This window comes from Thermobia domestica, chromosome 9 (assembly GCF_964235325.1).
Source record: "Thermobia domestica chromosome 9, izTheDome1.hap1.1, whole genome shotgun sequence".
NCBI lineage: Eukaryota > Metazoa > Arthropoda > Insecta > Zygentoma > Lepismatidae > Thermobia > Thermobia domestica.
This window is the reverse complement of record NC_137462.1, coordinates 21,088,168-21,224,101: the sequence shown is the minus strand read 5'-3', so window position 1 is coordinate 21,224,101 and position 135,934 is coordinate 21,088,168. Positions and strand designations below refer to the sequence as shown.

Genomic DNA, 135,934 nt, shown 5'->3' with positions numbered 1-135,934 from the left:
AGTACAACCACGTGTTTGGTCTTTTGACCTAATTTATCACCTTTGATGAGGTGTTATTATCTTATATCGTTATATGGGCGTATACAGGGGTTCATTACTTTTCATAAGACATGGGTATATTAATGCACCCCTTGAAAAAATTTGGGAGGAGTACCTTGGACCACCCTTTAATTTTGGAAATTGCCCAATTTAAACATTTGGTATAATAGTATAGGACCCTAATATATATTACTGTAACTTCGTTCCCTTTTAGGGGTACAAAATTGCCAAAATATAAACGTAAGCAATACGTTGTACCACGTGTTTCGTTTTTTACCTAATCTATTCCATTGGATGAGGTCCTATTACCTTATACGTTATATGGTCACGTATGGGGATTCATTTCCTATCATAAGACATAGGTACATTTGTGCACCCGGGAGGGGTACTTTGACCCACCCCTTTAATTTTGGAAATTGTCCCTTTTATATGTTTGGTATTATAGTATAGGACCCTAATATAAATTACTATAAATTTTGGTGGTTCACCTCGTTTACTTTCATGGGTACGAAATTGCCAAATTTTAGTACAACCACGTGTTTGGTTTTGGCTCAATTTATCCCCTTGGATGAGGTCCTATTACCTTATATGGTTATATGGTCATGTATATATTGGTCCATTTCCTATTATAAGACATGGGTACATTGATGCACCCTTTAAATTTTTGGAAGGGGTACCATGGCCAACCCCCTTAAATTTTGGAAATTTTCCAATTTGAGCATTCGGTATCATAGTACATGCCTCAACATGTATCATGATAAATTTGGGTGGTCCATCTTGTTCCCTTTCATGGGTAAAAATTGCTAAAATATAAACATAAGCAATATGTTGTACCATGTGTTTGGTTTTTGGCCCAATTTCTCCCTTTGATGAGGTTCTATTACCTTATATGGTTATATGGTCATGTATATGGGTTCATTTCCTATCATAAGACATGGGTACATTGAAGCATTGGGTAAATCATTATGATCACGTGATCAGTTATTGACCTATGATGGGATTAGGAGTCCAGGACATTGGTACATTTAAACTTTGTAGGATAATTTGAGAATGCGTCATTGGTATTGATTATTACAGCCAAATATAAACGTAAGCAATACGATGTACCACGTGATTGACCTTGATGAGGTAGTGTACAGGGATACATAGCTAACCTTATTGAATCTTATGACTCATAGTCTTAAGGGAATACATGCTACAACACTGGCAAAGTTATTGTTGATGCAATTTGATTGATTGATCACTATCTTTCGTGCAATCTGATTGGCTGATCACTATCTTTCGTGCAATCTGATTGGTTGCTGATTTTCAAATCTTTGCTGCATTCAGTTTTAAGTTTTATTTAACATTTAAAAATCTTGGTTTCGTTCAACATTTTGCACTCACTGATAAATATGATCAAAACCGTTTATTTGTTAATCGAATAGTTAAAAACCGGATAAAGTTTGACGGTTAACCGTGAGAGGCCGAACAGTTCTTGACGTGTGCAATACGATGATCATATTTTTTGTGGCATGCAGCACAGTAGTACTTAGTAGAAAAAACAGACGTTAATGACGTGATGATGTCATAATGAGAATTGATGCACATTAAATTGATTGGAATCTTGTCTTCGCCACCCGGTCCTTCATACAGAATATCTTCTCCGGAAAAGCTGGTGTATACGGTAAGTTTATAATTTGTCAAGTAGCGTTGCAATTGTCGCAATTCTTCCACGGATCCCCCATGATCTAAATTCACTGAGGATCGAGACAAAAGTTCATGTACGTCTGGAATAACAACAAACTTGCGCTGTTTCCGATATTGATTGTACAGTTGCTGATTTGTATCATTATATTTTTTCAATCCAATAGCAATCACAATTGCATAAGCCAAGCATTTCTTGTCGGTGTTTTTCACTCGTAGAATGCCTTTCTTGCATTTTAATAATTCGTCGTTTGATAAAAGACCTCGACGCACCAATCCAAATCCACGGGGCACATCCACATGATGAAAATGTACAATGAACGGTTCGTTCATGAGAAAACTATCGTTACTTTGAAGGATGCGATCAAAGGAAGCCCATAAAGTCTCCAGTGTCAAATTACTTGCACGCCGAAAAGATAAATAAAACGGTTTGTTCTTCTCATCATGAGATAAAATCGATAATCCAACCATCGATGAGTCGTCGACATTTTCCAATAAGTAATCCAACATCTGTTGAAAAGAAGTCTGAACCCATTCAACAATATCGGTGCCACTGGCCGGAGCATTAATTTGAATTTCCAGCATTCGTCCTTCAAGATTAAAACGCCGATAATGTCTATTGATTTCTCGCAAGACAGTAAAGCCAGAAGTAGCCATATTCAAATAGGAAAAAGGTAAGGTAAGCAAAAAGGAATAGGCAAAGAAAACAAATATCTAAAACGAGAAGAGAAAAAAAAAGCACGAATTAAAATTGAATTCAGAGATCACTACGTTATCAAAATGACTACACGATCAATCCTAAAAGAATTATCATATCTCAAATAGTTCTACTGTTAAAATTTTTATTGTCGTCAAACTCGGGACCAACATGTAACTGACCTAACTTTCTGTAGTGATAAAAAGAATGAATGAAATTGCTTTTTTAACTGTGTTGAGAGAATCATTGTAGTAAGCATTTTTCCTCTGACACTGAACTTTAAAACGTATGACGAACATGAAACGAAAAACAAAATCTCATGCGCTTGCTTTTCCCGAGCTAAGGCAAGAAAGACTCGAATTCGTTTCTCGGAGGGAGATCAGATCCCACATTAAACTGCAAGTCCACGTCTCACGTTGTAGGGAACAAAATCGTGCGTAGTTTCTTTGTTTACGTTAATCGTAACTTTCAGAAACTGAGCTAAGTGGTTAGCGTTACGCACATCTGGCCCGGGTTCAACACCCAGTATGCGATCAGATTCAACATTAAGCTGTATTCCTAGCCCCCCCACTACTGAAAGGCCACTAAACCAAAATCAACAAATTTCTCGTGCTTACTTCTAATGTGTGGATGTCGCCCGGGTTCAACACCCAGTATGCGCTCAAATTCAACATTAAGCCGTATTCCTAGCACCCCACTACTGAAGGGACGCTAAACCAAAATCAACAAATTTCTCGCGCTTACTTCTAATGTGTGGGATTCCCGGTCAAGTAAGTAAGGGTTATTCTTCCATTTGCTAAATATTTCATGCTAAAATAAAACAGTGATAACAATGTTATCCTCATGCAAAAGCACTCCATTGATGTTAAGAAAACGCAGTCGATACTTACCTCAAATTCAAGGAACGGAGTAAAGTCACGCTGACACAAGAGGTACACCTACGTTCATTCAAGATCTTCGTGGAAGTAGAACTTTAAAAAATGAAATTAAGAATTTTATTTAGATCTAAAACGGTTCAACTATAAAGTGACAACACTATCAGCCAATCAGAAACGAGGAAAATGAATCAATGACATCACGGAGAACCAATGAAAACACAGCTTTCATCATGTATCATGAGCCGAAACGTGATGTAAGAAACAATCTGATTGGTTGTGACATTATTCATGTTTTTTCTCCTTACACATCAATCGTTACGACATCTAGTATCGCAATTTTGATCATGACATCATACCGTTGACTCGTTTGTTTCTTACGACATTCAAATTAACACATCTAAAAAATGTGATTCATTTTCCTTAAACTTGATTGAAAAAAATGTAACACTCATCGATATGTTACGAAACTGTCTTTGACATAAATGTAAAGTTGAGCATTAAAAGTCCGTCAGCTGAGAAAAAATGCTGATGTAGTATAAGCAGATTCTGCAATTTCACAATAACAAGCTTCTATGCGTAACAACGAGCAGAAATATGTAGTAATGTAACATAATCTGTTCATGTTCTTTTTTTTTTCATACGCAAAACTGCTCGCACTGAAGTTGGCATGGTGGCTCAGCGTTTTTTTTCTGATGTGTGAGGTCTCTGCTTCAATTCGCAAGCAAGTAAGTTTATGATGTTTTCTCATTTCTCATCATCGTTTCAAGGGGACGTTAACATTTCCTGAAACTAACACCAAGAATCAAACTCGGGACCATTGCATAGTAATCAACACACGTGTACGATGGCTCAGCGTTTGTCTCTACTGTATGAGGTCCCTGCTTCAATCCTCAGTCAAGTAAGTTTATGTTTCGTCCTATCATTTCTCACTGTTTTCGCGGGGACGTTAAATTCAACATTTCCAAGAATCAAACTCGGGACGCTTCCAAGGTATCCATGTTCACCCCTAAAGCAGAACAAAATGCCCCCTAAAAGGGAACGAGGTGGACCACTGTATCCATGTTCACCCCTAAAGCGGAACAAAATGGCCCCTAAAAGGGAACGAGGTGGACCACCCAAATTTATAGTAATATATATTAGGGTCCAGTACTATGATACCAAATGTTTAAATTTGGCAATTTCTAAAACTTAAGGGGTAGGCCAAGGTACCATTCCCGGGGGTGCACAAATGTACCTATGTCTTATAATAGGGGATGGACCCATATACATGACCATATAACCATATAAGGTAATAGGACCTCATCCATTGGAATAAATTAGGTCAGAAACCAAACACGTGATACAACGTATTGCTTACGTTTATATTTTTGGCAATTTTGTACCCCTAAAAGGGAACGAGGTAGACCACCCAAATTTATTATAATACATATTAGGGTCCTATACTATAATATCCAATGTTTAAATTGGTCAATTTCCAAAATTTAAGGGGTGGGCCAAGGTACCCTTCCCAAATTTTTCAAGGGGTGCATTAATATAGGGGTGCCGAAATTTGAATTTTTGGCAATTTTTTACCCATAAAAGGGAACGACATAGACACCCAATACTAATAGAGGTACATACTATGGTCCTAGGCTACCACACCCAATTTTTAGATTTGGCAATTTTCAAAATTTAAGGGGGGTGGTCCTATGTACCCCTGCCAAAATTTAGGGGTGGGCCAAGGTACTCCTCCCGGGGTGCACCAATATACCCATGTCTTATGATAGGTAATGGACCCCTATACATGACCATATAACTATATAAGGTAATAGGACCTCATCAAAGGGGGATAAAATGGACCAAAAAGCAAACACGTGGTACAACGTATTGCTTACGTTTATATTTTTGGCAATTTTGTACCCCTAAAAGGGAACGAGGTGGACCACCCAAATTTATTATAATACATATTAGGGTCCTATACTATAATATCCAATGTTTAAATTGGTCAATTTCCAAAATTTAAGGGGTGGGCCAAGGTACCCTTCCCAAATTTTTAAGGGGTGCATTAATATACCCATATATTATGAAAGGGGATTAACCCCTGTATACGCCCATATAACTATATAAGGTATTAACACCTCATCAAAGGGGATAAATTAGGTCAAAAACCTCCGAAATTTGAATTTTTGGCAATTTTTTACCCATAAAAGGGAACGACATAGACACCCAATACTAATAGAGGTACATACTATAGTCCTGGGCTACCACACCCAATTTTTAGATTTGGCAATTTTCAAAATTTAAGGGGGAGTGGTCCTATGTACCCCTGCCAAAATTTAGGGGTGGGCCAAGGTACCCCTAGGTCATTGACCCCGGACCACGTAAGCCAAAAAATGGGCGCCGGGCGCCAGGGGCGCAAAATTTTGGCGGCGGGGGCGCCCCCTAGGTCATTGACCCCTGGCCACGTAACCCAAAAATGGGCGCCGGGCGCCCGGGGCGCAAAATTTTGGCGGCGGCGGCGGGCGCCTCGCTCCAGGGGGCGGTAAAATGGCCTCAAGTCACGCCAATACTACTGCGTCTTATAATAATAATAATAATAATAATAAATATTATTATTATTATTATTATTATTATTATTATTATTTGGCCCCGTGGTCGCTCATTTCCTTAAGGTCTTCCTTTCTTTTCTGGCCAATTTCCATATATGAGTGACTGTCCCTGCCTCCTCGTGGTTGGGCTGGTAACACTGTGGGCACTAAGTCGGCCTTCCAACCTTATCTCTATATACATCTCACTTTGTAGGCTGGGTCGTGTGGTCTTTTCTTTTTAGATCCTAATGCAGGCCGAGAAGCGAATTTTTGTGAATATTGTGTAACTTTGTGTAATTTTGTTTAATTTCTTTTAGTTCTCACATTAGGGCCAGTAATGTCTAGAATTGTCTTGTATATATGCATGTGAATATATAACTTATTCAATAGACAATATATTATGGCTCCTACTGGCGAGAATTGTCCTTTTTGTAGCCAGCCCATTTATGGTAGATAAAAGTCCATCAAATGTAATACTTGCTTAATAAAGGGTCATTTTGCATGCGTTGAATCATATTCGAAAATGGACAGTAAATCCATTCAGTTATCTGAATTTTTATGTAATAATTGTATACAGGGTGACAGAATTTCTGAAATATCTCATAAAGATGGTAACTTTAGAGATTCTGAAATGTCAAACTTTGAAGATTCTTTGGAGAAAATTTTTGAAACTAAACTGAATGATCTGAAGAGAGTATTTCTAAGGAAATTTGAAAGTTTGAAAGAGAAAATAGTGCAATTAAGGTCTCAAAATGAAAAACTTAATGAATTACTTGTGAATAAATCCTGTAATTGTTTGAGGAATGTATCAGTAGAACCTTCTCGTAAAAATCCTAAGGTTGTTGATATAAGTAATCCTGATCATTTCCCAGAATTAACTAGAAATGAGAATATACAATTTGTAGACTCTAATCAGGAAGAAGTTGAGTTTGATGCGAACAAAGACCTATGGGTTCAAGTTATTTCACGTAATAAAAGGAGATTAGAGAACAAAAGATCGAGAGAGACAGATAATAGAGGGAATTTCAGTACCGGCTTACATAAAAGTCAACGTAAGTTGACTTCTGGTAGTGGTTTTGATAAAATTGATTTGGTTGCTAAAAGTAGAAAAAGGGCATTATTTGTTACTAGATTTGATCCATCAGTAAAAGAAAGTGATGTTGAGTCTATTGTGAGTGATAGAAATGTAACTTATGTGAAATGTACTAGATTAAAAACTAAATACGATACTTTTGCCTCTTTTCATGTTGAAGTGTTTGAATCTGACTTTGGGATTATTAATGATCCTATGATTTGGCCCAGTGGCATATTAATCGGTCCGTTTTATGGCAAACTTTTAACAACTAATTCTGAAAATCAAATAAATAATGTTAATAACAATAACTAGTTCAATATGGAAGTCCATATTTTGTATCAAAATGTTCGAGGACTTAGAACAAAAAGTAATTTATTTTTTTCTTCTGTTGCAGACTGTTCTTTTGATATTATTGCTGTAACTGAGTCATGGTTTAATCATAAACAACATACCGATGACTATTTTCCTGAAACTTATAAATGTTTTCACTCTGATAGGAATTATATTACTGATCAGTGTAGCAAAGGTGGTGGTGTTTTGCTAGCAGTTAAAACAAATATAAATTGTCAAAGATTTGACTTGGAATCTGAAATTGAGTGTGTTTGGATTGAGATTGATATGTTTAATGGGAAAAAATTATTAGTTGCATGCTATTATTTTCATCCAACTTATTCAGTTACAAGTTCTACGAATTATCTCAATTATATTGTTTCTAAAGTGAACTTTTTGAACTATGAAGTAGTGATTATTGCTGATTTTAATATATGAATGATGATAATATTACTTTTATGGCCAGTCAATTTTGTAGTGATCAAATGTTCTTTTCTACTAAACAGGTAATTGATGTTATTAAATCTTTAAATCTTTGTTCTGTATGGTTGCGAAACATGGTCGCTTACTCTGAGGGAAGAACATAGACTGAAAGTATTTGAGAACAGGATCCTGAGAAGAATATTCGGACCCAAGAGGAACAAGAATGGGGAATGGCGGAAGCTTCATAACGAGGAACTACATAGTTTATACGGTTTACCCAACATTGTTAGGGTCGTCAAGTCTAGGAGGCTTAGGTGGGCAGGTCATGTAGCTAGAATGGAAGAAAGTAGAAACGCTTTCAAAGTCTTGACTGGTAGATCCATAGGAAAACGACCATTAGGAAGACCTAGGCGCAGATGGGAGGATAATATTAAGATGGATCTCGCAGAGATAGGAATACAAAGTAGAAACTGGATCCAATTAGCCAAGGATAGAAGTCAGTGGAGAGCTTTTGTGAACGCGGCACTGAACCTCCGGGTTCCATAGGCCATAGAGTTAGTTAGTTAGTTAGTTTTAAATCTTTAAATGTTAAAGCTACTGTACGTCTTGATCTAATTCCGATTTTTGTAATTAAAGGTATATCTGAAATAATTACATCAATTTTGAAATCATTGTTTAATTGGAGTTTAGCATCTCATTTCTATCCTAATGTATGGAAAACTGTTGTAATTCCTATTCCGAAAACTGATGGAATGTTCGTAACTGATTATAGACCTACTTCTATTCTTGATGTAATATCTAAATTTTTTTATCAGCTTATTTACAATTATCTTTATAGTTCCGTTAAACACACTATTATATCCGAACAGTATGGTTTTGTGAAGGGTAAATTAACTGAACTAAATCTGAATAAATTTTTGACATTGGTTGCTTCTGTTGTGCATAATCGTGGTCAAGTGGATACTATCTAGTTTGACTTTGCTAAAGCCTTTGACAAAATATCTCATCATATGATTCTCAAGAAACTTCATTCCTTTGAAATTTCCAAATCTTTGATACATTGGTTCGCTTCTTACTTGTTTGATAGTAAATTTGTAGTTAGATATATGGGTTGTAAGTCATCTGTGTAAAGATTTCTTCGGGTGTTCCTCAAGGATCCAACTTGGGTCCATTATTATTTTTAATATATGTCAATGATATTGGTAATTATTTGAAATGTCCCTTTTTACTGTACGAGGATGATCTGAAGATATTTTCAGAAATAGTAAGTAATCAGGATCACCTTAAACTACAAGCAGATATTAACTCAGTTTATCAATGGTCCGTACATAATTTAATTCCCTTGAACATGAACAAAATAAAAATTATATCGTTCTCTAGGAAAACGAATCAACAAAGAGTTGGGTGTTATGATGGATTCTAAGTTACTATTTGATCATCATGTTTCTACCATGGTTTCCAAGGCTAGAAGGAATCTGGGACTCATCAAATGGGTTGCTAGAGATTTTAAAGACATTGCAACATGTAAAATTTTATATTGTGCATATGTTCGATCCCATTTGGAATTTGCTAGTTTAATCTGGAATCGCAATCTTACTAGTATCATTCAAGTTTTGGAGTCAGTCCAGATTTCTTTCTTGGCTTGGTTAAAATTTAAATTTAAATTATACGATATGACTAATAGGGAGATTCTTGCCAAACTGAATTTACTAGTTCTTGAAGTTCGGCGAAATTTAAGGCAAGTCAAATTTATTCATGATATAATACACGCTAGAGTGAATTTAATTGAATATTTATATATCAAAGTTCCTCAGTATAAGTCTAGAATTTACCGTTCCATATTATGTAATCATCATTTGGTTGGTTCTCCACTATATACTAGTGTTTAGAATATAAATAAAAAAATCCCTTAAAATTGATTTCTTTGATCCGAATTTTACAATACTTAAAAAACAATATTTGGAATGTTTTATTTAATATACAAAATTCACCATGGTTTCCTATACTATCTATTGAATTTTCATTGGTTTTCTTTTACCTACATTGTTTATATTTGTTCATGTGTATTATTATAAATCTTTTTCTAATTTGTTTACTTTTTATTACGTTTAATATTTTAAGTTCTTAATAATACATCCTCTTTATTTTAATAGTTATTGAATCGAGGTTATGTTGTAATTTTATTTTATAATTTAGTTTGTATCAAACTTGTGTGTACAATTTTTATTTATTTTTTTTGTATTTGGTCGTGATGACGATGTATTTTTCTTTTGTTTTCGTAATATTTTATTGCATATTATTGTATATATGACCATTTTGGCCTTGGCTGTGGTCTTTATCATAAATAAATAAATAAATAAATAAATAAATAAATTATTATTATTATTTTCATCCCTTTTCTTTCCTTCTAGGTAAAATATTAAAAACGCTGAAATACATATTGAATTATTTTGAGAGAGAGGCCCATGCACCAAATTTCATGTTTCTAATTTTCAAAGATTCTTAGATATTGATATCTTATTATAATAATTGCAATCCCTGCAACCTTTTCTTTTCACATCTTTTCTCCCCATTTTTACTAAAGTATCAAAAAACGTTGAAACGCGTATCGAATTATTTAAAATGTGAAATCCAAATATCAAATTTCAAGTCTCCAACCTTAAGAAATTCGAAGAGATGGTCTTCCTTTCTTCGAATTTCCAAGAAATCCTTCCTTAGTGATACCCTACGTCACAAATCTTATCTACTGTCCGAATTCCAAGTTTCTAACTTCAGCGGTTTGGCCTGTGCAATCAGTTATTCACTCAGAACTTCGTCTTTTACATAACAGCTTGTGTTATTTCACAAGAAAAGATGAAATGCCATTAAAAGTCGCAATGAATCCCTGGCCCCTTCGTAATATTTCCGTGTTGAACCCCAAAGTCACTTCTTACTTTGTTGATCTAGTAGCTACCGAACGTATCTTTGATGCATGAGGTTATATGTTTTGATTCCCTGTGTGTAAGCATCAAACGCAGTACAGTGGTTCAGATCCAACTTTAAACTCTAGTTCTCGTTCAGTAAAGCATCGCTTTTAACAAACGACGTAAATACATGTCAATCAATCAACCAACCGAAAAGTCTCAGATTCAGAGAGCTTTTCGGTAAGAAGCGCTGAAGATTCTATATTTGTTTTTATTCAAGGTAAAGGTACTTGAAGTTTCGGGACCCGAATTCCATTTCCATATCCTTTTTCTAGGAGAATCTTAAAATATACCTTTTTATTTCAAAATATACCTTTTAGTGAGCCGTTTTATCCTCCTTCCTACAGCTGCTCTCCAACGATTGAATCATATTCTCTCTCCTTTTGGGCTTATGGTGACAGCTTCAAGGAACTAGGGACAGAAGTATTCACACTTCAAATATGTCTGTATTAAGTACTAACAAGTAAACCTTACGTTTGGGTGAATCGAGTTGCTGACTGAGACACATATGAGAAAGTAGTACTAAATGTGGTCAGTATTTCAGTGAAGTTTTAGGTGCAAAGCTCCAGGGGTTTAGGAGATACAGCTACCAGAACATCACATGGAAGTACAGAATAGTCTTCATACAGTTGGAGGTAAAAGCTCTGTAAGACCTCTTGTAACGACAAAAGGTGAATAACAAATATATGGGTACATATTAGGACTAGGGAGAAGTCATATAGTAAGGGTATACCTGACGGCGGCCATCTTGAAATCCGCCATTTTGAATTAAGATTAAGTTTTTAAAATGGGAATGGGGTCATGTGATACATGATTTAAGGCGCAAATTTAATCAGAAGAACAATTGTGACGTTAATTTTGATTTACGCGCAATTGGTAAAAAGTTACAGGGAAATTAAATATTGTTGCTGCATATGTATTAGTCCTTTACCCCACCTTGTAAATTTTGTGTTAATGATAATAATTAAGTAAAAAGCAGATGGATAAATATTAGGTCTATGGTAAGAGTTGCCATTAAACCTAGGCTGTTCATTTCTTTATATGTTTCCCCAAATGTCTGGCCTACATGCCAGAACTTATTCCTGTGTACGACCCATAACAGTGTTGTCAGGCTCCCAAGAATTCAATTTTTTTTTAACTTTTTGATTTTCTTCTTCGTTTTATTCTAGAGATTGCCGCCAGAGGAGCAAAAAATTAATTTGTTGGAATCTGTTCCATACGGTTTCCAGCAAGGTATGGTTCATGTTCCTGGGACAGTTAGGGACGTCGCTAGGATTGCGAACATGAGGCTAGACAATAGTCCAATAGAAAAAATATACAAGGTGACTATCAGAGGTACGAGATAACGATTTTTATCTACCTTGCTATTGAGCCTACGTCCTTTTTTTTTTAAAAAAAATTGATTGCACCCAATGTCTGGGCTGCATGCTAGAGTTTTTCCGGCGTACGACGGCGAACAGGGTTGCTAGAATCCCACAAAGGGAAAAAAAAGAAAAAAAATTTTCTTCTACGGATTTGGCACTGGAAGGTGCAAAAGTTACGTCGTTGGAATCTGCATTCCATATGCTTTCCAGCAAGGTATAGTTCATGTCCCTGTGACAATTAGCAGAGCTATTAGGGAAACCAACGTGAAGGTCTGCGAATTTTTAAAAATCCCTTGCCGTTCTCCAAAAGGATGAAATATGACCATAGAATAAAATTTTGAATTATGTTCTTTGTATTGGTTAAATCTAGAGACTAGTATTTTATTTCTAGAGAAAAGAGTTATTTCAAATTAAAAATATTTCTAAACCTAAACATCAGTAAAGATAATAGGTTAGGAATACAAAGTAAGTAAAATCCATCTGCTCTATCATATAGAATGTGATACCACCAGAAACGGGAAAATCAGAGAAAACCGGGAGTTTTTTCGACAAAAATTCAAAATATCTGCGCCCCTCTGGGTTCACGTAGGGATCTGAATTTGTTTCGAAAAATACGTAGTTATATACAGAATGCGTGTGCGAAATTTCAATCGTTTATCTTGTAAACTAAAGGCAGGAGAAATTTTTGAGTCTGAAGGTGACTCATCTATCTATCTATCTATCTATCTATATATATATATAGTGTGTGTGTGTATAATATATATATAACATATATATAGTGTGTGTGTATAATCAGTTTGGGTGATTCCGGACAGATGCTGAATCCGAACATCCTAAGCTTACAGTAATACTGTTCTTCCCATGTGTAATGTGGACACTTGTTGCGAAGCCCATTTGAAGCATCGTATCGTCCTACAGTTCAGTGCTGAGTAGAAAGTGCAAGAGTTTCGACAGTGGGGAAAAGAAGAAAAAATAGCTTCATGCACGTTTTTGACCTGATGTAACTTTTTAATGGAATATGTTGTTTTGCACAGAAGTGGTTGTCAGCAAATGCTTAAGTAAGACATATATCGAAGCAAAGACTACTCGTTGCATGTTGGAAGAATTCCATGACTGTGCGTGCCTGCGCAACGCGTGCACAAGTTTATGATGCTCAAAATGGGCGATTCCGGACGTTTAGGGGAGGGTGAATCCTGACACGTTTACTATATTAAGGAGAATCCAAACAATGATATTTATCAACTAAGAGGATTCAGAACACTCTCTTGGTTTTCACGTTTCTGAGTGAGAAATGGAAGCAGGAGTTCAAGCAAAGAATGCCAAACCGTTCTAAAGTTCTCATGAGTAAAAATGTTTGGAGTAACGAAGAATGTTTGCTCACTTGGTTAGAACTCTTCGCTTCATGCATTCCATCTGTCGATTTTGTTGATTTTAGATGGTCGTACATTACACAGTTCACTGTCGGCGTGTGAATTTTATGTTGAACATCTCTTCACGCACGAGCCACCGGCTTCAACCTTTGGATTTGACATTCGTTTAAGTACTAAAGGTGGAATATGATATTGTAACAAATTCATGGATGAAGGCACATCGAACAGGAGCTCTGACAAAAATGATATTAAGCGAACTGTTCGGGAAAGCCTGGTATCGTGCTGCAAGTGTTGATGCTGCTGCAATGGATTCCGTACCACCGTCATATTCCCACTTGAACTGCAACAAGTTCAGGAACACGAATTACTTTTGCTGAATGATCCTGACCTGCCAGCAGCTGAAAACAGTTTCTCTTTTGTGTGATCAGACTCATCCCTAAACACGTCCGAATCGCCTTCAGATTCCTCAGTTAAACAGTTTCTACCTACTCCTGAAGTTGCTTATCGCAAGCCCACATCTCAAGGTCAGGCGTTGCTAAAAGATTAAATGTTTAAAATTGTCTCCTCAAACACAATCGAAGGTATGGATGAGAACAACTGTTGGTTTTGCAGAAAGAATTATTAAGCACTATCATCAAGCAAATACGGTTCCTGGGTGCCCTGTACTCTGTGTAAGGGCTGGTTTCCTGAAAGATGTGTGAGCGGTGGTAAGAAACCGTATTTTATCTGTGGACGATGTGTCTCAAATATGATTACTGCTTCATGAAACTGGGTGATGTGATTCACGCAAGAAAAATAAATATTAATCTCAGTGCACACATACATTTTACTAATAATCTAGTTGTTACTTGCAAAATAGTAGTACAATGTAGTTCTAATGGAAACAAATGTGATTACTATGTGTAATGATTAAACGGTATAGTGATAGATACACTACTGTGTTTTAGCTTGCAATTTCAACGTAGAGAAATTAGTATAGAAATTGTTGTTAGTGACTTGCATGTATTTATCATGTAATAGTAATTATATTCTGTACTTCTCATATAAGAATGTTAGTGTAGCAAGATAGTAAGCCAAAATACAACTATCATGTATATTTTATCCTTTATGGTTCAGTGTCCGGAATCGCCAATCTACTGTCCGGATTCACCATTCCAAAATTGTAGATCAAAGATTTTGCCAACTTTCAGAACTTTATTTTTTATTTCTTAGCATGACATTCCAGAAAAACTATTTCAGTTGTACATGTACCGTATACCAACATATCATTAAATAATATGACGAAGTATTGAATATTTTTGTTTAGTGGGGTAGCAGTAAAAGGAAGCGAAACATCAGAACTGTCCGGCTTCACCGAAACTTACCCTCCCTCTTTCTCTCTCTCTCTATATATAAATTTACTGCTTCATTACTATTTGGCATAGAATCATGATTCAATCGCAATTTTCTTCAGTATAACGAGTCCTTTTCAAAGGTACCACTCACTTGTCCGCGTCATACACCTCAACCGAAAAATTCGGGAAAAACTGGAATCGTTTCTGATAAATAGCACCCCGGAAATTTTTCCCCTCTGACCTGGGCCTGGAATCAAGTAGGGATCTGAAGATTTCTTGAAAAATACGTAGTTATGAACTCAATGCTTGTGCTAAATTTCAACTCTGTATCTTGAAAACAAAGGGCAGAAATTTTTTTTCAGTCTGAAGATTCGGTTTTAAATGTGTCTTGTGAAATATGATTTTCAACTAAATTTCCTACCACCATTAAGAGAGAGAAGGGGTATTCTGTATTTTTAAAATTCTTGTTAGTATTTATATTGCTTCTCACTAATATCGTTTATATATGGTAACATGGATCTTGCGTAACTGATTTTTCAATAAGTACCGTTTTCCATTCCCCACAGGTGAAAGCTTTCGCTACACCCCTTCCTACACTCTTGACACAAGTTTCCTGTATAACGTGTATAAGTTTACATGTGTATTGTTAAGTTTAACTTTAGACTCAAGTTCCATATAATATTGGAATGTATGAAGTTTTTCAGCTGTATGTGTTGGCACTAAAATTTCTTTCCTCTAGCTGCTGGCGAGTATGATACTTATGATTTTATAAATTAATATATGTTACAAAAAATGATTTCCCATTTTTCCAACATCCAAATCCATATCTGATCAGCGTTAGCCTCGTGTTGCTGCATGGAAACTTGGAGTAAATGCCTTCCAATACTCACTAAGAAGTAGAACGTTGATCACTTTAAATTTAACATGTTTTCCACAATTTTGACACATACACTTTTCATCTCTAAGTATCAGTATATTTCTTCGCAAACTTGAATTTCCTTCTACAGACTTAGTCCTGCGAATTTCCTTTCTCTACCTGCAAGCACTATCATCTGTATTGAGAAATTTCAAGTCAAGATAATTTTTTTTCTACACACTTACCACATCTGAATGTATTCACATGTATTAACATTTGTTTGCTCAGAATGTTTTGCAATGAAATCTTCTTCCACGCTATTTACATTTCAGGTTATGAATGTCTGTGTTAATATGTTTTGCCGAAAGTGATTTTTGGATATATATTTTATATACACATTTGAAATATGTGGTTTTCATTTGTATGTAGTAATATCTGTATTTTCAAGGTTGACTTTTGGCGAGGGCCGTGGTGAATCTGGTAGAGCGCTCATATCTAGTGCTTGGGTCTAGGGCTCGATCCCAGCCCCGCAAAGTGAACCTAATGGTGGACAAACACTATGTACGTGGTTTTCCTCGGGGTTCTCCCGTTTCCTCCCACTTTCTTCATATTACCATTTCATTCATTACTCATAATCACCGTCTTCTTTAACCTAACCGGCATAACCATGGGACGTAAAACTCAAAGATTTCATTTCATTTTTTACTTTCGGGGAAATCCCTTTCCACATTTTTGTCACTTCTGAGCTTCGGAAACTGTATGTACTAACATGTATTTAGCTAATTTCGATTTTTGACGAAACCCCTTCCACATTCTTGGCATTTGTAAGCGCTTCACCTGTATGTATCAACATGTGTCTTCCTAAGTTTGATTTTTTATGAAATCGCTTCCCACACTCTTCGCACGTGTAAGGTTTTTCACCTGTATGTATTAAAATGTGCGAAGCTAAATATGATTTTCGAATAAATCTTTTTCCACATTCTTCGCACGTGTAAGGTTCTTCATCTGTATGTATCAAAATATGCGAAGCCAAATTTGATTTGTGACTAAATTGTTTTCCACATTTTTGGCACGTGTGAAGTTTTTCACCTGTATGTGCTAACATGTGATATGTCAATTGTGAGTCTCCACTAAATCCTTTCCCACACACTTTGCAGTTGCGAGGATATTTGCCTGTATGCATTAACATGTGCACATTTAAATTTGATTTTTGATTAAACCCCCTTCCACATTCTTGGCACGTGTGAGGTTTTTCACCTGTATGTATTAACATGTGTTTTGCCAAATGTGAATTACCAATAAATCCCTTGCCACACATTTTGCACGTGCAGGGATATTTGCCTGTATGTCTTAACATGTGCGTTGCCAAATTATATAATTCAGTAAATCGCTTTCCACATTCTTTGCAGGTGTGAGGTTTTGCACCTGTATGTATTTTTATGTGTTTTGCTAATTTTGATTTTTCACGAAATCTCCTTTCGCACTCTTTGCATGTGTAAGTCTTCTCACCCGTATGGATTAAAATATGTCTTGCTAAATATGATTTAGCTATAAATCCCTTTCCACATTCTTGACAGGAATGCATTTTTCGATTTGTATGTATTAGCATGTGTTTTTCGAAATGTAATTTTCTACTAAATCCTTTTCCACAGACTGTGCACGTATGAAGATATTCACTTGCATTTATTAATATGTGCCTTGTCAAATTTGATTCTTGAACGAATTCCTTTGCACATTCCTGGCCGATGTGAAGTTTTCTCCTTGTATGTGTTAAAATGTGTTTTTCCAAATGTGAGTTTTCAATAAATTCTTTTCCACACTCGTGGCAGCTATGGGATATTTCACCCGTATGTATTAACTTGTGTTTTGCCAAATTTGAAGTACGACCAAATCTCTTCTCACGTTTTTGGTAATTAAGATTTTCACTTATATGTGCTAACACATGTCCTTCCAAATCTAACGGAGTCAATCTCTTGTAAATCCGCTTGCAAGTATGAGATTTGTCAAGTGAATGAGAAATTATTTTCTTTCCTTTAATAAACGAATTCCCTTTCCTGGAAAGAGTAGGAACTGTTAAAAATTCAATAAACAAGAGAATGAAAATCTACGTAAATATTATGTAACACCAAAAAATCCTTGCATAGTATAGTAACAAAAATATTGCATGTTAATTGAGAGTTCTTCTCAGTCCTAGATACGTTATATTTCATAATAAACTGAAATCTCTTATTACACGAAATCTTGTAGAAATATAAACTATATATAAGAACTTTAGAGGGTTCCGATATCATTTCCATTCTACACACAAGACAGTAGCTATTCTTTTACTATCTCGAATTGTATCTATAATTGATATCAAATTTAACTCGTATACAACCATCTGCGTGTTATTAAAAGTTAAGTATTTCCGCAATACTATCGTGGTCGTTATTTATTAGTTTTCCTTTCAGTATTCATGGGAGGAAAGAAAAACTAACATTGTTTAAAATTTTATGCAAAGATAATGGGAAACGAAAAATACAAATCAATAGCAACTTTCAGCTCCTACCAACACTGGGTGAAGGTATTGACATTAAGGTAGATGTGAAGTTTGAAATTGAGATTTCACTATATTTCTGTTATTATTTTAATGCACATTGTAGTGCGAATTCCTTAAATCCTAATTAAGTCAGGATTTTACATCCAAATTAAGTTACAACATAAGATTTCTCGTTAGAAAACTTGAATAGCAAAACGAATTTAAGGTTAGCCTATATTGTTTATAGTAGCCTATATTGTTTATAGGATGAAAAAAATGTGAACAGTATAACGTAACATTATAGCCAAGTGGGCTGCGAGGCGAGTTAATAAATTACATATTTTCTACGCGACAGTTCGCTCCGCCCCAATGCTTTCATTAAAAAAAAATATCAAGGATTATATCAGCACACACTAAATGAGTTTAAATTTATATTATGGTAGCCTATAATATGAGCTTAAACAGAGGAAGTGTAAACACTCATTAATTATTACGTAGATTTCAATAATTTAGTGCTTGATTTTGACGTCACTGAACGTTAGGAAATATGAATTGTTTCAATATTACGATCATCAAGGATGCTAATATGAATCTGGTGAGAACTTGTGCTTCCAGAAGCTTGAAGTTCACAGGTGATAAGATAGCAATTCTGCATTACGCAAGTTTTAAAACTACTTTCAATACGTGTTCTTGCTATTTATCTTGAGAGAAAACCCTCCTCGAAAGGTTCGCTTTATTGGATATTGTATTCCATTATCTAATATATACTTTCACTTAACGTAGAAATGTATACGCCAAGATAGTTTAAAAGTTTATCATTCTTTTAACTTTACTTGAATTTGGAACCGAACGATCTCAAGCGAATTTAGGATGCTGTGTTTGCAACCCCTAAGTTCTTCAAAGAATGCACTTTCTACTAATAATACTAATTTTACTTTTGAAAATTTGTAAGCACTACGTTCTTTTATTTAAAATTTCTTTGATTTATACGTAGTCAATGTTGAACACAGCTTTGATTTTTATACTTGGCAGTAGTAACTTTCAATAATCTGCAAGGTCCTTCTGTTGAGTTTAGACAAAGCCGTGTTGTTTTAAATAAACGACAAAAAACGATTTTTTTTATCAAGAAAGAAAATCTCACGTACGAACTCTGATATCAATCTCCTGCTGAGTATTATCTACTGTAAAGACTAGCAGAGAATATTATCTAATAATAATAATATAGCATCTTAATGATAAAAATATTTTTCACTCTTCTATTAAGATTCCTGTGGGTTTGCCTGTTTCTGGATATATTATTTTTATAATGAATAAAGAGGCTTGAAACAGCGATTTGGCAAATATGATTTGTTTAAAACTAAAACAACTCATTAGTTGTTTTGCAAGGAACTAAGCAACTGACCTTGTTTGCGTTTGTCTTTTTTAAAGAGAATGGTACAAGTTATAAGGCACAGAAACAAGTAGAAAACTATGTGATATTTCGCCTAAGCGTAGCTTCAGTACTGAAATGAAGATGGCATTCAGGCATTGTATTGAGTAGCTGTCAGCCAGTCAGAACGGCTCTTTGCAAACATTTTGTTATAACATAGGTTAATCAAACCACATTGTTCTAAGTAATTGATGTGAATCAAAAAGACAGCATTTTAGTCCTCGTAAAAGTCGGCTCCAGTGTCGTACAAGCAGCGGTAAGTGTTGCAGTTCCTACAACTACTCAACAATTGTAAAGCTATATCCGGAAACAATAAAAATTGTTAGACGTCCTCATAGTGGGAGAAAACACGTAACTACGCAAGAGCAAGATAATTGGCTCAATGCTATTACACAGCAAAACAACAATACCTCCCTGCTTCGCGATCTACTGCTAGAAGACGGCTTAGAAAAGCGGGCCTTCACGCTCGTCATGCTGCAAGAAAGAAAGTCCACTCACAGGATCTTATTCGATTGGGTCTTAAATTTGCAGAGACGAACAGGCATTGGAATTGGAACGATGTAATCTTCGTAGATGAATGCGTTTGTCTCTGGAAGTTAGGACCAGTCGTCGTGTACAAACCAAAAGGAATAAAATATGTTCGACGATGTTTACCATAGATAACACTTTGGGCGTATTCGGTGCCAGCCTCGGGTTTCTTGATGTAACAGGGCTCAGGAGTCTATCAGATAGAGGGAGTCTAATAGGTCAACAATCAAGAAACCCACATTTTCTTGTAGATTATTTTTTCTATCAGGCTGGAAAGGTTGCTCGACGCCTAGTATAAAGGATTTATCTATTTTTGGTATGTTGTCCAATTTTTCAGTTTTTTTTTGTATCCAATTTTAGGTTTATTTTCTAAGAGGGTAGAAAATTCATTACTGGCTTGTTTTTCTTCCAGTTCGGGGTCAGTTTGTATCATCCTGTCCTTTATACTTATTACTCTTTTTCTTTTCCTTTCTAGCAATTGTTCCAATCTTCTTTTATCCCTTGCTTTTACTGGGTGATTTACGGTTGTTTGTTTTTGTATATTGTATCTATCCATAATTGATCTTACTGATAATCCTCTGGCTACCCTGTAAGAGAGACATTTTTCGCTGTTAGAATCTGGCAGATCTTATGTTGCATGGGATGCATACTTTCTTATCCTTTTCATTACTTTTATCTCCCTTGTGTTGTAGACTTCCAGAATGGCGACATCTTTTTCTTTGTTGTCACAATATTTCTTGACGAGGGAAAAACTCTTGATAGATTTAGCATTTTAGTACAAGCAGCGGTAAGTATTGCAGTTCCTACAACTACTCAACAATTGTAAAGCTATATCCGGAAACAATAAAAATTGTTAGACGTCCTCATAGTGGGAGAAAACACGTAACAACGCAAGAGCAAGTCATTCAAATTAAGAGATTCATAATAGATATATACTTTGTCATTGTTTAAGTGGTTTCCTTATTACGGGAGACACTTCTATTAGTAGATGGCATATTTTTTTATTTATTTTTCTTCCCCGCTCTAAATCTTGATTTAATACATTTAGCTTCTTCCTGGAAATCTTCAAAATTTTGCTCTATTAATGTTTCTCTGATTTCTTGATCTTTCAAATCAAACGGGATTCTTTTTTCCGCTTTCCTCAAAGTTAAAGTTGTTCTTAATTTTCTCTTTGGTGGTGATCTGTAAGTCTTCTTTTGAGGGCGACCAGATCTCTAGTAGTTCTTACGCCAGTTATTTTTATCTTTCCTAGGATCGAAGCTTTGACTAATCTTTTGGCAGTTTGCTTCAGTATTTCACTTTTAGGTCGGATAATTATGGCCGGTTTGATTTTTGCTGCCACTTGCGTTATTTGCTTTTCTTTTTCTGTAATTGTTCTATCCTGCTAGACAATTTCTAACCATGTTGGTTGTTTTGTCTTCATTCCAGTTTCATCGACTTCCAATTGGCTAGTCTGGAAATTTTCGAGTTTATTTGCTAGATATTTTATTTCTCTGCTTATTCTTGTTACATCCAGCTGTTGCTCCATTTTTATGGTTGCTATTCTTTCCCTTAATAGTGCAGTTTCTGCTAGTGATTTGCTCTCTATTCTACTGTCTCAGCGTTATCTTTGAGCTTTTCCTTTTACATATTCGCATAGTTCTCCAGTTTCTTGATTTTCTTGGACGTTTCTTCGATTTCTTTTTCTACCCGATCATAGTGCTTATTCCTATCGGTTCTGACTTTTGATGTTTTCGTTCTTTAAGTTTTCTATTTCAATTTTTTGTGTCGCAATTGCCTTTTGGAGATCTTCAATTTGTTTTCTTTATCCTCCAGTCTCAGCCCTCTTTGCCCTGACATCATTTCTGCTTCCAACATTAAGTTTTCTTTTAATGTTTCCTTATATTTTACCTGAAGATTCTCGTTTATTTTTTCCATTTGGGCGAATTTTCCTTCTAATTTCATACGATTTTTCACAAAAACGAACATTGTTCTTTTCAATCGTTCTAGTTTCCCTGTTTGTTTTTTTCCAGTCTAGCAAATCGTCCAGATAGTCCAGCTCTGCCTTGTACTGGTCTAAGGAGTCAAATCAAAGAAGTGTTTCCACTGATGTCTTTTTGATTGTTTGTTTCTGGAGAGCTCTCCTCTCCACTCCTTTTACGGGCTTCCCCATCGTCCACTGGGCTCGATGCCATTCGGGTATCCTCCTTGTTTGGTTGCTTCTTGGTTTGGAAGCATTTCCTACTTAAAGATGGGTTACGTTGCATCATCTTGATTTAATTACGCGGTTGCCACGAGATGACCGAATTCATCCCCTGAAAAATTATGGATAACCCTCAATACACTCGTGTACGGAGGCTTGCCCATACTTCTTACATAGATATGGTTTGTACCAAAAGATGACAGTTCTCTTTATGAGATGAATCTTACTAATTACGGAATAGCGCTTGGGTTGTTATGGAACCTGACCTACCACATTGTCTAAAAGTTTGCCTACGCACCACTTTAAAAAGAACAATAATTACTCACCTTCCTTTTTCGTATATATACTAGATATTATAAGTCAATTTCCAATCCGGAAATGCTGACACTGAAGATTTTACTTTTTAAACTTCTTCTAATTAGTACGTGGAGTGAGTTTTTAATATTAATTTATAGAAATTATTGGTTCCGTTCTTTGCTTATATTTTGAGAAGCACTTTTTTAAAAAAATTCACGGGGTTTTCTTTATCACACACACGAAACACTCACACACATCTCAGTACCACTCACAACTCACAAAACACATTTTTCCCTCAATATCGAGCTTCTTTTCAGCAGTAATAGAAACGCACTTAATCTCTTTTTCCAGTCCAATACTCAAATGAAATAAAATCTTTGAGTTTTGTGTCCCACGGTTATGCCGGTTAGGCTAAAGGAGACGGTGATGATGAGTAATTAATGAAATGGTTGAATGAAGGAAGTAGGAGGAAACGGGAGAACCCCGAGGAAACTCACGCACACGGTGTTTATCCACCAGAAAGTTCACTGCGGGGACTTCTAATACTCAAGTTCCCAGGTGAACAGTAAATGCACATTCTTCGGAATTTCATGCGGCCATCTGTTGAGTAGCTTCATTCTGATGGGGTAATCCATTGCAGCACGAGAGGTCACCCGTCCATATGTCTCACGAGTTAGAGAATTGGCTAGTGCAGCATGATGATATGGATGTTGTAGGTTGGCACCCGTATAGTGCCGACAGGTAACCTATCTAGAATGAGTGGGCGGAAGTTAAAACAGTTATGCAGGAACACTGGCCTAATTTGTCACCTAGCACGAAAACAGTACTTGGAATTAAGTTGATGATGTCTGGGAAGAATGTGCTGAGAGTGAGCGTTACCTTTGAACTCTCATTGAAGGGATGCCAAGAAGGATCCAGGCGGTTAATTATTGCCGAGGGATATTAGACCTTCTACTATTCAGATAACCAAAACAGCAATTTTCAAGGATAACAAATATATTCCACAAGATTTCTAACTTGATATGAATGCAGAGGTTTTAATCACTATATAGAATAAACCTCAGAAAACTCAGCTATGTGGGAAATTAAAACACAGGTAAACTTGATTTGAAGCTCAGTGCCTCTCTCCTTCTCCATAGCACCTCCGTTACGATTCATTGGACAGAAGTATATTCAAATGACCTGTGTCTAGATAGAACACATTCAAACAGCTTGAAAGCAGTGTTGTTGAGCGAAAGTCTCCAGTCAGGTAAACGCAGACAATAGGAAAAATGAACTTCCGTTTCAGTTTGGTGCACTATTACTTTTTCTCCTTTCTCAAATCAATACTAAGCATAAAAAAAGGTGTACATTGTTTTATTTTATTATTATTATTCAATACAATATTTTACAATTTAGGTAATGATCAAATGTTTTTGTCATTTGGCTCTGTCTTCATCTTCAACGTTCACATCTATTCTGGACTTTAAAGTAAGTAACGTAAAGTAACCAATTATAACAGTGCCTGTGTGATATTACGCAGTGCAATCGGTAATGTATGGAATTCTAAATCTAAAGGTCCTTAGTTCAACTCCTGGTATGAGATATTTTTAAGAACGCATTGTGCATCACTTCTTTGAGTTTTGTGAGTAATTTGTCTCAATTTTGGTGAAATCACAGCACATAATAATACTGTTCTTCATTATTATTATTTGCATGAACAACACAATTCACTTTATTGTTTTCATTCCATACTCACTTATATTTACACTTTATATCATACGCACATGGGAACATGGCTTACATTTAAATGATAGCTTCAATTCTACATAATCTATATGTTACATGATCACAAATTGCGAACAATTACATCGCAAATTTCATAAACACTGCTTTCGCAACACTGTTATTGCAGAGTATATCAAACAATGTCTCTCGGATGTTATTTGCATCGTGAAAAGCTTCAGTGTTTATTAGTGTAAAAGATAACGCGTTCCACGACAAATGCTTCATTCTGTATATTAAAAAATGAAAGCAGTATGTTACACATTACATTGCAAAGAAAACGTACCATAAGGGGAGGAGAAGGAATAAATATGTAGGTGAAAAATTATAATCTCACGATTCTGTTTTGTTAGAGAGGGAACTAGCACATAAGCTTATTATTTAAAATAAACTGTTGCATGGACAAGTGTTTTGGAAAATACCGTATTCAAAAGAGAGAAGAGTAACAATCAGCAGATTATTTCTCAGTATGTACGTATCACGTCCTGTTTGATTTTATTAGCTCACGAAACAGATGAATCGCTTGAAATTAAATTTCGCACTGCAGTGTCTCCCGGTCGACTTCTTCTTTTTCTATTTCTTTAAGTTAATTTCAATAAAATGAGGATTTTATGACTAACAGAACGGTTTTAAAATGACCTACGATTTAAGGGATGAAAGAGAACAATTTGTTTAGATTTCTTAACATATACAATTATCATGCGATATAAAATTAATATATAAAGTACAGATATTTATCACACATCATCTGATACAGTTTAGTGATCACAGTTCTGCTAGTATACAAGAAATTTTTAGGAAAATTACGTTTTCATGTGTGTCATGAAACGTTATTTAGCTTCGAACCCGTATACCTTAAACGAAATAGAGACATGTTTCGATGTTTTAATACGTAGAACGTTGAAGATCTCGTGGCATATGACTAAGAAATCTTTCGAGGCAAAGTGGTATCGTTTTTCGCCTAAATAAAGCCATTTGCCCTTTCCTTACGTGTCCCTTTACTTAAGTAGATTATTCTACTTCTTGGGGAAAATATGCCACAGAGTCACAATTTCTTCCAGCATATACCTTGTTTCATTCCCAAGTTATTATAGTACAATGTTCACGGGACAAGACTTTGTGGGCACTTAACTAAGCATATCTACGTAGTTTTAAAAGCTTTATAGATAATACAACTTTTTAAAACACAAGCTTGAGTAAAAATAATTAGATACATTATGCCTAATGTTCTGATGGACACTGAACATTCATGAACAATTATAACGCCAAAACTAGAAAAAAAGTTCAGATTTAAATTAAAGCTTTAGAAAAATTTTCCCCGTCTTTAGCAACTATTCTGAAGAATGTACATATTTCGTGTAAAATCCCTTTTTCTTTGACAAATTGCGTGCTTAAATTGGTCAACATTTTATTCCAGTAAATAAGATAGAGAACAGCGGAGATCTTGAACCGGGGAAAAATACAAATAAGCATACACCCAGTTGTATTTAGAGAACGATCAGTGAAATTCAAATTTTACGTTAAGCACTGGATTTCTGGACATTCTGTTGCACATGTTGCACTCTCGTGTTCAGGCACGTGTCTCCCTGGATACAGATAAAGAACTTACTGGACATACGTTCCTGAAAGTACAAGCCCAAAAAGAGTTAACCGAGCGAAGTAGTTCAATGAGTAGTGTTGCTTTTGCATTCTGAAGCTCGTGGGTTGGACGCCTGCTGCCGACCATTCTGACTGGAGTTTAGTCTACCAGGCAAACGCTGAGAAGGTATCTATTAAACATACACGATCAGATCCTAAATCATTTCCATTGTTATTGTTGTTACACATTTAGTTAAAATGACCTCTGAGCTGTATTTGGCGATTGCTGAATAAATAAAAGTAATAAATATTTTCAAAACCCAAACCTTCATTTGAAGTTTTGACAGTAACATACACTGTGTAATTTTAGTAGCAAATGTTAAAAACTGAAGAAAACAGAATATATTTTGCACCGCTAAACATCAGTACAAATTCAGCAATATAAGAAACTCGTTCACTCTGTGATTAACCGAATCCGAAGTCTCATGGAATCAGGCACAAAGCTTTTGCACTGCGTAATATCCCGAAGTAAACTAAGTTTGCCTGGATTTTTGACCTACCAAACCGCATATACAGTTTTTTCCTTAAGAATAAATTTACATTCTCCATGCGTATTACTGACGCAAGCTTCATGACCCACCTATCTTAGACGTACCAATTTCATTATTTGTGTAATTATATGTAATCTCTTCTTATATTAAAGATCAAATATACCCATAGCGACGAAAATTTTCTTTTGGTTACCCTAACGTAAGTGACTTATTCAAAATTTTGTTACGATCTGCGTTTTAGTAAGCCGTATAACTGAAATGAATAAATAATCATATACACATATTACTGTTGAACATCAAAATTTTATTTAACTCTGTGTATCTAATGTTAAACCGTGTTAAATATGTACTAAAATATACATTGATGGGAAATTTATTTTCTGTTCTGATATAAATATATTAGTTTAATTTGTGTGCAGAAGTGGGTAATGTTGTATGCATATATTTAACGAAAGATTGGGTGTTGTATAGTTATAGACTGGTCGTGATAAGTGGTGTGCCATATATGCACATATTGCACTGATACATTTGATAAATATGAGTAATTATTAACTGCATTCTGAGTTATTAGGAATATAGGATGTTATTCCATACAGTAACGGATACAGGATTACATAGGACCCCGTATAAGGAGAATATAAACTTGCACATCTTATGTACACAACTTGGAAATTTGGGCCTATATTTTCAGTGTAAACAAATCCAATTTACAGCGCTATAATTTCGCTTGAGTGTAAAAATGATAAAAAATTTTATGTGATAAAGTGCTGGACACAATCCTTAATATACTTAATATCTTCAGTAAAAGAACGTATTCATAATTCATAACAGTGTTGAACAAACCCAAGATCGCAACTTCCTTGTGCGGTAAAGAGTAATAACACTGAACGCTATACTGAAATAAATGACGTGCGTAATACAGAATAATTCAGGATATTTTGCGAAAATTACCATAATAAAACTGAAAAAGAGGTGAAGAAAGCTTCCTCTAATGAGAAGAGAGAATGTAAGTATTATAATAAAATAAATTACAAGTTAGAAAATCATCATTATAATAAGCATGCTGTTCCTCTCACTAGATGAAGGGAGTGAAGTTAAAAGAAGATAGTGAAAAGTACCAAGTCCACAGTGCAAGTTAGAGCTCGGAAATTTGACTAATTAATATCAAAATGCAAACACGAACGACACAAACTTCTAAATAAAAAAAATTGGCACCTTAAAATGTTTCGGTTGAAAATGGCGAGGTGGACAATGCATGTAACGTAAATAAAATTAAACAAATAATCTAATAGCCAAGAATGTAACTAAGAAACGCTATCTTGATAACTTTTGGGTAGAAATTGTTTCGGGGATTTTAATTTCATTAAAAGTGACGTAGAGTTTATTCGTTATGGTTTTCTTCATTATATGTGTTCTACAAGATTAATTAAAATAAATACTATCATGACTAATTAATTTAGGTTAGGACAGTCACACTCATCTCGACAGATTATGATCAATCGTGTTCAAATTCTTGTTCCTTAAGCTATAGGCGTATGAATCCTGTTTCTGTATTATAGTAAAAATGATGTGGCATATTAATTAACGTGATCATTCAAATATAAAAAATATAATCAATTGAGGAAAGTAACTACAGCAATACGAATTAACTATTGCATAACAAACGATTATTGCAGAGTGATAATAGATCAGGAAATGTAAATTTTTGCCAAATTGCATTAAGTCGAATTGATTGTTTATGTCCCAGCTGTCTTCGCATAGGGTGTGTTCCCTGATTGAGGGTCAATCGAAAAAAAAAAAAAGATCAATGCAGTAACAAAATAAATATAGTAATCTGTTGTTCATCAGTATTAAACTGAATCGTGATGCTAGTAAGAATAAATCTCACATCTTCTCGTTTGCTCTCTAAAAATAACGATATATATAATTTGGGTGATCTATGCACTGGTTTCCTAGCAAATGATATTCAAATGAGATTTAGTCAGGGTTTCTTCATTAAGTAACAATAATGGTTAATACAAATGTCTATTGTATGCATATTTAGATATGTTTCATGAGTAGATTAGTTAGATTAGGTATATTTATCATCCTTAGGTTATGTTATTTATTAATTGTAGTGTTAGTCACGTTAATTCTATGATAAGATATGAAGGGACTGAGATCCCATATTATTAATGAACGCCTTGTTGTAATAACGTAATACATATGTAACACTGAAATAAAAGAAAATATAATTTCACTTGAAAGCAAACGTAAACATATCACACTCTCTTAAGAATGAAAATGAACATATTGTTGAATCTTTGCTATTTTAAAGCCAATATGAATAAGTTGCTATTATTCAAAACTAAATAAGGCAATGTCGCTAAATGTTCGCTATGTTGATTATTCTTGATTTAAATAGAGAGTAACATTAAACGCACATTGATGTTATTGTTGTAAATTGAAACAGAATATTTTCTTCTTATTGATCATCCTGAATATTAAGGACAAGGCACAGATCCCGAAAAACAATTTATGCATACCTAAAAAAAAACAGACTGAGAAATTATTGTTATCCTTCATTGAAAATCTTTGAGTTCCACGTAACAGGCTTACGCAGGCTAGGGTAAAGGGGACGGTGATGATGAAATGGTGGAATGAAAAAAGTAGAAGGAAACAACTCCGAGAAAACTAACGCACACGGTGTTTGTCTACCACAAATTATTATTTATTGAACTAAATAAACATTCACTGAAATCAAAATGAACATTTATTAAATAGGTTACACACACAGTTGAGAATTTGAATAAAATAGATTAACAAAATTTGTTGTAAGTTTGTGTGTTACATTCTTATTAAATAGGTTACATACACAGTTGAGAATTTGAATAAAATAGATTAATAAAATTTGTTGTAAGTTTGTGTGTTACAATCTTCAATATGGATATGAATTTTACGACTTTTTGGAAACCGTTGACCTATCTACTTTGCAAATTGCATCATGCTCCTGAAGATAATAAAAGGGTTGGCGGATTTGTTTAAAAAATGTTTTATTTGCATTTAAAGGAAAATTATCTAAGGGAGAAAAAATATATACGAGGAAATTTCATGTTTTTCTTTTCAATGCTATAGTAATTAATAAACCAAGGTTTCTTGATCGGATTGGCCTGCCGCAATTTCTTGGACTATTTCAAACCAAGAAGAATATATAAACCATTGCCCCTAGGAAAACTTAACTGGGAGATTAGCTTTTGTATATATTGACAATTTAGAACATATTCTTTAATCTTCCTAATAAAAAAATATTTAACTTATTCATTTTTTATTCTTACAAATTGGCGACCTACGCTACAGGATTTATTTAATGCAATTAAACAGTTACATATTTTTTGAAATTGTCGCTTTATGTCTAAAGACAAAATTTTCAATAAAATTTAGTCATTTTTTATCTTTTGTGGGGTATACATCTACGATATGAAACTAGATAAGCATTTAAGAAACCAATAAGATTAATGGTTGTTCTTTGTTACTTTACTCTTTTTTTGCTTTTTATCTGTCTGTTCGGATGTGTGTGACTAGTGAACTTTAATAGGATGTTAGCGCCTGATGTTAGCGATATTGAACCAGAAAGTCCGGCATGCTGTAAGCACTAAAGCATTCTAGACGTTTGCTTCGGTTTGCTGTAATAAGTAATGTCTGGATTTGTATGTAATTACACATTTTTTCCTTCATATGTAGGTTCGTCAAATCCTTGAATGTTTCTTATTCACACCTGCAGCGGACTTCAACTCAAGTTTCGTATTACATATTTAGACCACTACTACATATTTCTATGGTTTCTACATTTTTTTTACATAAAACTGTCTTAAAATTTTGCGTTTACTGAAATTTTAATTTTAAAAAAATAATCTCTGCAACAGTGCAAGGCTTGCACCTAGATTCAATTTTGTCATGTCAATCTTTTCGTTTCTTTACCGAAAGTGAAATATATCTTCCTTTTTTTTTATTTGTCAAACCATGTTTCGCAGCATTTTCGCCGATAACAAAAGAAATGTAAGAAACAAGTAAATATCCTCCCTCCGAGGTACATTAGTAGCACCCTTTATTCTCAACTCTGGAGGAAGACAGATCACGTGCCTGACAGGCGACTGGCCACGAAATTCCTAAAATGAAGTCGATTTGGTTGTTATCGGAGGTAGGACGGGGAAAAAGATGAAAGCAAATCCTGCAATTCAAGTTAAAACTGTATGCTAGTGTGCTTCCAGAAGTTTACTGCAAGAGTTCGTTCCAAGAAGCTGGCGACAATGGCAATATCATAGCAGGTAACCTAAGCTTTCAAAGAACTTCGCTTGTTCAACTGAATGACAGGAGGACAGTACTCTAGTATTGCAATTGCAAAACGCATGTGTTCTGCATTGACCGTCGAAGTTGTCTCAACGTTATCCGTGAAATTGCGGTCGTGTATAACTATTGACGATGCGTTTACTACGGACGGTAAAGTGGTGGTGTTTCAAGTGTGTGATAAAAATTGGATGTTCAATGAAATTTCAGTTAGAATATATATGAAGTGCACTTTATGCAAAAAATAAAAATTTGCGAACTGAAAAAAGTACTCTTGACACAAATGCATCAAGATACTTTAGTGAGTGAGCTTTACAAAGACTTGTGCCAAGCAATGATAACAGCAAGCATTCCTTGGTACAAAGTGCCAAAACACTGTGCTTTTCTGGAGTAGTAGTGCGGGCGCCGAATTCCTGACGAATCCACTCTTCGAAAATGTTATCTCCAAGTTTGTTATAGGGAAGCTATAGATAGCAGTAGAGCAGAAATAGGTAGTTCATATATTTGGATTTTTGTGGACAAAACAACAGACGTTTTGGGACTTTATGTAGCAAATTTAGTGATTGGAAAGTTAAGTGAAGATGCTTCATCTAGATCCTATCTTGTTCCGAGTCAATTGCTGGAACGCACGAATCATTTCACGATTGCTCGCTTTTTAAACGACGGTCTTAAAGTGTTGTGGCCGGGAGGAGTTCAAGAAGAAAAAGTCCTTGTTCTCTACACAGACAGTGCAGCGTACATGTTAAAAGCGGCTAGAGCACTTACAGATCTTTATCCTTACTTAATTCATTTCACCTGTATAGCCCATGGTCTTCAGTGTGTTGCTGAAGAGGTGTGAGACAACTTTTGCGAAGTAAATCAACTAGTTTCTTCCATGAAAAGAAAAAAAAATGTTTGTTAAGGAGCAAGAACGTGTTCAAGTTTTTAGAGATCAACTGCCAGACGTGCCACTTCCTCCGGACCCTGTGCTAACGATGAGGTACTTGGATACAGGCAGTACATTTCTACAACGAATATTTTCAAAAAATAAAGCCTGTTGTTCATTCATTTCCATCTTTGCTGTCAGTTGGCATTGCTCAGAAACTGTTTAATGACTCAAAAATAGCGTGTGATATCGCATACATAGACGGCAATTTTGGTTGGCTACCTACAAGCACTAAAAAGCTGGAGACTGTTGGGCGGCCTCTTCCAGAATGCATGGAAATCATAGAGGATGCAAAGAGATTGCTACAAGGTGTGTGTGGAGATGTAGGAGAAAAAGTTCGAAATAAACTAAATGCCGTGCTGGAAAGAAACCCGGGTTAAGACAGCCTATTAGCAGTGTGTGAGATTCTCAGTGGTGAAACAAGAACCCCCTGAAGATATTTCCCCCAACTACATCCAACTGTTGAAATACGCTCCTGTTACCTCATGTGATGTGGAGAGATCATTCTCTGAATACAAGAATATTTTATCCGATCGCCGACAAAATTTTACTTCTGATCATTTGGAAATGTATCTTGTAACCCATTGTGCGGCAACACACAGTTGAACTACAGACACATATTTGGTAAGTACATTATATCAAATTAAAAATGTTAATTAGTAGAAATATTCTTCAATCTTAGTTTAGCTGGTATTGTTTAAAAGATATAGGACTGCTTTTCTTTATATAAAATAAATATATATAAAACAATACATTTCGTCTTAAGTTGCTTTTAGTATTTAAATTTGTATAATTCGTTTCAAGATTGGGCCGTGGTGACGAATGCGCATTTAGTGTAAAAGGTTCTAGATTTGAAACGGGACCACACCACACCACATGAGATTTCTGACGTACAAAGGCCGTATGTATTGCTTTTCTCGGGGCTTTCCTGTTTCTATCAATTAAACAAAGAAATGAGGATTGAATGTGTCAAACATGGTTATAAGAAATTGATGTTGTTAACGACACAAATTAAAATGTACGAAGTAACGAAACAGGTTCGAAGACTCAAGGTGTTATTGGTTCTGGACAAAATGAATCGGAAGTGGTTGTTATTTCCGAAGGAGCAAGAAGTAGTACTAAAATCACTCAAACTTCTAAAATGACTTTACGGAAATCAAATATCCGGGAATTGAAATTGGAAAAACATAATGGAAGGATTGTTCTAACAAAAGTTATCGATGGATAATAACTATGTTAAGGCGGACATTAATTCTCTAAAATCAAATTTTAAGCTTGTGATGTCAGAAATAAGTTCGGACAATTAATTCTTTGAAGCCAGATTTTAAAGTCGTAAAATCAGAAATTTGCTCTATGAAATCCGCTATTCTCGGTTTAGATACAAAGATGTCGAATGAGTTGTCTGTTGTGAAATCAGAAATCCAATTAGTTACATCGCGATTGACTGAAAGTATGAAAGAAGTAATTATTAAATGTTTGTAGGATTTAGACATTGTTGTAACAATGTTATCCTTCATTGAACTAAATAAATAAAGATTCACAGAAATCAAAATTATCGTTTATTAAATAGATTATATAGACCCTTGAGAATTTGAATAAAATAGATAAACATGATTTGTCATAAGTTTGTGTGTTACAATCTTTAATATGGATATGAATTGTACATGATTTTTTTTTTAAACTTGACCTTCTTACTTTGGAAATTGCATCATGCACTTGAAATTAATAAAAGAGTAGGCATGCTTCTTTTAAAAAATATTTTATTAACATTTAACCCTACGACTACAGGGTGGGTCCGTTGGACCTACAAGGATTCGTTTGTCAGTAATTATAATGATACTGTGAGTATCCAGGTATTGATATTCTCTGACATTTTGCTGATTGCATTCTTCTTTTAAATTACTTAGGTGTCATTTTATTTTTGTCATGTGATAGGTTTACTAATTTATAGCATCAAGTCCCAAGCGAGTCCATTGGACCCAGATCTTTATTGAGCGCAAACATATTTTTTAAATTTCAGATTCGGTTGAACTTGTGAATTGCAGATAGCAGCATTAGAATTTGAATGTTCTCCTAGCTATCGTGGTGAAGCTAGAAATAAATACGAGGGGTGGAAAGAAATACACGGCAACATTGTTTTATCCCCGCGCAAAAGTTTTGTTCCTGTTGTTGTTGGCAACACATGTAGAAGGTGTGTGGAGATATAAAACGAAGGTGGCGGTGCTAATGTAGGTGCTGTAGTGATAGTAGTGGAGTGTGTTGAATGTGGGTTGTCAAATCATACCGCTCTGAAGGGGATGTTTACAAGTTAGAACAACGTGCATGGATGATGGAAATGGCCCGTGGAAGAAACGCCAAGGATTGTCACTATGGACTACGTTAAGCATGCTGTAATAGCGCATTGCAGTATCGGACTGCAATACTTTGGGTTGCAGCGTTTCGTGGAGGACGTGATAATGTGCAGCAGGAATCAGATGGAAGTCGACATCGGGTTGAGTCAAAACAGTCAATGAATTAATTCAATCTTTGTTGCATGCGGCAGGAGATACACTGGCAGGGAATTGGCTAAGGAGGTAGGAACATCCCACTCTAGTATTTAATGTGATGCAAAATGTCCTTGGTTGCGTCAAATTGCATTCCGGTGGGTACCGCACCAACTTACAGGCGTTCAAAAATGGCACAGATACGCTTTCGCCTCATTATTTTGCACATTACAGACGGGAAAGGCGCGTATTTCTGGATAGGAATATCGCACTTGACGAAATATGGGCGCGCTCTTATAAGCCAGAACTTAAGCGCCAATCCAGTGATACCCATTATCTCCTCGACACAAGAAGCTGCGTCAGCATGAAAGTAAGTGTAACCTGGAGGAATGTGAAGATGATGCTGATAGTGGCATATGAAGTACATGGTGTTATATTACGGCATGCAGTTCCTCTGAACCAGATAGTACATGCAGTGTACTAACACAGGTTTCTCGCACGCTTCGTCCTGCACTTTACAGGAAACGATCCAACTTCATAAGGAATCCACCCATTGTTTTGAATGACAACGCAGTTCCTGTGAGAAACCTGTTTGCATGATGGGGGTGGAAAGTTCTAGACCACATTCCCTATTTACCGCAAGAGTCCATGTGACCTTTATTTGTTCCCTACAATGCAATAACCACTGCGAGTTTGTGAAAACTCTACTAAATTCAAATATGTTTTTGTTACTTAGGAATACATTTCTGACGTATACATTTCAATATTATATATATATATATATCTTAGTATTTGTTACTTCATATATAAAAAATATACTTCATTTTTCTTGAAGAGAAAAAAAACATTAAACGTAAGTGTATTTCATTGTTGTTCTAGTTAATAAAACGTAAGATGTTAGCAATTTATTGTTTAATTACTCTTCTCATCAAAAAGGGCACATCATTGGCTAGAAAAAAGCGAAAAAATCCATTGAACCCGGTTGGTATTGAAAGGTACAAAATTTTATCTGTAGTTCCAGGGTTACAGAAAATTATTTAAGTGAGAAGAAATAAGATAAACCAGGATATTTATTTTTTCTTTCCAATGCTATAGTGATTAACAAATAAAGCTTTCTTGATCGGAGTGGCACTTTCGCAAGTTCCTGGACTATTTCAAACCAATAAGTGTAGATATACCGTTGTGCATAGGAAAAGCTTTTGTGACTAGAAAGTTTTTTCAACTTTGTTTTCCAAATTAATTAGTCTTTCTTTTTACGTTGTTAATAACCAAGTATAGAATACGATAGTCTGGACTCCTAACAATTTTATGTAATCCTGCTTAACTGAAGAAAGACAGATGGGGAAATCGATACATTTCTCAACGTGGTCTTGCTTGTAAACTGTTTACAGTTGAGAGGATATCTTGTAAATCTGGTCAACGGAAAATTTCTCATCCGTACTCGATTTCAAGTAGTGTTGACAGCTTGTTCTTTTGCCTTATGATTGTGTTCACTCGTTGGGTCTGTATCCTTTTAAACGAGAAAATCCTTTCTTCAGACTATCTTCCGTTCTTCAACAGAGTGTAGGCAAACATCAGGTTACTTTCAATACATTAAACCCTTACATCAGGTTGTCACATAGTTATGCTTGTAATGTAACGTTACAATTTAATGTAATGATATTTTTGATGGGAGAGTGTCAGAATTTTTTTTTCACCGACTGTACTTTCTATTTAAAAAAAAAAGAGAAAATCTTTCGGTTCATATAAGTTATTTAATTGTTCGTTATTTTATTCAAAAATTAACATGGAAGACGGTAAAAAATTCTTTAGGAATCATATTTTTGGGGATTCATATCTTTTTTCATATATTAACTAATTATAAATCTCACATATGCATATTTTAAATGGACGATTACAAATCTCACGGTGTCAGTACTATTCGGAAATATAGGCCGACCATTGGATGGAAGTTTTAGACTAATTAACCAATCTAAATTTTGGCACAATGTTTCGGACTTTCCTCACCCCTCTTTTGGTACCAATGTTCCTCTAAAGATCCGGTTCAATCAAGATTTTACCATTCTTTATTCGTTTTAAATACTACACCGCCAAAAAAGCTTTATTTTCATTGGTGCAGTTACCCACGCTACATATCAAGGCGCGATCATCTTCATCCTACCTCAAGCACAGGAAAAGTAGAGATGCATATTTAATCAGCTAGCAGATTGGGAGGATTTTTAGCAGAAAAGCCGAGTAAACCAGGTAATTTACATTTTAAAGTCAAAACTACACTAACCCGGAAGTAGAGGAGCTAAAATTACTAAATCTCCATAGTAAAAACAGACTAAAATTAAGTGAGTGGTAGCTGTCAACACAGGATGCCATGATGGCTGTAAACAGTTAGTTTGGACAGGTTTGGCATTTAAGTGCATTTAATTTGATGTGATAAACTCTTCAGTTGTTTTGACTCAGTAACTTCAATACAGTGATTATCCTTTCCACCCCTCCCAATATCATATAAAGTCAAGACCTGTCCGTGTAGTAACTTGTTGATGTAGATAGCAAGTGATTTTTTTCTTACTAACCCACATGGCGGTATTTTAAGTTTAGCATAGTCTCTGTAACATTTAGAATGATCGCTTGCCACGGTCTCTTCGTACAAGGCACTGAAACATTTGCTACGTCGCCGAATTAAAACTATCTTTAGGTACTAGATAATCCACAAAGTCATTACACTGAGTCTGAATAAACACTTCTAATTTTTGCCATTTTCACCAGGTGCGAATAGGACTATAAGGGCTACTGTTTTAATCCCGAATTGGGATAGCTTCCGGTAGGGATGGGCTAAATTTTTAATTCTCTAGGTTTCCTTCCCTTTTAGGGAGGGGAACCTCTCAATTAAGAGCTTTGGCATGTCCCCTTGGGACACGTTTTGTCCATTAGCTTACAGAACATCATGAGTTAATCAGGACCAATTGGTTCAGTTTTCCCTGTCCATTTCCTTCCTCTAAATTAACTAGAGCCGATTTAAACAAAAATGGTAAACTCTGATGAATTTTATTTGTGTTATATAGATAACAAAATTAATGGTAATGATGATTAGTATGTATTAGCATAATATGTCTTGTAGTTTAAGTAGTATGTGTGTATTCGTATTGTAGTAAACATTTTCTTGTAGTAGTGAGTGATTGGGAGCGTAAGATAATTAAATATGGACAGTGTGGTATTTACTATTCGATTTTGGTATTTCGTCATTAAATGAACTCATTATAATCCATATCTGAAAGTGAGAGTAATATAGTACAATAATTCAGTGTACAAGGTCACATTTCATGGTTTACAGTTCGATCAAATAGTTACTAGCGCCTTTGTGACGGAATATCAGTCGTGCATATTTTACCATTGAACCCAGTTAGTGATTTAGGTTCTACAAAATCGACCTTTATTTTCAAATTAAAACCGAGTAAACATAATTTCTGGCCCATATGAGCAGATAGTTGGATAATGTGATTTGACACTCTAATATTCTGAAAACTGCGACATTCTGCTTAGTCCAGTAATGAAAATATTTAAGTAAATAAACTATGCATAGATTCTTAACAGAAGTCAGCCAATGTGATGCTATTTCTGTTCTGAAATTACGATATTGGATTCCAAATTTTTTTCTTGTGGTTGCAGATAAATTTTCATTGTTTCTGTCAGAATTTCATCACATTCAGCAATATTATTGCGGATAGTTTATTTTTTGTGAATATATCTATATTGAGAGTTGTTTTAAAACAGCTGCGAAGTAAGATATAGGATGGTTTGTGTAGTAAAGAAGTCTTGGGTTCGAGTAATGTTTCTTGCGTGTTGGAATGAATGGATAGTCTGGGCATAGATAGAAGAAACAGGGTGTCTAAAAAGAATAGTGCGTTGTCAGAAGTTAATAAATATATGAATAAAATGATAATATAAGTGAAATACAAATGTAGTGTAGTAAAAGAGAATAGATGATATGACACCCGTATAGTGTATACATGGGCCCAGTGTATTTTAGCCATATGTTGATATATAGATGAAACGTAAATGCGCGTTGAGAATCGTTTCGAGTTATGACCTCCACGCCGAGACATCACTCGACAAGGTAGGCGAGTGATATGTCAAAATATATTATTACTTCGTAGTTGAGTATGCTATAACAGTAGTATTTATTTATAACAATCTCGTCTGAGAGCAGGGTAGGGATAGCATTATATAATGGCTAACTAACTGTAATTGCTAATCGATCATGATACCAAATAGTTGGTGTTTTGGGCTGTTGTGAATTGTGTTTTCGGTCGGTTATGAAAGAGAAGATCCTATGACTCTGAGATTTTTTTCTTCGCTACCATACAGTGTTTGTAGAGTGAATAGGACAGACGAGGCAAAGCAAATTAAATTAACCACTACTAAAATTTTAGGTTCATTTGCGTACCCGGATGTCGACCCCTGACCCTCTTAAGTATGTTCGTTTCTTTTCTTAGTTTAATTAATTGATGGAAATTAACGTCCCAGACTTTGCCATGTCTGCGCAGGGTAGCCATCGGTGATGTTTGGTCACTGAAATCACCGATTCAAAATTTAATTTATTTATTTTTTTTTTATTTTGGCAAATCACTCGTTAGGGATATCTTAGCTTTTACTCTAGTTTCATTACTATTCTGGACTTTCTTAGTTTCTGAGAGGTCGAATAATTTTTTTTTTAATTCTAAATTAGAGCCTTCTCTAACCTTCCGATGGATTCCGGGGTCTTGAATGGCGTTGACCGGATACGGTGAGTGGTGGGATTTCCGTAAAGCTTTTGTCTTTCCGAAAATCCCATCGAGGGCACAGACTCGTCTCGTCGTTGAAGATATTTGTTTTTCGGCTATTTATTTGGTAAGCCGAACCCCTTTTGGCATAAAAGAAAATATATGGTTATAGTATGTTGTATACATAAATTCGACCACTTATGTTTCGTAGTTATATTGTTCTGTCTCCTCTCGTTTTATCTATTCATTCTTCTACTCCTTCTCTAAAGGTTTTTCTTTTATTTTTCAACCTTCCCCCCCCCCTTGATTTTGAAAGTATTAGATATCAATGAATTATTGTATAATTTCAAACCGAAATGACCAGCTGAGACGTCTCGGGACACGATTCGTTTGATGAAATATGTAGGGACTGGGTTTACATTATATTTGACCCATCGCCGAAGTGAGTAACGATTCAGTACATCGTAATTTCCATTTTCATTCCTTCACCATTGTCCGTCTGGGATTCTCTTCTGATCCAGTGGTCACTTTCCATTTATTTGATTTCCGTGAATATTGTTGTAATCCTGGGCCCAAAGTTAAGATAAAAATTGTTTGGTTTATATATGTTCATGTATTTATGAATATCCTGTGTTACGTGCCTGCCATAATATTTCTTTTTTTATTTATTTATTTTATGACCTACTCTTGAAATACATGTGTAAAATCTAGTCTATAATCACGCGGTATATATATAAAAAAGGGAATTTTGTTTCTCTGTACAATGTTGCAACCTTGAATATGTTGTTGGGGTTATTGAGTTATATGTGTGCGCGTTTATTGTATATATATGTATGTGTTGAGATGTAAATATATATTAAATATGAATAGAATATTAAACGGAAATACCAAATGTTAAATTGATTGAAAGGATATATGTAAGGGCGCCGCATTTACCCCGAATGCTAATATGTTGCCGTGGTTTTTCTTTTTAAAGTAATTTCCCTGTGAATGTAGAGAGGTAGAGGTTAAGAATACCGCCGCGTAATACATATTTTGTTCCAATGAATGTAACTAGTAATTCCAAATGTAATAGTGTTACTAACATGTATGACGGAATAGCGGGAGGTCTTAAACGTAACCTAAACTCATCAACCTGTTTAATATCTGTTCGACGATGACAGGTTACTTGGAAAGTGTACCCTTACACCCTCCCCCCTTCACCTACATATCCTGAATCCGAATTAGTGGTGTTTTCCTGGATCCCAGCCATCTTTATCCTAATACTTGTGAAAATGTCGCTCCTAACTGGAATACTCTATATCAATTTTTTTTACATAATCAATTAAATAAAATGAAAGGATGTGTCCCGACAAAGAACAGGTGACTTCGATATGGTAAACTGATCAATTAGTAATCGGACCGACCCGAACGAAAATATCCTAAGTGTGATATAAATGAAATTTCGTCTTTCAGAATCTCAAGGTGGGAAAACTATTGAAAAAGTAAATGTGCGTATAAAGTTGTGTAGCATCTGCTCGATGAGCTATGCTTATGACTATATATATATAAAACTGAAACAAAGTAGAGCGAAATAGTTGGACGCTATGAATAGTGCCTAATAGTTGTGATGTTAACGCTTCGTTTGATATATGCGTCAGGACGTATAAATACTATTAAAGATCTGACTTAGAAGGTAAAGACTCATCTTTTAGTTACACATAAAAGTTTTTTTCTTTCTCCCTCGTTCATCGCTGTTAAATAAATAATGTAAGGAAAATATTTTAGTGGTTCATATTGTGAATTACAAATTTGTTTTATGATATTTAAAACGTCATATATGTGATCATATTATAAATTTTTTTCATCTATGTAAACAATATATATATATATATATACATTCATCTGCATCTAAAACGATGCCATTGTATAATCCAAACAACGAATATATATATATATATATATATATATATATATATATATATATATATATATATATATATATATGTATTTTAATGTATATGCTACTGACATATAATAACAATTTGTGCTTTGAATTTCTTTTCTTTCTTTTAAATTAATGTAATAAACGTTTGTGAAAATTGTAGTTAGATAGTTTACTTTGACTATAAACCTTAATACCTATACACTGTCCTGTGTGAATGAGTGTGTGATTGGGTGATAAATCTAGCTTAAGTTGTAGTATTGATAAAATTTTCTTTACTGTACTAATATTGGTAATGTACGTTTAATAGACTAAGATATGTGGTAGTTCACGATCAAGGTCATGAAGGACCAATACCGACTGGTTTAAATCTGCTCTGGGAGAGAAGCTAACATAGCAGGATGAGCCTGAATACGACGTTTTCCTTCAGATACATCGAAATTTATATCGACGCATAAAATATGAATATTACATTGATAACTTTGATTATTTTTTTTTCTTGGCTAATTTATATGTGTGGTCGATTTCAAAGTCTGAACTTCGAAGAATGGATATTAGTTGAGTACTTCGGAAACAGTGGATGAATTATTAAAATTAAACTTTTTCACCGATCGGGGCTAGATTGGGATAACCCAGTAGTCGTGGTTATCTGGATCTAGGTCTGAGCTGTATGTATAAACATGTGTCTATATCTGATTAACTTAGTACTAAATCCTTACCCAATAGCACTTGAAGACAAATTCAGTTCAATAACCATCCATTTCCCTTTGCTACATTTTGCAATGACATCCAGTAATATTTGTTTTCCTTTCCTTCTCTTACTTTGTTACCTCCTTCCCTTATTCCTTTCCTCTTCTTTCCTACCTCTTTCTCCTACTCTCCTTTTTTTCTTTTTCTTCTCCTATTTCTAACAAAACTGAAAACGAGGCCGTGGCTGGGAGTGGTCGGTATTAACACGGTCTATAAATTGTTTGGATAGTTTTTTTTTCTTCGGAAGTCCGATATGAAATTTAACCAGAAAATGAGCAATATAGGGAAGGAATAGTAATAATGTGATTTAGTCATGGTTTAACCTAGTCATAAACCTTTTATGTTTTTTTTTCTTTCCTTCCGCTAGCGACACCACCTCCCATCCACGCGAAGTTTATTTTATTGTATTATTTTTTTTCTTCATTTGGCTCGTTTACATGCTATTCACGCCATATTTGATTTTCTATTTGCAAATAAAAATAAATAAGAATTCAGTTTTACTAAGAGAAACAAGTCCGACTGCGCGCAGTACTAACTGGAAACAGGAAGAGCGTATATAATTGTCTACTTCTCATGACAGATTGTATCACATACACAGACATTATATACTGTATATATATATATATATATATATATATATATATATATATATATATGTTTATATATATATATATATCAATCATGTATTCGGAAATCTGAATAGCAGTTTCTCAAGAAACCTTCAGAAATGTACACCATAATTAGGCAAGTTTCAATATGGTTCGTAACCCACGGAAGCAGGAGCGCGTATCATTCAAAACCTCGTCGTTGCTAAAGCAAAAGTAATCAATTCAATTCGAAAACACAAGTGATCTTATGCTTTAATATACAATATCTAAAACAGAAGTTAGCAGGAAAGTTCTTACGTAATAAGTATGAAAAAAATTCAAGTATCGAACATTAAGCGGGCAAACCAAAGTAAAAAAAAAAAAAAAGCAGCTTTGCCTTGTTGATCAGACACGAAGCTTTATAAAGTTATGTGGTGGTTTTTGATCCCCAAGTCTGCAAAAAGTTATATCATAAGATATGTAATTAGGTTTATGCGATTAAAGGCGAGATTACTGTTTTTGATCAGTACAGTAATGGATAATACAGAATAACCGGAAAGATATCTAAATAAGACGCGCTCCTGTACCCTAAATTAGATCAAAATTTACCTCATAGGATGTATGCACGAACCCAATGATGAAATGTTGTATTGTGTGTAGTGATAAAGCATTATTAATAAGACAGAAAGTCTTAAACAAGGAGTCAAAGATAATCTAAGAAAATTTGTCAGCACTTAGCACATACGAACATTTTTTAAATACATCGACAGTGCTGATAAGATTATGGAGAAAATAACAAAAACTGTTCCATGAGCATATTTGCAAGTGATTTACTCCCGAAAATAGCATTAGCATATCTACTACATTAAAAGTATATGAATATATCTCGTTTGAAATTGGATGTACAGTTACCATAAAACCAACACTACTACAATTGGTATATGTGTATATTTAAAATACGTTTTTGACGTATACCAAAAATGTTGATCTATTATACTTAAACACCTGTAAATAGTAAATTCATCCGAAACAAACCACAGCAATGTAAATGCTTGTTACTTATGCATGGGACTTAATAAACTAACTTTAGTTATTTTCTCATAGAATTGTTACAACGAATTGAAAGAAAAAATTTAATGCAAAAAAATTCCTGATACATATACCAAGTATTGTATAGAGCCAGGAAGAATGTAATTCCACATTTATTACGTAAATAACAATTGCATTCCTTAACAAAGATGTGTTAGTGTAGCAGTAATTACTTCTCGCAGCTGGAAAGTATAAATTTAGTATTGTATTAGTATTAAACACTCTTATATTTTAATATCAGTCAGACATACCGGAAAACTGTCAACCATATTTAAGATTTAAATTTTAAAAAACAAAAATTCGCAACTCTGGTCGTAATAAAAGTTTAGTAAAGAATATCCCAACGAAGCTCTGTGCGACTACAGAAGTTTAGTCAAATAAATTATTAATTTGACATTGTGCGCAGTATACCTAAAAATCCATGACACTCTTTAGTCTTTTAAGTCTATATATATATCTTCGGAAATACGTAAGCTTCCATGTCATAAAGGGTTCCGGATTATGTAGGTCGTATCCTGTTACGAGACGGTGGGCATCAATAAAAACTTCACCACGATCCATTAAGACCACTATCTACTTGAATCCCTTAGAACTATTTATTACTTATCGCTCATCGCAATGACCCTCACCTACTCTGGTCAACGTCTAAGCAATACTTGCTGAAAATTCGCTTATATGTTAACACTTCTTACATGAGTTTTATATAATTAAATCAAATATCTAATTGAATTAAATTCTGCATAGTGAAGGAAAGAAAACACAAAGAGCGCTGACATTTTGTTGATAATCAGAGTCTAAATTCCTAAGGTTAATCACACAAACGTTTTCCCTCCTCCACAGAAAAGTAAATTAGACCTCCATTATGACATATGCAGGACTAAATATTGGTTATATCTAGCCTACACGGAAGAGAGACAAAATTGGCTGAAGCGAAGTTTTAGTGATGCTAAAACAAAGAAATCATTTCCTGAACAAATCAGACACTGCAGTTGAAAGGATTAGATATTTTCATTTTTCGTTTTTTACTCTTTTCAATCTCCCAGCTTCTATCAAAAGTCCACTGTTTTATTTCCCGCGCAAGGCACTGACTTCAGGTACCTAGTTAATTGTAACCTTTGCCACGAAAAATGTCTGCACATAATCCTAATATATCTCGTATGATTTCAGCTAGAGAGAACTGACATTCTTTCGGCGTACAGAGAACAAAAACAAACACTGTGTTCTCTGATTACGCATTAATCTACTTGTAGTAAACAACCGTGTAACTGTCACTGAAGGAACAACAAACATTCTTTAAAATACAATTCAGTACTTCGATTGAAGACCTCAAATTTGAGTTATTCAATTTGTTACTGTCAAACAGCAAAGAAATTAATAATTATACTATAAACGGATTATAGCACACGTTATCCTAAAAGATTGTTTGCCTTCCATTTCATTAAACGATTACAAACCACCATTTACATTTTTTTTAAAATTAAACGGTGATGTCACGTATTACCATTAAACAAGAAGCAAAGAGCCTTGAAGTTAAAACTTGATTATACTTCGTTATAGACCGAAAATTGCTGTCTTCACGTAAGTAAAGCGAAGTATTGAAGAAATCTAATCATTTGGAAAAATCGAAGAAGAAGAAGAGTTAAATAAATAAATCATAACTGTCTTTTTGTTTTAGAGCTGTCGATTTTAATAGAATTTTAGTTTCCACCTTTATTTCTTTGTTGAGCAGTTTGCTTGCCAACATTTATTTGGAACATATTAGTTTTTAAATTTAACGTCCCGCGGATATCTGCCCGGGTTAAGGGAGAGGAAAAGGATGAGATACATGACAATGATGGAATGAGGAAAGCGGGAAGCAAGCAAGAACTCCAGGAAACTCAAGGAAATGGAGTCTAAACAAAAAGTCTACCTGTCGGATTTCGGATTGAACGAGGGCTTCCGTGCCGGATATTACTACACCGGTAAGGACAATAACATTGTCAGTGTTTGAAAATACACGATATCGTCCTTTAAAATAAAATATTATTTTTTCGATAAACGTCACACTAAAACAGCAAGAAGAAAACTTTTATGTGTAATTATCACTGATAATACAAAGTGATATGATGTGACCGGGCATCATAAACTTTTGAGACACGAACCTTCACCAGTGAAGTTAGTTAAGACATATTAACGTAAACTGTGTAGAAAAGCTGAATTACTGGTTGGTCTAGCAGGAGTTCGTTCGTGATATGGCATACATTAATATTAGAACAATCGCAATAAGTGAAAGGGGTCCACAACGTTATGAGCAAAAAAGGCATTTTTACGAGCTATCCGTATTTGGCATTCTAATTTAGTAGGTTGATCTATATATAAAATAATGTCATAGCTTGAAAACCGATAAATAAATGAATACAAAAATATAAGATTTTGTATCATGAAAATATATTAAGTGAGAGGGGAAAATTCTAGATACGCCAGTTTGGCACTGCTCCCTATAATAAAAACATATTACTAAATTTTCTGCCCACAAAGTAAACATACTTAATATCGCACTTATTATTTCAGAAGAGTTGTCTTAAGTAGTCTTGAGACTTGACAGCAAATCGTATTTTGTTTAAAATATCACTGAGCGAGCGTCTTACTTGCGAGCACCTGTTAATAAGAAGAATGCTCTTGGCATGCACAAAAGCGTGTCAGTATTCCACGGTAACACTAAAGACTTGGTGTACGAAAGGGTTTTATAACAATTTACTGTTACGTCTTGATACTTATCTTACTGCAGACGTGTATAACAACTTACAAAGGTAAGCTAGAGGTTGGAAACTTTTGTGTTAAATTATTTGAGATTCCAATAACATAATTTAAGGTAAACGAAAAAAGAATATTTAACAAATTATCGAAGTATATATTTACACAAAACACAACCCTGATGAAATAAGAGCGTTCAAACATACCTGAGGGCCTGAGAATTGCCACTTGTTTCTCCCTTGTGATAATTTTGAACGTCCTCTTTGTGATCGTTCTTATCTTCAATAGTGAAATATATCTGACTGCTTGACTCTTCTGTGTTCTGTGTAAAATCGGAGGATTTTGGCTTGATGTTATTGTCAAAACGTTTGGCATTTAAAAGTACATCAGCTGTTGATAAACGCTTAACCAAACATATTGCTTTCGATGTTAGTTTCCAATCTGATATTGTTTCTTCCTCATTACTTTCTGAAGCGATATTCTTCCCTTCCGTTGCATGTTTTCGTTCCTTACATTCCAAACTCATAGTAAGAGGATCGTTATAGTCATAAGTGTTATTAATACATAGTTTATAGTTACATTCTTCAAATAACTCGTTTTCTGCTTTCATTTCAACTTTAATAGGAACGTTTTCTGTTTTAATTTCAACCTTATTAAAAGCAAATCTGAAGTCATGAAAAGCCATTTTGCAAACACTAAAACTGTTCAAGGTTGAGATTTGAAACCCTCAGCAATTAATGCTCAGGAAAGACAACAAATCTGAAAATAAAATTATTATTAGTTTTAACTAAATTTATGAGCGGGACAGGAGAAGACATCGCTAAGTGCCACTGTAGGTGAAATTAAGTTAGTGGGTGGAATAGCTTGGGATCGGACTAGGGAGGTAAAGCTAGCGAAACCAGTGTTTTACAGTATACGAAATTTTACTTGTATTCATACCAAACTTTCGGTATGTCTAAATACTGAAAATATAGCACCATACCGAAATATCGGTCAATATTTTTATATTTTATATTTTTTCTTTATATTCTCTCTAGTTGAAGCAAAATCTAATCTACTTTCTTCTACAATTTTATAAACAACTATACTATCTTCCTAGTACATTATTGTATTTTTGTTATAGATAAGTCCATTATATCGAAGTACGATTCTCTTTTTTCTGTCTCATGTGCTGCGGATTCCACGTTAATCAGTAGGTCCACATCTCATATAGCCTCGCTGCTAAAACGGACGCTAAACTAAAATCAACTCAACTCTCGTATTTCTGTTTTCCTTAAAACCTTAAAATTACCAATTACCAACTACCGATTACCAGTGATTTATCAGGACAGAAAACGCTAAAACGAAAATTTCGCCTGGTACATTACTATCTTACATTTTTTAAATAAATTAAAAAATACAATGTTATAAAAAATTCCACTAAAACTAGATAACATTTTTAAGATGTAATACTATAATATTTTAAAGAAAGATATACATGTGCTCTCCAGCCTTTTCTTTGCTCAAATACATGTACCGTTAGCACTTATTAGTTAAATTTACTTTGTCGTTGTTGACTTTTATCTTCTACTAACTTACTGTATTTTTGCTTGATTGGTTGTTTAGTATTTAGCGCCCATTTTAGTACTTAAGTTAAACGAAACACGGACCTACTGGTTAATGATGGAACATAAAGCATGAGACCTTATCAGAAATCAATCGAAGTTTCGCGAAGAAGGCGTACAGGATAAATACAGAGGATGTAGAGAGCACTTATATAAGGATATAATGAGGCATTTACCCACTTAATCTTTGTATAATCCAGCGCATATTTACCTTTGTTATGTAATGATATTTCTAGATAATTAAAACTTTAAAATGAATATCAGCAGACCTTAACACCGAACAGTTCTATTGGTATATGTGTTAACGACGAAGTACATTTTTTTTGGAAATTCATATAAAAGATAAAAGTGAGAGAATTATGGTATCTCTGTAACTAACCAATTCAAAAATATATATATTTTATTAAAATAAATGACGGTTCACACTAATCGACTTGGATGGTTATCTTTTTTATTGGGATGCAGAAAAGATTTTTTTTTTTTTTTTTTACCCTACAAATAAACGATAGCACATTCTTTCTTTCCTCTTTTATAAATATTGGTTTGAGTCAGACATGACTTTTGGAACATAGTTGCCAATCTCCTTCTCAACTATCAAATAAGTTTCTTCTTGTACGAGAGTGAATATTTCATAACGGAACTACGAAATCTACCTGATTTTCCCGGTAGGATTCAAATACGGTTACCAGTGCTTTTGCAGTATTTCTTTCACTCTCAAAAATAAATCTTCTGAACTGTTCATTTAGTGAAAGTGCAGTAATTTCTTTAATGTGTGTTCCTTTTGAATCTGTGAAAATCATTTGCAACCGACTGGTTATGAAAAGGTTTAACACATCCGAAAAATTTCCGAAGAATACAATTACTAGCCTGATCTCAGGAAAGCACATTTTACACAAAATTCCACCACATAAGTCAGTCTGTAGTGACCTCGCTTTAAATTTTAACATTTATGGAAATATTTCACATCATAAATCGATACAATGTAGTGGACTGAAAATGCTAATAATGCTTTTTTTTTTTTTTTTAAAAAAAGGGTAAATAAATCAAGTATATTAAGTAGAATATAATGCACATGCTTTCTTTTTGGATGCCTTTCGTTAACCTTTCATTTATTTATTATTTATTTTTTTTTAATTTTTATGCAACACATAAAGCACTTTCCAATACTGCAATATTCTACCAATATAAAATATGATATAATAAATTAAAGAAGAAACTTCAAGCTTTTCACCGATAATCATATATAGCTTTTGCACTTTTAAGATTCGAGATAAAATTGTTTTAATGTTAAAGGTTACTGTTTAGGTGAAGGGAGTCAAATGTTTAGATTCTAACCAAACCTAACATTAGCAGAAATTAGCAAAACTGCAACTCTTTAATCCGATTCTAAAAAAGGGCTGTACCTCCGTCAACTAACATCAGTGTAGTGTAAAAGGCGAGCATTGTGGGGAATGCTTATGTCTCATGTTTCCACTATTATCGATTATCCCCAAACCTAGAGTCGCTGATGCCCCTCCTCCTATGGATGAATACACGAGCTCCACCAGATTCGCACTGCCTGACTAAGTTTCATAACATTCGTGCTGATTGGTGCCACTACCTACAAGTTCGTTTGTGTACTTTGCATTGAAACTCTTTTTAGGGTGCAGTTTTATTATATGGATCCACAAATTGTAAAATGTACGGAAAAATTTGGCATCTTTTTAGTTTGCCCATTTTATGTGGAGAACAGAATCCAACGTACCCTGCAGGGCTTGTAACTTGTTCCCACTCCTACTGCTACCCCTACTCCTACTGCTATTGCTACTTATACTATGGATCCGTATATTAAAACTGCACGCGTTTTAGTACAAGTTTGTTACTGTGTCCTGAATTGTAACTCTTCTTTTTTTCTTTTTCTTGATTGAACCAAACATTTACATTAAATCGAGAGAAAATTTGTATTTTTAACAATTATTTCTAGTGGGTCCGTGAATTTGATCTATGCTAAGAGCTAAGTAGGCTATTGTCATGTAGCACAGCGAAAAAAATTCTGGATGATAATGAGATATAAGAAATATTAGGAGTAAGAAATACTTACATCAAACACTAACTTGATTTATAAATGTAAATATATTGAAGTTTGCACATTGTGAATTTATGATTTATATAAGCTCACGCAAATTGTAATATTTTTTTTCGGGTTAATTTTAAAATGCCCGCTCCATCTGATATACTCACTCAGAAAAGAGAAATTACAATATACTGATTTTATGAAAATGTGTAAGAACTTCCATAACCTAGAGTTAACCTGTTTCTACCTCTACGGTACTTGTCCCTACCTTACTTTACTCTACCCTTTTCCTACTCAACTATATCCTTTCAATGCGGTCCTACTTTTCGATGCGCATCTGGAGCGTGTATTGTGAAGTTTGCCGTAAAAATATTTTATATATAACTCACAAAATGGATTTTTGAAATTAAAATAAATTGTCCACATGCTAATAGTTCGTATGACAGGGTGTTATTAACTTACACTAAACACATTCCCATATTCACACCTCTTTTCCTCCATTATGTTCTTGTGAACGCAACCTCCTACACAAGTTGTAAACGAACGTACGAAGCGGCCGTAAGAGCCACTTAGTGGTCTTCTATTACACTAAAAATTGTTAAGCACTGAGAAAATTGTACTAAATAGAAAAAGGCTGACACTAAAATAAAAACGTGCCCATGCTCTAGCAAGTCTAGTGAGTAGTGATGGGCAGTGGGAATATTGCCGATGGGAAGGAAAATAGAAAATGGGAATATTCACGGGTTTTTTCCCTTGCATATAAATTCATGGGTAGGAATTTATTTCCATTTCTTTATTTTTATCTTCCAAATTATAAGAACCATACGACTAATTACTTTATTTTCATTTATTATGATTTACTTCTAGGTTTTAAATAATTTGGAGGTTAAAAAATTTAAATTTCGTTGACTGTACTTTATATAACTAATAATATGATTTTTTAAGTTCCATTTCCATTTGCATTAAAAAGTAGCAAAATACCAATTTACAAACGATAAAAAAAAAGTTTTGTGAAGTAATGTGAAGTAATGTAGAAATTATGTAGAAATAGATATGAAGTACTATTTATAAACCCGGAACCACCGTTAGTAATAGACGTCGGTCTCCTCTCTGACTCGAATTCCTGAAGAGGTACTCGGACTCGGACTTCTCTTACATGTGAATTAACACATGGAAATTTCAAGAAATGGGTAGGAAAACTCCTGTATGGCAATGTTACTTGCAAAGTTTAAAGATAAATCAGTATCTTGCAAATATTGTGAACACAAATATTTATGCGCAAATTTTGATAAAATGCCTCCTGGCAGTTTCCCAACCTAATTTGTTTATAACATTTAAAAATGGAATATGTTTATACTTTTATACATTTATACAATAAAAATTGAATACATTTATGCGTATTCTCTGGATATAATAAAATATTAATAAAATAACATAATACCGATCAAAATATACATTTTAAAGACTCCTCTGGGGGCAACAGTAATAATATACTGTGATATAGAAACGAATTTAACTTTGAAATCGAATATAGTAATAAAATGCATTTTTTTTGTGATTCTACATAAATTCCCGAAAAATTCCGTTTTGCGAATCTTCCCGGGAATATTCCTGAAAAATATCTTCCAGGGAATTTACCCATCACTAAGCAAGACCAAGATTGTGCTGGTCGAAAACCCGAAATCGGGTCGTGTTGGATAAAATTGTAATAAAGTAAAAGAATTGTAAAAATGTATGTCGCCGGGGATGTCCATACACTAGAACATTGTATTAAACGAAAAATTGCCCGAAACAAGGCTTGTAGAAGACAAACACATAGCAAAAGAATGGAGCCCGAGATGAACCATCCTCCCCCGACAACAGGTACGGCCGAACTCCTTTTCTTCCATTATTTTTAGTGAAATTCCACTCACAAGGTTGCCAAAAAGGCGTTGAGAAAAGTAGGTATGGTAATTTAAATTGTAGCACATAAAAAATTTAAACTCGCCTTATCCGAAAACGTCGTTCCGGTTATGCTTTCACAAAAATCTGTGGATTTTAAATGATTGTTAAGGAAGTGAAATATTTATAAGGGTAGTCCTATTATTACAAACTAAAACCTAAATTTTGCGTTTCGTTGACGCATACCGTTAAGGAAAATTGCTCTTATATGTATTCACTGCCAAAGGGCTTTGCTCTTGATCGTGCCTCTAAAATTTTGGTTTGTGTTATGAAGCGAAATAAATGCTAATCAGAGTAAAGTTCAATCAGGCTTTATTTCCATTTAAAGTATTTTAGAACAAATTTTCACTTCGTAAAGATTTTGTTATGTTTATGTTGGGGGATATTACGTAACATTTACAAAATTCTGTTTATAACAACGCCCGTAATTTAATAGTGGATTGCGTAAAAGTATGTGAAAAATTGCGATAATCTGCATAGCAGTTATTATGACACTTCGCTTTCCTACGAGTTCCGTTGTGCAACTGTACTTAGGATTTGTGATGAATGACGGAGTGCCAGTCAGGAGTTAGGAAAGCCATGGTTCGGTCGATAAGACAGGGTGTCCACAAAGGGGGCCAATGACGCAAACTGCGTTATTGCAATATTTGGGGGGTTAAAAAGCTATATAAATATGTTTTAGGGGGTGTAAAAATTACTCGAAAAGATTTTTTTCATAGAAGAACACCTACGGATAGACAATTGGGGGGTGCGTCATTGACATAAGGGGGGCCACTGGATTAGGTTAGATTAGCGTGATGCTGCTGTAGCCGCATAGCAAAGCAATGAACAACCAGGATCGGATTTTAGTGGTAAATGAATCATAAGTATTTTTAAGTTCCGGAATATGTTTAAGCAATTTCAATCATAACCAATGGTTAATCCATGCAAAGTGATAGGGAAAAGAAAAATTGCCGCTCGACCTTTTCAAAAAATCTAATGTTTTAATAAATGTTTAACCTATATCAGGGTACTTCAAAACCAGAATTAACTATTTTTTACAACATCGTATGGCGACGCAGCTTCTGCCGGCATTTTACGATTTTTTCGATTTTAGGCTTTTACGTTGTTGTTGTTTTTTTTGAATATCTCAGCATGTATTTGTCCAACGAAATTGAAAATTGCTTGACGTCTCCAACTCGTGCAGAGCTAAAACTTTCAACTTTTAACATTTTTGCCTAAAACTAGTTGAAGGGTATGAAACCAGGCCTACATTAGCAACATTTTTGGACATTGAAAATATGTTTGGGAAGAGGAAACAACTGATATAGAGGTCTGAATTCGTGCATTTAGTCCGGGGTAGTGTTCTCAACTGGTCGGGTCGAGTTGAAGACCGACCCGAGTGACCCGACCCGTGATCCGATCCGATTGACCTGACCCGGCAACCCGACCCGAGCTGACCGGACCCGACCTGACCCGACCCGTTTGAGAGCACTATGGTCATGACACTGGGTGAACGCCAAAATGCACTTCCATTGGGAATTAAACCCGGACCACGTGCACCAAGTTTTACACGTTAACCACTAGCTAGATCAAGCGGGGGATTTGTATATGCATCTTAATGAATATTTGGCACTTTTGAGGTTTGTTTATTTCTTTTTATTACTGATACCAATGTCCGACGTGGGATAATTTTTTATATTTTTTATTTATTTAATTTTTGCTTTAGTTCTATGTGACGAAATTTTTAATCAAGGTCAGTGTTCTCACCTGCTCGGACGGCAGGGGGTCTTCTCGGAAGGCAGTAGCAAGAGTCTCTTGGCGGAGACAAAAGGAAATCGTTTAACTACAATGATAAGGGTTTAGGAAACGGGAGAACACCTGTAATTTTTTCCAAGCCTTCAACTTTCATTCCAAAATAGGTTCTTATGATTCCGGGACCCGCGCCACTTTGATTTTTCTTTCTCGGTAATTAAAACGTATTTTACAGTATATATAGTTGCAAGTAAGAAGATTCATAATATGAATTTTGTAATTTGAAATTTAAAAATACAGTATGATAATTAATTATAAAGTACTGATTTTATTTAATCCCTTTCAGTCCAACAAATGAAATTCAAACAATTCGCACCCTGGGTCTTGGTAATCAATACTGCGTCTTATTCTTTGTCTTGCACAGTCAAGTCTTGGTCCTGCATTTCGTAGTCTTGGTGGTCTTTCATGCTATACAAGAGCCAAGAATGCTCGCCTCATAGGCACAAATGAAGACCAAGTGTGATTTTGATTATGGTCTTTCGTACTATACGGAAAGCAAGAAAATATGCTCATCGCTACTTGGTGCTCACCAGAACAAGGCCAAGAGCAAGATTACTATGCACTTCGTATTGCATATCCAATCTTTATCTTATTCTTGTATAGGTGTTCTTGGGCTTGGTGAAATAGCATGAAATATTCAGTTTAAGGTTCCTCGATTCTGCACCGAGGCTAAGGGATTGTCCATGAGAAATGAATGCAAAGGTGGAATGAAGAAAGTGGGAGGAAACAGGAGAACCCCGAGAAAACCCACTACACGGCGTTTCTCCACCACAAAACCCACTTAGCACAAGCTGGGATCGAACCATGGACACCATGCACCAGAGAGGGATTCTCTATTACTGAGCCACCGCCTCCCTGCTTGGGCTTGGTCGTCCATATCCAATCTTTCTTTTGGCCTTGCTTAAACAACTTCTAGTTTTGTTCTAAATCCAGACTCCATATTGGCGTAGATATTAATATTACAGTCGATTGGTAAAATCAATCTTCCACATTTAAAAATTAAAGTACACACAAGTACAAAAATAAGCATTTACCATAAAAAAAAACACTAGCTGCAAGTGTTCAAAATAGATTTATGGTTTCTATAAAATCAATTGAAAATTGCTATTTTTAATTAGGCAGCTAGTGAAAAACAGCAGCTTTCGACTCCAGCCGAGTTTAAACTCAACCTAAACTCAGTTGACCAAAGTGAACTAACCCAACCCGAGTAGCCTGACCCGACAACCCGACCCGAACTGACCCGACTGACCCGACCCGTTTGAGAGCACTAGTCCGGGGTCGTACGTAAATACACAAAAATTTACAGACCTATACCTTCCTCCAAATGCCTGAAAAAAATCGTAAAGTTGAGAATTATGCCAATTTAGCATGTTTTACTGTTCAATATCTCCAATGAGCATGGATGAAAAAATCTGAAATAGTTAGATCGGTGTGATATGTGTGTCGCCATTCATCGATTATTGTTTCTACTCAGGATTCATGTGTGACACACATGTATCATCTCCTCGCGGCTTAAAAATGTTAAAGCACATTCTTTTATTTTTCTTTCCGTTCCTCACTAAAAAAAAATAAAAGAAAAGTCCATTGGGAGCATAATTTCATGAACTGTGACTTTTTAGAAACGTTTTTAAACAACATTGGTCTTGAAATTTTTGGGAACTCCGATGACAACTTGTATATTTTGTGTTTTCTGGTTTCGGGAATTTTAGTGTTAACAGCCTAAAGAAATCGTCAATCATTGCAGATAGCCAATCAGAGTGCTTCGTGATGGACGCTTTACTGGTCTTACTTGAACAATTTGACCCACTTTTGTAATTTACTTTTACTAATTGGATTCTTAGCATACCCTCTGTATCTGGCGATGAATACTCGCAGTTTTCAAGTTTCTTTCTTTCTTTCTTTCTTTTTTTTCTTTTTTTTTTAAAAAGGAACTGGATAATTGATCGTGTTTCAGTCGGTGGGCTGATCGATTTTCTCAAACATGTTGGTTTGACACTACGAAAGTATAGGATAATGCCACAAATGGATATGGCATCCAATTGTACACTCGAAGAAATAGACAGTCTTCTCAGAGTAGGTTTGGGAACTTGCATGCGCGCAATGGAAGAGCTTCTCTAGATACTGCTGGATAGGGGACATATTGCTTGTGGCTTTATACAAAACTGTGTTTGGCTAGGCTATATCCAATGAGTTTTGTGTGAATTTTGTATCTCTTCTTCTGTGCTCTAGGTTGTGTTTTCGGAAATATTGTTGCTCGCTGCTCTTTTCATTTATGATTGTAGGGGTGGACACTTTCGAGTTTCGTATTTTCATAATTTTGCATGCAATCCTTGTTAAAAACCCTCATTTTTTATTCTCCAAATTTTCTCTTTTTTTCACACAAGGCGAATAATGATCTTTACCACGTTAATTAATTTGCCAGTAGTTGATCAACCGGAATGCATGTTGTTTCCTCTTCATTATGTTCAGAAATCACACACACACATAGAAAATCGACCCTCAACAGCTTTCACTGTGTTTACAGGGTTATGATATCGCTCGTCATAAATAAATAGCTTCGATTCTTGCTTTGGAAGTGGTAGATTCGTCTTGGGCTTGTCCGTCAGGTCATGTTCGGATCTAACTACAAACTACAGGGCTATATCTTAATATAACAATTGAAATGTATTTATTTTGTGCACTAAATAGTTTAAGGTTATTCATCGGGATCTGTTGGCCTAAAAGCTTTTGAACTTACAATCTAATTAAAAAGATTAACTCTATGTATACAAGACACATTTCGTGGTAGCAAGAGAACAAGAAAAATAACACAGAAATGAAACATCTACAATGTCAACAGATGAGTATTTTCAGAACAGTAAAGCGGATCTACGATCTCATGTGTATAACAATCGTCTATATGTGTTTGCTACAGATAATTGCAATAAAGTTATCATTCAACTGGAATATAATTCGAAATTTTACAACATTAAGTTATACTGAAAGATCCACTGTTTTATTCTGCCGATGAATACTCGGACCGAACTGTCTCAAAACAGCGCTAGTGCTTACCTCTGGTGCGTGAGGTCCCTGGTTCGATTGCAGGCTAACTAAGTTTGTGGTGGGCAACATAATGTTCGTGGACTTTCTCGAGTTATATAATTGAAGCCTCAACTAAAAGCAAGTCGTAAATCTTGGCTGTTAGTAGTATTATGTTAGGCAGAACTCATACTACGTAAGGAGAAATAGTAGGACTTCAGTGTGCAATGAACAGACGGTGATACTGTTAATATATTCCAGAGTTGTGATTCGAAAATAATAATAATAATAATAATAATAATAATAATAATAATAATAATAATAATAATAATAATAATAATAATAATAATAATAATAATAATAAACTTAAATGCTTACCTGTTCCTTTAGACAAGGAATAAGACTAGAACCTTTTTTCACAAACACGAAAGCAACAAGAAAAAAAAAGGAAAAGTAGAATTGATTCGTCACACACGTGACAAACAGTGATTTTTAGATTATTTTAAAATAGACCAGGGAAAAAACATTTACTTAGCAAAATAAGATAAATTTGTAAATAATACGTCGTTGGGGAAACACGGAAGGCTTTAGCAAAAAATAAACTGTTTTTATAAACAATTCCTTCCTCAAGGATTCACAAGGCCTTCAGCTTCCGTGAATATATAAAATCGTAAACAGAAAATGAAAGTGTTTCTGTCTTCGAGTAATGACTAGAAATAGCTCTGACGAATTTTGCTAAATCATCATTCTCTCACCATACTGGCAATTACTACAGTTGGTGCTTCGAGTGCGTGTGGTGTGAACTGCAGCTATGAACTCATATGAACTGTAAGTACGCTTTTGCACTTAATCTAATTTTATTATGTTGTGAAGAAATGAACATTTCACAATCTTAACATACACACGAGATTGTGAGTCCTGCGTCATTTAAGATCACGTTATTGATCCTTAGTCTTATTCGGCGATGCATTGTATTCGTTGAATTTCCTTTTTGAAAATCTTTTATGGTATTGGTAACGATAATTATGAATTTTTGTCAATAAAACCAAATCACTATGTTGGTGTATGTTCTTTGTCTAGACAAATCACTATATTCTCATTTTAATCTATCCGCATCCTTTAGATTAAGGAACCCGATCACCATTATGCTACTATGTTAGCAATAATTACAATCATGATGATTTTTTTCATACTTTCTACTGTAAAATGGGCGACCTTTAATTCTTAAGGCCATGTGTAGACATGGGAACCCATTTACGTGAATATTTCAGTTGAACTCCATGTGTTAGTCATACATCACTCAATTTAAAACAATCTGGTAGGCCTAGAAAGTCCAGTAACACACGATTTGGGATTATGGTGCTGACCACACATCATTTAACTAAAATCATTCTCGTAATTTTAGAAATCGAGTCACAACCGCATCACGGTCGATGTGTTAAGCATACACCACTCAACTAAAAGCCATATGTTATACATAGAAACCTACTAACAATCGCGTTCAGGTCCATATGCTGACCACAAATCATTTAAATATAAGAGTCTGGTAGGACCAGATATTCAGTAACAATATGCTGACAACACATCACTCAACTCAAAGCCGTCTGGTAGGCCTAGAAATTGCAGTAATAATTGTGTTGGGATCGACGTGTTCACAACACACAACTCAACTGAAAGGCATCTGGTAGGCTTAGAAACACATTTGAGTCAATTTGTTGATCATATATCACTCAACTAAAATCATTCTGGTGTGCCTGAGTGTTTCAATCCACTGACTTGTAAATTCAGCGATTCTCTCCAGCATATTGGTACTAAAGAATAAACTCCAACATTGAACTCCTTCGTGGCTAAGCGGTTAGCGTACTCGTCTTCAGCGTGCGAGACCCGGGTTCGATTCTCTGTGGGAGCTCATGTGGTCCCAATTCCACGTTAATCAGTAGGTCCCGTCTCATATAGGCTTGCTGCTGAAAAGGATGTTAAACTCAAAATCAACTCAACTCAAACTCCCAACATTCAATCGGTGTTTTCGCTCCTTCCACATGTCTTTTGTCTCCTGCCGAATGGGTCAAAATATTCTGACTTCTTATATTTTGTCGTGGAGCATGTACATACCGTTTTGTGACATTGTCCTTCCCTAGAAGATATAGTCGCCGTGCAGTATATTTGAGGGTGGTTCCAGATGATCTGCTTGTGGAAACATGTCATCTTCATCTGCTGATTCTTCGTTGACGGAGATATGGTCGCTATTTCCAATCATGTCTTCTTCATTGCCATTTTCTAAAATCCGGAATATTTAAATTGTCCTCTTCACTCGAAACTTCTAAGAACATGTTTCTAATTCTTTCCACAACACATTCATCATCGTACATTTTGAAAATAAAGCAGATTGTTTCCTCCATGTATTTATTTTCAAAGCGCACGAAACACACACGAACCGCTTACAACTTCAGTTGCGTACAAATGAATTTCAACTGAAAATATAATTTTTTAAAAGAAATTTTTAAAAAGCCTTGGTTGGTGGCGCTTGTTCGTAAATAAGTCTTGTAGTCACCGCATCGCTTAATTGTTGTCCACAAAAAATAAACTGAAGCAATGCGTAAAATTTGAAGAAGAAAAAGGGTAACTTATTTAGTCGCTTGCGGAATTTTGCTTCGCAAAATACACCATTCAAAAAAATATATAAAACATATTCACTAATAGCTTGGGCAACGATTGAAATCTGTAGAATTGGTTTGACTTAGACCTATATGCATTTTCAAAAGTTGTAGAAAACAATAGCATTGTATATTGTGTACTGACGACTTCTATACCATTTTGTACAAACATAAGTGTAATATGGTCCACAAAATGATGGATATAAATCTAACCTAATCTAAATCTGAAAAACCTCACTCTTCCGTTGTGTCCTGTGCACTTGGCGGGAGACAAGTTAAGAGTGGAAGAAAACAAAGGCAGTGAATAATTAATACCATAAGAATGAAGATGTAGTTGGTCACATATGCGTATGTAGTTGGTCACATATAGGTTTAGCTTCATATATTCATTTTTTTTTTGATGGTGTAAAATAAGCATATTGAAAATGTATTTACTACTTTAAATACTCAACATATGAAAAGTTTACAGTCAGAATGAAAAATAAACCGAAACACGTCAATGGCAAGCAAATAATCTTAAATATGGCGGAATGTACGCAGTTATCTCGTGGTGGTATGTATAAAGTACTTCTCCGTCCATCAATTCCAGAAGTACTTCAGTTGAATTCAGTTGAAGGGGTCTCTCCTAAAATGCAGCAAATGATGATGCAGCCTTATAATAGTATTGTAACGAAAACAATGGTGATAATTTTTGTCTATAAAAGTGGCAACAAATAAATCGCGCATCCGTGACGCGAACTTGTAAATCAAGTAGGCATTAATAAAACTGGAAAAGTAATGAAATTGATAACATATAATTAAAGTATAAAATAATCAAAGAATTCTTTGTATATTAGTGTTATTTTCCTTATGTATAGTATTTGGTAAGTTGCATACTACATTTTATTAATAATACAATTAAAATATATTATAATTAAAGTATAAAATAATCAAAGAATTCTTTGTGTGTTAGTGTTATTTTCCTTATGTATAGTATTTGGTAAGTTACATACTACATTTTATTAATAATATAATTAAAATATATTATAATTAAAGTATAAAATAATCAAAGAATTCTTTGTGTGTTAGTGTTATTTTCCTTATGTATAGTATTTGGTAAGTTGCATACTACATTTTATTAATAATGCAATCTTCCGTATATTCACTAAATGTTAGTTGAAGGTACTACACATTTTACAGCTCCTTAAAATTCATTTGTTATGTTAAAATATATAATAAATATATAAATAATTTACTGCTACACTTTGCATTGTACAGGTACAAGGTAGTAACTTACTAGTTATAACTTATACTTCCACAAAAAGATGTTTCTACAGTCGTTTAGTGACTATATTTTCGTTACATCCAGTGACACGTACCTTTCTCGGATCGTAAACTGTTAATCAAGCTATTACACTTTTATTAGCGACCTGTCCATCTGATGAATCGAACCCAGTAATTGATATAATTTGAGTGATGGCAGCATTTTAAAAACTTAAATGAGTATTTGAACTAAGAAATAATGCATTCGAACAATAACAGGAAGCTACAAAATGAACGAATTCTATTTACTCATAGTTACATGGTCAGAGTACTTGTGTGGTTCTTCTCTCACGTAAACCTGTAGATTCTCGTCCCAGATGGGCTCGATGCAGTAAGGAACAGCAATTTCAATTCAATAAACAAGAAGACAGAATCAAATTATTCAGCCAACGAAATAAGAGGGTGGAGACTTTAAAATTTCGGAATTTTTAAGTATTACGAAAACTTAGTTATTAAACCATCTTTTCATGAAAGAAATGCAAGTGATTTTCTATTTTTCATGATTCAATAAAATAACTCATCATGTTATCCTTTCCAGGAAAAAGTGAAAGACTAAATTGTTTTCGAAACCTTTCTCGTTCGAATACGTGTAGCAGCTTTTGAGGTATCCTATGCTGAGTGAGGATTTCCAAGGCTTTGCCCATTCACATAAGTGAAATGTCGGAATGGTACCTAGCATACATGTACTGGAAGGACAATAATTATCGTATAATATTATATCGCATTAGGCAAAATGCTTGCTAAATTAAAACGAAATGTTTCTTTTAGCATAACATTGAACAGTTGCTTCTAGAATTCTAATACAGGCTCGAAAAAACTTCAAATATAACATAAAAGTAATAAATTGAATCAACAGTTTGTTTCAAAATTTTGATTGTTTAGTCGATAAAATTCAAATTTAGAAAATGAAGAGACAAAAACATATTAGACACACAATATGACTAATCCGTATTTTGAAACCACGCTCTCATTATAAAAATCATTTTTACAATTTTTCAACATATTAGTAGCTATCATGCTGTATGTTCTGGTTATCCTAGATATGCATATAATTTCTCAATATGAAAAATGAGTATTTAATGTTAAATGTGCTGAACACTTCATAATAATATTTTCTATGTTACCAAGAGTCGAACTGTGAATTTTATCTGTAAGAATTGTCTTAAGGTGAATGTAATGTTAATTTTAATGAGTTGCCTCTCCGCCACTTATTTCAACACGTTGATGGGGAAACAACAGGTCCTAAAACCTTTAGTGGGCCGATCGGTCAACTGCTTAATGGCTATGAAAGATTACCTGTAGTTGAATTTGAAAGAGTTGACTGCATAGTCCCTGAAGTAGACCGTCAAATTCTTAGCAAAGACCAGCAGTACCTTTTGGATATTTCAAGATCAGTAAATGCAGGGGAATGTCCAAAAGATTTGTCCTATCGAGACCCTGGCCCTATGTCGCATTCAAGATGGCTGACAACCGCAAACAGAACTCTTAGGTTGTACATCAGTACTGAAAATCTCTCAGAAGGTCTTAAAGGATTGGTACTTTTTATATTGCGTTCGTACATGCCTTTGTAGTTTAAAATCAAAACAAGCCATTCTTTTTCAGATGGTTCGAAACATCTGTTTGAAGCAATTGCTAGAACAAGATACCTCCCTGAAACTCTTCGGCAAGTGGTAGAGCCTGTAATTGAGAGAAACGCATTTTTTGCCCATCCAGAAAACTTGCCCTTGGCTATGATAACGGACGAAAGGAAATATATTAGAGAACTTGCTCTTAGATGAATAATAAAGGCAAGACAGGCAAAAACTGAAGGAAAGACAATCAGGAAATTCATACCACCCAAACTTAATTCTGGTGCTAAAGATTATACTGAAATGGTTGACTGGTCGACTTGCAAAGTATCTTCTCCTTCATTGTTGCGTCGAATCAATGATGATGAAGTCAGACTCCTTATATAGAGTGGCATGGTACCCGATTGGGAAGTTGTAAGAGGATTCCCTTGCCACACACAAGCTGTCGAGAGACATGTAAAACTGGTAACAGAAGCAGTTGGCAAAGTATGTGGTGCTCAGTCAAGAGATGGATATATCAGAGTAACTCTGCAATCCAGAGCTATTATGCCACACTTCAGCCAAAAATCTCATTTCAAAATGAATCTTCATTGCTAAAACAAGTGAAAAAATTCACAAAAATCAAGGATTAGCTAAAAATATGTAAAACACACCGGCATTGAATGGTTGGTTGGGAAGGATGTGGGTGGAACTCGAACTGCAGCCACCTCCTCGTGGAGAGTTCTGGGTCATTCCTGTTTACGAATGGGCGAAGAGCTGCTGATGAAATTATTTAAATTTTAAGTACAATTTTAAAAAAATAAAAAAGTTGCATGAACGGTTTTACAATGTTCATTTCGCTTTTTAAACCAGTCATTTAACTGAAATAATCCAAACTATGTTATACAAATAAAAGTGTTATTTTTTGGAAAATAATTTTCCGTTATATTTTGAATTTAAAAAATACAATAACTAGTTTTTACAGTTTAATACAATTTATATTACGGAAAATAAATCATGGAATCGATTAACTATTATTTATTTATAAGACAAAAGAAATTAAACTTTGCTAAACTTTAACTGCGATGCGCGAACGGAAGATGTTAACCGATTTCAATTTTTTCCCTCAATTTTTCTAATCAGTACCAAAGGCAACGTTTCCGCGCTATAGCGACTTAAAAAAATATTTTTTTTGGCCCACCCTCATGGATATATTGGTGCACTCCTTTGAAAATCTGGGAGAAGTACATTGGACCACCTCTCAAATTTTGGAAATTACTTAATTTAAAAATTTTGTATAGTAGTATAGAACCCTACTAAATAACACTATAATTTTGTGTAGTCCATCTTGTTCCCTTTTATGGATAAAATATTGCTAAAATTCAATTTTCAGATCGTATTGACCCGATTTATTGCCTTTGATGAGGTCTTAGTACGACATTATATGATTCTAGAGGTGTGCTCAGGAATTCATTTCTTTACATAAGACATGTATATATTGTTGCTCTACTTTAATATATTAAGATGGGTATATTGGTCCGTCCTTGGTGAAGGTTTTCTAGGACTCATTGTAAATTTGGTTAGTCCATCTCGTTCCCTTTAAAGGTTAAAAATTATCTCGACCATGTGTTCGGTTATTGACCCAATATGTTTCATTTGATGAGGTGCTATTCCTTTATATAATTATATGAATGAGAACAGGGCCCTGGACATGAGTACATTGATGGACCTTTCTAAAATTTTTGGGAAGGGTACATGGACTCACCCCTTAAATTAGGAAATTGCCAAAATCAAAAGTTTCGTAGGATCCATTGTAAATTTCGGTGGTCCGTTTCCTTCCCATGGTAATATGTTCATATATGGTCATATGTTCATTAACTTATTTTTCTTTTTGTGAAACCTTATTACCTAATATGGCTATATGGATGAGTATAGGGATATACTGATATTACCATCTTAAATTTTCGAGAGGTGTAATTATGACTACCCCTGTAATTTGGGAAATTGTCTAAAGTGAAATTAGATAAACGTTATTTTAAATTAAAATATACATTTCTTTACATGTAATTGGCGTTCATTATCCCCGCATATGGGTAAAAAAATACAAAAGTATAAAATAAAGTAACACATTATAAGTGTATTCTAACACGAATGTATGAATCTGTTATAGTTGCTCAATACATGAAACGAACAGTGTAATTGGGTTAGTTGCCTGTTGTGTCTAGAAATAAATAAATAAAATTAGCTTGTCCTTTGTCAGTGTTATTTGTGTTTGTTTTGTCGTTTCATCGAATTCAATTGCTTTGGATTGATAATCCAATTGTTTGTGTGGAGCGGGTCTTGTGCCGAAACCTGAGCTTTGTGTATTTCAAATTGTTATTTTTCAGGTATCAATCCTAAGAGCACAATTACATAGCAGACATATGCCTAACATGATCTCTCAGGTACATGGGAATGTGTTTAGTATGCGTCTTATGTATCTCTGAGAGAGAAATCACATGGATAGCAAGTGATAGGCACAGTCTATGTCCGCCCGTAGGCACATGTCTGACATGTACCTGAGGAACGTGCCTAGTATGTTCTAGGTGTGTGCCCCATGCCATAAGCGTCAATGAACCAACCACAAAATTACTCCCCAAAATATGTTAAATTGCCTATATGCGTAATGTGTTTACATTAAGGTGAATCTAAAAACACTTTAAACAAGTAAAAAATGTGACCTAGGGTGGGTACGAACAGCCAACCTTTGGATTACTAGCCGCGTGCTCTTCCCCCTTGGCCACGGAGACGATGAGGATAACGTCGTTTATAGAGGGATAAATTGTTGAGGTCGTTTGAATTTGGCTAATCAGAGTGCTCTTTAACCGCGTATATTCGATGATGACCGTTTGGGATCAGATAAAATCTACTCGCCATATAATTTTATAACAAAATGACGAGTGTCTATTTACTTTCTTCCATATTCACTTTCAAATGATCAGCGACAGTTGCCATCTAATAAAGTTGATGCGTTTGCTGCTTCTAGCAGGGATAAAAGTGAGGGGAAACGCGGGGAGACTTTATCCCCTACTTCCAAAAAATATATGTTGTGTCGCCCCACTTTCTAACGAAAAGTACAATTGGGAAAGATAGGGACAGGGGATGGCGTGACATGAAGCATCAACCTACCTTTTCAGATCCACTTTTACCCCTGGCTTCTAGTACACAATCGCTTAGAAAAAGAAGCAATAAATGCATCAAATGTTTGAGATGAATTTAGAATGCCTAGCACATCTTGTGCTGTTAGGGTATCTGAAACAGTATGTACCTAAAGGACGTACCTAGAACATGACAGAAACATGTCCCAAGTGACGACATAAAAACAAATGATTGTTAGAGTGCGAAACTGAGCAGGTATATAAATACTATATTTGCGGTACATAGTTGCAAATATCAATTAGGTGTAATAAGTAAAACTCGACAAGTTTCAAACCAAGATGCGCAGATCGCTTCGGAGCACTTCGTATTCCACCACCCTCCCCACTACTCTTCCATCCACTGATCTGGCCTTGAAAGTACCAGTGATACTAACTCAGCAAACTTATGCTACAACAAATATCACCTGCTAAAATAAATGACAAATATTACCGTGTAGCGTTATACCTACAGTATCGACTCGTAATTCTCATATCAGTGGTCCATTTCATTTAATCCCGCTTTCAAAAATGCGTTGCGGTGGTAGCTCTTCGTATTCTACGGTAGTATATTCTGCGTATGTTCGTTATTAAGCTTTAAAACGAAGAGAAACCAAAAGGCGAATGGCTTAATTTTCTGGATTCCACATTAAAGACTGAACTGACAGCCGAGCCTACTAGAACATTACGATACTGAACCAGGGGCGAATACAGAACGGGGGGCGCACCTTTCTGAAAGGGAAATATTTCTGTCTTACTTCAATGAGACGAGTTGACAAAAGTATTTTTGTCAATATAAGACAACAAATAAGCTGCTTTCAGTCTATTGTTAGTACAAACTATGTCTCAAGTGTTATAATGTTTAATATTTTGCGCCCCCCCCCCATCCTTCTGAGTAAGAATGAATAATTATTCAACTTCCAAGGCCGAAGATACCACTTGTGTAAAAAAAAAAAAAAAAAAAAAAAAAAAAACTATAACAACATAACTAGTAGAGAAAACTTCGTTCAACGATTTCTTTTATTTCAGCTAGTTCCTCTTCCAGAAGTGCGGATCAAAATATTTGGTATAGTTGCAATTAAAATATTTGATTTAATTATCACCCTAGTTATATGTTCGAGGTCCCAAAGGTCATGTAGGCCCCCTATTGTATTTATGAATATACATTATTTGGCATAATTTGAATGCAATTTGCTTTAAAATCCTCATGTATATACCTTCTGCATCTGAATGCCCGCAACTTTACAGAGAAATCGGCGCCCTTGGGTCGGGCCTAAATGCTAACTCGAGTCGGGCCTCACATTATTAATTCACAGGCCCGGCCTGAGATGAAACCTACATTCACGCATCACATTCAGTACTGGCGTGTTGGCAAAGTAAGAGTGAAATAGGTGCAACAGAAACTGTTGGAAAAGGGCCACGTCTTATTATGGTCCATGCAGGAGGGGAATTTGGGTTTGTTGATAATGCTCTATTATTGTCCAAATCTAAGCAGAAAAAGTGGAGATCATCATGATGAGATGAACAGTAGAAATTTTTCAAAATGGATCGATGAAAAACTACTTCCTAATCTTCCCGAAAACAGCGTTGTTGTCGTTGATAATGCCAGTTATCACAATGTTCAAATCAATAAAAGATTATCTATGTCTTCACTTAAAAGCGACATGATACAGTGGCTATCAGCGACAGACAAACCTATAAACGAAACCGAAATTGAAGCGGAGAATAGAGTAAATACATTGTGGAGAATGAACAAAAGACAATTTTTCTTAAGAATTCAAAATGTACCTTATGTGAAACAATACGCGATTGACAAGAAATTTATAAACGCGAGGCACACTATAATAAGACTTCCACCTTACCACGCAGACTTAAATCCTATTGAACTTGTGTGTGGGGGGGAAGGGGGAATAAAGAGCAAAGCAAGGCAATGCATTTCCGATTCACTGGATGAAAAGAAAGAATTACTGGGAAAGTTATTTAATGAATATTCACCACAGAAATGGGTAAAATGTTCTGAACACGTGAAAAAAATTGAAGATTCTTACTTTGAAAGAGACGGACTTATGGATGAGCGTGTAGATGAACTGATAACTAGATTTGGTGAAACCGATCCAGACTCAGATTCATCGGCCGATACAGATTCAGATGAGTGGGAGAGTGAAACTGAAGGAGAAATGGAAAATATTTAGAAGGTGATTTCTGTTATCATTTATTTAACTTATTTATTTTTCATTAAGATTCATTGCGAACTTTTCCACCTTTTAATTCATATATTACGTTGGTAAGGAATACCCCTAATCCTACTTAATTCATTTAATATTCAAAGAGAAAATATTAAAATGCATTAAAAATTTAGTGCAATCAATATACAGCATTTACACTCAAATGTCGTAGAAAATCCTCAGACCATTCCGCTCCCTCCAGATTGCAACCTGCAAAACATCATCGTCGCAGAGAAGGGAGTGGGGAAATGTAGGATTAGATGCGCAACAACTAGGCTGCAGCGTTCTGTTTACAAACTTTTTCACTTATACCTAAAAGTGTAGGTAGCTGAAGTATATACTTAGTACATGAATATCATATGTGCCAAGTGTAGGGTACCTAAAAAGTAGCTGGGACACCTAAAATGCCACATGCCTAGCACATCTTATGCTGTTAAGGGAAAGTGGACGAGTTCCTTTTCCTGTATATTAATCGAGAAACATATTTCTAATGCTTGTTTGCCCTTGATAAGAGTTAAATATCGAGATACTGCGGAATTTATCTTTATGACGCGGGTCACATTTTGAGTAACGTTAGCATTTGCAAGTACATATCTTATATATTTGATAATTTACAATATTTATTTGTTGATCGATTTGATATTAATTTAGTGTGGAATCTTGAACTACTTTAGTTTCAAGAATCTAGCCTTTTATAGGGATTATTGCTCCTATTAAACGGATTCGGAATTTCGCTGCAAGTGAATTTGGATACTTCTTATTGCAAAGACATTTAACTCTCAGTGTTGCTAAGTGTTAATTTGTGAGATTTTTAATAGATACGTACTTGTGTAATGAAAGTCCCCTCTTGCATCTGAGTAGCCTTAGTCATCAGAAAATTATTAAAATAAACTTTGATTCTTTTTGAAAAGAAGTTAGTTTGATTGAATAGAGACTTGTACAAGCATATTAACTGTTCAAATTTTGATATTTTGAAATTTAGATGAAACTGAAATTCTTGGAAATTGAATTTTTTCTGCTACCCGTAATTTCTTGATCACCGGATTTATGAATTTGTAAATTGTTGTAATAAAGTTTGTTATTTGAAATATTGTTATTATTTATTTACAGGTGGCTTATGTGTCAACACTGGATTATCAATTGCTTTGTTCATTAGACCATTTTCACAGTTTCCTTTGTCGTTGTAATATCTTATGCAGCTTGACTAGACAATGGTTAGTTATGTCACCTTTGTACGAAATGATAGCAGGTAAAATCGCTACAATGTATAAACATTTCATAAAACCAATTTTGTGGCCCCGCGTAGCGTAGTCGCTACCGCTCTCGCCTTCGGTGCGAGCGGTCCCGGGTTCGATTCCCGGTGGGGTCACTCGGTCGAAAAAGTGTAACACGCTTCTTCGGGCCAGCCACCCTGAATGAGGTTTTCCTGAGTTTTCCTCATTCACACCAGGCAAATGCCGGGGTGGTACCTAACTTATAGGTCCCAGGCCGCTTCCTTCATTCCTTGCCCAATCCTTTCTTCCTTCCCTTTCCCCGGATTGTGTGCTCGCCGAGGGACGTCATCCCTCAAATCGTGACGGGCTAAATGGCCTTAGATGCCGCAAGCCCAGAAATCTAAATCCTAACTCCCTAATCATAAAACCAATTTTGTCCAATGAAACCAAATGTCCCTCAATAAAATCTGATTTTGCCTAATAAGAGCCCATGGGTTTTAAAAGAAAACTGTTCTTTTTGGCTTTAGGTCAATACCGCCACAGTCAAGAGACGTCGAAACGCTCACACATTCGGTTATAACTCACACGCAAGTGGACAAATCCCCCAAATGCACGAACGGTCATAACTGCCACAACACCCGAAACCCCTACACTCATGAATTATCAAACCGTCCACACTATCGGTCATACCCCCACACAAATGGACAAAACTACGACAGATAAGAACGGCTACAATCTCCACAAAAATGGACAAAACTACCGTTGAAGAAATTGTATTTCGGTGAAAGGTGTAATTATTATTATTAACGATTAAAATATGTTCTTAGTACTCCGTTCAGAAAGACTATACATAGTTGGAATTTTAAAGAATATACTATGAACCAAAGCTAAACGAACACTAGAATACACAGATCCCATGCAATTGTACACGACTTCTTTCTGTTCTATGCAGTTTACATAATTACGTTTTAGACTTTTACGTTTCGCCCAAAACAACTCTGGAAAATTCATGCGGTTCTTGTTCTTTACTGCTCTTTATTTTTATATAATTAAACATATTACAAAGATTTCTTTAAAAGTGACTAAGATTTAAGACATTGATGTATTGATCATGGAAAGAGTGCAAATTTACAAGGTTGACATTGATACGTTCGTTTCACAGGACAATTTTGCTTTATAATCTTGAAAGTAATTTTACCTTGAGTCACTTGTTTTTGCCTGCCTGAACTCTCTTGAGCAGGGCCGGATTTAGGTATGGGCCACATGGGTCCGGGACCAGGGCGGTTAAAAATATATTTAAAAGACGATAAAACGATTGAAAATATATATTTCACCACCCAGTAAAATAAGCGAAAGCCATTTTTTTCATGGACGTGACTACGATGATATTGTAGCAGATTAGTAGTAGCAAATATTGTCAGAAGTCAGTTATGGGGGTTTGATCAGTTGTCAGTGGATCTGCTGAGGAGGGCGTCAGTAGGTAGCTCGACACTCATACTTGTAGATGAACTGAAAGGTATGTTTAAATTCTATAAGATAGCTGGTGAGAAAAAGCTAAAGACTACCCATACTGTTCTTGAAACTGATGGTGAATGCATAGGAAACAGGCCTAAAGGATTAAGAAAAGGGAAGAAATTCTTTGATGAATCAGAATCATCTGAATCAGAAGAGGAAAAAGAGATAGAAAACCCAGATCATCGTCTTCAAGAAACCTTTGTTGTGGTCATTGGCAAGCTTCTTTCTGAATTGAGAAAGAGAATCGCGGTCTACAATGAATTTCTCAGCAGAGTTTTCTTCTTAACAAATCTATGCAACTTGAGTATTGAAGTAATCACCACAGGAGCAACTTCTCTGCAGGGAGTATATGCAGCTGACATCAAGGAATCTTTGTTTGTTGTTGAGTGCCTTCAATTAAAAGGTCTTTTAGCCAGGGTCAGATTTTGAATCCTAAGAACTACGCGTTCGCAGGAGGCGCCAGGTGAAGAGGGCGCCAAATTGAAAAATAAATTTTGTGTTTTAAATGCGAATAATTATTAGACAAAATGTTATGATAAAAAAAATTCCAAATAGTTTCAGATAAATATTGTACAGACAGGTGCAGATAAAATACATCAGAAAGACAATAAAATCGAATCTTTGTTTGGTTGGCTGTAAAAACTCCCCTTTACAATGGCTGTAAAATACGAAATGAATTCGTACATCAATTGGTGCCAATGCCACACTCACAAGTGATGCTAATTTGAGGGGAATTTCCCGCGGTGCGGGGAGATTTAGGAAATATATTTTTGAAGAGGGAAAGGGGAGATTTTAGGAATATGAGATAAAATGTATGGAAATTTAGCTTTTCGATAGATGTTATAATAAGCACCACCACAATACAACTAAAGACAGCGGCATTCTTTCCCTAATTCCATCATATGCACAAAATACAAATATAACAGACTGTTCATTCCTCTCCCAACAATCCTTCCGCGATCTTGCTAGAGAATATCACTACCAAATATGCCTTTGAAATGAAATGGATCTACAAACAAATGGAAGTCAACTGCATGGGTTGCTTATGGATTGAGTGGCATTACTACAGTAAAAAGAAATGTCTTCAAGGGTGCTCCGTCTTGTTATAAACAGTGTCCCCATATAGTGCTTCGGTTCAATGACCCCAGTTAACGATTGAGAAAGGTCAGCATAAATGAAATGCACATTATTGGAGTTGAAGCGACTAGGCTTTTGTTGCCCATTCGTCCAGGGAGGGGGGCGAATATTAAGAAAAGATGGACGATACAAATTGAATTTTTGATCATTTCTGAGAGAAATTTTAAATTACTAATATGAGTGGCTCAAAATCGTTGCCCACTGCTTAATGCTCACTTTGTTAATATCTCTTACTCCATTTGTCAATCGTAGTGTTGTAAAATTTCTGGAAATTTTGAACAGGCTGGTAAAAAACTGTTTTTTCCGGTTTCTCTCCGGAAAAATTGGAAAAATTGGGAAAATAACAAATTTGTTTATTAGGTTAGTTTTACTAGTAACAGAACCGTCTTTTTTTCGAACGCGTCAAAAATGTAAATTGAGAAATTTCAATATTGTGAATATTTTAAAAACAGAAACATTCGAAAATAAAACTGTTGTAATTATTCCTGAAAATTAATAGTCGGAACTCATTTTCTTTATGTGTCTTTTAGTCGTTTACTCCTGGTTGTGCATTAATTACAGAACATTTACAATTGCATACACATCTACCAACATGAAACGTTACTGTTGCATCAAATAGAGCTCTTGAATGAAACTGAGTTCTTAATGTGCTCTTTGATCTGGTGAAATGTTGTTAATTTTAACCAAATTACTTAAAAGAGAGAGAAGTAGGATAATTTCACTAATACTCATGCACTAAACATATAATTACTGTTGTTTAATATTCTAATACAGTATAACCTCGTTAACACGAACTCGCTTAAGCCGAATACTCGGTTAGGACGAACAAAATTTCGGTCCCGGCATCGCTGTACGTTATCTTATAGGAAGTTTTATCGGTTAACACGAATTTCGGTTAGCACGAATTACGAACTAATTTTTAGTCCCTTGAGTCAATAAAGGTTTTCATTTAACAAGAACTTTCAATCCTTTGTTGTTGTTGTTGTTGTTGTTTTTTTCAGATCATTTTTCTTATTTCAGATTTCACTCCTGATCAGTTTTTTGTCATACAGTATTTATACAGACGAAAATTGCATTGTAAATAAGAGAAAAACTAGAAACAGGTATCTTTCCTCTCTTATGAGGTGTTGATTCTGTCCTCCGTCAAGCGCTGAACATGCAGAAGCTTGGCAGACGAGCTGCTGGCGACAGCTCGAGACAAAACATCTTCTCTCCCCTGTAACTCCGAACTGGTGACAGCAGTCATAAATACCTTTCCGATACTAGCGGTACCCAACCTGCTAGCGGAGTTGTCAATTTTATAACTTAACCTGGATTTTCTGCGTGGAATCATCTTTTTTTTTTTTTTTTTTTTTTTAAATCTTCGAAGATAGGATAATAAGCTTACTGTAGTGTTTTCACTTTTCAGCAGTAACGTAGCGTGAAGTTTTGAAATGGGTAAGCTGAAATTAGATTCGTAGCTAGAGGGTGGCTAGGAGGGGCTCAATCTCCTGAAACTTGCAATTTTTGTTGTATGTATATATGAGTGTAAAGTGAATTTAAGTTACCCCACCCTTATTTAAACGATGACGTCTTAGTGTTCTGACTACGCTGTAATACTTGATAGAAAAATGCTAATTTATGCAATATATTTTTCATACAATGCAAGAAAAAGTGTCAGAGTGGATCTGCTTCATATTTCCCTTACACATACGGTTTCCTTTCATATGCAATACTCGCATATCACACATACACTGTATTACTGTTTCGAAGAAACAAATAAAAACGGATAGCTAATGTTATAGGACGATCTTAAGTGTAACTTCCCCAAATCATAGACAAACTTAAGCACTTCACCCATAACAACACATATCAGCATACTAATGGAAAACACTGGAGCAGTAGCTCACAGTCAATTGATGATATTTACAGAAAAAGCTATTTTAAATTGAAAGTATGAAAAAAAAAAGAAATTATAAATCATATGAGGTCTTCTTCAGTATCGATCTTCGTAAATCTTGCGGATAGCAACGCAACGCAAAAAATACAACATAACTGCTATGTCAATTATCGAAAACTAAAATGTAAATTTTACGCTGTGATAACGCAAACCAGTACGCAATAAGGTCCCTGATGAATTAATACTATTCGTACACGCAAAAAACAAGTATAGTTAGAAAAGCCAGAAAATGGGTGACAGTTACAATACTGCATGGTTAAAAAAGTGACGACCATGCTTCTAGGCTACTGATACAATAAAATATTGTTGAAATGATATAGCTAGATTTACAATAAAATTGGGGTAAAGGAACTATATTATTGTTCAATGAACAACGGTTTTAGCTGGTATTTCCAACTATATAGACAAGATGTAGCTGGAAGTACAATACAGTATAGTTGCAAAAACCACATCTCAAAAGTAGACAATACACGTAACAATACTATATAGTTGAAAATGCAATGCTGTATTGCTGTGAGGACGATAAAATATTGTAAGACGAACAGTACTGCATTGCTAGAGATACGATATTATTGGAGCGACGATTGTAGCTTCCACCATACTGTATTGTTGCTACTACAATATATTGTTGTTGTCGTGACCATAGAGTGTGGTACACCTGACAATATCTTCGCTGTTTATATCGTGTCTGCAACCATACAGCATGGCAACTGTAACAATACTACATTGTTGGCAATACAATATCCGTGGTGTCCATATTGTATCGTGCACTATACTATATTGCTGCTGGAACGATGTTGGATTGTACTGCCAACTATGTTTGATGGTTGTTCGTACGATCTGTTGAGAGTCCATATTGTACCAGATACTATAATATATAGTTGGTCGAACCATGTCGTGAAAGCCAATATTGTACCCCCTACTAGACTGTATAGTTGTTCGTAAAATCTTTGTAGAGTCTATATTGTACAGTAAGGGACACCTCTGGATGGTACACTTTTGACGTAAATTTCCATATGGGTGTACCATCCTGAAGTGTCCCTTACTGTACCTGTGTCTTATTGTACCTATTACCATGCTATGTGGCTGTTCGTACGATGGCTTGAAAGTCTACATAGCATTGATAGTGCATACGACACGCTTTCGATAGCGCTTTTTCTAGCTTCCATAACGCAGTTTGGTCCTGAGAAACGGAGGCGTGTCTTACAAGATTACGTTACGTATTACCTTGCCCCTGTATAAGAACTATTTTGCTCTATTGTATCCTACCCTTGAATAGCAACTTTTTTCAATTTGTACCACACAAATTTTCAATTTCTTTCATGTATTTTGTTTTCACAATGATACACTGCTATTTGTATCTACAAGGGCAAAAGTATAAGTTTTAGCTAAAAATAAAAAAATAAAATAAAACCTGCACTACGGAAGCTTGAATTAGCGCCGTAATTATTACCAATATAATATAAACCTTTATTACATCGTACGAAAACATAGTATAGTAACAGGTACAATATAGCCTCTGAAAAAAAAAAAAAAAAATCAGGAAACTTGAAAAATGCGTTGCTTATACCAGCAATGCAATATACACTATCATTATATCGTATGAAGACACTATAGTAACAAATTACAATACAGACTCTCAGGACATGCATTCCATTCAAAATAAATTTCAGGTGGGAAAGCAGTGAATGTTCTCCAATTCTGTGCATGTAATACCTCGCACTAATTTCCTCTCTTGTATGTGTTCAACTGCGATCTCAGTCCCTAGACGGTATATTTCTTGATCACTTCTTTATTACAGAATCGAATAAGTGAAGTGTAAATGAATGGTTTACGACAAACGATAGGACCATGGTAAAAAAAAAATGTACAGGGCGTCTCATAAACAATATTAAAAACTCAAACCAGAGATTCCTCGCATGAAACCAAAGCATATTTAAGAAAGAAGTTCAGAAGTGGGAAACGGCATAGCTATACACCTCCGAAAGTGTGGGAAAAAATGAATTTCACATCTGCCTACCAGATGACGACAGAAGCTACCATAAACTTGAACAAAGCGTTTTTAAAGCAAAAGATCATAATTAAACTTTATTTACAAACTTATTTTCCACACACAGGAAAAGTTCTATTATCGAGTGACGGATCAACCGGGAATTCTACTTGATTGCCTTTACAAACTCTGTCCTCCGTAAGCCTTGATTTACAATAATGAGGGAAGACTGTAGAGCAGTAAAGAAGATTATGAAGTGGAACCCCCACGTACCCCGAATAAGCAAGGTTAGACGTAAGAGAAAGACTCATTTGAGTAACATGTTTATATGAAAAAATATATACAGAATTTGTTTACAACTTCCTTTAAAAGAAAAGTGACAATTACGTGACTTTACAAAGACAGATTTTTACTTTCACTTTACTATCGAAACGTTATAAATGAAACTTATTCTCACAATTCAGTGAATTAACTGAAATATTTATTAAACCCTACTAAACACTACACTTTTGTGTTCGTATCAAATACTATACTATTAGCACACAACATCGAAACCAAAAGAAGAGTATATTTTCTAGATGCGAAATATAAAAACTAAATTTACATTTACCATATAAGTATTTAAAAGGAATGTTTCTCATTGATTATTTACTATACAAACATGAACATTAGCAATCAAACTTTCTGATTACACTCTACTAGAGACTGTTTTACACACTGTACTTTTACCAGACATTTATAGACTTTACTTAGTCAAGAACACATTGTACAGAAACAAAAGCAGAGCATTTTTCCAGATGCTCACAACGAATAATACATTTACATTTACCATATAAACATTTGCATTAAAAAAATAAATTTTTACTTAGTATTTAACATACAAACATGGACGTGTTAATTACATAATGTTTATTACAACCTACTGGGGACTTCCAGTTATTAAAGAATATAACAGACCTCATATACAATTTGATAGACTTTATTAAGAACACATCTGTTGTGTAAAATGTTTCACCATCTAGTATTATGCAACAGTACAAAAGAACTTGACATCTTTACTGTGCTTAAATCACTACCGTCATGGTCGTATACTAAATTGCACACCACTTGATAATAAACTACAGGGTGGCCCAAAACTAGGTATATAGACCACCATCGATCAATTTTGACATTTTAACTTATTAAGATAATACATTTATTTCCTTCGGTCTGTTCCGAGCTTTAGGTATAAGTGAAAAGAAATTAAGAACAAATAACGAAGAAACTAAGTTAATAAATGTATGGATAATAATAATTAAATGATATAAAATGTCATGAGCCGATCAGTACGGGACTGTATACTTATTTTTGGGCCATTCTGTATACGTAATAAAACTTTCAAATACAAACTAAACATTTATTTGAGACTAGTCAATTTTATATGTAACTGTACCAGTAATATGTAGCTTTTAACTAGCTTTCAAATAAGAAACAGCAGAAGACAAGGAAAAGGTTTAACATTGCAGCGGCATGCTTATAAAAGTATTTGCAGGCAATATCCTGAGCTACAGAAACTTCAATAGAAGCCCACCTTCTCCCCATGGTTTACTAATTACATCGCTCTGAGACAGCTTTTGTTGGTATTTTACTTACAAGAATGATCGTATACACTTTGGCGCTACAAAAAAATCTTCCTTAAGCCACCCAAATCTAACTCACAGCCCCAAAATTACTTGTGAGGGATGGACAGAAGATGTCTGGGCAAAACGTGCAGTGTAACACTAGTAGAAATTACTTAACTGTTTCCACAAGAATTTTATGATAGACGAGACCGTACTAGAAACTTGAATGGTATGACAGTAACGTTAAATTTTTAATTTATTATCAATTGTTCATTAAATTACTATATTGTAACTTGTATGCAATCAACCTTTGTATATAAAATCGTAATTGTAAGACATTACAATCTATCTAAATACGTTGCGAAATAACACTTTGCAGAACATCATTGCGCTTTAATGAGTATTAGTTAGTGTTTAAACAGCAACATGGGAATGCGTATATAGGTAGGAAGGTTGAATAAAGAACTGAGAAAGTATAGAATCCAGAAAGCCTTCATTAATGATTACAGTAGATAATGGAAAAACACAAGGATAAATTGTTACATTCTGAGAATTATGTTTGCAGGGTTCTAATTTTTCACGATGGAGAATTCTCTGACTTTTCCAGGTTCACAATTACAAATTTCAAGATGTATATATAATGTAAAAAAAGCAATACCAACCAACTAGAGTTTCTTAATCTACACATGTAGACACGGCTCCAAAAGAGCACCTCCAATCACATACGGACAATTTTAGTTTCTTTTTTATTAATAGGGATACCCATTTAATAATATTTATAAAAAGAGAACTAAAATCGTCCACGTCTAGTTTGTTGTCTACGTTTGAAGAATGTGCCGAATAAAGGTGGTATTCTCTTTCCAAGCTGTGTGTACATGTGTATATTTTTTGTGTGATTGAAGATACGAAAGATTTGCAAACCAAATTACTTTCTTTTGTAATATATCACCTACCAAATAGCCAGGTGAGGCACAAATAAACTCAGCAGACCTGTAAAATCCTCATATATATAAAGCCTCATATTTCCAGTTTTTTTTTAGTTTCAAGAATTCCCTGACTTTCTAAGGATTTCCAAGTCAGTGGAAACCATAGTGTGGCTGAAAACGAACACGTTAGTGTAACCATGTTTACATCTTTGCGCCCCCTTTACTGTAATATTAACTTATGCCTTTCTGTATTTCATACTTCACTTCTTTCAGCTACATAAGCCCTACCTAATTTATTCTTGCCAATGTTGTTTTCTAAACAATAACTAATACCCTTTAAGGCCTAATATCAGTTAGTATTGTCACAGTATTAGTTGTCAAAATCTTTCATGTTGCTGAATAACAAAATACATTACAAACAAACAGAAACGTATAAGGCACCATTACTCATCTCTTTAAAATAAGTAGGGGGTCCTGAAAGAAAATTATTAATGTCGATACATTTCCACTGGTCGGTTGTAAGATATGATTTAATGGTTTCTTAAATATACTGGAGTGTCAAAACTGGATCTGTGCTAACTATCTTCCAATGTTTCAAATCCAATAGAACATCTTATCTAACTTGTTATGTCTAAATGCTTTTACACCAACAAACATAAATGCACTGATTACTATTTATATATTTATTCCACTAAATTCCATATCCCCATGAGAGTATCCAATATAAATCCAGATTCCATTAACTTTCCATATATCCATTTCCTACTCACAGATTACACTTATCGAAATAACATCAAAGATTCCTAAATACCCATATACATTGTACTCTTATTGAAATCCATCTTGATACAATAATTTATTTACACAGTGTCATCCCTAGCAACTTACATTCCATATCTAGGCATGTGCTAACTTCTATAACCTTTGTTATCCATACTCCATAGCCTCATTCCCAACATCGGTGAAACTTATTTCATAAGCACAATAAGAGCTCCTCTACACATTATAAAATATACTGGATGTGCTTTCTGGTAAGATGCGGTTCACTGTATAGTTTGGCTATAAAATAAAACATTTCTTCCTCCATAGCCTCCTGATAGATTTCAGGTAAGCTGCTTTCTGAATGTCTCTCATTTGTTTTTTCATCTATGTTTTATCTACTACTATAGCAGCATCAGTATCAACACCATAAATTGTTTTATGTTTAGACACATGTATTTTATTTCGAACAACATGAGACATAGACAGAACATCTGGGAAGCCGTGCTGCTTATGTAAATGCTTACGAAAAGAATTAAGAATATCAAATTCACGCCCACACAAATGTTTTCCGCAGCGATACACACTATTTATGTGCAAATTGTGGATACATTTGAAATGTTGCAACAACAGTTTAACTGACCTGACATTACATCTACATATATAACACCTCGGCATTTTACTTCATGTACTAATGTCAATATTTCACAACAAACAAAATACGCTCTATTGATTTCTACACCAGTTCCTCTAACATAAATTCATTTACAGCTATATATTTGTCCAACTGCAAAAAACATTATTCAAGGCTGCTGCAGTTTATTTCCGTTATTAAACTACTTACAGCTGTGAACTTCTTGTCACACTGGGTAAAAATTTCGTAGATATGTTGTTGGATGAATATCCAAGCTTGTTCACTTTCCTTCGGGTACTGCAAGTGTAATACATGGAAACACTTGAAGCAGATATCCATGGCCTTCAAAATTGTTTCCATCCTGTATAACTGAGTTTCGATGCACACGAAATATGCTTCTGGATTTTTTATATCCTTCGCAATAACTACAGGCAAAGGTTGAACACCACAGCCGAATCTTTTCATCTTCTCATGATGTGCTTCTAAATTTGCCTGGAGGTCAGATGCTTCCTGCAAAACACAATTATTTGATAAGATTATGTTCAAAAGCTGGAATAAATATCATGCATTTGAAATAAAACCTACTGTAGAGACAATATTAATGTATGTATTTATGCGGACCCTCTGCTCAATGAATGAGGAAATACTGCGGACAATAGATGTATGAGCATTAGCCCAATGAAAGTGAGTCTTCGCCTTGAAAGTTTCGTTTAGCGAAAAGTATTGGTTCGAGGTGCTAGCTACGTGATGGTGATTTATTGGCTTTTCATTCTTTATTATAGAAGTCCTGGGGGCATTTCTTATGTTTGCATGTGAGGTTACCGCTATTTTTATGCGCATCAATATGATTCGTGATTCTTGAGTTTTGGTCGTTCCAACCAATAATAGAATGTACAAATTACCATGTGGACATGATAATGAAACCTTTCCAATGGGTTCGATTTCGGAATTACATTTATGTAATTATTCACTACTGCGGAGGAAAAAGTTAACTAGCTACTAGGAGTATTTAATTCCTTCGGTCTTTCTTTACGTCTCATCTAAAATTCGCTTCCTACTACACCAAGAAAAGTCTGACAATTTGTCGCGTGAAAGAATCTTCCTCATATGCTCATATAGTTGAATTTATGTCTGGAAAAGGTGAATTGAAGTTCAACGTATCAAAATGGACTCTTATTTTTTCTTCACTTTTGGTGTTGTACCGCAACACGGGAGTGCGTTTAAGGTGATATAGCACTTGACGCAGTTGTTTACTTTCTGAGACAATATAAACACGGTATTAAGATGAAAACTGTGCCTTCCTTTATGTAGGATGAACCAGGTGCGGATCCAGGGGGGCGTGATCGCCCCCCCCCCAGAACAAAAAAAACTTTATTATTTTATATATATAAATAAAACCCATCCCAAAGTTTGGAGCCCTTAAAGTAACAGTATGGCAACCCACCGTCCCCCCCCCCAGAAGTCGGTCCTGGATCCGCCCGTGCGTTGAACTTAAAGGGAAATTGGAAAGAGTAAGAAAAAAAACGATGTTCCTTAAATTCATACATTTTCTGTAAATTTTCAAAGCCATGAAAGATAATAAGGGTACATTTTTCCTAGTAAAATTATAGTCCTTAAACATTACTTATAATTCGAAAATAAAAAGGCATATTGTGTGATTTAGTTGCATTATAGACGGGTTTTAGATTGAGTACAAATATCAGAATTCAGTAAAGTAAATGGCTAAATAGTACCAATACAATGATTTTCGTTCAGAACCACGTATTCACTATAAGCACCATTCAATGGAACTGTGCCACTAAACAAAAAGATAAAATCGCAATTCTAATTTAAGAATTAGAAAAAAAACTGTTCGTTGATAAAAATTACACACACACAAACACGATTTTCTTCCCCTGCTTTTGGGGCTTTATGTGTAAATTCATATAAAATTATGTTGCGCAATGGGGTACGGTACGAAGTGGGGCGCCAAGCTGTACAAATCTTATGGTGGCGGAGGACGTGGCCAACTGATTCAGTGTAGGAGAGTTTCATTTTTCGCAGCCCTTTATCAAGCGCGAAATTTGGAGGTTGCAAGTGATGTAACAAACGCACAAGAGCCACCTAGTATCAGTCCCATGTGAAGTGTATTTGTAGCCGACTTGGAAGTGAGGACGGAACGCTTTCAATTTGGCCACAACGACACATTTTATACGAAATTGATATTTGGTAGCTGTAATGCGTTTGGACATAAGTAACATCATTTTCTACCTCAAGCTCTCACTATGACTAAGAGATTGCGAAAAATTAGACTCCCTACACTGAATCAGTATGAGACGCGTTATCCAGCTGTGTAAGTTTTATACAAGAAAGCAGCGTCCAACTTTATATCGAACTTGTGAGTTTTGACATTACACTGATTTTTCTGCTACGTTCGCTTTAGCTGCAATATGGAAATGATCTTAAAACTTGAGAATCAATTTTCCCCTTTCTGCAGCGTCGATAGCGAAACTCACGTTCGGCTGTGCAAAAGTACATGTGAATAATTAAATAGTGCCACCGAATGTAATGTGTCCCCTCAAACTTTCGATGAAACGTAACCATAAAAATTAATTTCATATACATTTAAATTTTGCTGGTTGCTGGTAGGTTACATTTTACACTATCTGAAACAAGAAATGCGAAGAGTTGAAAAAGAAAGTGACGTCAGACTCAATACTAAAGTGTCATATATATATTTCCTCTCTTCTGACAGAGAGAATGAGTGCTAGTAATTTCTTTATCCCTAAACCTTCGCATTTCTTCTTTCAGAAATTTTGAAATATAACTTACAGCAATTAATATATATATATATATATATATATATATATATATATATATATATATATATATATATATAATTCGAATATATATAACTGAATATTTATAGGATTACGAAAATTTATTATGAAACTTGAAGAAACAGTTACTCGATTTAGACAACCTTTTTGAATCATTTAACAATGTATCCCGGATAAACAATCTTTCGATTGATCTGACGCAAACATCCACTCTTCCTTTGCACTTTTTCATTTTATTTCTTCCTCAGGTTTTATTTGATCCACATACTTCTCCATTTCTACTATACGGTATTTAACTTAAAAAGCAACATACCTTAACATGAAAAAGGAATCCCTGCTGCGCTTCTAACTTTGTTGGCTTCCAGTATCCTCCGCTATCTTTCCTCTTTACCGACGAAGTGACAGGAGGAAAATGTCTACCTAAAAGTAGCAGCAGAATTACATTTCTGGCTCCTGTAAGTAAAAAATTATAAATGTAATTAGTACAATTGCTTTAAACTGTAACGTCTTTCTTAAAAGAATATGCCTATATAACATGAATAATATCACATTACGAAACCTAATGGATACAATGTATTGAATACCAAATACCATATCCTAGTTGCATTGGTTACTAACTACGCATACGTTGGATTAGTTTTGATACAGATCCAATGAGTAGTTTCCATTTTTGGTACGATTTTACACTATACGAATGTGACTAAAAATTGGGGTTGACATTCGGTGTACTTTCAGTTTCTATAGGGTGAAAAGAGAAGTAGACTGACATTTAAATCCATTCAAGTACGATGTACAATTCAAGTACGATCATACTAATTGTTTAATTCACAGAAAATAGCCACAATTTTATAATTTTTACAAAACTTATTGCTGGTATTAAAATGTGGTCTCGTCGAAAATTATAACATATTTGCTGTCATGAGGAAATTATAGACACATGAGTTTAGATGTAAATAAAATGTTTACTCCTAGAAGTACATAAAGGTAAGCTAAGCTAAACTAAAAAATCTGGATTAAATTAAGTAAAGAACAAGTTTTAAGGTTTCGTATGTTAAAACAAAGTGCTGGTTTTCGACAAGTTGGAACGGAGGGCTGACTTCAACAATTCATAACTTGAATTACACTCATTTGTTCGAAACTAAACTATGATAGCTTTTAAAGAAGGTTATTGTTAATACGTATATCAAGTTTTAAATTGTTCTGATGTTGTTCAGAAGAGTTCTTTTTGTATATTTTGTAAGATAACGTTTCTTCAGAACTGAGAAAGCGTATCAATAAAGAGATTTAGCTCGTTTTGAAGTTCAGTGAAATGTCAAGCTAAACCTAAAACTGTTTAGTGTAGATTATAATTTTCATATAAATGTACATTTAATCATGTACATATGTTCGGCGAGCGTATTAAAGCAGGCGCGTGATATTGCCAAGTTGACTGACGAGCGATCCCAGGATGGCACATATTATTTAAAAAAAAAAAAAAAAAAAAATCGCAACACTTGCTCGCTTCACATAAAGTACTGGAAACCCATTCCTGTATTACCAAATGAAACTTATTCGCTCTACTCACACACTCAAATACTTAATTATACTTAACATACTACGTGAGTCCTACAATTAGTGTTGTAAAAGAACGTTTTTTTACTGTGAAGTTTTTTTGAATAAAAAACATTTCTTTTTCATGTTCGTTTTTCAAATGTGTTTTTTTTTTCTGAGAACTATTATTTATTGATTTATGTTGCAGATAAGTGAAATAATAAGCAGAACTTGAGTCGAAGCCCTCGTAACTTACATATCGTTCATTTCTTTGTACCTATACGAACAAAATTGTGTGATTATCCCTTTCGGACCCAGGTCATTTTTGGCGTTTTCCTACATTTTCAGTTAGTGAGTTATTGCTCAAAAACCATTAACCCGATTGATATGGTTAAGGCCTAGTTTGTTAGAAAAGGGATGTTGCTATTTTTTCATGTAGGTTACGTTGCACTGTTGCCAATGGGAGGGAAATGTAGGGTGAAAATTTACAAAAACTTCCCTAACCGACTTTCAAGATTCTTTGTATCCAGCACCACTGTTGCTACATCGGTCCAAATCACCTAAAAATAGTCTTTGGTCTGTTGATAAAGTACAGTGAAAACCTGAAGTCGCGGCTTAAATGCAATGAGAGAAAGAAAAAAATCTCTGTCATCATACACATGAAATTTTGACAGTTTTTACGCCTCAAGAGCAAAAATCAAGATATATCGGAGCTACAGCTTTCCTAATAAATTACCTTATGGAAACTTTTTATGGTGCATCCTCTAGGTCAAAGAAGAGGCTTTCAGATAGTGGTACGTTTCTTTCAATGTAGCAAGCAAGAGGGAAATAATAGACAAAAGGGGGATTTTCCAAACTTTTCCCTAAAATCGGAAATTAAAATTTTCTGTAGCTGGCACCACTGCTACCAGACACACAAAAAACTTAAAATAAACTTTAGTATCCCTCTAATATATCCTACAAGTATCGTGACGGTATCAAATAAAGTAAGCATGCCATTTAAAAATATCTCATTCTACCTATAAAAATATGAGTTATCTTTCCACTTAGAGAACAAGGTCTACTCTAAACTCAACTATACTCCCCCCAATTATCCTATTGAAACTTCCTATACTGTTGTTGTATAGAGCAAAAACGATTCTCTGATACACTGGTACGTTTGTCCCGATGTAGCCAACAGGAACGAAATAATGGAGACAAAACGGATTTTGTTTTCAAAATTTTCCTCTAAAATCGGGAATTAAATTTTTCTATAGCTGGCAACACTGCTACCAGACAGACGCAAACTATCTTAAAATGAACATTGGTACACCACTAATATGTCCTACAAGTATCATGGCGATATTTAAGAAACAAAGCTTCTAATTACAAAAAATAGATTACGGTCAACAGAAAAGTAGGGAAAATCTTAAAAAAAAAAAAAAAAAACAAGGGTTAGAACCTAAATACGAATTGTTTGTGCGCCCCCTAATTACTCCACTGGAACGGTCTGTACCCGCTTTTGTTCAGTAAGGACCAATGTTCGACTGCCGTAAGTTGACTTGCGCTCGGACATATAAGTACGGATTTATAAACAAAATTCTCGAAGTTTTTTTCCAAATTTAGGGAAACTTTAATATCCATAGTTGGTAACACTGCGCGTAGGCCCGTCCAATTTATGTCAACACTTAGGAATCCATCCGAAGTATCTACCTGACAAATCTTAAGGATATCTCTGTACAACGAAGGGAGCTACAGGGAAAATAGACGCTAGATACATTACGAATGGCTATTAAAAAAAAAAAAAAACGAAATTCAGAAAAAACGAGAGGCAATGCTTTGTTTTGTAAAAAAAAACATACATTTCTGAAAAAAATACGAACGGTTTTTTTTCTATTAACAACACTACCTACAATACTGATAATAATTGAGCTTTCCTGTTACAGTTCACAACAGTTAAACATGCGCTGAGTGAATGTGCTACCTACCTACATCTAACTCATTGTGTTCAAGAAGTCTTGCATAGATTGCTGCGTCTGGTGCACTTTGCTTGGTTCTGAAGAAAATTTTCTTGAACTTTTCACTCTCTGTGTTCCATTTTGCATATAAAGACACTTCCTTATCAGGAAACCTTTTGGTAAAATCACTTTCGATCTAAAACAAGATCAATAAGTAACATAAGATCACTTTTATTCGAAAATTGTAAGAAGTTATTTAGCTTTTAAAACCTATTTTGACCTTTTTTAAAACTATAATCCGTGTTCTAAGACTTGTGGAAAACATCAGTGAAAGACAGAAAACCAGATATGTTTTAAATGGGAGTATTAAGCTTGATGTAATCGTAAAAGCAGTTTCTTCTGGTGCTGGCTGTTTAACCAGCTGTGAAAAATCTTCATACAGATATATCTAAGTAGTTTTATTTTGCAATTAAAAGTGGATGCATCCGGAGAGAAGTTTCTTGAGGGCTGACCCCACTTCAGCACACTCGGTATACATGACTTTGAAATACAAAAAATATGCAACTTTATACAGTTTAATCATAGATTTCATTACATATCTATCACTTACCAATGTATATCCCAATGGTTGTTTTAAAACTGGAAATTCTGAAAAATACTCCGCAACTGGTTTATTGCTGTTACGCAGATCAGCTACTCGTTTGGATGAAGTTTTCTTCCAATATTCACAGATGTTCTCCCACGGTTCCATGGAATTTTTTAACCAAAGAATGCATTCCTCAAGGTTTTCCTCGTCATTCTCTAAAATTATCAGGATTTCGAATATTAGTAGTGTGAATTATGTACATGGATCAATAATATCCATTATACACAATATCTGCTCAGTGAAGAAAATATTATAAAATGTCATCACCAATTGGAGACCAAATTCCAACGGACAACAGATTGCTCAAAGTGTAAGTTAGAAGTCAGGGGTTTTCGATTGAACAACACTGTCTTCTTCGGTCGTAACAATAAAAGGAGACTAAAAGGTAAAAACGGTAAAAGACGACTGATAGTTCAAAATCTAAATATCACATTAAGTAAAACTAAAGCACTGACGCACTGCTTGATTTACTAACGTGATTTTTTAGAATGTGAACGTCGGTCATCGTTTACCATGTATACTTTTTAAGTTTCCTTTTAACTTTAAACCGAAGAAGATTTTGTACAATCGAGAGCTCTTGATTTGTAGTTTAAGCTTCGAGGAATCTGCTGTCCATTGGAATTCAACACTCAATATAGTCTAAAGACTTAATAATAATGAATAAACGTATCAAGTAACTAATTGTACGTTTAAAGATTCTCTAATATTAATCGATCACTTCATACATTGCAAAAACTTGGAAAATAGAAGACTGGTTTTCGATCTACATAAGTGAATGCGCTCTTGTGAATGTTTTTTTCGTTACGCAGACACCAACGAAGTCAGGTCCATAAAACACCGGTACTCTGTAACAGGGTTTGCCCAAGTGGGCCCAGCCCGAAAAAAACCACCGGGTTTTTTCGGGTTGGACCCACCTGAAAAAACCCATCTTAAAACCCACCTGGGTTTTTGACTTTTTTGTTAGTATATTATTGGTACAACTAAGGTGATCGCATTGAAAGTTATTTTTATCAGATTTTAAACTTTCTTTGGGCGAATTATATGCTTTCATGTTAAGATTAACAACAATATTAAACATAAGACCTTTATAAAGCTCTAAATGCACTGAATGAATGAATGAATAAATAAATAAAACCCTCACCTTAGCTTGAGATAATTGTAGAACAAATTAATGTGTGGATTATAGCCTATTTGAAGTAAAGTAAGCGATTTGTATATTTTAGAAAATACTTTCCGTGAATAGTGTGTTTCCTGACTCGGCAGCGCCGAGGGACGTTATCCCTCATACGTTGACGGGTTTAAGGTCATAGGTGCCGGTACCAACAGTAAATATGTAAAATACATTAGTAAAACTATTAGTATCGTTTCTTACCTTTGATGATAACAAAAGTATTCAGTAAAATTTGGTTTTCCAACAACAACAGTTAAGTTCAGTCATTTCTTGCTAGCCTTCAAATAAGCATTCTGTAGAATCAACACTAGCAATAACGTAAAAATTCTTGTCAAAATTAAGAAGCTTAATGCTCGGAGCTCCGAAGACTACGTAACGCTTACTATTTCAAGTGCTGCTGTCAAACTTCAGTATTAATGGAAGTTTCGATGTACAGTAAAGCAAGCTGCATTTTGAGGGAAAACCTGTCATGAAAAAAGTGTTCGCGAAATTCCCACAATTGAAACCACAAAGCATCGAAAGTGAATACTTCAACAATAAAACTATTTATTTTACGCTGGAGGATATTTCATTTCATTTTAGACATTTTGAAATATTTACTTTATAAAATATGAATTATAGGCCTATCTTTGTTAATTGTTTTAAATTAATTTTCGGAAAAGAACGGTCTTGCAACAAGTGCTCGGGTAATTCCCGTAATTGAATGCACAAAGCATCGAAAGTGAACTTCAACATTAAGACCATTTATTTTACGTTGAAAAATATTTAAGGCTTTTTGATGAATTATGTCTTTGTTTTAAATTAGTATAGCTATTTGGTATTCATATTTGGCGAACGTCACTGAGGCTCCTAGGATGACTCGATCTACATTTGTTCGTTTGTCTGCCTTTACCACACAGTGTTCAACTTTGGGTCTTTTACATTTTCAGGATACAAACCAGACACACTAAATTTTCTGTTTAGATTTTGGCAGCATAACAACGTAAAATTACAAAATGGCGCGCTTTTTTAAAAAAAGAAATAGCTGATATCCACTGGCGAAAATCCCGGGAGGATGATGGGGACATATCTCTTACAATCTTGGAACTGTCCCCCTCAATAATCCGATTGGAAATGTGTCTTTTAGGAAGAAATGTGATGATTTGTGTCCAACTGTCACAAAGGAAAGTGAGATGAAATTAATACCTCCCAGAATCAGTCTCAAATCTGACCGTCTCCCAATGTTGAAGACAACTCTGCTGCCCTACCCATGTTGTCCCTGGGTCCCACACAGGGGACATAAAATATGACGATATTATTATTACTTTACAACTTTAAAATCAGACTGGCAACATTGAAAACTGTTTACAGGGAATGATCATATTTGGATCATCCCTTGTAAACAGTTTTCAATGTTGCCAGTCGGATTTTAAAGTTATAAAGCAATAATAATGTCGTCATATTTTATGTCCCCTGTGGAGGACGCCGGGACCGACATAGGTAATCCTCCCCAGCATTGTTTTTCTCCTTCATAAATATTTTGTACATCGCATATATATATATATATACCGTCTTACCCGTCCCCCCAATGTTGAAGACAAATTTGCGCCGCTGCTGATATCCACGCTACAAAGCGCAATTTTAGGTCTTTCAAGTTGAAATTTTCAAAGTAGAAGCACGAGAGACTAAATTAGCTGTATATATTTTGGCGGCGTAAAATTTCAAAATGGCGGCCATTTTTCAAAATAGCGGGTATCCATGCTACAAGGTGCAATTTTCGGACTTTTTAAGTTGATATTTTGAGGGTAGAAGCACAAGGCCTTCTAAAGTTGCTGTATAGATTTTTTCGGTGATCCAATATAAAATTTCAAAATTGCGGCAATTTTTTCAAAACAGCAGTGAATAGAAAGGTGTTGCAAGTTGTAACAATGACACTCATAAAATGTAAATCTTATTTTAACATTTTTACCCCAAAGAGATTGAAATATTTCGAAAAAACCCAATTAAACCCGAAAAAACCCACATGGGCCCAGGTGGGTTGGGTTTTTTCAAAAATACCCGGGTTTTTTCAAACCCTGCTCTGTAATGCCCTACGTGCTTCTAACTATTCAGATATCTTGTTTCTATCACTTGCCATTTAACACGTAGCTGTGCTTTAATATTGATCGAACTGAAGTGATACTTCTAAATAAAGAACTTATTTAAACTAACACTTAAATTTTGATTTTCTTAGGTATCCACTTAAATGTAAATATTGTAATTTGAAAATTTATCATAATACCCCGATAACTCACGAAAATAAGAACTGGCTCCTGAAACCCTATAACTGTAGATATACTAACACAGTTTAAATCTACGGATGGATGCAACCGTGACCTCGCGAGGCGATTTTCTCTTGATTCACAAGGCTCTAAAAATGACAGACGACGCGATGGGAGAAATGTATAAAAGGTTGATTACTCGGTTTGTAAGCACCTGGAACGTTCTATCACACGTTATACAATATTTGTGGGATTCATAATTTAACATGTCTACATTTATATCAAACTCTTTACCTTCGGGAGTAATTGGACTGCTTGGAGTAATATCTTTTTTTCCTTTAATCGGAAGAACTCCACTGTGTCTAAAATGTCGCTTTCGATTATTGTATTTACCCCATAATTTTCCTCTTGCTAACACCTTCTTTCCTTGAAATGCCCTATATGGTACATAGTAGGTATGCTATTTGAGAGAAAATTAAAATTAGGTGTGACTCACAAAACAAAACAAAAGATAAATAAACAAAACAAATTAATTTAACTTAAAGTTCACATAGTATATCCTAGTGATATGCAGCAATTGATTTTATCACAAGTAGTTCCACAAATATTGGTGATGGCAAACGAAAATTGACCAAAATATATTACTATTATTTGAAGATTATTTGAAGCAGTTCCCTCTGTCAATACTTAGCTTCAGAATCACCCGATTATGTTTCTGCCAGTCAGTTTCAAAACACCTTGCTCTTACAAATGGCAACCTAAAGAATCGAAAGTTTCAGAGAAGGAAGTCTAACCCTTTAACGTGTTTTATCTGTGCCTAATTCTGATTCATTATTTCTGCTTTTTGATTCTACTTTCATTTCTAAAGATCATTCTACCTTCTGATAAAATCAAATGATTATATCCAAATAAAATGTGGTTCATTCTTAGGAGCAAGAGTTGACTGCAATATCATTTGGGATAAACATAAATAACTGTTTCTAAATTAAATCGCCTCTGCTATGCAATAAAAACTATCAGGGAAAAAACAAATCTACCAACAGAATAAACCATATATTACGATACCTTTCATGCAGTATTAAAATACGATATCATATTTTGCGGTAATAGTAGTAAGAGTGACATTACTTTTAAATTGAAAGGAAAGTGGTTAGAATTTTATGCCTAAAATGTAGACTTTCCGTCGACAGCTGTTTTAAAGATTTAGGTATTTTACCACTATAAAGTTTACATATGTATCAGGTAATAATATATACAAATGTCTGAACTTCAATACAATTTACATGCTTATAATACGCGTTGAAGAAATTTTCACGTCCTATCTAAATTTGAACATAGACCAACCTACGAGGATTTAACTATAGTAACACCGCAAAATGATGCAATGGGTCACAGTCTGAATACTTACAAAGTTCTGTAGTACACATTCTGCCTGGAAACTGGTTTCTCCTATTACATTGACCGGTACTAAAGCTTGAGCCGTCTTAATTCCTCCTTTTGCTAGAAGCATATTGCAAAGAAAACGGTTAATTTATCCATGTATCTACATATATATGTGTACAGGAACATATACTATCTTCACTCATAATTGCAATGTGAGGTACAGTATGTCAGTATGGGGTCAAGCAAAACAGTACATGGCACAAAACATTTTATTACAGAGGTAAAAAACATCATTAAAAAACATCTAATTTTACACAAACGTACACTTACGTATTTTACATACACATACTACATGCAAGATTGATAAAGAAATTGTGTAATTGTTAAAAGTGGTTCCTGTATATTGGTGAGTAGTATATGTTATCTAACCAGCGTGTGCAATATCTTCATACAAAGCAGGAATTGAATTGATGTTGATATTTGAAGACATACGTTAAGCACAGACGATCTCTAACTTCAGTAACGATTTTTTTCTTTCCTTTGGATGCACGTTTTTGGGAGCTACGTTGGACGATGAACGCCATCTTAATTCTCCATGCATACCATTACAAAGAAAAAGTGGAGAAAACTGAATTAGATTCTCCCGTATACTCTACCTAACAGTATTGGCAAGATGGAGGGAACACCAAGAATATCATTCGTAACCCAAGAAAATGTAATATCTCAGAATCTGGAAGTTAAGAACGCAAAGATATGAAAAAATAGGCGTCTGAACATTCAATTAAGAAGGGGCAGCGACGAAGAAGAGTAGGGTCCTAACTAAACTGAGAGAAAAATGTGAATTTCAATATCCATAAGTAACGCCTAACAATCATTTACAGATACCAACAATGATACATTAAGTCAGGGTAACCACTCTTTCGTGATTTCAAAATTCAGTGATATTTTCCCGGTTTCGAGAAAATCTTTTTCCTTAAGTGATCTGCAAAACGTACTTCCTAGTTCACCTCAGATCTGATCCTTCTTAATGTTGGAAGTTGTGGGAAGCACTTTATCAATTGTGCTTTCTAAGCTCCCATGCAATAAATGGGCTGGAAAGTAGATGATTATTTGTAAACCACTTATAATTTATTCAACAATTTTCCAGCTCGTCGAACTACTTACAAAAGATTCGCAGAATTTCTGTGTTTCCGAAACAAATTTCCAGCTTAGCATGAACATGAACATTTAGATGTTACTTCTCGGGCCATGGAAATAATGCTGAACAAAGAATAAGTGCTGCTAGCAAGAAGAAAGTACCACAATGTGGAAGTTTTGATACTGTACGACATTTCACACATGACAAGCTTCTTGTTGCAAAGCTACGTTCTTTAACATTACCAAGGACTGATGAATCTTCTCTTGGCGAGTTTCAGGGAAAGCTGGCTTAGAAAAATATAAATGAAATGAAATATTTAAGTTTAACGACCCACGGTTATGTCGGTTAGGCTAAAGGAGATGGTGATAATGAGAAATGAGTGAAATGAAGAAAGTGGGAGGAAACGGGAGAACCCCAAGAAAACCCATGAGCACGGTTTTTGTCCATTACAAAGTCCACACGGCGCGAGCTGGGATCGAAGCAGGGATCCTAAGCACCGGAGGTGAACACTCGACCACTGAGATCCCGCACCCTCGAAAGCTGGCTTAGCTCTTTCCGATTGGAATTCCCTCCAGGCCACTATATTGTCTGCTGCTGGTTGTTTTGTAAAAGATAGCGTTTTGAAGAGCCAGCGATTAGTTATGATTGATTTCAAGAAAAGTGAAAACGTAAGGTAAGCTAAGTTTCTAAACATGGCTAACTTATACACCGAAAGATGTTTTACGAAAAGCCAAGACTCTCGGAAAAAGACATTCTTGAATTTCGAAAAGATTGTCGCGTAGGATGTCAGAAATCTGTATTGAAAGTAATTGAGAGGTCACCTCTGGAAACCAAACTGACAAGAGCAATTTGGAGAGTATTCTATTTACAGGTTTCTGTAATTCCTGAAGTTTTAAATTTCCAAGTTTTCAACTCTCTCCTGGAGTCTTGGTCATGAAGGTTAAAAGCAGAAAGAAAAAGAACAGAAACATCAAGGAACACAAAGAACGGACTTACAAAGAGGAGAAGATATGTGGAAAACACATTGTCAAGTGCGTCAGCTATCTGCAGATGGTCTTGAAACAAACTGAAATATGGCAGTCTGTTTGTGCGCCTTTTCTATTTCTGTTGGAAGTTTGCCAAGTCATGTTATTTTTTATTATAATGCCAATACTGTGAAAATTTTGTGATAACAGCCTCCCATTCGTCACTCAGTCATCCCTTGTCTAGATTTACTTTTGGTTTCGTTAAATGAATAAATAAAATTTCAAAAAACAGTCTCTCTACTTCATTTCTGGCTCCAAATAAAATTTTTCAATCTTCTACCCTGCACTGCGTTTCTTTTAAATGTTTCGATAAACCTGACACCGGATTTTCGCTTTCGAATCTCTAATGTGTTCCTTTACTCGGACTTCAAGTCCTTTCAATAATAGATATTTAGCCTTTCTGAGGCTTAAAGATACCTACTTTTGTCTCATTAATAAGGGTCATCGTTTGAGTACGGTAAAGTTACAAACTCTTCCATTCACCCTAAAATTTATCACAGAGATGATAATTTGCCATAACCATACCATTCATGTGCACAATGTAGGTTTGAAGTTGAACTGTAATCAAAGTTAAACTTACGTGGCTCCGGTGAGTTATTAATCGCTGAATCCAACACGTCTTCACAGTTTAAACTTTCGTACAAATACGTTTCAGCGCTTTCACCAGCAGCAGCGGTAATAACAGTAAAGTCACACACCTGAAACTGAAATTATATGCAGTACTTACTGAAAATAGATTCATTCGTTGTACAAAGGATATATGCCAATTTCTGGTGATATTTCAGTTACATGTGTAATCTTTTAAAGAGATAATAGCTGTATAGTTTAGCATTAAAAAGACTCGTTAATATGTTTGTTAGTTTTTGAATTAATTTCTTGGTACCAATAAATTTAGAACGTATTTTCATCTCGTTAAGCTTTTTTTTTTTCTTTTGGAAAATCTACCATTTTCGGCATGAAGCATCCTATAATGACTTGAATGTTATTACAAATTCAATCTTCAATACAAAGAAACGCATTGTATAATGTTTAAAGACATAGTTTCATTGAGGCTAAAAGACAAAACGAATCCACTACAAAACAAACAAACAAACATACACACACAAACAAAGTAGATCCTGTAGCACAGAAACTGATCTTAACATTTCGCAGAAATCAACGCCACGCGTCTATCTAAATATATATCATGTTAGCCATAGCTTCGTCGTCACAGCATTCTTTTGGACTAGAAAGACGAGAATACAAAGAGGCCACTGAATAATCCACTCTTTCCTCACAGTTGAAATACTCGGTCAGTGTTATGTGTCACAAAGTGAATTAAGTCCCTCACCAAGAAAATAACTACATAAATAAATTTTGAAGAAGCGAAAAGAATGCATCTTGAAAGATAGCTATACGTTGAATAAATAGCATCTTGAACCATAGCTACACGTTGGATAAATATTTTGTTCAACTCCGTATCGTATTGTAGAGAATATTTTCTTCCAATTGATTGCTCTATCAAACAAGTAGAACTAGAAGCGTAATGTCGATAGGCGTATTTTACAAAAAAATATATTTTTCCAAAAAGTCTACCTGTAGCATGGTATTTATTCTAAACGACGATGCGTGGCTGATGGACCAATATCTTCCAACAAGATAGAAATAGCCTATAGGCAATTCTGTCATACTGAGATAAGGTCCTTTCTACATGTTAAAAAACACCGTCCCGAAGATGTTGCTCACAAAGAAAAAAAAAGTTTTAGGTAACTAGATCAAAAATCAAACATCCAAACAATTAGTATGTTGCACTGTGGACTGATTTAAATCAGGGAGATATACAGGAAAAAAATATCACGGAAGTCATTTCACCTTGATATCTAATACTAAAATTCATGTATTTGCAATACTGACCTTCCTAGAAAGATCAGTATTTCAGATATAGTTCCGACAATAAGATAATGTGCAAAGCTTAGTGGGTTTTAACAACGTGCTTTTCCCCAGAATGGCGCAGCCTGCAAAAAGAAATTGTCGCAAAATCTGTCACGTGTAATCATATGCAGTTTTAAAGTTATGAATATTTATCTGAAAGTAGATCTTATCATAATCACTTCTGAGATATGTGTCCGGAGTTCTACTTTTAACATTCACTTGAAGATGCTACTGAGATACAAGATCAAACGCTCATCCATGTTGCAGTCATTCCATGTCAAATCAACACTAAGCTTGAACCTTTCAGATTCACTTAACTTTTAGTACACGGTGAGACAGAAGTCCACTTTTTTTTTTTACTTACTTTTAAACATATTTTTGAAAATTGCCCAACCCCACAAAGAATTCCGCATTTTTATATACATAAGTTGTCATAAGTCCGTAACCCTCAGTCATATAAAACTAATTTCCGGCCCATTATAAAATTGTTGCAATGCCCTTCAATTGATATGCAACAAAAGAGAGTCTGTAAATAAAAACAAAATTACAGGAACAATTATGAACTGATTGGAACTAAACTTAGTACAAAAATGAGTACATATTGTACCAGGGTGGCCACTCATTTGGAATTTCAAAATTCCCTGACTTTTCAGAAATTTTCCCGGTTTTCCAGAAAATTTCTAAAGAGATCTAAAATTGGTATATATAGGAACCTTGGGCAACTCAGGGACACGAACCCCTAAATTCCAGTAAAATTATTGCTTTTAATTATTCTTTTGTGATTCCAGGCCCCCGGGCATTTGTCCCCTATTTCCCCTCCCCTGTCGCCGGCCCTGCAAACCCGTAAACCATTATTAAACACAAATCATGTTAGTTATACGGCAAAGAAGTTCATGTGTTAAGAAAAAGAATTACTCGAAAACATGGTATTTTGATCCAGGCCCATAGCTAGGAAATGGCCAATGGAGGTGGAGCCCGCACCCTGCGACAATCCTCAACTCCCTTGACTGACATTTTCATTTCTTTTTTAAACAAATATATGTTTAAAAAATAAGTAGTCAATAATTCTTAAATTTTTTTTCTTGGAAAAACACCATTACAGAATTTACATAAAATCGGTTTAAAATTGCAAAATTCAAATCAAGAAACTGTTCTACTCATTATCTACTTATTATTCGTTAATTTGCAATCAAATATTTCTCCGGATTTAACAACAAATATACAATACCTTCACCAGGTGTGCTTATTAGCAACCTCTGTCATATTGCAGTACAAGGTTATGCTATCGTTCTTTGACGTCACAAATGAATGGAGAGGACAATTATGGAGCTACCTGTATTAAGAAGTAGCGGACTTCGGTCTAGAAAGCCGGCATTAACAACTTTAGGTAGGCCCGGGTCCCAAAGGTTTTGTCGTGCCAGCAGTGGCGTGTGGTGGTTATGCAACCGGGGAACAGGTCGACATAGATGGGAAATATTGTGTAACAAAACAACGGAACTGAAGTAAATGAGAACTATTAAAATGTGCTTTTAAGAAATCAGAAAAATTTGTTTGAAGTTGATTTTTTTTTTAGAACAATAGTACATGCAGTAGCGGAATTGGGTTAAAAACTAGGGGGACGGGAATGCCATTACTTCAAATTGGTGGTCAAAAGGTCAAATATCTGCAAAAAAGCATGGCCAATTAATCGTGTGGCGCAAAAAGTACTGCCGCCACTGAGTACAAATGCATGTGGAATCCACACAGTTTTTGATTCCACATAGAAATACACGCATTAACCAAAATTCCACACATTTTGTGGAATTCGACACACATTCGGAACTCTTCCGGCAGAAATACTCAACTATCGTTCAGCCTTTATATTAATCACGTGACCACCAAAACGGGATGCAGGGGCGCAGCCCCGAGCGAATTCTGGAAATCAAGCAGCCATCGAACTAAACAAGTGTGTTAATTACAAAATGGTCCCGATTTCGCTCCAGCTCAATTCATGGGCAGCACTAAATGACAAAAGAATATGAAGAAAGTATGCGCAGCCCAAACCAGCAGAGCTAGATAAACGAAACCTGGAAGGAAGGAGAAATCTGGGGGCGAAGCCCCCAGCGACCAAAGCTATTTTGTATATAAATAAACCGGCTAAATGGCTAGGAATACAGCAGAACGTAAATTTTCTTCCGAGTAAAAATTCCATGTTTTTCATCAAAATTCCCTGACTTTTCCAGAATTAAAAAATTCCCTGACTTTTCCCGGTTTTCCAGGTGAGTGGCCACCCTGTGTACCTTACTTGATTGTCATCAGTGTGATCCAACAGTTATGAATATTAGCAAATGAATTAGATATTTTCGCTTTTAGGAAATGCGCTGTATTAAAATTAGTGTATTGATAAAGTATCTGTTATTACTAATTGGGGAAGCTCGAATAAATACCCTAAAAAACGTACTTAGTTAATTAACTGTATTTCTGCTGAATTTCGTACCTCATTAACAGAAGAACTACTACTTTCCGCTGTTTCTGACACTGGAGTGGAACAAGATATCGGCTGGTGTAATTTCATATCTTCCTTATACTTCTCGTAGCTCTTCATAAATCTAATTCGTGGACCCATCTTTGGGATTAACTCCTTTATAAGATCCGGAGTGAGATGTTGGAACGTGTCGTCGTCAATTTCTTCATCTGTAAATACGAATTCAGTGATGATTTTTAAGGTATTAAAACTAGCCCTTGAATCAAAGTAATGATAAAAACAGACTTACGGTGGGCACAAATAATGTTCATACATTTATTTCAAATTGTTCAACCGTTTCCTTCTGATGTGATCAGAAACAACAGGCAGCATTGCTATCAACATGAAGAAATCATAGGAAATGCCCTCTTCCCTCCCTTAAATGAGAATTCTCAAAACCACTGGGACACGCGTCCACTTATATCTAATATGCAATTAATCTTTCAAGTTTCAAATCGTTTTCCGCCATGCAACTAAATTAAGATCCTACTATAAAACGTACACTGATTCCCACGTTAGTTCAGCCACTAAGAAGGTATGGGTGCTAAATGAACACTAAAAGCCTTCCTGTTTCAACTGACATCCTAATCACTACTCGCTTTGCAAATGAGATAATTTATAGGGCCCCAACGGGAATCGATATCTGGACCCCTTGATTACAAGGTGAAAAACAGATCTAATCTAACCTATTGATATTTTTAGGTAACGCTGTACAAACAAAGTGGCGGAACAAGTTTGCTTTATTGGGTATCTCAAAAGTGGTTCAAAAATTACTTCAAATGTAATGACGGGCAAATATGTAAAGCGGAGGCAGGTTTGCGGGCTGAAAGCCAAAACGGGAGGAGTGTTTTTATCGTTGGGTCCTCAGGGTAGCCGCTTTCGCTTTCTTCAGCATCGCCATGTGACTAAAACGCAACTGTAGCACAAAAAATAATAATTTTGCCATTACTACTACACACGACTGTATTAAATATAAGTAAATAGTTGCCGATTGGCCTACTTAGAGTAGATTTGGTTACGTCCAGGTAGGCCCCAGATACCTCAACAAACACTTCCTGCTACCAGAAATAATTGTCAGAAAAATCAAAGCAACCTATGCTAGGTGGCCGATAAAAAGCATGAATTTTACTAAACTAGGGGAGAGCAGGGTGAAAGTGGTAGGCCGGCGGGTTAGCGCGGGGCTGCATCCGTAGGGAGCAATCATATCAGCGATGGTGGGTATACGCATAAACTCCTATTTATTATCTGTAAATTAATTTTTACATACTGTTGATTGTCAGGAAAAACGTACATATTCATTTTAATTTTTTCACCATCAAAATTTAATATCGTATTTTATCTGTAATGTTCCGTTTGGTAAAACAGTCTGTCGCAGTCCGTAAATAATTAATGAACAGCGTGTTGTGTATTCTGCACAATTACTGATATATTGGTCGTATTCCGCACACTAACTTTTGCCTTAGAGATATCACATGGTGGTCATGATGATGATAATGATAATAATTAATGTTCTGCCTGAAGACAGATTTTTTACCCAAAGGTCCCTATACGAGAAGGTAAACTAACGGTGGTTTACCATTGGCTTCATGAGATGATGATGACATCCTAAGGGTGCAGGTGTAGTTTTGGCTGACCACATTTTGGAAGATTAACAGATAAAATTGAAAACTTTATATCAAAAGACATACATATAAAGAACAAATTCCTGCAGACGACAAAGTTAAATTCAAAGTAACACTGGGTAAGGTTCAAGAACAATGGTTCACATTCCCATTAAGTCGCAATAAAGAAAGTAATCAACTTTGTTACTAACCCGCCTACACTACTTATCGCTCGCTCGGTATTACTATGTGAATTGAGTATGGGCTTTAAAGAAAGAAATCGACCTTGCTACTAAACCACCTTTACCAATATGTGCAGACCAGCATTGTAGAATCTTCCAGTAATACCACTGTCGGCACATTTTTCTTTTAGGCAATTCAAACATTCTCGATTCGTTCAATTATTCCAATTCCAAAGTGATTCCTTGAAACAATTTCTTCAATGTTCATAGGTACTACACTCCGAAACAGAATCGGTTTAAGAATCATGGTTCCCGCTGCCCATATCTCACTAATTATTTTCAACATTGTTTTCTTAAATAACGTAAAATTTATTACTATCCTAATTTTCACTCTTAGAATAGTCCTAAATTAATCAATGTTTAAAATAATAAAAGGAAATACTCCACCAGGAACAACGAAATTTTCCAACTCCAGCAAGTTCTAGAACAAAACTCATAAAAACCTAAGGCATTACTGCTGTATGCCAGACTACACGAAAATAAATAAATAAAAAAAAAAGATTATTACTCAATATCTCCCCCAAAATACTAGGTTGTGACCCTGGCTTACTTAGTAGTGATTACTGTTCGAAATACAGTGTGGACGTATGACATACAAACCAACTTGTGCAAGGTGGACTCTAAAAGCACGAATGCCATCTAACCGAGTTGGGGCAGAATTGCAGCAGGTGGGCGCCAGCGATAGCGATCGGGTGCGTTCACAGGAGCAGGCGCTTCAGCGATCGTGAGTATACGTATAAATGATGATAGAGGAAAACACACACTATACGTCATACAATCTATGACTTATGTGCAGAATAGGCAGGGGAGGGGACTAAATGCCATTCAAAAAAGTACAAAATTAAATGTTAGATATTGCTCTTTCCTGTGGTTTGAATTCGTTTCCACACAAACTGTTCGCCTGTAAAGTATACTATGCCCATCACACAACTTTAAGAATTTGCACTCCTTATTTCCGTATAACCTGATAAAACTCAAACACGATATGTTACATTTGTGATTTACACACCTTTTTAACACTGCCTTTCCCATAATCATAACCAGTGTAGCTCTCCGCTAAATAGTCCCTTCCGCCTCAATAGACACTGCCCCTTATAACATCAAAAACAACTAACAACAACAAGTATTTTGTTAACTTCAACTATTCCCCTCACCTTTCTTTTACTCACCCTTCCACATAAAGCAAAATAAATTCTCCAATTCATCTGGTAAAATTTCTAAGATTGGTCAGCCGATACAGCAGTTAACTCAAAACTAACTATTATATCGGAATTCTTGTAGCAAAAACTAGTGAAATAATACATTAGTTTTTATGAGCTTGAGGTAAAAAGGTCTCCTAAACTCCAACAGTATAAATTACACACACACACACACACACACACACACACACACATATATATATATATATATATATATATATATATATATATAACCATAACTACATACCCATAAAACTCACATACATAAATACAATTCAGCTGCATCTCTCATACATAGTACTTACTTCTCACTAAAGTACAAAATTGCAAACTGCATAACCAATCTTATCCACAAAATTGAAAACGTACTAGAAAACTGCAAGGGTTACTAATACCACAAACTTATTTTCTAACATCCCACCATCGAACCGATTTTTATTATTTATAATGATTGTGTTGACCCTGGCTTAAATGGGATATCATACACCCCTAAGGGCGGGGGAGGGGTATAATCGTGAAGTAAAAATACCAAAATCGACCAATAGATAAAACATATAGTCCAAATGAACACAAATTTGTGTGGCCAGGCTCGTGAACGTTCACTAGAATCTGAACTCACGTGATCATTAACCTTACCATCCCTTTAATTATTATCGGGTGCGTCAGCGGTTACAGGAGCAGGCGCGTCAGCGGTGGCGAGTATACGTATAAATGAGGATAGAGGAAAACACACTTTATACGTCATATAACGCATGACGTATACGTCATATTAGTTTGGTGTATTTAAATATAGTAGTATCAAATTGAAAATAACAAGACAGAGAGGTAACGTAAACAGCTAAACGTATACGCGAGTTAGCAAGAGATCGCAATAACCGAGGACCAAATGGCTCTGGCAGTCTTTTGAAATGGTTAATTATTTCAGAAATATAGGTTTTGTGAAACTTAACTTTTGTTCAATTGTTTTCCTTATGAGCTCTGCGATCGAGTGCTGAAATATAAAATTCCTGTAATATTCACCTTGTAAATGAGACTGCCAGAGCCACCTGGTGCTCGGTACCACAATGCGCATGAGTTCTGACTCTCTAGTGAGTGTGCACGAGCCTGTCCACACAAATTTGTGTTAATTTGGAGTAATATATGTTTTATTTTCTGGTCGTTTCTGATATTTTTATTTCATGATTATACTCCCCAACCCGAGGGGTGTAAGGTATCCAATTTTAACCAGTGTCAACTCAAGTATCATAAATAATGAACCGATTCCAGGGTCGGGTGTTAGAAAATAAGATTGTGGTACTAGCAACGCTTGCACTATTGTGGATGGCCTTGATCGTTTCGAATTTTGTGCTTAAAATGGGCAAGCTGCATAAGCATGTATGTCACCTAAATTAGAGACATTACTCAGAAAATAACTCACCAAATATACCATTAGCTATTAAAAATATTCATTTAATCTCAAACACGGCATTCAATTGTGCTCCTTTGGGGGGCGCGGTGGCTCAGTGGTAGAGTATTCCCCTCCGGTGCTTGGGGTCCCTAGTTTGATCCAGCTCGCTCCGTGTGGACTTTGTGGTGGACAAACACCCTGCTCTTGGGTTTTCTCGGGGTTGTCCCGTTTCCTCCCACTTTTTTCATTTCACCATTTTACCCATCTCTCATCATCACCGTCTCCTTTAGCCTAACCGGCATAACGTGGGACGTAAAACTTACAGATTTCATTTCAATTCCGCTCCACATTCCTTGCTATACATGTCAATCTTACGCAACAACTAGAACAGAAAATGAAAAGAAATCTTTGAGTTTTACGTCCCACGATTATGCCGGTTAGGCTAAAGGAGACGGTGATGATGAGTAATGAATGAAATGCTGGAATGAAGAGGGGGAGGAAACGGGAGAACCCCGAGAAAACTCACGCACGCGGTGTTTGTCCACCACAAAGTTCACTTGGCGGAGGCTGGGATCGAACCCGGGACCCCAAGCATCAGAGGTGAACGCTCTACCACTCAGCCACCGCGGCCCCAATACAACTAGAACAGATTAGTTATATATACATATACATATATATATATAAACGAACCAAAGGAATAGATTCACTGAATCGAAAAAAATGAATGAATTACTAAAAGAAAGTACGGCAATTGTTCAGTTTTGGGGAGGGGGGGGGGCAAGTTTTCAACCGAATTTTTGCGATATTCTTTTCACATTCAGTTAAGTTACGTTAATAACATTTCATTCCGAGCTAGCGTTAGCAAGTAAAGACGGGTTAGAGCCCCGCAGTACATGTTGTTTTCTATCTTTGTTAGTGTTGGCCTCATCACTAAACAATTACCGAAAATACATGCCCAGATGTATTTTAGGCTTACTAGTGCAAAATAATTTCAAGTGCTTTAGGACTGATAAAATAAGGGAGGGCATACGAAAGATGACTCCCTTTGTTACCCTTTCCCACTGATGTATATCCATCATCGTTCACGCGCCTCATCCTTGAGAACGTAGCTTCGGCCTGCACTGACTCGGTTACATAGGGTAAACATTTAGGCTTTTTAGTGGCCGCGTAGCACAAGTTTTTTTTTTTTTTTTTTTTGAACTGTAGTTTTTATGCAATACACGCGCAAGCCGTACTTATACGCAAATCGTAAAAGATATATAATATTTCAACAGTTACTTCTGGTGGCCCAATTGCATTTTATCTGTGCCAAGTAGCTTTTCATGTCGACCAACGCAAATCTTTTAGGCTATAATAAGAATGAAATTTGTGAAAGAATTATATTTTTTTAACAATTATTTCGGGTGGTCTACCGAAAGTAAACGTACACGGTCCTAAGTACGGGATATACAGTTTAGGGACAGTAATGCTCTTTTTTCCGTAAAAATTATACTTGCTAAGATGACAGTTGTTAAGAGTGAGTAACTTGACCATTCCTTTAATAACATCTACTTTAACATATATTAAAAACTCAAAACAAATAAAACCATACCTTTGAATATCTTGATGTATGCAGTCAGGTTGTTGCACTGCAGAAGCTCCTCCATTGTGTTTTCATCGACGAAACATCCCCATAGAAACACATATCACATAGATACAAATAAACACTATTCGCGGACGCGCGCAAACCCAAGGTTCGTATATACAAGCAATGTTGGTTCAACTCACAGTATTGCCAGAGTAGCACACTCGAATTTCATGTTGTGTTCAACGGACAAAATATGAACAATACACATTGTGCACGCAACTATAAAATGATTAACTATATTTTATAATTCTCACAACAAAACCGCTATGATTATTAGAACACAGCACCAGGTTGTTTCACAAATTTTCTCAGTTGGAGCAGCAATTTACTTTGACTATACCGTTTAACTATAATTTTATTGTACACGTAACCCATTTTGTTTTTTGAGTGTAATAACATAACATTTTTATTCTCTCTGTCTCTCTTTTTTTTCTTGGTCAAAACTCATTACTGAATGTGAGCTTCTAAATTTTTCATAGTCTCTGTTCTATACTTTCTTCCAAGACCGCATCCTGTAGCTTTTGTTTCGCCAAACACCCGAAAGACTAGCCTTCGTCAACATTCGTCCACTTTCGTTGCATCATGTTGAATTTGTGTATAGCTCAAGAAGTTTTCGTCTGCTGAGGGTGATGGGGAAGTGATTGTCACCGCCCCATTCTCCTAATTCCATGAGAGAAGAGGAAGGCTAGCCGCCGATAGCCTTCAGTGCGTTCTTGCAGAAGCTTCGCTTCAACTCGCTTGATGTTTAAACAGCGTACTATAAAATAAATCCATTTTAATAAAATTAATTGTATCAATATCCAAAAGCAACATTTGAGGCTGATGTATAAATGGATAGACTAAGCCTTATAGCCCTAATGGACACTACGTCCCTGCTTTTCAGAGGACGGTACCGAGACCGAAACTAGTCTCGATCTCGATCTTAACTCGAATTTGAGACCGAGCCGTGCTTTTTGAAATCGAGACGAGACCGAAATTCTCAGCCTCGTCTCGATACAATTCTGTGGATGGTATCAAGACGGGGAAGAGTCTTGGTCTCGTCTCGAATTTGGAACCGAGACTACTCAGTCTCGTCTCGATACCATCTCTAGTGTTTTCTATGACATACATAATATACTGTAGTGGTATGTATAGTCTGTATATTGTAGTGCGTATGTATAGAGAAAATTTATTCGAATAATAAAATTTGGGTCCCCGGTTAACACGAATTTTGTTAACACGAACTCCTGATTTTTCAGTCCCTTGGAATTCGTGTTAACGAGGGCTTACTGTATATACTTATATCTAAACTTTATGTACAAAATTTTATGTAAACGAATACCTAGTGCGACAAATTATCTATAAGATGAAAGTGATTATATTTGTAACTTAACAACTCTTGAACTACCAAACTGATCTCGATAAAAATTTTCAACATAGATGAGGTTCGGGCCTGGGATGGATTTTACCATTTCACTTTGAAAGTACAACTTGGAGGAAGGAAGTTCAGAGATATATATTGAAAATTACCTTACTCATAGTGTCGAGCTCATACTTTTCGGAGTTTGCTGGAATGAACAGTGACATTTCCGATGAAGCTTAAATTCGAATTCAGCACTGCAACTTGGGGGAGGGGGAGGGAAGATACATAAAATGATCAAAATGACCGATATTAGTGTCAAATTCATAGTTTTCGTGCTTGTTGAGATAAACAGTAACTCTTCCGATGCTGTTTAAATAAAAAAGCAGGAGAGGGAAGGGGAAAGGGGAGATATATAAAAATGATTGAAAATAGCCGATATCAGTGTCGAATCCTTAGTTTTTGGGGTCGCTGAGGTGTACAGTGACACTTTCGATGCAGTTTAAATCCAAATTTATCTAGAAGAAGAGGGAGATATATAAAAATGATGCAAAATGATCGATATTAGTGTGAATCAATAGTTTTCAGGGCCTTTGAAATGAACAGTAACAATTCCGATACAGTTTAAATCCAAATTCAACGCCGAAACTTTAGGGAGGGGGAAGGGGATGATATATTTTAAAAAATGATCGGAAATGACTGATGTTAGTATCGAATCCAAAGTTTTTGGAGTTGCTGTGATGAACAGTAACACTTCCGATGCCATTTAAATCCAAATTCAAGCCCGCAACTTGGGTAGGAAGAGGCATATAAAAATGACTGAAAGTTGCCATATTATTGTCAAATCAATAGTTTTTGGAGTCGCTGCGATGAGCAGTGACATTTCCGATGCTGTTTAAATCCAAATTCATCTACGCAACTTGGAGGCAGGGAGATATATAAATATGATCGAAAATGACTCATATTAGTGTCGAATCCATAGTTTTTTGGGGTCGTTGAAGTGAATAGTAACACTTCCGATGCTGTTTAAATCAAAATTCATGCTCGTAACTTGGGGGAGGCAGAGACGGGAAATATATATAAAAATGATCGAAAATGACCGATATTAGTGTCGAATCCATGTTTTTTAGGGTCCTGAGATGAACATTAACCCTTTGGATACTGTTTAAATGCAAATTCAGCGTACAACTTGGGAGGAGAGAAGGGGTGGATATATAAAAAATGATCGAAAATGGCCGATATTACTGTCGAATCCATAGTTTTTGGGGTAGCTGATATGAACAGTGACACTTCCGATGCAGTTTAAATCCAAATTCAGCCTCCATTAGTTACTCCTAAAGGGGAGAGTGACATGTAAAAGTGACTGATACTAGTGTCGAATTCATAATTATTGTGGCCCCTAAGTTCATTGGTGACAGTTTAGTGCCTCTTCTACCCAAAATGAAATTTATTCTCCCCTGCGAAGAATGGGTATTCTTCTAGTCTTTAATAAAAACGATGTTAAATTCTTTAATATATTTGTCAGTGTTCAAATTTACACACTTGTGCAGTGTATGTGCGTATATGTAAATAATAAGGATATTTTTTATCAGAAATCAGAAAACTAAAAAGTAAAAGCTGTTACTTTAAGTAATTTTTCTGCTAGCGAAATACGTTGTATATATGCTGCAGACACGTGACAGCAAGTAAAGGTAGTGTCAGGGGAAGAAATATTTTTTAAACTATATTTTCCGGCTTTTGTCAATATTTTCGAACAAAAGAGTTTTTCTAATGGGTTCAAAATTTCCGAAAATTTTATACAGCAGAAGAGGATACGTATCTCCATAAAAATATATATATATTTGATTTTAACATAGTGGTATTAACTAAAATGATTCTGGCCCTGTTATTTTAACACTTCCTTGCTATAAAACGGTAACTTTATAAGATTACTTAAGATAATTTAAATACGTCTATAATAATTAATCTAACTAGGATCATATTTTAGTATCTTTTGTAGTCATAATCCCATTCTATTAGGGTGCTAACTTTAAAGGAGTGACGCAAATGTATTTGTTGCCGTAAAATTTCCCTATTCCAATACAAGAAACATAACTACTCAATGATCTTAACTGTAAACTAGTAAATATAAAATAGTTTTCATTTTAAAAGCATAATGTAATATAATATTCGAAAATTTCAAATTTCCCCAATTTTTTCCTTTTTTTCAAGCTCGAAAAAAACTGTAAAAAACTGTTTTTTTAAACCCAAAATTTTCTATTTTTTTTCCAGGCCTTTACAACACTAGTCAATCGTCAACAGTTTCGTTTCTACCCTGAATCGTTTCGCTTAGTTTTTTTTATTTATTTATTTATTTATTTATAGTGAAGTGTGTTTTCACTTTTCAATAACAAATTATTTTTCATGGAATAATAATGGTCAACGATAAAAAAAAAGTGGATCATTTTATATGAAAAAAGTTAGGCAAACGAAGGCTGTAAAAAAAAGTTTATTTCGGCTTTTGGACAAAATTTCGAAAGTGATAATCATGCAAATGTTCAGATGGTGAAGTTGTCAAAATATAGTTACTGTTAACGATGGATTGCCAAGTTGACAAAATTTTGAAACTGTAAGTTTATTTTACTTGATTGCAGTAATTTTATTGTTAAAATGGAATGGGTATGGCCGTTTCGGTTACGGATCTGAGTTAAATTTTATGTATTTCAAAATGTGTTTGAATACAATTAGCTTTCACACAATATCTGCGTATATAACTCGAAAGAGTAACAGTAATCGTAATTGAAACTGTAATCAAAAGGTCATTAGGATTATAAGTAATACATTTTTCAGAACTCTCACTCAATCATAGCAGCGTATACAGTACTTTACAGCTCGTTGTATTATAACAGTGTAACAATAGCTAGGTAATAATCAATCCATACTCTCGTATTAAATTTAGATGGAGCGATACTTTTAAACATTTGGTAATAGTCCTAATGGAAAGTAGGGTTTTGATTATTAGTTACTTGTATTCAGGGTACACCGACGGAGGTGGTCTGAGTGTGGATCCCCGAGAACTTTCAATTTTAAAGATTAAAATTAGCACAATTTCTGGGGAGAAAATACACTTTTTTTTTTGGTTTTTTTTGCGCATTTTATAGGCCACCCTGAAATATCTTCGGACCGAAAAGATAAATCTTGGGTACGTTACTGCACCTTTGTTACCCATTACCTGATTTCGAACGTCTTTGTTGGGAAGAGACATGAAAGGACTGAATTGTTTTATACGCCTAAAGGACCCTGAAAAGAATTTTTGCGGGAGGGAGGAGGGCTGATTTTGAAGTTCCGAAACTGGATCGAAGACAAATTAGGTTAAATATCTATTACGGCACACCCTTCTATCATTTATTGTGTATTAAACAAGTTCAGCTATTATTAATAAAGAATTATTTGAAATCCACTATATTTCAAGAACCATTAAATGTACTAGCTTCGATGGCCACTGAAAATGACATAAAATGGATACGGACGTAATAATAAGAGATTTTGACAAATTAAAAGCTAGAACAGTGAATTGATAACATTAAATTTTCAGTAACAAAGAAAACGAGAAATTAAGCTAATTACATAATCGTATCACTAGGAAATTTGATGTAAATATGATTTAATGAAGCATAAGAGCATACTACGTCTTTGCAAAATCAATCCTATGTTAATGTTAGCCTTAAAGCTCGTGAGTTTCATTCTGTTTCGATTTTTATGTTTCAATTGTACTTGTCAAAATACACCTTATGTCTTAATTGTGCCCTGTGCTTATTTACTAATAAAAAAATGCTATTAATTATTAAAATTGGAACTTTTTTGAGTATTCATCTACAGTGAATTAGTTAAAATTTCGCTATTTTTTGTTAATATTCACAAGAAGACTATAGATATTGAAGAAATTTACAATTTTAATAATTATTTGAAGAATATTTTGTCTGTTTCAACTTTCTAATCTTCTATTATAATTTAAGTGGTGGCGCTTAAATATTGTTTGCTTACACTTAAGAAGTGTCTAGAACCGTCCCTGCTTTGAGCTCAAGACAAATTGGGAAGTGCTGAAGAAATGTCACTATCAAAACAACCGATTTCTCATAACGAAAAATCTTCAATAAGTCCTGAACCAGGACTTATATCATAAGTATTTGCTTTAAAGTGTTTCTATGTACACCAGCAATTAACTGTGAAGCGGAAAATCATTTTCCACACTGTCAAAATCAAAAATTTACTTGAGATCTGCTCTTTCTCAGAAGAGACTAGTTCGTCTAGCTGTTCCAGCCACCGAAAATGACTTGACTGTTAAACTCGAGTTTGATGACGTTATTAATGATTTTGCCAATGTCAAAGCAATACGCAAACAGTTTTGATGCACAAAAAATTCAGAAATGTCATTTTGTAAATTTCTAGGTAATAATATAGCTCTTTATACCATTTAAGATTGTTTTATATTTTGAAGTCTTTTACACTATGTAATGTAGAAACAGGTTAGGCAGAAGCCAGGTAAATTTTAATGAATCTACTGCAAATGGTGGTCAAATATAGGAATTAAATTATATAAAATGAGAAATAATTATAATTTAGTAGCAAACGTAAAGGTAATATTTAAGAAGTGGACCCAGAATGGAAGTTTTGGAGAGCGATGCGTTTGGTGTTATTAAGGGCAGCAATTTCGCTAGGGCCTATGGGCGCCAAACATGAAAATCCGGCCCTGCTCTTGAGCCATGACAAAACTCATTATCGTTTGTTGTCTGGGGGTTGTGGGCGCTAGTCCTCCTAAATAAAAGAAAGGAACAAGAGTCGGTATTATTAAATTTTAATCTCCATATATATCTTTGGGCTTCCTCTGGAACTTCTTTGGAGCACGAAGGATTACAATAAATTTGAACGGTGCGTGGAAGACGACAAAGAACACAATTGTATGAATTAAGTACAAAGCCTCGCAGGCACAACATAGAGTCCCAAAATCGCGAGTGAGAAAACCTTGCGAATAGAAATCTCGCCGCCCAAACCTCGCAGAACGAACTTTCATGTGGCTAGAACCTCGCGGGACGAAATCTAGCCTAGGACAAATCTCATAGTCCAAAATCTTGTGGAATAGCATTGTACATTTCAATATCTTTAGTGTAAAATGTTCAAATTATCTCTCTTTCTCTTATATATATATATATATATATATATATATATATATATATATATATATATATATATATATATATATATAGCTACAGTGGCGTAGGGAAGGGAGTCCCCCCAAAAAAAAATTGTTCAGACAATGCACTTTGGGACTTCGATGTTTGTAATTTTTCTTGGAACAAAGAAAATAGCCTTTCACGTAGTCCATTTCAAGATAAATTATATCACTAAACATTTATAGACAAGGCAAAACAGAATTTTGCAGTGTACCATGAGCCTCGGAATAATAGAATGAAGCGTCAGATGTGTTACAAAAGTTAATGTAACTTTTAAGTTAAGAATGCATATAAGAAAGTTGTTAAATGCTCTGTAGAATTTATCTCATTCTGTAGTAAGAGATGTGGAAGGAAAAGTCTTGAAATCCTATACTGCATGTAGCCTTGGAGAGTCCCATGAGCTTCCAGGCTTGCGATTTTATCTACATACCAATGTTATAATTGTAGATCTGTGAACAGAGGGTTATTTAGTACTGAGTAATCTAGAAAAGCAACTTTTTAACATGTAAGTGACTTACGTAGATTTGGGAATATATTGAATGCTGTTGCGGTGAGTAATATACTTTTTTCTCATTATAATACATATCACTCACTCACTTTATATACACATCTTTTGCATTTTGAAAACAATATCTGTCGCTTACATGGGACTATGCGAATATTAGACGAGTATATATTTAGAATATATAAATCACAGAAATAATCACTACTACCACTTTGTACGGTAGTGGATATATTACACTGGAATATATGAACACATACACACATATCTTCATAAGTAAAAATGAATGTAACAATATTACCAGCGAATTCCTTCTAGCCCGCTATAAATGCGTACCCCAAGGGGTGTGCAGGGAATCAACATTTATACTAAAACTGAGTATCTCACGCTCCAGTCGAGTTAGGAAGATTAAATTGGTTTGAAAATGCCTTATTAAAAGCAAGCAGACCCTTGCTCCATCATTTTAAAGAACTTCTAGTTTTAAGAGGGGCATGGTTGCCTTTATATACAGTGCGTTCCACAAGTAACACTAAGGCCCATCTCCGTAAGAAACCAAAGCAGATAGAAATATAAAACTTTTTGTAGCTTTCATAGGGACATAAAAACAACGTTATGCTAATATGGATAACCCCTGTGAGGTGCGCTCAAGGGGGTTACGGGGGTAACTACAAACTTTATATAGAAACCCCCCCACCGTGTGGTATGTTGTTTGAAAGGTAATCACGTGTAGAGATACATTTTGGAAACGTCGTTAGCGTGTTCCTATCCAACATGGCGGCCATCCATAAAGTACGATCGAAGTACTTCCCAAGCATAACAGGCCCGTCTCCTAAAGAAACCAAGGTAGATAGAAATATGAAACCTTTCATAACCTTGAAGGGACATAAGAGACAATATTATGCTGATAAGGAGAATCAACCAAGAGGGGAACTTAATGGAGTTACGGTGGGTAACTATAAAATTTGAAATATCAACAATCACCATGTGAAAGCTAATGACATGTAGAGACCAGTTCTGGAAACTGCTTGTCGCTATCGTGTCTTTATCCATTGTGGCGGTTATCAGTAAGAAAGATCGAAGTATTCGTAGTTACGCCGCGTAACCCCCTTAGGACCCCCTCATGGGGGATTTCCTTATGAGCATAATGTTGTCTTTTGTGTCCCTTCAAGGTTACAAAAGGTTTCATGCTTCTATCTGTCTTGGTTTCTTCAGGAAACGGGGCTTAGTGTTATGCGTGGAACGTACTTCGACCGTAGTTATGGATGGCTGCCATGTTGGATAGAGACACTGTATCGACATTAGTTTCCAAAACTTGTCTCTACATGTTATTACCTTTCAAACGAGGTACCACACGGTGGGGGTTGCTATTTAAATTACCCCCCGTAACCACCTTGAGCTCTCCTCATTGGGGGTTCTCCATATCAGCATAATGTTGTTTTTATGTCCCTTGAAGGTTAAAACAATTTCATGCTTCTATCTGCCTTGGTTTCTTCAGGAGACGGGCCTTAGTGTTATATGTGGAACGCACTGTATAATAATGTAATGTATGTATGTATGAATGTTCCAGTATTATACTCAAACGAGTGCAAAATAATCAAGCAAGTTTAATAGACGTGTGATTTAGAATCTGGAAAACTATACTATGGGGATTAGATGCCTCTAGCATTCCTACAGATGGATGTGAAGGGCAACGTATAAAAATAATACAAAACCATCGATTTTGGTGTCGTCAATTCCATAGAGTCGCTGAGATGAATTGTAAAACTTTTGATGCCATTCAAGTCAAAGTTCAGCTTGCATTAGCAGCGCTGGAATGGAAGAGAGTGACATGTACACATACTCGAAAACAACCTATATTAGTATCGAATCACTATTTTCGAGGTCATATTTAAAGCAAATAGTTGATAGTTCGAAGACGTTTAAGGCCAAGTTTAGCCGAGGAAGGTTAAGACAACCCTAGCATCACACAGGTGGGAGTGGAAAGGAAAGTTTTCACAATGACCAATGAAAGTGTCCAATCTGTAGTTTTCGGTGTCGGTGAGAAGGGTAGTGACACAGACGATGCCATTTAAGTCCAAGTTCAGGTCCGATTGGCAAGAACGTGAGAAAGAGTGAAAACAAAACTTCGAAAATGACCAAAATTAGTGTCGAATACACATTTTTCTAGGCCGCCAAGTTGATTTAGAATAGTTCGGATGTCATTTAATCCTTTCACTACCAGTGGGACATGTGACACATGATACATTCTCAGAGAACCCGTGGTAATTTACCGCATGTTATTGCTATGAATCGATGTTCCACTGGTAAAGAGAAGCCTGCGAGTGGTTTACAGAATTCTTATGAACATTATCAAATACTAGTGGAAGTGAACGTGGTGATAATGTTATAGATGAAAGTGAAGAACAAGGTGCTAGTGATAAAGCAGTGATTGCATGTACTATCATTTGGGAAAGGCTGCCGAAATGTAAAATACTTGTAGTCATAAATACGACCCAACTATTTTTCTGACAATATAGTATCATAATTGAAAATACAATATGATCATTCATCTCATTACCACTCGACATATAAGTCCCACGTAAAAATATCAGTGGGATACATATGTCCCACCCTACCCATGTTGAAAAACGAAACGGCGGAAAATGTTTCTCATACATATTTATACGTTTGAAAACAACTTTAAGTAACCATATATTAATGTTTCTCACTTCGAAAAAAGTTGGTAGTGAAAGGGTTAATCCCAAGTTTAAGTAGAAGCGACTTGTAAGATGGCTAGAGCATTGACAGAGGCCACACAGGAGACTTGGTTTTCGTTGCATATTTCACTTTTATTGTACAAGTTGCATGAAACTTATTCTCCCCTTACGAAGAATGGCCATTGCAGCTTATATACATATTCCTCGGCATTGAATTATCTTTTTGGCTACTAACTGACTGAGGGAACTTAAGTAACGCTGCAGAACTTTCCGATTTGATGTTAAATGTTTAGTTCAAACTACTTGCCGTTAGCCCAGCTTTCCATGTAATATTCAGTTATCGCTGTGTGGTATTTACCTCTTTCGTAGTGTGCACGAAATAAATTTAATATGTTCTCAATTAAGTAAATATTTTGCTGTGTTTTTAATGACCAAAATTTGTAATTGAACTTAAACAGGATGCTTTGCAAGTAGAAATACCAATTGATTAAGCACGGGCGTTTATGTTTGATTGTTTCTTTGTTTGCATCTATATATATAAAAGAGAACGTACAAAATCCTTTGTCCGCTCATCACGCTAATACGGCTGAACCAATTTCTTTCATTTTTGGGGGGTTATTAGGATTTGGACCCTAGATGGTTTTTATCATATCACTTTAATTTTTAATTACCAGTGTCTTGAGATAATTGACCATTCAAGTGTCCATAACGTACAAATCCTTTGTTATTAGTTCATCATAGGTAAAAATAAACGTATTTATATGCAACCCGCATGACCGTGTCACTCGGCGGGTTAACATAAATGACAGGCGATATACAGCGGAAAATAGCTTGAATCTTCTGTTTAAAATTTTTAAATTGATTTGCTTATTTTTACAGACACTTTTACAATATGCCAGCACCGGGATGACCGCAGCGAAGCGGGGCGGGTTAACATAAATGACAGGCGATATAATGTTAAGATTTACTGCAATCTTCTATGGTTTTTATCATATCACTTAAAAGCGAAAAAGTAAAAATTATCTAAGTAACAAAGTTTATTGCGTTCCGGGGTGACCGCAGCGAAGCGGGGTGAACGCTGCTAGTTACGTATAAATGTGAATATGTGATAATTTAATTTAACCCATCTCTACGTAATCAAATAGTATCAACAGAAGAATCTGCTGTAGTTTGGTTTCATTCATTGCCAATGCAAACATAATCGTAAATTGAACTTATACAGAGTGTTTCAAAACAACACCGAAACTATTTGGGAGGTGATTCCTGACACCAAGATAAGACAAAAAGTATATACCAACCTGGGTGCACAAATGCTTCCTTTCGGAGTTATGAGCTGCCAAAAACATGAAGAAATGAACTTTAAAGGTCCATAGCTTCAAAACTATGGGACCTTCTGTAGTCGGATGAAGACTTTACTTAGGAACTAATATGTGTGCTATCCAAAAATCCATGTCTCAGAATCCCGAGGTACTCAAGCAACAATTTTTATAGAGGGGGTTTGGCTACGGGCATATAATTTGAAGTAGTCACTAACTACGTGTATAAAAGTTGCGGAAGTACTACACGATTCTGAAACATATATATTTGGATAGGTCTCATACAAGTTTCTAAGTGAAGTCTTGACCCGACTACGGTAGATCCCATAGTTTTGAAGCTATAGACCCTTAAAATTCATTTTTTTTCATGTTTTCGGTAGCCGATAGCTCCGAATGGGAGCATTTGTGCACCCAGGTTGGTCTATACATTTTGTCTAATCTTGGTCTCAGGAATCATCTCCCAAACGTTGTCGGTGTTGTTTTGAAACACCCTGTATATAGGATTTCATAACGTTGCTGTCTTGGTATTTACATCATCTGCCGCTTCCTTCAATCGTTTGAAACTCGGGTATACCACTCTACTTTTCAAAACGTCAGTTAAAATCACTCGTATAATCAGTGTTTCTTTCAGAAACAATATTCTGGGGAGGGGGCACTGCTGGTACTATTCTATTTATTATTATATTATAGACGTATTATTTTGGTCTCCTCGGGAGGGCACTCTCAGAGCTCCAGGGGACAGTGCCCCCCTAAAACATGTCTGGAAGAAACACTGCGTATAGTAGTTTGGGGGAAAATCTGCTTTTATTAGTCATCGATATTTAACTTTTGGTACGTGTTGACCTCTTGTTTAATTAATTCTGATATTTCAACAGAAAGCAAGAATATAACTATAAATACACTGCAAATTTTCAAGAGGCTCCTGGTTGCCATACCTGAAAGTTTGGGAGCTTTAATCATTAAATACATATACTGCAGAGGCTATGTTCATTTTTTTTTTTTTTTTTTTTTTTGCGATGTCTGTTTTCATATCACGAAACTCATGTTCGAGAGATAAACATTGTACACCACTAAACTATGGAGTTATCACGACGAATAAAAGTCAGATTATGTTTATTGAAGAGTAGCATCTCTTTTCAGAAGCAAGGCTATATGAGCAGTGGATCTACAGTTTCATCCGAACTACCCTAATGCGTTTAATGCTTCCTCACTGGGTATTGAACACTGGAACCTGTACACCTAAACTTGGTGCACTAGTCAATAGACCAGAGCACAGAAATAGTAACACTTAGGAAAATGTTGTTCATGAGTTTGAGCCTGGTGACCATATATATTAATTTTAAGGTAAATGTATATACTGCTGTTCTGCAAAAAGTTGAGCAAAGGTCATTTAGTACATTAAAGAAGCTACACGTAGAAAAGAAGCTTGTTGATATTTACGGTGCTTTTTCAATGAATATAAACAGTGACAACTACAGTCCGCGTCACCGGAATTGACCTATGGCATCAGCCAATAAGCTCGTAGTGCGCTGTTACTAAACCTTCAGGGAGGAATCTAATCATTCATAATTGTCCACAAATACGAGCAAAATCAATTATGAGTGATTAGATTCCTCCCTGAAGGTTTAGTAACTGCGCACTGCGAGTTCATTGGCTGATGCCATACGCCAATTCGGGTGACGCGGACTTTAGAAATATTAACACTGTTTTGGGGTTTGATAGCCAAATAATTTCTCCTGGGGTCGTTGAAATGAAAGTTTTAAACGCTTCAAAAGTCAAAATGAACATAGAAGCTCTACCTACTAGCTTAGTGTTGTCTGTTAACAAAAATATTATTTAATAGAAATACTACCGGATGTTATCCACGAAAACAGGGACTTGTTCCTAGTAATTAAAAAAATAATTACAAGAAATCAACAAAATGCAGTACCTTTCTCATGCGGCGTTGGAAAATATCTAGAGAATTTACCATAATTTGTAGCATTTAAGATATAGAATATACGAATGATAAGAAAGAAGAAAAAAGACCTCCATACGAAATTCTGTGTTATGTTTGCTTATTAAATTTTTGGGCCCCTTTCCAGCAACGAGGCTATATGAATGGTGAACCTATAGTTAAAGATTTTAGTCTTCTTTGGTATGGTTAATGTCGATCCTAGCTATTTGAAAATATCCACTTTGTCGAAGGTATTATTTCATATTTTAACGTATTCATAATTTGCAGTATTACGGTCAGGCGAATTTCCATTTATAGTTTTCTCTGAATTCACTTCTAAACCCATGTCCTTATCACCTGCAATTGTTTCTATTGTCTTTATATTATCCCCTAACAGATTTACATAATCAGAGTAAGGCATAACCTGGTAAGGGTCATTCATCTTTAGTTCCTAGTTGCTATCTTTGGTTTTTTCTTGGTGCGTTTAAAAAAAGAAAAAAGAAACTGTATAATAATGGAGACAATGCATCTCCTTGTTTCAGGCCATTCCCGACGAGAAAGCTTATGGAGAATTACTTTTCTCAATGGCGGACCTAGCCCGGGACGGGGGGGAGGGCTAGTCCTCTTAGTTTTTTTTGAGACAAAAGTAATTTAAGATATTTTTTTATATATTTTTGAAAGTTTATAGTAAACTCATGTTATACCTATCATAGTCTGGGTTCTGTCTGCCTCCCGCCCCCAGTTTGTACCTTCTAGATCCGCCGCTGATTTTCCTACCCGGACTTGACTTGGAGATTCATTTAAACACATCTTAAGTAATCTAAGTAGCTTTATCGGTATTCTCAATTCAATGAGAACGTTGCACAATGTTTCCATTCTAGCAATATCGTATACCTTTCAGACATCAATAAAGTATTGATGTACCAGGGATTATTGTAGTTCCACTGTTTCTCGACTATATGACGAATTGTAAATATCTGGTTGATAATTGATCTACTTCGCCAAAATCCATTTTCATAATACCTAAAATTATGATCTACATATGCGATCAGTCTTGCTAACAATATGTTTGTCAGGATTCTGTAAGATGTTGACAAATTAGAGATGCCTCGATAATTATTACAATATATCTTAGGAATACAGGTCAAAATAGTAACAAAAATTATCTACATATTTGTAACTGAAAAAGTGCAATTGCATGTGTAGTCACAGTATATGTAACATCCGAAACTTATTTCAATTAGGGGAAGGGTACAGCAGTTCACTGGTAGAACGCTTATCACTGGTGGGGAAGACCATATGAATTTGTGATACAGTATATTGTTTTTTCTTAAGGTTCTCCCGTTTCCTCCCATATTCTCATTCCACCAATTATTTCGTAGTTACATTCAGTTTCACGTCATCCGTATCCTTCCACTCACAGGGCACAATCGTGGGACGTAAAACTAAAAGATGCCATGAAGTAATGTGTTTCAGTGGTAAAGCGCTTTTTTATTGTTATGTGAGGGGTGAACCTGATTTGATCTCAATCTATGAGAGTTTGTGGTAAACAATATCGTGTCTGCGGTTTTTTCTCGGGGTTCTCCTGTTTCCTCGCACATTTCCAGTTGACCAATTCCTTTATAATCATTCACATTAATTCAACTTTCATCAATCTCATGTCTTCTGTACCCGGAAGAGCACAACCATGGGAAGTGAAACTACAGAATTAGCTTCGTTTGCGAGTTCTTCTTTTGTGTTTTTAGACTAAATCTTTAATTTGCTTCACTTTTCAATTATCCTTCATATATCATGCTCCTGTTTACGTTCACCCTGTTTACGTGCCTGGTTGATCAATATGAGAAGCTCATGAGATGACTCGTAGTGTAATCGCATGACATGTTTGCAGAAAATATCATCATGAAAATTAAATAAAGATAATGCAAATGTATTTACGTTGTTCACTGATGAGATCTGCTGCGCCCCGAAAGGGCGTTGTATGAACAGACAAAGCAATTATAGCTTTAACAGACAAAGGAACACAAAAATATGTCATTTATTAATAACAACAGTGAGTTTCTCAGAGACAGCCTTTGCGTGAACAGCGTGTGTGTTGTGCTGAATTGAGGTAGGGCGTCAACTAGAGATCTACTTCTGGGACTACTATTTTACATTATAAAGTTTCCGTTTCCTCAATTTTACTACTATTCACCTGAACACTTAGATCTCTCTCACTGTACACACTATTTTCTTCTTGAATTGATCCTTTCCTTTTCTTTCCAATTTTTTCACTTTATTGTTAATTGTTATGTTATACACTTTGCACTACCTGTATAAATTTCCTGGCAAATCTTCCTAAAGACGTTTAGAAAAGCCTTGGCATCGCATTTGTGGTGCTAATCAGAAACAGAACACGTTAGATTATAACAACAAGAAGTAACGGGGAATTGACTTGATTTTGTGGTTAACGTCCCTTTCAGCAGCGAGGCTATATGAGACGGGAACGACTGATTAACGTGGAATCCGAACCACATGAACGTTCGCCGAAGTAACACGGGGAATTTCTTAAAATAAGAGTTTTAGGAAAACCAAAAAAGATTGGATCAAAATGAAATGAAATGAAATGAGTTCTTTAAGTTTTACTCGTACTTCCCACGATGATGCCAGCTAAACTAAAGGAGATGGCCTAACCGGATGAAATAGTGAATGAAAATGGTGGAATGAAGAAAGTGGGAGGAAACGGGATAACCCCGACAAAACACTCGCACAGGTGTTTGTCCATCACAAAGCTTACTTGGCGCGAGGTGGGATCGAACCGATGACCTCACGCGCGAGAGGTGAACGCTCTACTACTGAGCCACAGCGGCCCCAAAATTGATCAAAAGATTGCGATCTCATTCCAATAACTAATTTATGGATCAGGAGCACAAAATTTTTGCTCGACCCCTAAATCGAATTTTCGTATTTTCTAGAAAATAAGCACGTCAAACTGAGTTAACTAATAGTTTGGGTTTGGCTACACTATAGGTAGTTCTCCAGATATAAGGTATACAAAAAAACTTTTGATTGAAATATATTTGATCTTTTGAGCGAATTGGATCATGGGCCACAAAATTTTTGAACGGCCCCTAAATCAAGTTTTCGTATTTTCTATGGAATAAGTCCATCATAAGTCTTACAAAAAATTTTTGATGAAATATATTGGATATTTTGACCCAAAAAACAAAAACCCAGGAACAGTAGCCAAAATACAGATTATTTACTGAAATACGTATCTTGAATTGTCCTTAAAACACGTTTAAAATTACTTACTATAGAATATTGGTGGTTTTGGGTGAGTTTGTGTTTAGCGTATCCTTCAGCATCGAGGCTATAAGAAACGTGGACCTACATGTTACAGCTTAATATAGGATCCAAACTACATGAGTTTCTGCCGAGAATCGAAGCCAAGTTCCCCACACCGGAGACACATACGCTAACATAAAGGCATTGCACAGTCTTCTTCAAAGGTTCAACTTTGAAAATTTCAATCTCTCTTCTTATTTATAATCAAATATATATATTTGGTCTAGGAATTAATTCGTGCGGTTGGTACGCACACATTGAAGCTGTAGTACAAACAAAAAATACATAAATACCTTAAGAAAAATATTGTCCATCGCTAGCCACCACTTTCGCCCATCTGTCAGGCAATGTACGGATTCCGTGGCGAAAGAAGTCCTCATCCTTGGAAGCGATCCAGTCAGAGACCCATGTTTCGATATCTTCTGAAGAAGTAAACCGCTGTCCAATCAAATCGTTGTTCATGCAATCGAACAAGTAGTAGTCCGAAGGAGCAACGTCTGGTGAATACGGCGGGTGGGGTAAAACTTCCCATCCGACATTTTCTAAATAGGTTTTGACCGGTTTTGCGACATGTGGGCGAGCGTTATCATGTTGAACAACAAGTTTATCATGTCTGTTCTCCCATTCTGGTCGTGTTCTGGCCAGAGCTTGCTTCAAACGCATTAATTGTCGTCGATAACGTTCTCCATTCATAGTTTCACCCGGTTGCAGCAGCTCATAGTACACCACACCTTTCATATCCTACTATATGCACAGCATAACCTTTGCACAGTGATATCTCGTTTTGGTTGTGATGGACCTGGTTCACCTGGTTTCACCCAGGCCTTTTTTCGTTTAGGGTTCTCGTAATGGATCCACTTCTCATCACCCGTAATAATTCGATGCAGAAACCCCTTTCTGCTCTGTCGTTGAAGCAGCAATTCGCAAATGGTTTTTCGTCTTTCAACGTCTCTGTCTTTCAATTCATGTGGAACCCAATGTGACATCTTTTGAATCATTCCCATGGCTTTCAAGCGTTTGGAGACTGTTGTTTGATCAACGCCTAATGCTGCTGCAAGTTGTTCCTGCGTTTGACACGAATCCTGTTCGAGCAATGCTGTCAATTCTTCGTCTTGAAATTTTTTTGGCTGTCCAGCTCGCTCTTGGTCTGCCAAGCCGAAATCACCACTTCTAAACCGTGCAAACCACTTCTGACACGTTCGCTCAGCTAGAGCATGGTCACCATACACTTCCACCAAAATACGATGACTTTCAGTCGCACTTTTCTGCATGTTAAAGTAATGCAGCAGGACACCCCGCAAAAACACTTTATCAGGTACAAATTGCGCCATGTTCACTTAACTACAAACTGGTGTTGTTGACGCTTTAATCCACTGCCCTATACTACGAACGATACGCGATGACAGGGGTTTGCAACACATATGTGGATACACGGAACTGTGGGACGCTCCGTTCGTTGCGCCATCTCTTGTCCACCCGCACGAATTAATTCCTAGACCAAATATATATATATATATATATATATATATATATATATATATATATATATATATATATATATATATAGTTGCATAATTGTCACCTTTGTTTCAAAACTCCTACTGTATTGTATAAATATTAACATCTCGTAGTGTAGTTACGATAATGTGGCTTGCTTTACTGCACTAAGAATTTTTTTGAGTGGTAATATCTTGGTATCTTGGTAATAGATTGATTGTTTCGTATAACGAATAATAATAATAATAATAATAATAATAATAATAATAATAATAATAATAATAATAATAATAATAATAATAATAATAATATAATGAAACGTTTCGTTCTAGGAAAATGTAGTTGCCACTGTGTTGATCTATCAGTTAAAGATATAAATGCGTGGCTGTGAGAACTAATCACCGTGCTTCAAAGAGAGTTTTAGGCCGGCTTCACATTGGCGAAGCTGGCTGGAGCCTGAATAGGATGCGGAGAGAGAAGTCTAAATGCAGGACAGTGTATATTAATTACAAAGTAGGAGTGGCTTTTGTTTAGCTCGTGTTCGAGTGAATATGAGATGCGAAGACTTGTTGCATTGCTCACATTACCATATCTCAATTCTGCTGCCCTTTCCTCTGGTCAGTGTGTGGTGGGCCTCATGATGGTTAGCGTGCTGCAAAGATCTTGACTGGACTTTCTTTTCTCTGGAAAGCGACATAAGAAAATCAGTATTTCCATTCATGAGCACTAATCCTGGGAGCGAGAGGGCCACCCTACTTAAGTTTGATTGTGTCTACGTTATTGCATTTAAAATCCTCATCGATGTCTTGAGAAAATATCTCACAAACTGGAATACTGTCCGTTCAAAATTTACAGAAATTGAGACCACTCTTTCCACTTAGGATTTCTGCTATTTACTTCTGTAGCACACTGTCATTTTGGATTGCTCACAGGCGGGTTTACGGTGCAAGTTGTGTTCATGCGATTTGTTTTGAAAGGTACACTCATATCCAAAATTATTGTCGCATATCTATAACTGTCTTTTTGTAAGAATATAACTTCATAATGATTTTGCAGGGTATTTTTAATACTGATACTATGTGTATAATCGGGAAATGTATATTTGTGGTAAATTTCATAAGAAAAGAATTATAAATACGGAAATTATAATGAGTAAAATAAAATGCTGCTAAATGGACAAGAAATACCGGGCGAATTCATTGACAAATTATATTCCTAGAACAACATATTTATAGACATGCGACAATCATTTTGGACATGTGTGTACATAAGTTTTCATTGAAAATGGCGCAATAAAACTTTAAATCTACCATAATGAAGCCTTTTCAGAATAATAAATTGAATGAAACTTAGTCTGCAAATTAGATTTTGTTGGTTTTGTCATAGCCAACTCTGGCCTTCCTTCATTTTTAAACAGGAGCGGAAGAACGTGATTGGGGAGATTGCGCTCAATCACTTGAGCGGAATGAGAGGGGGGGGGGATTGACACTGCTGCTACTATCTTTAAGCTTGCAGTGTGAATCGAGCAAAGAGCAATGAATATAAAGATTTAAGAAAAAATGAACAGAAATGTCGAAATGAAACGAGAAAATGTTAAGTGGCCATTGAAGAACTGTCCAGCCTAGTCATTTCCAATTGATTGATCTGAATGAACGGTGTTACAGTTTGCATCTCTTCTTAGTAAACCATACAGAGAGTACAAATAGTACACAGGAAACCTTACCTTCATAAAAGACTGGAGACAAACAAATAACATTATAGATAGTCTTATAGATACGCAATTCATGGATCCATGATCAATCGTAGTTTGCAATGCTTTTCCGTTCCATTCTTGTATCTCGTCTCTTCCCTTCCTGTGGTTTCTGCGATTGTGTAAGCGTGCTTTTAGGTTTATTGACCAGTTTGGAAACGACTATCTTAGCATAAAAACTATTCTAAAGTGATGTTGAAGTTCATCTTGTGGTTAAACTTGTTGGCAGCATAGCCAGTGTTCGAAGTGGGGAAAAGCAGAGGTGGTATGTTTTATTACGATTTTGACTCGACATACCGATTTATCTACATATTGAAATACAGTGAGAGTATGTTGCCTAAAAGATTGAATTTCTATTTACATAATGATTAAAAACCATTGGAGAGCTTCTCTATAGTTACGGGGGGCGGACATGGAAAGACTCTGATCCCCCACTAACTTTCTGAAAAAAAAAATATCCCCTTATGTTGTATTATAGAGAATTATACACGAAGATGCTGAAAAACCGGGTTTTATATTAACAATTTCCTGTCGAAAAACTCCCGGATTTCTCACTCGACTAACAGGTAATCCAAATCTCCGGAAGATCCGCCCCACAGCAGAGAATTTCTAATCCCGCCCATTCTCAAAACACAACATTTATATGCATTAAGGCAAGACATACATGTATGAGAAAGAAAATTCAAAATGGCACATCAAAATATAAACTAGATGAATTTCTTTGGAGGCACCTCAGTTTAAGAACAAAAGGTAGGAAAAAGTAACAAAAATGTCGGTGATGTCAACTTAGAAATTATTTCTACATAAAAAATAAAATCTTACGTGCAAATCTATTTGTCAATTACTGTGTATAAAAATGGATTTATTAAAGGTATTTAGCATCTACTCTCCAGTGACGGTATTTCTTGATCACTAAAAAACCAGAGGCGGTATGCCTTCATTACTGAAAAACCAGAGGCGGTATGGCATACCACCACATACCGTCTCACCTCGACCACTGAGCATAGCAAACAAAATTGTTATTCCAACACTTCTGTCATGTTGCTTCATCAGAATAGAGGACATCGAAAAAAACATTGCAACGAAACATTCATCATACGAGACAGAAAATTACTACTTAGGAGTGGCGTACATAGAATTTCGTAAAGGGGGTTCAAACTCTCAAATTCACATGGTTTTAGGTGCTTAAATACATATCTTAATATAATCAATGATTATTTTAGTATAATGTCTTGCTCGAGGGGAGAGTTAAAACCCCGAGATCCCCCTTGCACACGTTACTGCTACGCAGAGAATTGAAAATATATACACTTTGATTTCAGCTTGATTAATGAACAGTGACTATATTTTTAAAAAAACTCTTTTATGCTCTTTGACACATCAATGGGAATTTCAATATTATTTCCTTAATTTCAACATTCATTTTTAACGTATGAAAAATTTGTGTAAGATGGGCATTTCTTGAGAGCTGAGATATCATATGATGAATTCAGAGCACATTGGGGGAGAAGAAAATTTGTACAGTACGCTTAAGTACATGTAAAAGTTAACATTGATTTTTTAGTGAATACGAGCGTTATTTACAATATCTGTACCTTAATCTTTTAAGCCGTGGAAGAGATAGAGATGCTAAATATAAAATACGTTCAAAATGGCTAAAGAAAAAAAAATGGACTTCATTTCCTTCTGCACTGATGCGTGATATATCGAACTGACCAGAATAATAGATTTAACGCCATTATCGTAGCAAAAATCATACCATCGATATCCTACCGTGTAAAGTAGCAAACGCTACAGTATTTTCCATGCCATGGCATATCCTATGGCATTTCTTGTCGATAGAACCTGTTCTATTTCGTAGCATTTTCTTCAGCATTTCTGGTCCGATTGCAGTGCCGTGGTGTGTTAAAAGGAAGCGAAAGATTTTGTGCCAAATATCCATGCTCTTTGTTTTCTATGGGAAACTGAATTGTAGTAAAGAAAAATGAGTTGGAGTAGGGATGCTATTATTAACCTGATTGAAAAATATGAAGAGCATCCATGTTTGTACACAGTTAAAAGTCCTTTGTATCGTAATAAGAATATGCGACAAAGGGCTTTAGAAGAAACAGCGATTCAAATCTCTGTTTTTAGTTTCAGAGCCATAATTGCGCTCTTCTCCAGCGATTTGTTTGCTAGGTCACGACAAGATGCTTATCAAAATGCTACCGTGTAAAAGAAGCATATACTTTTGATGTTATAGAATATTATACGAGATTTTTGGCAGCACATCTGCTACGAGAAATCCTGCGATAAATGCTTCCGTCTAAAACTAGCTTAAGTCTAGATTCTCATTCATAGGTGTCGATAAAATTATGAAAATCAATTTTTTGTAAAACTAAAAATAAAAGCCGTACAATAACCACGCCAGCTATTAGGCTGAAAATGATACTGAACAATACGCTAATCAAGTGTTTTGTAGTCTGAATTAGAATTAGGAATTAGATTTATGGGCTTTCGGCGTATATGGACATGTTAGCCCGTCACTAAGATTAGGATTAGGAATTAGATTTCTGGGCTTTCGGCGTATATGGACATGTTAGCCCGTCACTAGGATTAGGATTAGGAATTAGATTTCTAGGCTTTCGGCATCTATGGTCATGTTAGCCTATCACTAGGATTAGGATTAGGAATTAGATTTCTGGGCTTTCGGCGTCTATGGACATGTTAGCCCGTCACTAAGATTTTAGATTTCTGGGCTTTCGGCGTATATGGACATGTTAGTCCGTCACTAGGATTAGGATTAGGAATTAGATTTCTGGGCTTTCGGCGTCTATGAACATGTTAGCCCGTCACTAAGATTAGGATTAGGAATTAGATTTCTGGGCTTTCGGAGTAAATGGACATGTTAGCCCGTCACTAGGATTAAGATTAGGAATTAGATTTCTGGGCTTTCGGCATCTATGGCCATGTTAGCCCATCACTAGGATTAGGAATAGGAATTAGATTTCTGAGCTTTCGGCGTCTATGAACATGTTAGCCCGTCACGTATGAGGGATGGCGTCCCTCGGAGATCACACTATCCAAGGAAAGGGAGGGAAGAAAGAAATGGGAAAGAAAACAGTCTGGGAAAATTCTGCTTGGTTCATCCCGGTCTTTGCATGATGTGGGTAAGGAAAACCCAGAAAAATCTATTCAGGATGGCTTTTTTTTTTTTTTTAGTATGACAGTAGCAAGATGTGGGAAATGAGGTGAAGGTCCAAAATTACGATCAACTCTTAAACTTGCATGCTGTTTAAATATACTATTATCCTAACTAACTAACTAACTAACTAACTAACTTACTATATGGCCTATGGAACCCGGAGGTTCAATGCCGCGTTCACAAAAGTTCTCCACTAACTTCTATCCTTAGTTAACTGCATCCAGTTCCAAATCTCTTGTCCATTTTCTTTTGCTGAGGTCGTGCCAAGCTATCAGTCCTTGTCCGAGGATTTTGTGAATATTTCTGAAGAAGTGCTTTTTTTTTTTTTTTTTTACAAAATGAGGTTGTTAGCCCTACCCAAACCCCCAAACTGTAGGACCACTCCTAGTCGTCTGTCCGCGACTGCTTATTCAGTATATTCGCAGCTAACCTCTATATCTAGAGGCCTTCTCCTCGATCCGCAACCTGAGGACGCGCCATGCCGTGGTGACAGGAACCCACTTTACACGGATACTATTATCCTAACAAGATATTTCAATTGAATATATGAAGCTACAAAAAATTACATGCTTTGAGAGTAATTGTTCATACGTAGTTTTTTGAAATAATTGACAAAAACAAATTTTTACTGTATATTCCTTTAAAAATGTCATTCGTTGTCAGACTGATTTAGTTGCTAGTTTCTGCTTGGTAAATTCAATTCTATCTCACTCATGACAAGTAAACCTTACGTTTGGGTGAATTGAGCTGCTTAATGAGACACATATGAGAAAGTAGTGCTAAATGTGGTCAGTATTTCAGTGAAGTTGTAGGTGCGAAGCTCCAGGGGTTTAGGAGATACAGCTACCAGAACATCACATGGAAGTACAGAATAGTCTTCATACAGTTGGAGGTAAAAGCTCTGTAAGACCTCTTGTAACGACAAAAGGTGAATAACAAATATATGGGTAATATTAGGACTAAGGAGAAGTCATATAGTAAGGGTATACCTGACGGCGGCCATCTTGAAATCCGCCATTTTGAATTAAGGTTAAGTTTTTAAAATAGGAATAGGGTCATGTGATACATGATTTAAGGCGCAAATTTAATCAGAACAACAATGGTGACGTTAATTTTGATTACGCGCAATTGGTAAAAAGCTACAGGGAAATTAAATTTTGTTGGAGCATATGTATTAGTCCTTTACTCCACCTTGTAAGTTTTGTGTTAATGATAATAATTAAATAAAAAGCAGGTGGATAAATATTAGGTCTATGGTAAGAGTTGCCTTAATGGCGGCCATGTTCAAATCCGCCATTTTGAATCAGACAAAAGTTTTAAACAAAACGCATAACAGTGACACATAATTAATAGCAAATTTTACCATAAATCCAACAGTATAACCATTTTTGTTTTATCATTAACCAGCACAAAATTAAATGGATCGCTCCTTATGACTACTGCTTTGACGGAATTGTTAACGACAAATGTGTCAAGTGTAACTTGATTGCCTTTGTCAGGTGTGCTCGCTGTGAGCAGAGCTTTTATACAAGTCATGCACTCCTTTCTGAACTACATATTGATTGTACTAATTGAGGACTTTTCTGGAAGAAAGACACAAGTTCAATTATGACTCAATTCCACTTTGGTCATTTTTCCTTAAATTAGCAACTTGTTTATGCGATAACAAATACTGGTTAATGATAAAGCAAAAATGGTTATACCGTTGGAGTTATGGTTAAAATTTGCTATTAATTAGGTGTCACTGTTATGCGTTTTGTTTAAAACTTTTGTCTGATTCAAAATGGCGGAATTGAACATGGCCGCCATTAAGGCAACTCTTACCATAGACCTAATATTTATCCACCTGCTTTTTATTTAATTATTACCATTAACACAAAATTTACAAGGTGGAGTAAAGGACTAATACATATGCTCCAACAAAATTTAATTTCCCTGTAGCCTTTTACCAATTGCGCGTAAATCAAAATTAACGTCACCATTGTTCTTCTGATTAAATTTGCGCCTTAAATCATGTGTCACATGACCCTATTCCTATTTTAAAAACTTAACCTTAATTCAAAATGGCGGATTTCAAGATGGCCGCCATCATATATAACCTTACTATATGACTTCCCCCTAGTCCTAATATGTACCCATATATTTGTTATTCACCTTTTGTCGTTACAAGAGGTCTTACAGAGCTTATACCTCCAACTGTATGAAGACTATTCTGTACTTCCATATGATGTTCTGGTAGCCGTATCTCCTAAACTCCTGAAGCTTCGCAACTACAACTTCACTGAAATACTGACCACATTTAGTACTACTTTCTAATATGTGTCTCAGTCAGCAACTCGATTCACCCAAACGTAAGGTTTACTTGTGAGATGGAAGAAATAACTTTATACATCAGATGTTGTATTCACATATTCTACGCATCCGCTGTTTTCCATTCACATGTAGCCTGTGACTTTACTTTGTTTCTGTGATTAAGAGAGGCACTAAGGTTTATGACCTTTGCTGATATATTATCTCTTTTCTGAAAAGTAGAAATAACTACATTACTCATTCAAAGACAGAACCTCTCTAATAGCACGGTACGTCTTCCACACTTTTATTTACGCAAAAGACATCGTTTGTGATTCTATTAAATCTCTACCAGTACGTTCGTTGTTCTGACTGTGTATCATGTACTTTACTCAAGTCACGCGCAGACCTTGAGTTGAGTTTAAGAATATTTATACGTATTGTCTGAATATTTTATTACATTCTTGAAAGGGTTTTCTTCTTGGCAATGGTTTACAATATTGTTTATATGTTTTAGCATTCACTTTTTTATTTGAAACAACAAATATTTAAATAGTAACGCTGAAACGATAGAAGAAAACTTCATCAAATATTCAAAAATATGATAAGAGCTAGAGACAATACAGAACTATCTAAGATAGGAGAATGAAAAATTTTCAGTTCATAGCTAAACATGGTCAGATTGAAAATTGAAGATTGACTGAGATGAGCAAAACTGAAATTCGAGCCAGTTTCTACTCTGAGTTTTCATGCTGCAAACTGTAGAAATCTCAGTATGCATGAAATAAAGAGTGTACAGTATACAAGAATATACAATAAGCGGATCCTCAAATTCGTCGGAACTTTCCTCCATTTTAACCTCATTTATGATTACGATAGTTGCGGAGCGTATTGTTTTTAAACCAATTCTTGATCTGATCTTTAAGTTTACGTCCATTATGAAAACTCATGCTTCATTTTGGTCTCCAAAACAGTAGCGTCATTTCAGATTTGGCTGGGGAGGGGGGAAAGACCCATTAATATAAGTAAAATTTCGCGTTTTTCAATGACTTACTACTATTCTATTGATAAAATCTATATAAATCTAAAACTCAGGGGGGCAAATGCCCCTTCCTGCCCCCCCCCCCTAAATGACGCCCCTGCTCCAAAAACAGGTTTCTGAACCACCTCCGAGAAGATTTGCTACAGATCATTTTTGTCTAGCTTCATTTTACCCGTTTAAGGCAGCAACTGTTCTATATATATGTGGAGAAACCTATGAATGGCTTCAGTAAATGGGCATAAAAGGGTTCAGACTTAATTATAGTATTAAGTAGACTAAACGGACAGTAGCGTACCCAGGAATTTATTTCGGGGGGGGGTCCAAACTAAATATGAAGGTATTTTATATTAAAATTCCTAAAATTGCCCCTAAAATTAGGCTAAATTTTAAAAAATTCGAAATTTCGGGGGGGGGGGGGTCCGGACCCCCCGGTCCCCCCCTGCGTACGTCCCTGTAAACGGAGTACAGTCCCCTGTGGGATTTCTACTAGACGCTATATCTGATGTACTAAGGAACAAGTCAGGTGGAATATCAGAAAGGAATCGTACAAGCATAATTGCTTTTGGAGGTTAGACAAAAATGACGCGTAAGATTTCGGGCAAGAACACGCCTCAAGCTCAAAGTATACAATAGCACAAACAAGGAAAGCTATCCAACTCCTCGACGAGTATCGCATTGAAACTTGCACTAGTGGAAGGACGATTAATATAAGGAAATGAAATGCACTTCGATGCATTTGTATTGCCTACGGTATTCCGTATTTTTAAAAAAGAATCAAGTTGTAGCAGACAAAGAACTTTAATATGATACAACTACAGTAGAGCGTCGATTATCCGAAGTAATTGGGGGACATGGGTGTTCGGAAATCTGGTTTGTTCGGATAATCGAACTGTACATGTTTATTTGCCATGCACGGAGCGGCACGCCTCAACTCTAAGCTGGCGCAGCTGTTGCTGTGAACAGCTTTGATACTGCCGCTACTTCTACAGCCAGTGCCAAACCGACAGAAGTGTGCTGATTGTTGAAACACAGCGACTGGCGGCTTGGCCGGTCAGCAGCGCCTTATGAAGGCCCCATTAGAAGCAATGTTCCGCCAGCGGTGGCTCAGTGCGGCGACTACTGTGGGAAACTTGGTTTGGGAGTGATGGGGATGATGGACGGTAGGTTGGGAGAGTAACAGGTGCGAGCGAGTACACAGTTAGGTTAAGCGGTCGTTCGGTTGACCGACGTTCGGATAATCGACGCTCTACTGTATTTTAAAATGTTAAAACATTATTTATTTTTTTTTTTAAATAATTTAGTTTCATTTCTCATAATAACTTGATTATCGTTTACACAGGTCATGGTAAAAGATACTGACAAAGTTCGTAATGAAGACGTTCAGACAGTCACAAGAAGAACAGGAAAAGGAAGAGAAGTAAAAGAAAAAGAAGAAAACTTTTAATTGTAAGAGAATCTCCAAGCAAAGAATTGTTGGATCATGAACTAACAATGGCACAGGTAAGATGCATAATAATTACTTCAGGCTATGATGTCTGTTCTTCCATATTTCATTTATAGCCTTATCTTAAAGGAAAATAGATTTAATATCAAAAACTATATACATTCCAGCAAATATTAGGAACAGCAGAGGCGAAAACGAAACAATGATATTAAATAGTTCAACATCCTCACAAGAAATCAAGAAAACTCACATTTAATTAATTAATACTGAGTTGGATGATTGCATCTGTAAAATGTACAAGTTGCAAGAAGATGCATGAGAAAGTATTTTGTTTGTATGAAATGTCTTTATAAAACGAAGAACATTGTGTAACATCTTATTAAAATCAAAGAAAGGATTGTTGCCGCGGTGGCTCTGTGGTAGAGGGTTCACCTCTGGTGCTTGGTATCCCTGGTTCGATCCCAGCTCACGCCAAGTGAGCTTTGAGGTGGACAAACACCGTGTGCATGGGTTTCCTCGGGGTTCTCCCGTCTCCTCCCACTTTCTTCATTCCACCATCTCATTGATTTCTCATCATCCCCGTCTCCTTTAGCCTAGCCGGCATAACTAAGGGACATAAAAGTTGGAGTGTTCATTTTATTTCAAACAAAGAATTCTTCACGTAGTTTCCTCTGGTATTCTTTATTATCGTAATTGCAAACACTAAAATATTTATACATTTCTATGATAATTAGTGATTAAAATTTAAACATATACACCAAACACAAACGAATATAAAAAACAAGAAAGTGTAAAATTTTGAGGCTTTCCTTGAAAGAGCGTTACTGATGGATTGACATATTCAGATTTCCTTTGATATTCATCCACTATAACAATCCACTTTTGCATTTGGCACTGCAATTTTGTCACCATCATTAGATAGAGTCATTTGTTCCGAACCTCATACCACTTAATAACCTCCATAAACACCTCATAATCCGATGTGAAGTGACGTAATCTAACTGAATGTTTCAATGGAATGAAAGGATGAATTTGTAGTCGGACAAGATCGGATCTTGATCGGACAAGATCAGAGCAAAGCAGCTTGAACAATCGCTGCACGGTGAGCGAGTGTGTTGTCCAGATGCAGGATGATACATGTTTTGAGTTTCCTTGGTCTCTTCGCAATAGTAGTTCGCTGCTTGAAAAGGAGGTTAATGTAATATTTCCAGTTAATATTGAAGTCTTTCTTTAGAAGATCAACTCAAGTTATCGCTTTTTAAACACCTAAAAATGTCGCCATCAGTTTTTGAGCAAATACAAATATTTGAATTTTTGGATAGTGGTGATGAGCGCTGGGTCGAAATGATGAACCCAGGTCTCACTCTATGTCCGTATCTTTCATTGAAACTATCGATCCGATCAAGTAAGTTTGTGGTGGACAACATCCAGTCCGTGGATTTTCTCGTGGTAATTCCATTTGCTCCTACCTTCTCATTCCACCAACTCTTCCATCTTCATTCACTTGCGCTAATCATCGCCTCAGTTAGCCTAAAGAGCGTATTCGTGGGACGTTAAACTGAAAGATTTCGTTTTGAAACTATTGATAACAGCATTCACCAACTATTGAATGCACTGCGAAATTAAACTTGTCACTTTTCTTTTGGGATAAGGTTTGTCGGGACCATCGAACGAACACTTTGTCTATGACCCTTTTTCATGTATAAATTGTCACACAATTTTGATCAAGATACCTACACGCTCAGAGATTGTTCCCACAGTCGCTCGATGAATAGTCACATCATATGCAAGTTACTCGCAAGACTTAAATTATAGTTCTGATCCACAACACGAAATAGCATTTCAATAACTTCAATAAGGGAGCATTGCTAGCAGAAAAAAAAATGCAAAATTTTTGTAGCTACTGTATAATACAAGTCAACACTTCCATGACATTGTCTTCAATGTCCCAAATCATAGTATAAGACCAACCTTATACTATACCAAGTATATGTATAGTTTAACCGATAATATTACCAGATTTATGTGCCTTTTATTCATAGCGTGATGGCTCTAGTATTATTCCGCCAAATGGCACATTGAAATGATTACTTCTACTTTCTTTTGTATGTTTATCTATTTGTTCGTAATGAGCTTAAATGTTTTAACAGCAGGACAAAGAAACTTATTCTACTCATTTGAGTTTCACTTTAGGTGATGTATCTCTTGAAACACAACATATTGTGTATGCAGTGGCGTATTTACGATTTTGTTTCGGGAGGGGCTTTGCTAACTTTCGGGGGGGGGGGGGCTTTGCCTGGAAATGTGAAAATTCTGCAAGATATTTCATTTACTTTACTATACTAAGTAAGATTTCGGGGGGGGGGGCTTAAGCCCGGAAGCCACCCCCCTAAATACGCCACTGTGTGTATGTGTTATATCCTGATACCATACAAGGTGTCGATAGTTCAGTCAGAGCTTTTTACTTCACTGAAATACAGATTATGTTTGTATATTAAACATGAAGTACTGCTAATATGCTAATGTATAAATGTTTTCTATACTAGGAGCTGACACTCGCAAAGGATGAAGTAGTCAAAATAGATTATACAAGTGATGGCACAGAGTGTATTGCTTCACGAAGCCCAAAAGATTCTCAAAAATCTTCCGTTCCCCTTAACAATCTTGGGAGAAATCTGAATGAACGTATCGCAGAATATTTCTCTCGTTCAAGTCTTCATGGTCTACAATATTTAGGAGAAAAAAATGCGTCATGTTACGAAAGGTGTGTATAGTATTTTATTTCTATAGCATTTATTAGAGTATCTGTAGAGTGGTGGAAAGCTGACGTTAAATTATTCTTAATAAGTAGAGCAACCCACATTATGCTTTATTTTTTGTGTAATTATGCTTTATTTTTTCCAAATTATGCTTTATTGTTAATTTTAATCATTGTTTTATATTAGTCGTGTATAATGTATAATATTTACTATACATTAGATATTCTAAATATCTTGATCTATTTATTAATATTTTATGGAACCAGTTTCTTTCATATTTACTGAACTTTCTACTTAATGCACTGTAAAGAGAGTCAGTTTTTTCTACCACTTGTGTACGCCTTAGAGATGCATATATACAGAAAAGGAAAGTAAAAGATGCGACCAAAAAGTACAGAAAGTGCTCAAGTTCAAGAGGTATACATGACAATATAGTGTGAAGTTCTTGTGTACTATTCATTGTTGTCGGAAAATTTTCTTCTTCTTTTTCTTTTTTCTTTTCTCTATAGCAAAAGATTACATCGAAAAGTTTGCAGAAATAAAAATAAGCTTTTTATTGTTGCATTGTTATGTTTTCAATGATTTTGCATTGTAAATATTGGTTTAAAAAAATACTAATACAGTATGTTAAACTTGCAATTAAACAGAATTTTCCAAGAATTGTGCTATATATTTTAAATTGTGCTTTATTTTCTAAAATTATGCTTTATTATGCTTTTAACATTAGTTTCTTCTGGACCCTTAAACAACCACAACCATGTTCAAGGTACCAATCATATGTGTAAAATCAAGGTGACCAGACGTCCCGTTTTAGCCGGGACAGTCCCATATTTTCAATCGTTGTCCCGTTTTTTTTCTGATTCTCAAACGGGACGCCTAAATGTCCCGTTTTTAAGCAAACGTGATCCAGGTGTCCCGTAATTATTATTCAAAATATAAATGGTCAATGCTAATTCTACACTCTTCTGTACCAACATTCATTGGGAAGGTTCAGCCCTGCCTAGAACTTCTGAATATTCAAATGAGAATTGAGTGTTCTGTGGTTCAAGTGGGAATTGTGTGGGAATTCTGAGTGTTGAAGTAGTTAAAAGTATTTTTGGGTACTATTTAAGTTAGAAACGCTGTGTTATCATTCTTACTTGTGTATTTTGTAAATTGAAAACACTGCTGAATCCCAAAATGCAATGTGGAAGTCCCCCCTCCCCGTCGCCGATTCGTATGCGTCCCGTTTTTGAAAGTAAAAGTTCTGGTCACCTTGTGTAAAATGCCATTATGCTTTTTATGCTTTTGGGTTGCCCTATTAATAAGTAATATTAATCTCAATGAAATATCAAAGAGACGTAACTTGTTATCAGACCAAGATTTGTATATTAAAAATTACTTTCATAATTTCAGGACACATTTATAGACGTTCAAATTATTTTTTTTTTTTTTAAAGTGTAGGAAGTCTTGTACAACGGCTGTGTCTGTCTGTCTATATGCATGATTCTCTGTCAAAAGTATTAGAGTATAAATGGTGATAAAACGGAGAAGAGGTTTCTGGGAATAGATTCAACGTCCTAAGAACAGCTTCAATTTCATCCGCTAATCCTTTATTCAAATCGGAAGTGGTACAAGTTAACCCTTTCCGGTTTCAAATCTTATCATCACAAACTAAAACGGTTAAGACGTAGCTAGAAATAATCTTTGGGAATCAGTTCAACATTTCAAGTATAAGTTTCCTTTCCTCCGCTAACTCTATTCGTACCGGAAGTATTAGAAATTGACAATTTCCGGTTTCAACGTTGATAGCTATGCAACAAATACGGCACAAATAGCGAGAAGAAGCTTTCCGGGATCGATTAAGCGTCTGAAGGAAAGATAATACAATCAGCTAAATATCTATATATTAACTAGTAGAAATTTATTCCTGCTTAAGCGTCTAAATTGCAGCGAAATTAAACTACCGCTAATTTTAGAGTTTTTCTGTAATATCTTCGAAACAAATAAAAATATTCGAAAAATAGAAAGGTAGTGAACTAGACAACACGATTTTGCATGTGATATCTTAACCACAATTCACCTATCTGTTTTTGGTATGCCGCTATTTAGAAAACCCGCAAAAAAATGCTAAATCTATCTACAGTTGCAAATCGAAAGTAGATAGATGAGTTATGATAACGGTATCACATGCAAAATCGTTTTGTCTAGTTCACTACGTTTCTGCTTTTCGAATATTTTTATTTGTTTTGAAGATATTACAGAAAAACTCTAAAATTAGCGGT

General features: G+C 35.4%; 2 protein-coding genes across 6 annotated transcripts; both read right to left on the bottom strand.

Annotated features, from left to right (window-relative positions):
- Window positions 1-14,566: 14,566 nt before the first annotated feature.
- LOC145694454 (uncharacterized) lies at window positions 14,567-50,477 on the bottom strand. 4 transcript variants are annotated; one of them, XM_081770721.1, is made up of 3 exons: window positions 49,923-50,477; window positions 46,204-46,756; window positions 14,567-17,636 (listed from the first exon to the last, which is right to left on the bottom strand). In XM_081770721.1, the coding sequence occupies exons 2-3, from the start codon at window positions 46,680-46,682 to the stop codon at window positions 16,358-16,360; spliced, it is 1,758 nt and encodes a 585-aa protein (XP_081626847.1). In that variant the 5' UTR covers window positions 46,683-46,756; window positions 49,923-50,477; the 3' UTR covers window positions 14,567-16,357. The 4 variants fall into 4 exon arrangements, with proteins under 4 accessions (XP_081626847.1, XP_081626848.1, XP_081626846.1 ...); XM_081770722.1 differs by having other exon boundaries at window positions 50,142-50,477; XM_081770720.1 differs by having other exon boundaries at window positions 50,117-50,476.
- A 26,680-nt stretch (window positions 50,478-77,157) lies between these two features.
- LOC145694453 (uncharacterized) lies at window positions 77,158-103,913 on the bottom strand. Of its 2 annotated transcripts, none has more exons than XM_081770717.1 (9): window positions 103,347-103,913; window positions 97,300-97,496; window positions 93,493-93,616; window positions 90,775-90,866; window positions 89,661-89,826; window positions 85,920-86,110; window positions 85,340-85,505; window positions 82,156-82,295; window positions 77,158-79,533 (listed from the first exon to the last, which is right to left on the bottom strand). In XM_081770717.1, the coding sequence occupies exons 1-9, from the start codon at window positions 103,399-103,401 to the stop codon at window positions 79,189-79,191; spliced, it is 1,476 nt and encodes a 491-aa protein (XP_081626843.1). In that variant the 5' UTR covers window positions 103,402-103,913; the 3' UTR covers window positions 77,158-79,188. The 2 variants fall into 2 exon arrangements, with proteins under 2 accessions (XP_081626843.1, XP_081626844.1); XM_081770718.1 differs by having other exon boundaries at window positions 93,493-93,610.
- Window positions 103,914-135,934: the final 32,021 nt, after the last annotated feature.

What these genes read in the sequence shown, in the direction of transcription:
- LOC145694453 (XM_081770717.1), bottom strand. Translation starts at nt 103,401, where the DNA reads ATGGAGGAGCTTCTGCAGTGCAACAACCTGACTGCATACATCAAGATA. An exon ending in ATACATCAAGATATTCAAAG is followed by an intron (nt 97,497 to 103,346) that starts GTATGGTTTTAT and finishes TCGTATTTACAG; the next exon opens with ATGAAGAAATTGACGACGAC. An exon ending in GTAGTTCTTCTGTTAATGAG is followed by an intron (nt 93,617 to 97,299) that starts GTACGAAATTCA and finishes ATATAATTTCAG; the next exon opens with TTTCAGGTGTGTGACTTTAC.
- LOC145694454 (XM_081770721.1), bottom strand. Translation starts at nt 46,682, where the DNA reads ATGGCTTTTCATGACTTCAGATTTGCTTTTAATAAGGTTGAAATTAAA. An exon ending in GGCAATTCTCAGGCCCTCAG is followed by an intron (nt 17,637 to 46,203) that starts GTATGTTTGAAC and finishes TACTCTTTCCAG; the next exon opens with GAAAGGGAATTCGTTTATTA.